This window comes from Sphaerodactylus townsendi, linkage group LG12 (genome assembly GCF_021028975.2).
Source record: "Sphaerodactylus townsendi isolate TG3544 linkage group LG12, MPM_Stown_v2.3, whole genome shotgun sequence".
NCBI lineage: Eukaryota > Metazoa > Chordata > Lepidosauria > Squamata > Sphaerodactylidae > Sphaerodactylus > Sphaerodactylus townsendi.
The window spans coordinates 18900486-19043969 of record NC_059436.1 but is presented as its reverse complement, the minus strand read 5'-3'; the positions used below and the strand labels follow the sequence as shown (position 1 = coordinate 19043969).

Genomic DNA, 143484 nt, shown 5'->3' with positions numbered 1-143484 from the left:
ATGATGTTTTGCCCCATTGGTGGATGACCCCTCTGGAGCTGGCTGCCGGGAGTGATGGTTGAAGTGCTATTGTGCAGCCTCTGCACTCGTGGCTTTAATTGTATGCCCTTTCAAGTTATGGGATCTTGTTGCGTTCCTAGTGTTGTCTAATATTGCCTGTAACTTGCGTGTTAAGAAGCCCTAATTTCCACCCGCAACCACTAAGTTCTAATGTTACGAAGCGGCTTCGGTCCGGCTTGACCAGACGTGGAGGGGAGAATAGCCGTCCCTTTAAATCACCCCTAGCATTTAGGGTCCCCAACTTCTAAAATGTAGGAAGTGATGTGATGCACTGCTGACCAACGGCCTGCATTGGTGGTAGAAACGTTGGCACACCAGCGGACCTACGACACTTCTGGTCGCACCGCATCTCCACCTCAACCCGGTAGCGGAGTCACCGGTCATGAACTATCTGAGAAACTCGGTCACCGGTACAGTGACAAAGAGACGACGATCTGCTGCCCCAGGTGAGGGATTAGGCCCGACGGCTTACGCTCTTCTCCATACGCGTGCAGCCAGGTGAGATCATGCATCACATGATGATCTCCCGCTTCTTCCCATCTCCGATTTCTCCCGTCCTGCCTCTACATATTAGAATCGCATAATAAAAGGTGCCAGGAACCTTGCACGCCGGAGTTAAGCTAGGAACCGCGGACCCCAGCGCTTCCCGCCAAGCTGGCGCATCTCCACCAGATGTTATCTCCTGCGTCTCGGTCCTACGCTTCTTGCGCTGACCTGCTTGCTGCAACGCGACTTCACATTCTGCATGCCACACAGATGCTCTTCCACTGAGCCACGGCCCCAGTCCTGAAGTTGTGACCCTTAGAAAAAGCCAACCAATCAGCAGATGTGCCTAAGGATGAGAATGCCGTTGAGGATTGTTGCAGTGCAAACAATTAAGCTGAGCAATTAAAAGAACATTAGCTGCTTTTAGCTACTGAACTTCAGCCAAAAATGCAGCAGGTGAAGCAGTGCTCATTATTTGACCTGGGTGCTGAGAAAAGCTGCACCTGCAGAACTTCTTGGGCACCTGCAGCAGAGTGAAGCGTAACAGACCCACGCAGGAGGACAAGTAGCATTTCCCACCCTCCGAAGCTCATTGAATTATTCCACTGGGGAAAAAAATGCAAATCAGGAATTAGTCAATCATGAATGTTTCAGGGAATTCCATGAACTAAACGCATCAGCCATATATAGGTGTCTGCTGGAACCAACTGAAAATCACTTCAATTATGTTAACACATGCAGTGCTCACTGAGATAAGTGCATCCCACCATCCCCCACAAATACCACTTCTGACCCAGAGAATCCTATAAAAAGTTACAGCGGGAAGAGTTGATATCACCACCTATCTGAGTTCAACTGCATGGTGCATAATGCAGCATTAGCCTCATGGAATATACACAACCGGGGAAAAGATGACCTGTGTCACCAGGCCCACATTGATGGCTAACTGGTTGCTAAAAATCAATGAGCTTAATCAATCAATCAATCAATCAATCAATCAATCAATCAATCAATCAATCAATCAATCAATCAATCAATCAATCAATCAATCAATTAATGAGCTTAATGAATCAATTCAATCAATCAATATCCCCTAGAATCAATATGATTTCTGCTCAAGGAGCTATAAATGGCTGTATACAATCAGATCCAAGGGTTATAGAACCTGTTCCATCATCAGAATGACAGAATATCACACACACACACACACACACACACACACACACACACACACACACACACCCGTTAAATTTCTATCATGGAATATAGCAGGCTGGGGGAACAAAACTGCAAAGTCCAGCTTTAAGAACTATCTAAGCCTTAGGTTCATTCCGCACATGCAGAATAATGCACTTTCAAACTGCTTTCAGTGCTCTTTGAAGCTGTGCGGAATGGCAAAATCCACTTGCAAACAGTTGTGAAAGTGGTTTGAAAATGCATTATTTTGCGTGTGCGGAAGGGGCCTAAGAAAGTATTCAGTAATTTCATTGCAAGAAACCTGGTCTGCCCATGGAGTCATATAATCTGTTCATATAATTTCAATTGAATGGCCACCCTTCTGGGGGCTTAGCCATACTTCTGTGAGAATCAAGTCCTGGTCTAGCCAACCTGGAAAACAGCTGTTGAGAAATTCCTTACAGCTCTCTAAGTGTGACTTAAACTGGGGCTGACCAGCCTTTCATTTCCACTAAGGGAACAATGATCAGGGTTGAAGCAGGACAAGCCACCCCTCCAATCTGGAACCACCACTCCTACAATTTTAAATCAATAATTCTCCTCTGATCCCAGGCGGTCACACTCAATGATACCTATTTGTTATATCTCAAGGTTGATAACCCAGATGAGTTTTTTTAAAACTTGGCTGTAGCTGAGGGACCCCTGCAGGTACCTTTGAAATTTTGAGAGGTGCTGGTGAGGGCCACCCCAAAATGGCTGCCACAGGACCCAAAACTGTTGCCACTGGTGGCAGGGCTAAGCACAATACCCCACTCCTCACTTTGCAAAAGAATCATAGATGGGAAATAAAGTGGAGGAAGGAAGAGGAGGAAATGGCTGCTTTGGACGATATGGCACTGTACCCTGATAAGGTCCCTCCCCTCTCCCCAGGCCCCTGATAAGGTCCCCTACATCTCCCCAGGCCCCACTCCCCAAGTTCCAGGTATTTCCAGATATTGCTCAATCCAGAACTGGCAACCCTACTAAGTGACCTTGGGCCTCTCATACTCTCTTAGCCTAACCTACCTCACAGGGTTGTTTGAGAGTCTCCACTGGGGGAAAAGTGTGGTATAAACAAAGTAAATAAACAAGCAAACATAATTTGATGGACTGCCTCTAAGAACATGCATTAAGCCAACTGGACAGAAAGAGAGCTAAATCATCAGAGCTGCACTTGAATGTGCATACACTATTATTCTTCGTACATGTCTGCTTTAGCAGCTAGTTCTGTGGCTGTACTACACAGTGATTCACCCCATTTAAAAAAATTAAGCTGCAGAAGAAGGAGGAGAAGGAGGAGGAAGAGGAGGAGAATATGTGAGCTGTTGCAGGTCTGTTGAGCAGAGCTATCAAGAAGGAACCGTGACAAAGGCAGAAGTGTAAAAATACATCCAATATTCTCTACCCCGATGAAAGCCGGCATAGTTGCCAGTCCTTAAAATCACGGATACCACCTAGGATGAACCATCTGCCTTTCCCATCCACTCTCAGGATGATACCGAAAAAGGCAGGCATTCCTTTCCAAATGCATCTAGAGACTCTGAAGGCCAAACTCAACGAGCTGGTGACAGGTCCATTTGTTTAAACCCAGATCTGTCCCAATCATGCATTAAATGGAGCGTGAAAAGTTTGAATGTTAGGCCAAGAGAGATGTGCTCGGAACAGAACACACCCAGCGACTTTGCCAGAGCTTCCCTCCCCAATTCGCTTGTTCCCCCAAGCCAAGTGCACTTTCCATTCCAGAGCTCAGCTGGAGTTAAAAGTATCTGAGAAGAAGGCCCACGGTGGCCAAGCTGTTGATATGGGCATTCCTTCATCTGCCCACCCCTTTGGATCTAATAACCAGACTCTCCAAGCTCTGCTCTAGACGTGACTGTGGCATGCCGTCTGCCACCTTCTCAGCTGGCTCAGAGATTCTGCTGAGATCTTGATGGAATATTTTTCTTAACCTGGCAAGCTGAAGCAGAGGTGTAGGGGGACTATGCGAACAAAAAAAGGACAACATTGTTCTTTTAAAAACGTCTTCAAGACATTTTATTTGTGTTGTGCCTGACACTGGAGCAAACCTAAAGTCTTTTTTGAAGTTAAAGATCTCAAATCTAAGTCACAATTTGACCAGCTGGTCAGTTGGAAAGAGGCTGTACTCCCCAAGCCTTCTAAACACCCAAACTGAATTTGCTCACACCTCTGAGCAATTAGCAGAGTTACTCCCCTCCCACCCAGACCCAACTGCCCAGGAGCTAATTCTGACAGCAATCCAACCATCAAGTCAAATAGAACTCCAAATGCATTTAGCGGCCCGCACGGAAAACCTTCCAGACTTTGTTGCACGTGTAGGACTGTAAAGACAGGTGGTCAAGCAGCTGGTGAGTGATAATACCTGGCAGGTGAGCTGCCTTTGGCGCTGCACAGGTTGAGCTGAACCTGGCAAAGACGCCTTCTCCTCCAGGAGGCGCGATGGCTTTTCGCTGCCATATTGTGGCAGGCATATAGACAGCTAACAATTTAACAAGCTTGGGAATATGCAATCATCACTTCAGCCTTTCAGGTGGTAAAACCCTGATAGTCTGGTCCTTCACCCACTGCAGCAATTTTGATCCACTTTAGTGAGTTTAGTGAGCGTCCTCCAGAAAGGAGATCTGAAAAGAATAGAGCTTGAACCTCTTTCCAGGGGTGAAATTCTCCCTGAGTATTAACGGTGTTATTCAAAATTGAAAAGCGTCGAAGATATGTGCATTACCAAGTCGGAAAGGATGCAATTTAGGGATGCCAGCAATGATGGTGAATAGCAGGAGCCATTTATGCAGCAAATACCTATATTAGAACGGATATGCAAAAGGCAGGAACTAACAACAAGTCCATACATTGTCTAGAGAAGGGGTGCCCAATATGGTTACTGGGGGGAGGCACCCACCAACACCTTTTCTGGCACCTGCCAAGTGTTTTTAGAAAGTGGCCAGGTGAGGGGGCTTTTGCCTGGCACAGCTTCTGAGCTGGCATCCCCAGCTGCCAATTTGCGACCTACTTAGGGCTTTTAAGACAAGTGAGAAGCAGAGGTTGTTTGCCGTTGCTTTCTTCTGCAGAGCTTTCTTTGCTGATCTCCAGTCCAAGTACTGATCTTGCATAGTTTTTGAGATCTGACAACAATGGGCTATATATCTCCCGTTCCCTCCCACTCGACTACTTAGACAAAGCTAAACACAGAAATAGCAAGACACGCGAACAAAGTGATCGGAAGAACCTCAGAAAACAGGTAAGCAATCCACAGTTCTGTCTTGCTAAGCCCCCATGTGGCTGGCTTATGATTGTTTAATTAATTTATACTCCACCTTCCCCCCCCCCCCCCAGTAAGAATGCAAAGCAACTGACATCATTCTGGCCTTTTTGGCACAATTCATTTAAAACATTTTGGGGCAGGAAATAAAATGTTTTCTTCGTGGATTTGTGCATTTTATTTCATCTGAAATGTTTTATTTCCAGCCTCAAAATCTTTTGAATGAATCCCTTTTCAAAGGATTCTTGAGGCTGAAACATTTTCAAAACATTTTCACTTGCTGTGCGTATCTCTTTAAAATGTTTTTCAGGGCTCTCTACCTTCCCCGAACTTCTTTGTTGGTGCCATTTTGTGAGTTCACTCTCCGTTCCCACTCGCCTGTTTATTAAATCATTATTTTTAAAAATTTGGGGATAATCTTTGATGCATTGAGTCTACAAGGCACAGGGAGTCACAGCATGAGGCTGTGAAGCAATGAAACATTGATTCATCAACAAACTTTTAAAAAAGAAGAGAAAAATCATGTATTAATTACCTATTGAATTCCGAATCATGTTCAAGGTGTGGGTGTTGACCTTTAAGGCCCTCGTACCTTCGGGACCGCATTACCCCATATGTCCCGGTTCGTCCTCTGCGCTCAGCAGAGGCGAATTTACTAGAGATCCCTGGCCCCTCGATGACGCGGCTGGCCTCCACACAGGCCAGGGCCTTTACGGCTCTGGCACCGGCCTGGTGGAACACACTACCACCAGCTATCCGGGCCCTGCGGGACCTTGGAGAATTCCGCAGGGCCTGTAAGACCGAATTGTTCCACCGGGCCTTTGGAGAGTCCAGCCGCCAATAATGCCCCCGTCCTCCCCTGCCCCCGTCCTCCCCCCCTGCTGGCAGGGTCCCCTAACATCATTGGGACCCATCCTCATTTTTTCTGGAAGAGGGTGGTATATAGGTCTCGTGGGCCCCATTTTAGAATATATTTGTTTTAAAAAAAATTTATGCTTTATGTATGATTTTATGTTGTTCACCGCCCTGAGCCTTTCGGGGATAGGGCGGTATACCAAGTTTAATAAATAAATAAAAAATAAAATAAATATTGGCAGCCAAGAATAGTTTTAAAGGGGATGAATGCGGGCAAAAAAAGGGGGGTTGAAAATGTTTTACAAATATTTTACGAATGTTCTAGGACACAGGTGTCAAACTCGCGGCCCTCCAGATGTTATGGACTACAGTTCCCATAATCCCCTGCCAGCATGCTGGCAGAGGATGATGGGAAACGTAGTCCATAACATCTGGAGGGCCACGAGTTTGACACCTATGTTCTAGGAGATTTGTGTGGGAAGTGCCTCTCTTCTCCTTTTACCCTCACAATAACCCAGTGAGGTATCTTAGGGTGGCAAAGTATGACTGGCTCACAGTCACCCAGAAAGCTTCCGTGGCACAAGTCAGAATTTGAACCTGGAGCTCCCAGATACCAGTCTGATATGTTTAATCGCTACTCTACACAGCTATACATAATTGTATGATTGGACTCCTTCCAACTGTACAGAAATCAAACATTTCATTATTATGACAATACTCATAGCTATTATCTCCCCATCCACATGGACTCCAAAGCACAAGGTTTGGTCATGTTGCTGTGGACGCAGCCCCGGGCTGTCCGGACAATCTTCAAAACAACCTACATTCAAAACAAGACCCAAAGAGGAGTTTGAAAGCCACAAGTCCCTTCTGCTAAGTGAAGCAGCCTTTCTCGGACAGAGCAAAGGTCCTGGCCTTGCGGAAAAGACCTGCAATATTGGACCGCTGAAGAAATAATCCTGAGAAATTAAGTTGCACCGAACATACAGAGCAAAACTTCCCACCCGAATTCTAAACCCATGAAAAGCAAGGCCCATTGATTTCAAAGTACTAGACGGTATGTATATTTACAGGAGACCCATGACCTTGCTCCCTAGCGCAACCTGGTTGCCTCTGGCAACGCTGCAACCCAGGGGCACAGGCACACACACACACAGTTCTGCCAATTGGTACTTCTGTCACCACTGCTGCTAGCTGGAAGGGGGTGGTATAAAGCTCTGCCCTCCCTCCATCCGAGGGCACAGTAGGCTGAGGGCAGGGGAAGGCAGGCCAGGCAGCTATGCCCATGTTTCCAGTGCCACCAATGGTCATGTGCCCCCCCCCCCCCCAGCTAGCAACACTGGGGCCGGTGGTGGTGCCGGCTGCTGCTATTCACTGCAGCTGATCTAGCCAAGATTGGGACCTGCCCCAGTCCTCTTCTGCTGGTCCCTAGGTCCATGGTGGCGAACCTTTGGCACTCCAGATGTTATGGACTACAATTCCCATCAGCCCCTTCCAGCATGGCCACTTGGCCATGCTGGCAGGGGCTGATGGGAATTGTAGTTCATAACATCTGGAGTGCCAAAGGTTCGCCACCACTGCGGGCCTAGGTGATCGCCTCACTCCATCTAGCAGATGGGCCGGCTGTAGTTTAAAGGTCCTCTCCAACATTTATGATAGCAATGTGGTTTCAGTCACGACTTATGCTATCAGAGCTCCAAGAAAAAGTTGCATCCATGGATCAGCTGGACAGAGCGAAGTTTCCTTGGCAGTGGCATGTTTCTTGGGGTTTGGGGCACTGGGAGCGCCACACTTGATCCAACGGAGTCCCCTAGGAAGCTAGCTACCGTGCTGTTCCAGTTGGACCATAGGACATGGTTTATTTAACACACAACAAATAATAATGGGATTCTACTAAAAATATCATTCTAAATAAGGGCAGAAACCTTTAACCAATGTAATTGATCGGTCCAGGGTTACTAGCTTTCAGGGAGAGCCTGGAATTCTCCTGGAATCACAACTGACTTAACAGATAAGTCTGGATAAAATGGCCATTTTGGATAAAAAGTCTGGATAAAATGGCCAAACTCTATGGTATACCAAAGATTCTACTTAGAATCCCTCCTCAAATTGCCCAGAATTGGCAACCTTGGATCAGTCACTTAACAGGGGGGGGGGGGCAGGGGGAGGGGAAGTCTGTGAATGAACATCACAGATATGTTCTTAGGGCTGAGGTGCTGAAAATTAAAAAAAGACATTTTAAATTTCCAATAATCCAGTTGTTCCCAACCTTTTCCCACTCGAATACCCCCTTGGCAATCCATTTTCCTAAAATTGTATCCCCCAAATTGGCAAACCCATGACGTAATTTATTTCATGTCCACCAAATGCTCTGGCACATACCTCTGGGGGTATGCATAGCCCAGGCTGAAGTAATAAATAATTATCACCCCCCCAAAAAAGCTGTCACAAAAAAGGCATGTGGGAGATATATAAATTTAAATCATATCAGTTAAAAAGCAGCAAATCACACCACTAAGAGGCTCTCGGATATTCAAGCAGCGTGGAAGTCTTTTCCTTTGTTCAAGTGGAAGGGGGAAAATATCTCCCTCTTACCAAACAGACAGGAGTATCCAAGGATTCTTTCAAGGCAAGTGGCATAAGGTGTCATTCACAGCTACCTTGCAGCAAACAGCCAGTGCTTAAAGACACACTTACGCACACACACACACACACACACAAAGTGCTTCACGTCTCCCTCCATCCCAGCCCCCCCCCCCCATACATGCTCAGACTTCCCACCATTTGGGGCCCCCAAGTATTCACTATTATCAGTTGAGTCACGTCTAAAGCCAGGCAAAAGGTCATTTCAGGTCATTTCAGAGATGAAAGGAATGGCTAAAGTATGCAAAGGGAGCCGGAGAAGGAGGGGGTGGCGAGAGGGGAGGGAGAGATGGGAGGAAGGAAAGAAGGAAGGTGAAGAAAGAGATGAAGGGGAGACCCTGCCAGGATTAAGTGGGGATATTGTTTTCCAAGAGGGACCGCCTGCATCCAGATCCCAGCCGGCCCCAGCGTCTGAGCAACTGAACTTGAATCCCAGTTAACTCAAGCAGCTCACTCCGTCCAAGGCCACTGTTCCAATTTATGGCCTAGATTTTTTTAAAAAAGCTCTTTAATAAAAAAGGCAAACACTTTAGTGGTCTGTGTATGTGTGGTGGTGGTGGTGGGGAGTTATGCATTGTGTATATGTGTGGTGTATATGTGTGGTGTGTATGTGTGGTGGTGGGGAGTTATGCATTGTTTCCTGAATAAGCCTCAGCTCCCTTTGTCTGCAAAGAGAGACAGAGAGAGGCATGCCCCATTCGTTTTATCGTGTTATCTATCGATCGGTTTTGCATTCAGGGGCAGAAAATAAAAAGCATAAAATGACACCAAAGAGGCTTCGCTTCCCTCCTCCTCCTTTTCCTCCTCCAGGCGAGTGAAATTTCCAGCCAAGCTCATCAGTCATTCTTGAATCTGTTCCAAGGCTCCACGCTCAAACCGACCCCCCCCCCCTCCCAGCTCCCTGCTCAGCTCTTTTGGTGCCTCCCTAGCAAATCATTTTTGTAGGACAAGCGATTGGCTCCTTTTTATTCCGCCTTTGCTGCTGACAAGCCAGCAGAAACCAGGCGCCGCTGCTGTGCGACTGTGTGTCAAAGGGGAATGGAAGGTGCAGTTGGTAAAATTCTCTGCTCCTCGCTTATGGGGAGCTTCGTGTTCGAAGGCTCCCCCTTTCCCCTCGGTTCCGGCTCACAACAGCAGGGACGAGCGAGCGCCCATACTCGGTTTTCTTGGAGGCTCTCACTGGCCAGAATCTTCCGTTATCAGCACATCATTCATGCCTTCTTTTATGGTTTTATTTATGCTGAGATTTATATGCCGTCCTTCCCAATTGGCTCAGGGGGGTTTCCAACTTCTAATGCACAAAGCAATGCAATATAAATAGATGACAACCTACCATTTAAATATAAATAGATTTAAAATACCCTTTTTCTTGGGTCCTCTTCTCAACCACAATTGCTTTACTGCAGATCAGACTGCATGTGGGACATACCATACCGATAAGGAGAGAGCATCTAGCTCCGTGGTGGCGAACCTTTGGCACTCCAGATGTTATGAACTACAATTCCCATCAGCCCCTGCCAGCATGGCCAATTGGCCATGCTGGCAGGGGCTGATGGGAATTGTAGTCCATAACATCTGGAGTGCCAAAGGTTCGCCACCACGGATCTAGCTGAACCCTTTTCGACCTGCCAGAGTATGAATACAAAGAAAGGAAAGTCTGTGGAGAATTAATTGATGGGAGATCTCATGGGGTTAAGGGATAGCAGGAATGGATCAGCCATCTAACTCCAGGTGGCCTGCTGGCCAGTATCTGTGGTCACAATCGCCGGAACCAAGCCAGAGTGGCCTTCCAGTATGACTGGCATCACAGAGTCCATGACTGAGGTGACTCTCCCCTAGGTCATGGTTGAAAAGAGACCCAAGCTCTCCCAGCAGGAGGTGCGTTGGCCCGCCTTAAAAGAGCACAGTCCGGGATTTTGGCACATCTAGAAGTGTTAGAGAAGTTGGGCATACTCTAAAGATGTGCATGATTTGCACAAAGACCAAGCTCTTACACAAAACTCCCTGTCTCCACGAGGACAGAGAACTAGTCCATGAAGTCCTGGCTTTTGCCAGCTTCTTTTATGAACCGTCTAACTGAAACTAAATACAATCGGGTGAGCATCCGGATGGAACTGCTGGGAATAGGGCTGGTACCAGGTTTTGGAGGGTCCCGGGCAAAGAATATCCTTCTTTCCACACCTCTAACTTGCCCGCATGTCTTTCCCTTGCTCGCTTGTGAGCCCTCTTATGTCTGCTACAGCTCACACCCACCTGCAGCCCTTTCCCCAGATACACCAGCGATGTGAGCATCTAGACGCACAGGTCATGAACCTAACAGCTGTCCTAGCTGAGAAAATGCTGATGCCAGCCCTGCCTATGAACCCCGAAACTGCCTTGAATCCCACCACAGAATAAAAGCAAGACATAAATGCAACCAAAAAAGCAGTCAATGCTTTGAGAGATAAAGGGCCGCGTCAAAGGAACGTGAGTGTACCCAACAGGCGGTTCCAACATGCCCAGCCAAACCCAATGCCCACAAGGACCCAAGCCAACGCTTTCTCTCCATAGTGCTGAATAAGTCACATACACAAAACGTGCCTTTTTATGGATGAATGCAGATCTGCGCGAGAGAGACGTGCGCTGACCCACCTGACAAATAATTACCCTGGACTGCAATCTACCCCACAAAAAATTACGCTTGTAACTTCTTCTCTCCCCTTTGGACTCTGTTGCCTGCGCTCAAGGTTTACTGTTGTCACGCAAGCTGGTTTCTTAGAGATTTGGGCTGAACTTCTCTAGGGAGTCTGCCGGGTTTTTCTTTGTTAGCAGCACAGAGAGACAGACAGAGAGAAGGTTATTTATCCAGAACAGAAAGCAGCTTGTTAAAACTACCAGCCAACTGCTCTTTGAGATCGACTGTCAGCCCAGCCCTCCAGACAGGGCTCCTGTAAGCCAATCCACGGTCTCATCTCCTCTGTTCTCCCGCCTCTCCCGTCACCCAATGAGAACCCTTGGGAGGGTGACAGGTTCTTGCTGGTTGCAGGGACGGCGACAAAGGACCTGGGGAGAAATGCCTATTGGGCAGACTGCGGCAGCAGATTGTTAAACACAGGAGAGAGAGTGTGTGCGTGTGAGTGTGTTTAAGAACATAAAGTCATGAGGTCATGCACACTGGCTGCCCGTATGGATTTCTGCCAGGGGGAAGGCGAGATAAACCAAAAGGGAGGCAAGATTGTGGGGAGAACAAAGAGTTAACACACTGTGAAAACGCTCAAAGATATTCAGGAGGAGGATGGGGGGGGGGCACCTGTATTTTTCACCATTGTGCAGCAGAGAGAATTTTGAAAGGTGCAGCTTCTCACTGTCGCAAAACTGCGATATGACTCCATCACAGAGCTCCAGTATTATTTGTGTACAGTAGATCAGATCTTGCGTATCTGTTCTGCAGCATGGTACTATCCTCTGGCGCAAGGAGACTTCTACTGAAGCAAGACACCAAAAAAGGACCCCCCGTCAGCAGACCGGATCTGCAGGATCCAGCCCATAGAAAATTTTCTTTTTGTCCTTTTCTTCTTTTAATCCACCCTTCGCCCAAAGCGCTTCAGGTGATATAGATTGTAGTAATTCCACGCGGTCCTATCCAGTAAGAGGGAACCACAAACTTCCAGAGTCTGGGCCTAGGTTTATGTCCAGTTTTTTTATCCACTAGCAGTGTAGTGGTTAAGAGCAGGTACACTCTAATCTGGAGAACCGGGTTTGATTCCTTGCTCTGCCACTTGAACTGTGGAGGCTTATCTGGTGAACTAGATTAACTTGCGCACTCCAACACATGCCAGCTGGGTGACCTTGGGCTAGTCACAGTTCTTCGGAGCTCTCTCAGCTCTACCCACCTCACAGGCTGTTTGTTGTGGGGGGGGGGGGTAGGGAAAGGATATTGTAAGCTCATTACAAGCTCATATTGTAAGAAAGAAAGGGGGGATATAAATCCAACTCTTCTCCTCCTCCTCCTCTAGCTCTCTTACGTTAAGAAGGATAAAAGTTGTAGGAGACACACAGTGTTCTGCAGGCAGCAGGATTAGAACCCAGGTCTCCCATGTTAGAGCCCAGTGTTTTTATGTCCAACCCATACTAATGACATCCATAGGCAGGCAACAACAGATCTTCTTATTGCCATTCGAAGGAAGGCTGGGAGTACCCAGCAAGTGACTCGCTTAATTAACCAGCCTGCTTTTAAAGCAACTCAGGCTTCTGTTGATTTATTGCCCCAATTAATCGGTTGGAGCTTACGGCCCTAGTAAAAACACAGGAGAGCATAATTAGCTGGTCTTTTTCCACGGCACTGCGCCAGAGGCAAGGCCAGATTTGATCGCATCCAGCCTTCGCGCGCCAAAGGACTATCTGGAGAGAGGAAGAGTATTCTGTAGGCTTGGATATCCTCCTGGTGGAGGTCCTGCAGTATGACACTCTGATTTGTTAAAAATATATATATATTTTCAGCCACCCGTTGGCCTACTTTCTCGTTTCCACAATGCCCTGATTTCCCTGCTCACTATATATAGCTGCCTTGATCACTCAACTTAGCAAGAAGTGGGACGCAAATTGGGTTCAGTTCGGCTTTCTTTGTGATACAAGCGCAGGAATTTGCACACGGTCCTCGGGCTGGTGAGGGGGCGAGGAGCTTACACTTAAAGGCTTCACGCCTGAGAATCTCTTTTCAAAATTGTCTGCATTTTGTCCGGTTGTGATGGAAGCAAGGAGCATTCTCCGGCAAGCATGAAGAGCGGCTGCTTTTCTTTCTGAAGCAGCAGCGCAGAGCGGTGTGGTCTGAACGAAGCCATTTGGGTTAGTTAAAAGCCATATAATGGTCCGGGGAGTAAAGAAAGTGCAGGTGTGGGTAATTAAGAAGGCACTAATTGGGTAACTGGGTAATAATGAAGTGGAGTGCAGAGGAGAGCGGCTTTTGAGTAGGAGCAACTGTGTTGCCGACACAGGACAGACTGTGAATAGGAGAGAGACAATGACCTTTGGAAATGTCTGACAGGGCCCTGGGATCCGGGGTCTGCCTCTCCCCGCCGACATCAGTGGGAGCTCTCTGCGGCAAACAGAAGAGTTGCAAATGTTTCCCAAGTACAGAAAGAGTAGTTTTAATGTCACCCTGCTCCAGGGACGCAAAGGAGGACAGGTGACGCTTTTGGATTTCTGTGGGGGCACCTTGAAGACACTGCTCCTCATTCTTTGTTGAGCCGCTGCAGATAAGCACTGCAGATAAAGAGCTGGTTTAAGATTGTCAACAGACCCACAAAATCCATTTGGTGGATCAATGGAACCACACACACACAGGAACTTCGCACGTGCAGGCTGGAGAACAGCCAAGCCTGCAATGGGCGATAATGTTTCCAGGTGGAATTATACTGCTTAGAGCAGAGGTGGAGCTTCTATGGGACCGTCTGGGCTCAAATGTCCCGGAAGGGCCCCCGTTCAGTCATGTGGGGGTGGAAAATCACCCCTCCACACCTTTCTTCCTTCCCCTCTCGACCCGGCCCCACCAGGCCGCTGCAGGGCACCCCTTGGCCCAATCCCGCCAGGCTGTCTGGGACCGCCACCGGCAAAGGTAAGTGAAGGGACGTGGGGGGCATGGGGGCGCCCATAGCAGGTGTTGCCCCAGGTGCCATTTTCCCTCACTACGTCTCTGGCTTAGAGCAGGGGTCTCCAATGTGCTGCCTGTGGGCACCATGATGTTTAGAAAAAGGGGTGGGACCTTCCCACCAGGGCTTCTGATTGGTGATCTGTTGTTATAACAGATGCTGCCACCACAGTATTGGTTTCATTCTCTCTCACACATTCCTCTGTCCCAGTGCATTTTTTCAAAAAATCACTCTTTTCACCTCTGCTTCCGAGGCAGTGGGGAGGGGCTCTACTTCCTGTTGCAGCCATTTTGCAGTCGCAAAATAATAATGTATATGCAATGTACAATATGATGCACAATTGAGCCAGCTATGGCTAATAATGCATAGGCTCGATGGCCATTTAGATCAGTGTTACGGAAACCACAATTCCACTTTCGTAGCTCAGTATCCTGAACTTATGATGCCAGTGAAGGAAGGAAGAAATATCCATGGAAATAAAGGAGCAAGCTTTACATATCCCTATTCTGTGGGGAAAAGGTATGGGACAGTTTCCTCTACATCCAAGGGTTCTGCTTTTTCGGGATTTTCCATAAATTCATCACAAAGCACAAGAGCATACGCGGCTTGTATTCATTCATTACCCACCTTTCAATGAAACTCTCAAGAGACATGCAATTTTAAATTTTAAAACCTAATCCTGAAATTCATCAATAAAACTGGAATATGCTACAGCAAAACAGATTACAGAGAAAGCAACAAGATCTAAGTTGCAGCAAAAATTTTATAGCAGTTGTTCTCTAAAATACCGTGTTTCTCCAAAAGAGAGAGAGAGAGAGAGAGAGAGAGAGAGAGAGAGAGAGAGAGAGAGAGAGAGAGAGAGAGAGAGAGAGAGAGAGAGAGAGAGAGGGTCTTATGTTAATTTTTGCTCCAAAAGATGCACTGGGGCTTATTTTCAGGGAATATTTTTTTCCATGATTTTGCACCCCCCACATGACCAGATCAGCTGTGCTGGGGAATCTATAACTAGGGCTTATTTTTGGAGTAGGGCTTATATTTCAAGCATCCTCCAAAAATCCTGAAAAATCATGCTAGGGCTTATTTTCGGGGTAGGTCTTATTTTGGGGGGAACAGGGTAGCAGCAGATGTGGAAAGTGCTGTCAAGTTGCAGGTTTCCGAGGCAAGAGACATTCAGAGGTGGTTGGCCATTGCCTGCCTCTGTGTAGCAACCACAGACTTCCTTGGTGGTCTCCCATCCAAGTATTAATCAGGGCCAACCCAGCTTAGTTTCCGAGATCTGGTGAAAACAGGCTAGCATGAGCCATTTTGGTTAGGGCAATTAAAAAGGAGACAAGTGAACTTCTCTGGGGAGGAAGTTTCATAATCTAACTGCTCCTGCTAAGAAGTTAAATCATCCAATGTGCATCTCCTAGCTGAGAAGGATCTTGAAGTCTCTGTCAATTCACATGGGAAAAAGCAGTCCTGGAGTTATCAGCCTGGACTCAGTGCTCCAAGAATTACAGATCATCTCTAGACTACAGAGATCCATTGTCCTTGTAAAAAATCTGCTTTGGAATGTGGAATCCCTGGCATTCTTTATGTATTATGTATTATGTATTCTTATTATATTTATTACATTATATTTATTATTATATTTATCATATAGCCAGAATGGTATAGTGGTTAAGAGCAGGTTTGATTCCCCACTCCTCCACCTGTGTGGCAGAGGCTTATCTGCTGAGCCAGATATGTTTTTGCACTCCTACATTCCTGCTGGGTGACCTTGGGCTAGTCACAGTTCTCTCAGGACTCTCTCAGCCCCACCTACCTCACAAAGCGTCTGTTGTGGGGAGAGGAAGGGAAAGGAGCCTGTAGGCCACCTTGAGTCTCCTTACAGGAGAGAAAGGTGGGGTATAAATCCAAGCTCTTCTTATATGCCGTCCTTCCGTTTGTGGGTTCAGGGCAGCATCCAACATATTTAAACACATCAAAATATAAAACTATAAATAACCGCCTATAAATAATCTCCCCCTGGTTTCATCCAGAAATCTCCAGGCATCTCCCAACCTGCAGGTGGCAACTCAAGGTTTTAAAACTGGACATTGGCTGCCATGGAAGCCGTTACAGGTGCAGCATCGCTGGTATCATGTGCGCTTGTGTGCAAGCATCTTGTTCTTCTGTAGAGCAGGAGGGTTTTTCCCCCCTAACGTATTGCTTGCTTTATCAAATCAATGCAACCAGCAGAATTCATTTTGAAAACTCACCAATGACCTCTAAAGTGAAATGTAATCTGTGCATGTTGACACAGAGTGCCCCCTGCCCCACCCCTGCAAAGGTCTGCTTCACTTTCGCTAAGATTTGCCAACATATTACACTGAGAACATCCTGCCATAGGCCGGCAGACAAAGCCGATCGGCACCTTGGATTGGGGGCTGGGTCCATATGTTTCCTATTTCAGAATGTCTCCATATCACAGGAAACCCACTTCTGACCCCCATAACAATGCTGGAAATGCTTTTACTAAGGAAAGAACGTGGTGGGAGGGATGAGGAGAGAAAGAGATGAATGAGGCCGAGAGCATTCCGGTAAAGCAACTCGGCCTAAACAAATTCCCCCAAGCGCTCTGATTCAGGGGTGCAGCATTCTCTCACGCTCTGTCTGTGTGAGCTATTCAGTTTCAACAGGGGCAGTCCACGTTTTTGGCTTGTGCCACAGGTAGGGTTGCCAGTTGCTGTAGATTTGGTGGTAGATCCTTGGAAGGGCAGAGTTTGAAGAGAAGAGGAGGGGGAGAAAAAGGAGGAGGGGTTTGGATTTATAACCCACCTTTCTCTCCTGTAAGGAGACTCAAGGTGGCTTACAATCTGCTTTCCGTTCCTCTCCCCACATCAAACACCTTGTTAGGTAGGTGGGACTGAGAAAGTTCTGAGAGAGCTGTGATTAGCCCAAGGTCACTTAGCAGGCTTCATATGCAGGAGTGGGGAAACAAATTTGTTCACCGGATAAGAGTCCGCCGCTTACATGGAGGAGTGGGGTATCAAACTGTTTCTCCAGATTACAGCCCACCACCCTTAACCACTTCATCACACTGGCTCTGCAGGAATGTAATGCAATGGAGTCCACCCACCAGGGGAACTGACCTCTGTAGTCTGGGGATCAACTATAATTCTTGCAGATCTCCAGTCCCCAAAGGCAGTTCTAGTCATAGGTCAAGTCTGAAGCACAAGTGCCCTCATATGCTTATTCCATATCCTCACTTTGGGGTGTGCTTGTGTAACCTCAGCTTGTGGGTTCTGTGGGGCAGAACTTGGAATGAGTTTGCAACAACAGATTTTAAAAACAAAATGCTTTACTTTCTTAACATATAACATCAACATTTAACATCACACTTCAAGGTCCTGTTCAGGTTGCATTTTCAAGTCCTTATATTTCCAGTCTACTGATACTGCCAAGTCCAATTCTTCTTTGCAAGTGGGTTGGCTCCTGAAGACTCCAAGGGCTTGATGAACAGGATTCAACATGATGAAGGTTTCCAGGAGAACCCTCACCCATTGCAACCACAAAAAGAAGCCCTTAACAAGGTGTTAAGGGCTTATACAACTTATACAACCCTTAACAAGGTGTTAAGGGCTTATACAACCAAGGTCCGAGTCTGGTAGCCTTGTCTCCTCCAACTACATGAGCTCTGCAGCCTTCTCCTGCTTTGGGTCTCCACCCCTTTCTGGGTCAACCCATTCTGAGCATGGGGGTTACACTTGCATCTGTGAGTGGCTCAGTTGTGGAGCCAGAGGCAGGGGGGTGCCCAGGGCAACACCTGCTCCAGCCCCCCCGGCCCTCTGTGCCCCACTTTAGCTGGCAGGAGTCTGCTGTGGGCTGTCCCTCGGCCTGGCCCTGCCAGGCTGCTCTTTCAGCTGGTGGAGGCTCCACCAGCTGAAGGAGCAGCCTGGCGTGCCCAGTTCAGGGGGCACCTGACAGTGGGCGAGCCAGGCTGCTCTTTTGGCCGGCCGAGGCTCAGCTGGCTGAAGAAGCCCTGCTTGGTGGGGTGGGCCCTAGGGGAGGGGTGTGGGGGGCAATTCTCCACCCCCTCGTGACCAACTGCGTGCGTCCGGGGATATGTGACCGCACATGTTCCTGTGAGCACTCCGCCTCTGGGTAGAGCATATGCTTTGCTAGAAGAATGTGGCAGCTTCTATGCCTTCTAAGCCTGATAACTCCAGATTGGGATATTTTTGGCAGTTTCAAGGTGGAGTCTGGGAAGGGTGAGATATCATGTCACAGTGTCCACCTTCCAAAATTAGCTATTTTCTCCAGGTGAACAGATGTTTGTGGTCTCGAGATCTGTTGTAACTTTGGAAGATCTCCAAGCCCCACTTGGAGGTTAAATAAATGCCACGCTGCACCTAAACCATAAAGGTCTATTAACACCTGAAAGTCTTTAACTCTTATAGTCACGTAAATAACTTTTTCTCTGGTTAAATTATCGTTTCGGATGACCTTCTTCAAGCCCAATTCCTGACAGTAATGAAAATATGTTTCAAAAACAGACCCCTTACATAAAACTCAATAGTATGTAAACTAATTTCTCAAAACACTTACTCTAATCAGCTTTCTGCAAGTGCGTGGATATCCTGCACCTCCAAAGTTGTATTTAAGTGACTATATGAGTCAAAGACTAACAGGTGTTAATAAAGCTTTAGGCATTTGGGGGCAGGTGGTATTTATTTAACCTTTCAGGTGCACTTACCCCATTTATGGATAGTTGATTCCCACCTGGAGGTTGGAAGACCTAATTTCTGGTGTCTCCAGTTAGAGGATCTCAGGAAGCAAATTTTGGGGAAGCCTCTCCTTGACATGAGCCAGTTAAAAGTTTAGCCATTTATTCTTTAGAACTAGCAGCAAAGCCCATTATAGTAAAGGGTGGAAGAGAAAGCATCTCCCCCTGAAATGGGCTTTAATGCGGCTGTATTGTTATAAATCTCTATCATGTCCCCCTCTAAGCCCCCAGTGATCTCCCTCCCCCAGTTTGCAACTTAGACCTACTCCTATCTGAGCCCGTCCAATTTGTGCCACAGTCACCATATGAATAGAACAGTTTCTTTCCAGTGCTCCATCCAACAGCCGCACTGGAGCAGCAAAGGATTATATTGGAAGGAACAAGTCAGCATAACTGGTTAAAGCCAGTGTGGTGTAATGGTTAAGAGCAATGGACTGTGATCTGGAGAACCGGGTTTGATTCCCCATGTCTCCATATGGGCTGCAGACTCTTATTTGGTGAACTGGATTTGTTTCCCTGCTCCTTCACATGAAGCCTGCTGGGTGACCTTGGGCTGGTCACAGTTCTCTCAGAACTCTCTCAGCCCCACCTGCCTCACAAGATGTCTGTTGTGGGTAGAGGATGTGAAAGCATTTGTAAGGCCCCTTCTGCATAATAACGCACTTCCAACGCACTTTCACAATTGTTTGAAAGTGGATTTTGCTATTCCGCACAATAAAATCCAGCTGCAAAGTGCATTGGAAGTGGACTGAAAGTGGTGGGTGGAAGGGGCCTAGGTTGCTTTATAGAAGAGCAGAGTGCGGTATAAATCCAAACTTAAAACAACAAGCATGGAGAAACTGAATGGTTAGCAAATGCACTTTTAACTTCCTGGGCCTTTTTGTGCTTCTCAGTCTCAGAAGCATTTCTGCTGGATTTCAGTTGGGCAAGTAAGGTCATTATGAGAAACATGGAAGGAGGAATGAAGCCCGGGGAGGGGATGACAAAGGTGACCGTCTACTGAATGGCAGAGAAACCGGACAGAAAGTTTATCAGTTTGGGCCACCTAATGGAACCACTCCATGCCGTCTGCGACAATTTCCGGTCTTTTCTTCTGCAGATTCCAGAGATCAAAGTTCAAGTCCTGGACTTGTTATTCCTCCAAACGCAGCCCCGCCAAGTTTAATGAGCTCCAGCAGAGGGGCTCCAAAAGACAACACGAAAACAGAGGTGACGCAGTTCATTGCATCTGATCAATGCGGCCATGCGCGCACACAACCACCCACAAGTGGGGAGTCCCTACCACATAAAACCCCAATACCCTGATTTGTATTTTAATCCAATTACAGGTCCTTCTTGGGCTGAGTACTCCCTGCCACCGGCATGCACATTGGGGGACCCGAGCCACTTTTTATCTTTCTCCCCTTTCAAATAATCAGCGCAGGCTCCATTGGCCATGTCGCCAATCATTTCTGACGGGACATTTCTTTGGAGAGAACAACATAGCCCAAAAGCACAAAAGCTGCCTTGAAAAGGAAAGGTTCAGATGCTGAAACGCAAAAGTCAGAATCTCTCTCCCCCTCTACACACCCCTTGCCAGGAGGCCCAGTTTCTAAGGCTAAATGATTCCCTCTTCAGATGAAGTTAGAAGTGAGCTTTTGCATACAGAATTCCTTTCTCTTTGTTCCAGCCAACCGTCTCCACACCTCCTCCTCCTCTCCGGCAACCACGGTCCCTTAGAAAGCCTGCCAAGATTCTTGCGCATTATCAGGTCAGAATATTCAGAGGCCCAATTATTTTAATAGTTGACAATGGTTCAGTGCACCAGTCGGAAGAATATTCCGGAACCTAACGAGTCGCTCACTCTCACATCTGGCAAGTTGGGGTTTTCTTTCCTTTTTTTTGTTGAAGACGACTACTAAATGTACAGAGATCCCGGCCACAGAAGTCAGTAGAAAGGAATGATAATTGCTCATTAACGTGCTTTCTCCACAGGTTATTTTTAACTCCCACTTTCTGACTAATCACGGTGCATGCGCTGAATAATTTGGAAAGGGTCAGCGCATAGGGTTCGCCTTGGTTAAAAACACTCTCTCAACAAAGGCCTTTTTGAAGAGCGGGCGCTTCCTGGAGCCAGAAAGCAGAGGCACCTGTGCCCTGGCGAAGAAAGGGAGGAAAGTCCACGGCCAGCACCAACTTTCAGCAACTCTGAACATACACACAGCAGTCAGATGCCCATGTTCGGACTCCAAGCATCCCTTCATTCAAAACACAACCAGACCTCCACATCTCTTGCAAAAATACCCACACGTATAGCAAAGGTACCCATTAAAACATTTATAGCTGGCTCGTGCAAAGCACTTGAATAAAACCGGAGTCCCAAGTTCAAGACTTGCTTCCAACATGAGCTGACTTGGAGATCTCAGACAAACTGCTCTCAGTCTGCACCATGGAAATAATGTTATTGGTCACTCTCTCAGGATGGTCCCAGAATCATAGACCTACAGTGCAATCCTAGGCAAAGTTACTCCAGAGTAAGCCGACTGAAATGCGCACAGGCTGGGGTAACTCCACATAGGATTGCATTAATGTATGTGTAGTAATTTGAGCAGTCTGAGTTCTGTGCTTAACTGTTCAGTGGGGGAGACAGAGGGTTCACATCCACTGGGAAAGCCACACCGAAGTCCAGAAACCCTCCTCCCTGGTGCAATTTAGAGTTGCCAACCTCCAGGCGAGGTTTGGAGACTTCTCAGAATTACAGATGACCTCCAGAAAACCGAGATCAGTTCTCCTGGAGAACATGGCTGCTTTGGAGGCTGGGCTTTACGGCATTATTTATTTATTTTATTTTTACAAATTCATACCCCACCTATATGCAAGATCTCTAGGCAGCTGCGACATTTAAAAACATCCCAATGTAAACACTGCAACATTAAAAAGTTAAAATCCCAACCCTACCCTGCAAAGCAGCTCCACAACCAACAGCATCCAGGGAGACTAAGTCCCCTTCCGCACATGCAGAATAATGCACTTTCAATCCACTTTCAATGCACTTTGCAGCTGGATTTTACTGTGGCCCCTTCCGCACAAGCAAAATAATGCGTTTTCAAAACACTTTCACAACTGTATGCAAGTGGATTTTGCTATTCCGCACAGCTTCAAAGAGCACTGGAAACAGTTTGAAAGTGCATTATTCTGCACGTGCGGAATGAGCCTGTGTGGAACAGCAAATTCCACCTTCAAACCATTGTGAAAGTGGATTGAAAGTGCATTATTCTGCATGTGCGGAAGGGCCTTTTAAACTGTGTCTCCTACAGGAGAGAAAGGGGGGATATAAATCCAAACTACTACTACTACTACTACTACTACTACTACTACTACTACTACTACTACTACTACTACTACTACTACCCTTCTTCTTCTTCTTCTTCTTCTTCTTCTTCTTCTTCTTCTTCCTGGATGAAGAGGAAAGTCTTCGCCAGATGCCTAAACCCTTGAAGGGGCAATCACAGAGAAAGCCCTCCCATGTGCCCTGCCCCCATATCTCTGGATCGTCTTCAAGGGCAGCCCCATGTAGAACACATTACAGTCATTATGCCCCACTGAATCCCGTCCCTCTCCCAGGTTCCGCTCTCAAATCTTCAAGAGTTTCTCAACCCCATGTTGGCAACCTTATGATTAATGGGATTTTGTACAGCTTCTCAGTGTGCCTGCTTAGAAGTGTCCACCTATTCTGACTGCAGTCTTTTAAGGCTGAGTCCTGGCATGTATTAAACCCTGCAGTATAACCAGACCAGTCTGGAACCTGACCTCAAAGAATTCATTATTTCTTAAGCTATGAAACTCCCACAGAGACTGAACTGGAAAAGAGAGAGCCAGCAGCGTGGTGGAGCACTTAAGAGCTTGTGGTCTTCTCTACGCAGGAGAACCTGGTTTGATTCCCTGCTCCTCCACTTGAGTGGCAGACTCTTTTCTAGTGAACTGGATTTGTCTCCCCACTCTTACATTCCTGCCTGGTGACCTTGGCCCAGTTCTCTCCAAACTTTCTCAGCCCCACCTACCTCATGAGAAAGGTGTCTTTTGTGGGGAGAGGAAGGGGAAGGAGTACATAACCCCCCTTGAGTCTCTTTACAGGTGAGAAAGGCGGGGTATAAATCCAAACTCTTTTTCTTGATCATCTTCGACTCCTGGAAGGGCACTAATGAAGAGTGCGCTTAGGGTGAAGTAGCAGTGAAAAAGGCTAATTGCAAGTGAGGATTTTTTAGCGAAGTGATTGAATGCAAGATGAACACTTCTGTAATGCCTTGCATAAATCCAGGGAGCAGCTGAATTGGGCAGACTCAACATGGGTTTGGGTCACTCTGGGTCAAAAAAGATGCTGCAGAGTTGCAGAAGGTCAAGAAACCCCGAGCCCAACTTGGGGATCCTTTTTATTTACAGACTCCACGCTGCAATATTAAATCTCTCCACTGTTATCACAGCTCTCGGGGGGGGGGGGGGAACGCATGGAAGTGTTTGTGAGATAAGCTCTGGCTCCCTCTCCCTCATCCTAAAACCGTGGTGGTGAACCTTTGGGACTCCAGATGTTATGGACTACAGTTCCCATCAGCCCCTGCCAGCATGGCCAATTGTAGGGGCTGATGGGAATTGTAGTCCATAACATCTGGAGTGCCAAAGGTTCACCACCACTGTAACGTCCCCAAGCAGAGGTGTATACGTGGGGTCAAATGTCCCCGGGCTGCAGCCATTTAGTCACGTGGGGGTGGAAAATCGCCCCCATACCCCTCCTTCTTTCCCCAGACCATACACTGACTTCAAGACCTGATGCAAAGAAACATTGTTTAGTCTTGGTGGAGGAGGGCAACTGCCCGGGGGGGGGGGGGGGGGGATTTTCCCTAGATACATCTCTGGTCCCCTGGTTAACTCAGTGTCGAGTTAACAACTCTATACTCCTTCCCCATGCGCATAAGTGACCCTGTGCAACCCATCAAAACTAACACAGTGTGACCGTGGTCATCTTTCCCCCCTAAACTGAAAAGTCGCAGAGGCATCATCCTTTCCTCGTAAGAAAGATATTCCAACACCTTTGTCACCTTGGTTTCCCTCTTCTGTGCTTTTTCCAGCTCTGTAACATCTTTTTTGAGATACGGGGACCAGCATGGCACACACCATTCCACATGCTAGGCATATGGGGGCATTGCAATAGTGGCCTTTTGCTTTCAGACCCTTTCCCAATAACCCCCAGTGCGGGGGATGTTCCAGGCTTGGCCAGGTTAAAGGATTAAGCCATGGGTGAGGTGAAAGACCTCGGCCTGAGACCCTGGAGAACCGATGCCAGACAGAGTCAACAAGGCTGACCTTCACAGACCAATATCCTGACGTATCAGGCAACTTCGTGTGCTCCTGTCTTGGCGCATAAACTCATTGTGCCCAACATTCCTAAGCATGATGCAGCAGTGACCTCTAGTGGTCACTATTATACAAAGATGTCCCAGTGGAGGGAGCTGAACATGTTTGCAGTTGTTCCTCTTCCTAATGTATTGATGCTTAGGACCAAGCTATATATTCTGAGTTTTTAAATGCTAGGTCTGTGTTCCCTGCAGCCACACAGCAGCTGAGGGGAATGCCTTTTAAAAAACATTTCCCTGCCCAAAGTTATTTCCCTCATTTCTGCTGTTCCATATACACAGGATATTCCAAGTGGAGCAGAAAAAATTAGGGTATAACTCCCTCCTCTAATGCTTGGTTTAGCAAAGGAGAAGGACTGGGTGAGAGCCAGAGCTCTTTCTCTCCTTTTGAAATGATTCTTTGGTGTAAACATTTGGGAAATGTCTTCAGTAGCATGTGCGATCTCTTTAAGACGTTTCCTGTGCTGCTCGGCCATCCCCAGACCTTCTCCTAGGCACCATTTTCTGAGCTCACTCTGTTCCCCCTTGCCTGTTTATTTGCACCATTTCTGTTTGTTTGTTTTTTAAAATGGGGGGGGGGCTAATCTTTGAAGCTTCGAGTGTACGAGGCGCAGAGAATTGTAGCACAAAGAACTGAAGCATCAATTCCACATCAAGTTCAAAAACAGAGAAGGAAAAATAATGTAATAACAGCCAGGAATCGTTTCAAGGGGGTGAGTGAGGACATACACTGTGGTTAAAGAGGGGTGGGGATTGAAAACGTTTTAGAATCATTTTAGGTGATTTGTGTGGAAAGGGCCCTAAATTGGACCACTTTAGACACTGGAGGTGTAGGAACCAAGGAATAAAATGCTTTTCTGGGGGCCAAAAGAGACCCCTGCAATGGGAACACTAACATGTCGTGGAAAGGGACAGATTAGGGTAAAACTCTTCTCTGTGATGTGTAGTTATCTATGTGCAAGGAGTTTTCCCATGAGGTGTAGAGATGGTGGAAAATATCATCAAGCCTCAGTCAACTGATGGCATCCTCGCAGGGTTTTCAAAGTAAGAGATGTTTGAAGGTTGGGGTGCTGTGTGGTTTCCGGGCTGTATGGCTGTGTTCCAACAGCATTCTCTCCTGACATTTCGCCTGCGTCTGTGGCTGGCATCTTCAGAGGATCTCCTCTGAAGATGCTAGCCACAGATGCAGGCGAAACATCAGGAGAGAATGCTGCTGGAACACGGCCATACAGCCCAGAAACCACACGGCACCACAGTGATTCTGGACATGAAAGCCTTCGACAATACATTGTTTGAAGGTTGTTTGCCGTTGCCTGCCTCTGTGTCATGACCCCAGACTTCCTTGGTGGTCTTCCATCCAAAATATTAACCAAGGCCAGCCATGCTTAGCTTTGGAGACCTGATGAGATCAGGCTAGCCTGCGCTACTCAAGTCAGGGAATAAGGAGCAATGTTTAATTATGTAACGTGAAGAGGCTGCCAAGATGGTGTGGCCTACCCTACTTTACAGGACTGTCGTTAGGCTAAAAAAGAGAAGGGGAGAATATTGCAAGCTACTTTGGGTCCCCATTGGGAAGAAAATTGAAGCATAAATGAAGCAAACAATCTTCTACCCCTCCACTGGAAGATGATACAGTCCAGAAACATTCATCTACTTTATATACCTGAATGAGGCCTTAGAGAGGTGGACTCACATGTGCCAGCACATCAATCAAATGACGTCTATTCAAGTGTCAATCAGACTGAAGCATTACTCACTTTGATTCCTTGAAAACAGCCTGAATTCTGGAGAAAATGCTCAAACCAAACTGGGGACTTTCCAGTGGTTGGCAAGAAATTCCAGTGCCCACAAGTTCCTGCCAAGGACTGAATTGAACAGAATTTCTCAAAGAGAAGCAACAACGAATCAGCACATTCATCAAGGACAGCCCTTCCTCAGTTCCTCGCATGTGATTGACAATCAGAAGAGGACTTTGCATTTTATTACGGGTTCAATCCTTAACACAGGTTGTGCTTATTTTCCCCACACTGGCATAACTGCACACAGGGTGAAACACAGGCATCAGTGTGTGGGAATGTGTGCACAGAATGACAAATATTTGAAAAATGAAGAGCTCCGTTGCACCATGACATGCTATCATTATGGAATTATAACTCTGTTCCTGCATCCCTACAGCAGTTGTCAGTAACTCCTTGAAGGCAGTCTATGTTCTCAAACACTCTGGGGACAACTCTTGATGGCAGAAGGGAGCAAATGAAAAGGACAGGAATTTTTCAATCATACTCTCAAATTTGCTACAACAGCCTCAAATTTGCATCAAAGGGGCAGAGGAAATTCTAGTCTAGCTTTGGGGGTTGGGGAGAAGTTGGAAAGGAGTGAGAAGAAGAGATATGAACTTTCTAGAAAATCCAAAGCCCTGGAGGGGGGGCACATTTTTACTCAGAAAAAGAAAGCAGAAACATTGGTGAAACGGAAAAATATGCAGTGCTTACTTGCCTAACAAACTGAAAACTTCTTTCATAGATTTAACATGAAATGCATTATGTGTAGCTAACAAAACATATACAAATGTATTATTTGCCAAGTACAATTGTATTATTTGCCAAATATGGAATAGAACATAGAAATATTTCTCTATGAGAAAAACTGCAAGAATGCCCTATGCTTGAGAAAGAGTGGCAAACTGTTGATCCTTATGCTATTTTAATGTTTGCCACCTGAGAGGTTAGGAAAAAAAACAAAAGTAGAAAGTAGAAAACAAATTCTATAGTAAACAAAAAGTATACTAATAAGTAGAAACTTTCTCATAGGGTCACAATAAGTAGGACTGCCAGCATGTGCCAGAGTTTTGGATTTCCTCCATTTACTTCTATCCATGGATTACCTATTTTTTGGCTTTCAAATAGGAACCAGACAAGACTGGTACTTTTCTTTGAAGAAATGGTGTTTGGATTTATATCCCCCCTTCTCTCCTGTAAGGAGACTCAAAGGGGCTTACAATCTCCCCTCTCCCCCCACAACAAATGCCCTGTGAGGTGAGTGGGGCTGAGAGAGCTCTGAAGAACTATGACTAGCCCAAAGTCACCCAGTTGGCATGTGTTGGAGTGCACAAGCTAATCTGGTTCCCCAGGTAAGCCTCCACAGCGCAAGTAGCAGAGCGGGGAATCAAACCCGGTTCTCCAGATTAGAGTGCACCTGCTCTTAACCACTATACCACGCTCCAGTGCCCAGCCAAAAGCAGGAGAAACATCTCCAGGGACTATGGTTCTCCCAGTACATCAGTCTGCTAGTTCCTTTTTCACCAATGTGAACCACTGAGGAAAAGGCCTGGATTAGAGAACTGTGACTGGAACGATTTGAAGCATTGTACTTACAGAGTCCCATTTAAGCCATCTTTTCTTCCTTCCTCAAACCACAAGGGGCTGTGGAACTGCTTCGCATGAAAAAGTCTCCTGGTTCACTCCCCAGCACTAAACAGATCAGCAAATATATACAGTCAAACCAATACTGAAAAATTTGAGGCCCGCCAAGCCTAAAAAACAAGGACTGTATATATAGGGATACAAGGCAATGAGGTATAAGCAGTTAGTTTGAGTATAATTTCAATAGATACTTCATAAACCGTTCATAAAGATTATTCATAAAGATATATTGTGGTTATTTAACTGGATATAAAGGTAATAAACAAACATATAATGAGAGCATGTCATAAACATTGTCCATGAGGCGCGAAATCTCCCCAGCATTCCAGCTCAAAGGATCAGCTGGTAGGTCAGGTCTCCATCAGACCCCAGAAAGCTGCCACAAGTCTAAGCAGACAATACTCCCCTTTAGACTGCATGGTAAGTCTGGTTTTAGAAGAATCAAAAGTTTATTTTTTTTTTAAGACAGTTCTATGATCTAGTTCTTTCTGGATTGAGAAATTCGGGCTGCTGTCTCTTTGTCCCAGCTGACGGTTCATTGATGCTTAGCAAGTTGAGAGGTGATTTTTTTTTGCGTTCTAAAAACAAGTGAGTATTTTTGACTTTAAGTCTCTTGTTTGTTCTTAGAAGCCAACAAGTATTCCAGAAAAGCAGCACAGAAGCATTTTAAATACATCTCACCTGCAGTGGCTTTTTAATTACCCACACACACACACACACACACACACACAAAATTCAGAACCTATCTGAGTCCTTCTATTGTCCAAACAGAAACCCTTTTCATGGTACCCCCTGGGGAAGTGACTGTATGGCCCTCACTCCATCAGATGTTCCCCCTCCCCAGGCGGTGGCTGAAACATCTTGTTTCTTTTTCTTCGGGGCACAAGAATTTGTGCTCACAATGGGCCCTTTATCAAGCCGGCCTGATGTTTTCCGTGTCAAGCGTCCGAGGCGCAGGCTTCAAAGACTCGACCAGCACCATGGAGATGGGTAATGAATGCAGGCCCACGGAGCTCACCGCCCCTGCCGGAAGCGCCTTCCTTTGTCTTAGCTACGGTTTTAAAACGTGTCTCCTTTGGCTCTGAGATGGCCCATTTGCTGAGGTGGAACTTAAAATGGCTGCCGTTCCACAGAAAAGCCTCCGCTGTACTAGCTGAAGCACCGAGATTGACTCACACTGATTAAAGACTGAAGGGTGCAGCATCCCGTGTGCCTCAGATGATATATCTCCAAGGGTTCTTATTTACCAGGGTTCACTCCTGTTTCTGGTACCCCTTCCCAAGAAATTATTATTTCTTATAGAAAGGTTTTGAAGATACCTATAAAGATGTAATATGAGTTACCAAAGCGTTTAGAACAAGGGCTGGGCCATTGCCCAGTATCTTTGGAACCTCACAGTTGCAGATGGGAATGCTTGTGTATGCCAGAAGACACAAAATGCTAGGATATGGCTGCCCTCTCCATCCAACCCTCCTCCTCCGCTTTTCAAGACCATGAGTTTGAGTGAACAGTAGGAACCAAAGAGGCTTCAGCAGTTCATCACGATGCACAACAGCAGGGTCTTCACCGCATAGGATCCGAGGCACAGGTCACACTCCCAAGAGCCTGGCTTGGGGAAAGAAAGGACCTCAGTGGGGTATAACACCAAAGAGAACCCCACCCCCCAACACACACCAAAGCAGCCATTTTCTCTGTCGTCTGGAGATCAGTTGCAATTCCGAGAGATCGCCAGGCTTCACTCAGCCTACCTGCTACATTATTTGGTGCTAAATTGTCCTGGAAGTGTTTAGTCATATTTGCAGCTTTTTTGATCTCTCATGCAGGCAGGAGAGTTGAAGGTCTGGTGAAATATGGGCACCATTTTGAATTCAATGGCATGGATCCAGCCAGCTTTTTCACTAAATCTCACTCAATTTCTCTGCTTCCTACAGCTCTCAAGGGTTGTCCATATAGACCCCAAGCACAGATTTCTGTGGCAGTCCAAGCACCTGACTCTTTTTTCACAGGTGGAATAACAGTGGCTGTTGTATCTGTTGGATTTGGCAGCCTTACATACAGCCGGCTCTGACTGGAAGTTCAGTACTGTAAACTATGCTTCTTATTGGTAACCAAATTGTAACCAAAATGATGAACTGTAAATGTATCAACATATACGTGTTACTGTGTGTGTGTGTGTGTGTGTGTGTGTGTGTGTAGTGTCTCTTTTTTTCAGTATAAGTAAAGTTCTTTTGTTTATGATTTCTGAGGTAAAAAGGCCAGCCTTTACCTTTATCAGAGATGTATGCCCATTTGCAGATCTACCAGGAAGGTATTTGCTATAACTTATGTGAACTGTTCTGAATGTGTGTGTGTGTAGTGTCTCTTTTTTCTCAGTATAAGTAAAGTTCTTTTGTTTATGATTCCTGAGGTAAAAAGGCCAGCCTTTACCTTTATCAGAGGCACATTTGGAATTCTGACCCAGCATGGTGGGTGCAGAAACAAAATGGTTGCCACAGGAGGCTGAGTAAGCCACAAAATTATTGCTGCAGTTTAACTGTAGTACCACAGCATAGATCCTTGAGGAAAAAAGAAGAGTTTGGATTTATATCCCTCTTTCTCTCCCAAAAGGAATCTCAGGGAAGCTTAAAAATCCCTTTCCCTTCCTCTCTGCACAACAGCCCCTGTGGAGCTGAGAAAGTTCAGAGAGATCTGTGACTAGACCAAGGGCACTCAGCAACCTTCATGTGTAGGAGCAAGGAAACAAATCCAGTTCACCAGATAAGAGTCTGCTGCTCACATGGAGGGACGGGGAATCAAACCTGGTTGTGCTGTGGTGGCAGCAGTTGCCAAGAAACATTTTTTTAAAAAAAAAAATCTGTAGAGCAAATCAAATCTCCAACAGTTAATTAGTAAATCCAACAGTAAAAGCCCTACTTGGCCCCCTCCCACTTTCTAAAAACACTTGGCGAGGGCCAGAATAGGTGTTAGAGGACACCAATGCATTCACAAGCATCATAATGAGCACCCAAAAATTAGAAGTTACATCCCAGTTGTGAAACATTCAGGACAGTTCACATAAGTTATAGCAAACACCTTCCTGGTAGATCTGCAAATGGCTTATACATAGAAGAAGAAGAGGAGGAGGAGGAGGAGGAGGAGGAGTTTGGATTTATATCCCCCCCTTTCTCTCCTGCAGGAGACTCAAAGGGGCTTACAATCTCCTTTCCCTTCCCCGCTCACAACAAACACCCTGTGAGGTGAGTGGGGCTGAGAGAGCTCCGAAGAGCTGTGACTAGCCCAAGGTCACCCAGCTGGCGTGTGTGGGAGTGTACAGGCTAATCTGAATTCCCCAGATAAGCCTCCACAGCTCAGGTGGCAGAGCTGGGAATCAAACCCGGTTCCTCCAGATTAGATACATGAGCTCTTAACCTCCTACGCCACTCCTACGCCACATAGCAGAACAAGGACAAAGTTTACAATCCAACATCGCTGCAGGTTATGATTTGATAATAAATTGAGCAGGGGAAAGCTATGTATGTTGAAAATAAGGTGTGTGCTGGCCACCAATGGTAAACCCAAACAGGGCAGACCTCTTGGACGCTTAATGTTCAAGGTTTTATTAATTCCAAACTTACTTTCTTGCTATCATTTTAGCTGCTTCCAACTTCACAAAAGCAAGAGCCAGAAACCCACAAAAGACTCCAAATGAGTCAGCACGGTAGACTAAGGGAGAAGAAGAGGACCTTGTTAGGGTTGTTTCTTCCAGAAAGATCAAGCACCAATCAGAAGTCACTTTACCAGTAGACGGATGAAGTAGCAGAGAGAGGCAAGTGCAAACAGCCCCAGCTTCCCATACCTTGGAATGGAGCCAGTTGCATGATCAAAGGGTTTAATTAAAACTCAGTGCAGTCGAAGTTAATCTCAGCTATAGGACAGCTCCCTGCTCTAAGCCTTTCAAATACTTCTCTCTCTCTCTGTATCTCAATGCCATCTTAAGCAGGTTTGCACCCTCCCAAGGAGTGTACCTTCAGTGAACTTAGAAGGAAGTAACTGTGTTTAGGATTGCACTGCAAATCTCTTTGTCTTTAAGATGATACTAAGCTCCTTGTTGTAACTGCTGTAGCATTGCAGTCTTAAGCGGATCTACTCACCCACAAAAGGCTACTCAAGGGGCCCTACTTCCAGGAAAGCATCATTAACACCACACTGTAAGCTACCCCGTCTCGAAGACTTTCCTTGTTCATTTCCTATCCTCTCTGCTGCCTTTGTTAGATTTTCACTTCCAACCCAAGAGGTGCTGAGTGTACAACATTCCTCCCCACCAGATGGCAGTAAAAATCTATGACTGCCATTCTTTAGAACAGGGGTCTGCAACCTGCGGCTCTGGAGCCGCATGCGGCTCTTTTGTCCTTGCACTGCGGCTCCAGATGGCTTGGGTTCTCTCAGCCTCCTTCGGAGAGTCACCCTAAGGGTTAATAGGAAAGAGTCCCCATTCCTAGAGAGGTACAGCCCGAGACGGCTATCCCAAGCCACTTCCGGCTTCCCTGTCCCAGCTGCCTGGTTGGCTGATGATGGTGATGACGGCACAGGGCGGGGGTGCAGCACCGCTGGTGGATCCTCTTGAACAGGTGAGCAGCGAAGAGTGGGAAGCAGGAGGGAGTTGCAGGAGTGCAGATTTTCAGCGCAATCCTAACCTCAGTCCACCCCGGTTGAATGGGGGGTCAGGGGTCGACCCTGCTTTGGGTGGCCTCATTTCCCCCTCCCCCAGGTCCTTCTTGAGGGGTGGGACCACATGGGGGACCCAGCAGCGCCACCTTGGGTTGCAGCCCCCCCAGCAGCCCCACTAAGCTCCAAGGGCTTTCCTGGCAGATGGCAGCCTGACTGAGTCCCGGTGAAAAAGACGATGTCAGGTTTTAAAGGAGTTATTGCCTGCAGCCCTGCAAGGTTGCACTTGTCAGGGCTGTTTGATGGGGAGGCAGGGGTGGGTGGGAATTGTTTGCTTCTGCATTGCCAAGGAGGGCAGGAGCGCATGGGGAAAGCCTTGCATGTGGATCTCGGAAGGTTTACTTCAGAGTAAGCCAGTGGAGGGTAAGCTTGTAGACTGTGGAAGGGAGGAAGGCCGGGATCATCCTCAGCCATGGTTGTAGTGGGTTGCCAACTCCCAGTGGGCAAATCCCAGGACATTTGGGGGTAGATTCTCAGAAGCTGTGGCTTTTGGGACCAGGGCGGGGGCCATTCTCAGTGAGGAATATGGCTGTCAAGTCCACCCTCCATGGCAGACATTTTCTGGGGGGGAGGGAGAAGTTCAGCCCCACCCCCGGAAGTTGACAACCCCATTAAAGGCACCAATTTTGATCCACCATCCAAGTGGAATTTGAGGGGGTTCTTTTGCGGGGGAGGGGGCATAATCAGTGTATTTCAACACAAGAAAAGGGAAATGTGTGAAGTGGGGGTTCTATTGCTGGTCATTTTAATCATGTACAAAACAACAGGCTTTTTACCCCCCCCCCCCTTTTTTTTCTTTTTTTTTGCTTTGATGGGCAAAAATGGGCCCCAAAGAAGGGAACTTCTCCCTGCATGAGAATATATACAGTGTTATCTTCATTTGAGATGTCAAAAAGTATTTGCGGCTCCAAGTGTTTTCCTTTCCATGGAAAATGGGTTGAAGTGGCTCTTTGGGTGTTAAAGGTTACTGACCCCTGCTTTAAAAAACATCTTTGAAGGATGCAGGCTCACGTTAAGGCTGATAGTACAAACTCCTGTGCTCTAGAGACCCTATCTGCTGAGTAGGGGCGTATCGCCCAAGGGGACATATGGGATCAAATGTCCCTAGGCTGCGGGAGGGGCAGAACATTGCCCCCACGCCCCTCCTCCTTCCCCTCAGGTTCATACACTGACTTTGAGATGACCTGGTGCAAAAACAATGTTGTTTGGTCATGGTGGGGGAGAGCGGTCTCCATAACAGGGTGGGGTGGGTGGAAAGCTACATTTTCCCTAGATACGCCTCTGCTGCGGAGCATTTTCTGCACATCCGGCACAGAATGTTTGCACACCAAAGAAGATTCTAGCACATGTTCCGAGGAGCACATTCAAGCTCATGCACGGTTCTGCTCGCTCCAGTTGGGCTCCGTTGTTTTTGCTCGGTGTGTAGGAGTGTGCCCCTGTCCTCAGTGATGGTCAAGCTGGCCACCAGTTTTCTTTTTGAGAAATTCCACCCAAGCTGCCAAGGGCCCTCAGACGCAGGTTGCTTTGACTCTTGAAAGCTTATACCTTGGAAATCTTCCTGGTTTGTCCCTCCCGCTGGGGAAGGCTTGCCCCACTGTTCCCTGCTGAAACATCAGCATCGGGTACTTTGGGGCAGCACCCTCACTGCCAGGAGGGGCTTTTCCAGTGGGACTGGGTTCGAATCCCTGATCATCCAAAACCTTCTTGCGCAAGTAGCTCTTTTTCATCTCCGGGCACCCATTCAAATGGAAACAGGGAATTGGTTGTAGGAAAGCTTTGCATGGGAAACAAGATTTGCATTGATTGTAATCTGGAGAACTGGGTTAGATAGACTTTATTTATGGTCAATGACCAAATACAACAATTCTCTAATACAGCAAAAACATCTACAACAATGGATCAAATGCAAATCTCTCTCCAGTACCCCAGCAAGTATATTATTTTTAAGTAAACCAGAGCCAGCATGGTGTAGTGGTTAAGAGTAGGTGGATTCTAATCTGGAAAACTGAGTTTGATTCCCCACTCCTCCACCTGAGTGGCAGAGGCTTATCTGGTGAATCAGATGTGTTTCCGCACTCCTACATTCCTGCTGGGTGACCTTGGGCTAGTCACTGTTCCCTAACCTCTCTCAGCCCCACCTACCTCACAAGGTGTCTGTTGTGGGGAGAGGAAGGGAAAGGAGCTTGTAAGCCACCTTGAGTCTCCTTACAGGGAAGAAAGGTGGAGTATAAATCCAAACTCCTCCTCCTCTTCTTCTTAATAGTTAACCAGCAGTATCTCATTCAACACCAGAGGGGGCTGCAGGATCAAAATAAAAAAATACACCCTACAAAAGCCTCTTCATGTCATAAGATTTGTGCTGACTGGGGTGTGGAATAAGTATAGGGAAATATTATAGATAAGATTCTGCTCTTGTTTTCCCCACAAGAAGTAGGTCAGATATAGAAAAGCCGCGGCTTACTTATGAAGGTCTCCTAGAGGAGTAAAACAAGTTTCACATGAAGTAAAACAAGACTAATATAAACTGAAATTCTTAAAAACTTTGGATAAACAAAGTGGTGTTATGCTCAGTTCAGAGATAGATATACCAAAGACAAAAAAAGAATTTGGATTTGAAAATAATCCCACATCATTGTTAATCCAATTGATGAAAAGTAAAGAAAATTTGATTGGTAGAATGTATAAGGAATGTTTGACCTTAGAAATTGAGAGTGAAATTATTAAAGAATTTATAGTAACCTGGGTAAGGAATGTGGGTCATAACATCCAGTTAGAAGATTAAAAACCATTTTGTGTGTTACATAAAGGTTTGCCCATCATGTGTGCATTCAGCAGGGGAGATTCAGCCAGTCTTTCGTACGTGAGCACCAGTGCCTATCTCAGTCTAGAATCAAATCCTCACACTGTCATGAAGATTGCTGGGTTGCTGGACTTCTCTCCTAACCTAACTGACTTTACAGGGCTGTTCTGAAGAGAAAGATCCGCTGCGGTGTAGAGGTTAGAGTGCCAGACTAGGATCTGGGAGAGTCAGGTTCGAATCCCCACTCTGACCTCGGGCCAGCCTTTCACCCTCAACTGAACCTACCATACTGTGTTGTGAAGATAAAATGGAGGAGAGGGAAATGATGTAAGTGACTTTGGGTACCAACCAGGAAGAAAGGCAGGATATTTATGAAATAAACAAACAGAAGTGAATGAAAAAATAAGAGAAGAACCGTGCCGACCACTTTGAACTTCTTAGTGGACAGGAGGGTAAAAATGTTAGAGGCCGTTTCCGCACGGCAGCGGAAACGGCTGGGTCGGCGCTTCTCGCGCCGACCCGAAGACGCTGGGACCGTCTGCACGGACGGTCCCGGGAAGAGGCGGGCAGCCGGCGCCGCGGAGCGCCGGTGCTCGCACGACCCGGCTTGTCCCTGGGCCTCCGGCGCGTCGCCGGGGCCAGGGGACACGCCCCCCTGGCCCTGCGCGCCTGCTCGAGTGGTGCAGGGCAGGGGGGCGTGTCCCTGGGCCTCGGCAACGTGCCGGAGGCCCGGGGACAAGGTGAGTGCCGGGTGGGGGAGGCGGCATGAAGCCGCTGCCGTTCGCTCGGCAGCGGCTTCATGCCGGCGTTTCCCCAAAAAGAGCGCTGGGAAGCGCTCTGGGGAAACGCCGGCTTCAGGCCGGCCAGGCGGCGCGAGGGCGGTGCGGCTGCGTTGCAGCTGCGCCCCCCGTGCGAATGGCGACCTGGAGATGGTGTTTTTACCGTCTCTAGGCCGCCATGATTTGCCCGTGCGGAAACGGCCATAGATTAAAAGAAACTCTTCCTGTATGGAATGAGACACATTTGCAAACACATGTTGGTTACATTCAAATGTCATGTTTTGGGGGGTTTGGGGGGTTCCCCCCTTTTTGGGGGGTGTCTTGTGGGTTTTGGAGAGGGTGTTTTTTTTTGGGGGGGGGGTTCCTTTTTTTCCAAAATATATATCCTGAAATGTTGTGAAGTGGCTCTCCAGTTCCTTCAGAACATGAAGAAAACTCTCTACCCTGCCCCGACGGCTATCTCAAAGGCTTTCATGCTCTGCACACTTTGATGGCTGCATTGACAGATGTTGCAAGGGATCAAATCCCACAAGCTGAAACAGCACCTGTACAATATTGTTATTATAGCACTCTGTCCAGGTGTTTACGATGTGAACAAAGGTATGTTTATATGGGCTGGACAATTTGAGGAATGTTGCTCATCGGCTTTTGAGCACCGTCTTTCAGCAGGTGAACCTGCTCTGAGGTTGAGCAGACAGAAAGGAGTTCCGTACAACACTTTAGTGAACAGGAGACTGAGATGTGCAGTCCTGTGATGCTTACTTGCAAGTAAATCTCACCAAGCTATTCCCAACTGGGAAAGCAGAAGCCAGACCCCCCACCATCATGCCAATGCCTCCTTCTTCCCAGTGTCCCTGGCTGAAAACATAAGACACATATGAAGCTGCCTTATACTGAGTTAGACCACTGCTCCTGCAAAGTCAGTATTGTCTACTCAGATGGGCTCTCCAGGGTCTCAGGCAGATGTTTTTCACATTACCCACTACCTGGTCCTTTCACCTGGAGATGCCAGGGATTGAACCTGGGACCTTCTGTATGCTAAGCAGATGCTCTGCCACTGAGCCACAGCCTCTCCTGACACGCAGCAGAATGAAGTGGGGATTGAGTGGCAGAGTCCTAAGATACAGAAGGGGCAGCTCCACTTCACACAAAAATGGTGCAAAGGGGGGGGAAAACCATGAAATACCTCCATGCAAACAGAAGGAAGGAAGGAAGGAAGGAAGGAAGGAAGGAAGGAAGGAAGGAAGGAAGGAAGGAAGGAAGGAAGGAAGGAAGGAAGGAAGGAAGGAAGGAAGGAAGGAAGGAAGGAAGGAAGGAAGGAAGGAAGGAGTTTGGATTTATGTCCCACGTTTCTTTTCTGTGAAGAGACTCAAAGCAGCTTACAAACTGCTTTCCCTTCCTCTCCTCACAACAGATGCCTGGTGAGGTAGGTGGGGCTGAGAGAGTTCAGAAGAACTGTGACTAGTTCAAGGTCACCCAGAAGGAATGTAGGAGTGCAAGAACACATCTGGTTCATCAGATAAGAGTCTGTCACTCAGGTGGAGGAGTGGGGAATCAAATCCAGTTCCCCAGATTAGAATCCACCTGCTCTTAACCAATCCAATCCAATCCAAAAACCTTTATTAGGCATAAAACCAGAAGTACCGTACATTCCAAGTGCTCTTAACCACTACACCACTCTGGCTCTCTTGCTTTTTCTTATCTTGGCGTGATGGTTTTTGTTTGCAAGATGGGAAGTATTCCAAAATAAGACTTGCAACCTGCAGCCCATTCTGCCCCTTCCATCGTATTTGCATATGTGAACCAGGCTTCAGAGGTAGCGGTCAGGGTTGGGCCTGGCAAGGGAGCTCTGCAGTGCTAAAGGGCCAGCTTTCCCTGTTCTCAGGATTGCCAACCTCCAGGTAGCACCAGGAGATCTCCTGCGATTATAAATGATCTCCGAGATCAACCGAGATCAACTCCCCTGGAGAAAATAGCTGCTATGGAGGGTGGAGTATATGGCATTATGCCCTGCTGCAGTCCCTCCCATCCTCTTCCCAAACCCCATGCTCCCCCGGTTCCACCCCCAAAATCTCCAGGTATTTCCCAACCCAGAGTTGGTAGCCCTGTCTGTACTTCCCAGCGGCTCTATCTTGAAACCGTGGAAGGGTCTGCAACTCTAAGAGGCACAGTTTTTTTTAATTGTCCCACTGAGATCACAACAGTCTCTGGGTATGTCAAAAGCAGCTTGTTGGACCTGGGCCTTATGATTTAACTTGAGTTCACTGTTCTGGAGAAGTAAATGACAGGAAGAGCATTTCCTGGAAATGCTGAGGCCTTCATTTCTGTGCCTGTCGCTCAGGCTGAGCTCCAGAGATCTTTTTGTTTCCTCTTCTTGTTGTCCATATTACACAATATTTCTATTGTTAGCCCACAGAAGACCTAAAATGGGGCAAGAGGAAATGAGGCCAAGTTCAGAAAAAGAGCTGCCTTTGCAAGCAGACAGAAGAGCTAGAAGGTCCGGCCGACACGTGAGGGTGTTGTTGGAAGGGGTCAGATGCTGCACCTATCCCCACCACCACCACCCTGTCACGTAGTGCCTGTGAGTGTCCACATTTTCCTTCCCCTCCAGCCCTGGGGGAGGCAGAAATTCCCTCTGTGCAGTATATCACCAGTCACTTCATCTGTATGCTGAGAATAGGGTTGCCAACTCTGGATTGGGAAATGCCTGGAGATTTTTGGGGGTGGAGCTTGAGGAGGGTGGGATTTGGGGAGGGAAAGGGTATAACGCCGTAGATCAGGGGTGTGTGGTCCTCCAAGTCTGGTCCTCCAGATGTTAATGAACATAAAAAAAGAAAAGAAAAGAAAAAAGGAGATCTGAACTTAAGGTCAAGAAGAAGATAATGACGAACGACGTTGATTAATATGTTATTATCATGTTTAAATGGTTTATTGAATATTATGATTTGTTAGATGATAATGATGATTAGTAATAAATAAGTAATGGACATATAAGATGGAATGTTGGGAAAAAGGAAACTATTTAGAAAATGTAATATAGGGATAAGTTCAGTATCAGAAGTATTATTATTTTCCAGCAAAAATGTACATGGCAGAGTAACAAATATAGAAATGGGAGTAGACCTGGAACTAGAGTACTACATACACGGAGCTAAGTAATGAGGTAGAAGAGCTTACCTTCGAAATAGGTGGAGCCTAATAGAGACCTTAAGGGGTCCTTAAGGCCGGAAATTATGGAAGAAACATCAATGTAGTATTTTATAAATTAGATTTAAGATTGATGTATATGCCAACGTAATGTATGTAACGGACATAAGATATCAATGTTAGATATCTATGATATGTTGTTAATCTTATTTTTGTTTTGCTTTGTTTTTAACAAACTCAATAAAATTTCTAATTAAAAAAACAGATGTTCATGAACAGAAGAGAATTGTTCATGGTCTGCATGATGGATGCATGGATGGGAATTGTAGGCCATGAACATCTGGAGATGCCGGCAAAAAAAGCCACAGGGCTCTATCTAGACCAGGGGTCTGCAACCTGCGGCTCTCCAGATGTTCATGGACTACAAATCCCATCAGCCCTTGCCAGCATGGGATTTGTAGTCCATGAACATCTGGAGAGCCGCAGGTTGCAGACCCCTGATCTAGACCAGCAGTAGTCCATGAACATCTGGAGATCCAGGGGCTGGTGGGAATTGTAGTCCATGAACATCTGGAGGACCAGACTTGGACAGTGATGGTTTAGATAGAGCCCTGCGGCCTATTTTGCCTGCATCTTCCCTTCTGAACCAGAGAAGATATTATAAATATACAGGAGTAAGGAACAATCGGAGGCCTAATCTCTTGATTAAAGGAAAAACCTGCTGGTTTACTACAGGAACAAAACCCCAAAACCATTAGGTGATTCAACACAAAAGCTGAAAATGAATGCACATTTTAAAGACTTTAATTATCACCTGCTTTGGCAAAGGCACATTACCACAATTTGCATGTTATGCCTGTCCTGTTTCAAATGTCATCATATCTCCTCCGGCTAGTGTAGAAAAAGCCATTTCCCTCTCTAATCTGCTTTCAATGCTGGTTCAAACTGCCCTGCGAGTCAACTCAGATATAATCACACCTATTCTTCTGGCCTCACCTATTCTCATTTCCATCACCCTTTTTTTGCTGATGCAAGAAAACTCTTGTCAGTTTCACTTGTCAGGAGAAAACCTGGTCAGTTTCGCTTAAGAGCCGAGACCTGAGTGACAACGAATGGAATTTCTTATTGATGACCCTGAATAAAATAGGGGGAAGCCATTAAATATTTTATATCTATGTATCTGTATGTTTTAATTGTCCATTACCTGGAAGGACGGAAAGGTAGCATATAACTGTTTTAATTAAATAACGAGATCTTGCAAATGCACGTTCTGTGGTGCAAAAGTCTGAGCAGGAAGCCATGCAGTTGAAGTACAGCACAAGTATTCGGGCATAACAGCGGTCCACTGTCAAATTGAACGGCAACTGCCCATTCAACTTCTTGCAAAGATCGATTTAAAACCAGACACAAGTGCATCTACAACTGGATTTTTGCCTTCCACCATGCATGGGGAACAAAAGTTGATTTGCACCCCCTGGCCTCACCCATAACCTCCGTGTGCTCAGGTGTACATCACAGGTCAGGCCTATGCAAATGAAGGGATGTGCTGCTGTGAGCTCTCAGTGGTTCCCATTCAGTTCTAGGGACAGAGCACTGACACACTGGCCTCAGTGATGGATGGGAGAGTAGGGAAGGAGAAGAAGAAAAGTTTGGATTTATACCCCACCTTTCTCAAGATGGCTTACAAGCTCCTTTCCCTTCCTCTTCCCACAACAGACCCCTTGTGAGGTAGATGAGGCTGAGAGAGGTCAGAGGGAACAGTGACTAGCCCAAGGTCACCCAGCAGGAATGTAGGATTGTGGAAACACATCTGGTGAACCAGATAAGCCTCTGCCACTCAGGTGGAGGAGTGGGGAATCAAACCCGGTTTTCCAGATTAGAATCCACCTGCTCGTAACCACTACCCCACAGTGGTATATGTATGTCTAGGAGCGGGGGTGATAAAAGCCAAACTCTCCCAATCTTGCCATCCGTCTGACTGGATGGTTCTTTAGCTAATAAATAATAAAGAGCCATTTAGCAGGTTCCTGTATGTGGAGTAATGCTTCCCTTTTAAACAGGTCATGTAAAGGGTCACAGGGAAGTGACCGGGGGGGGGGGGGACGTGCTCTGGCTGGTCTCTTTCTTCACCCTCCATTTGCTGATGGTAGATAATAGAACATATGCTTCCCACATGAAGTAGCAGCGTAATAAATGCATTAGACGATTTAGTATGCTGAATTTAATGATGACAGATGTAATAACCCTGAAAGCCGATTCACCAGATGAGCAAATGAGCTTCCTGTTGCGCCCCATAAGCCACTGCCTGAAGGTGAAAGGTAAAAGGTCAGGGAGGCGCTACTTTGTCCAGTATTTTCCAACAGTGCGAGCCAACAGGTTGGGGGCCTTCTGCATTGGGGGGCCTAAGATAATTTGCAGCTTCCCCCCTGATTACGGAGTGTTTCGGCATTTTTTAAATATATACTTTTGGGGGTTGTTTGTTATTAGTTTTAATGTTTATACAAAAAAAGTAATATGACATGCTTCTAAATCCATTGAAGTCAATGGGCTTGGAAGAGTAAAATTTGTGTTTAGGATGGCTCTGTTAGTCCCTTTTTAAAAAATGCAACATATCCAGTGCCGTGCCACTCAGGGTTCCTACAGTCTAAGCCCATTCACAAAACCATTGGCCAACACTGAAATTACTCCATATCAGAGGGCCCTATCAGATGTCTACAACTGTGTGCCCTTTGGAACTGGAAAGACCCCCACTTGGAAAAGCTGCCCCAAGTCCACAGGGCAGAAAATCAATCCCACACAACCCAGTGCAACAAGGCCCTGCTTGTTTCAAGTGGGTAGCCCTGTCAGTTTGCAGCGGAAGAACATGATTCAAGCCCAGTCACACCTTAAAAGGCCAAGTAATGTCAGCTTTGGAGAGCCAAGACGTATACCTGGGAAATCTTATTGGCAAGGGCTACTGGCCTCCAATATTCTGCCAGTTTCTTACAGGGGAGGGGCAGTGCTGGAAAGAGGTTCTGGAGCTGGCTGGGCCTCTGGAAGATCTAGGGTTGCCAATCTCCAGGAAGTGCCTGGAGATCTTCTGGAATTATAACTAACCCCCAGGTGACAGTGATTAGATCCCCTGGAGAAAATGGCTGTTTTGGAGGGTGGATGCAATGTCATTTTACTCTGCTGCGGTCCTCTTCTCCAAACACCATCCTCTGCTGGCTCCACCTCCAAATCTCCAGGTATTAAACGTCCTCTAAGGGTCACTGCAGGAGTGGGGCGTGAAGGTAGAGCCCTTCGGGGATGGGGCGGTATAAAAGTTTAATAAAATAATAATAAATAAATAAATAATAGTTGTGCATGTTCTGTAGGGAGTTGGACCAGACCACTGGACTTATGGTGCCTTCCAGCTCTATGTGTCTATGTTTCCTTCCCTTTGTTCTTGTCCTTCCCTTTCTCTTCCCCTTCCTACTGGTCTTGTTGATCAGAAAATATACAAGCTTTTAGATTGCGGGGGGGGGGGGGGGGGGGTGGGGGTGTGCATTTTTATTCAGAAGAGGATCCCCAATGGGACATCTTCCTCTGCTTCAACTGCTGGGAAACTTTAAGAATTTTAAGGCATGATGCCAGTTCTTCGTCTAATTGTAAGCATTTATACGATTGATTCTTGATTAGATTTTATGGAATTGATTGGATTGTTGTTCACTGTCTTGAGTCCATATGGCTGGGGTAGTGGAGTATAAAAATCTAACGTAAAGTAAAGATGTATTGTTGAAAGCTTTCAAAGCAGGATTCAACTGGTTGTTGTGGGTTTTCCAGGCTGTGTGGTAGACTTCTCTCTGTGATACACCTCTAAAGATGCCAGCCAGGCAAAATGTTAGGAACAAAGTTGCAGGCAAAATATTAGGAACAAGATCTACCAGACCACAGCCACAAAGCCCGGAAAACCCACAACCAAAGTTAAGATGGTTTTAATTATATTTTAATGTTTATTTCCTATGTATTGATGTTATTGAATGTCAGCCACCCCAAAACTGGCGGAGGGGGGGATAGAAAGGGGAAAGGGAGGGGAAAGGGAGGGGGAAGGGGCCTGTCATCTGGTTGTGGCCCTCCCACTTTGGGCGGAGGGTTAGGGAAGGGGAAGTTGGGGGAAGGGGAGGAGGCCTGTCATCTGGTCGTGGCCCACCTGGTGGGGGGGAGGTTCAGGTGAGTGAATGTAGGGGAGGGGCCAGGTACAAAGTAAGCCCAAGCTGACTCCCTTCCGCCGAGTCCCTTGGGTCCCCTCCTGCCATAAGCGCCGCCGAGGCTCTCCAAGGTGCCCCCGGATTCCCCTTTGACTTCCTCACCTGGTTGGAGCGGCCGGGGCTGCTCTTGTCTCTTTAAGCGAAGGGGGCGGGGCTCTTCTGGGGGAGGGGGAGAGGGGAGCGTGCGCGCGCCGGCCCAGCCCGAGCTTGAATGACTCCCTTTTTTTTTTTTTTTGTTTGTTCCTGCTCGGCTTTGATCCATTGATAAATTCCTGCGGGCCGAGCGAGCAAGCGAGGCAGGGGCGCGCCTTTACGCACGGCCGGAGCGCGGCGCTCGGATGGCTGCGGCTGCGGGGCCCCCACGTGCGGCCCAGCGGCGCTGCGGGCCAAGGCGAGCCGGGCGGCCGGAGCAGCGCCAGGGGTGAGCGGCTTGGCCCCCGGGCCCCCAAGCCAGCCGGGCCCTCCCTGCCTCCTGCCGCCTCCGCCTCCGGGCTGCGCCTGCTGCGCCCGACTGCTGCTCTCCCTTGGCGGGGCATGGCCGGATGATCGCGGCGCGCAGCCCCCTCTGCTCCCCGCCGCCGCCCGCCATGGCTGCCAAGGAGGACCTGTACGGCAAAGTCACCCCCCGCAGGAACCGGCAGCTCCGCGCCGCCACCGTCAAGCACGGCTCCTCGCTCGACATCCTCCTCTCCATGGGCTTCCCCAAAGCCAGAGCGTGAGTCGGGGGTACGGGCACGGGGGGTGGGCGGTCTGTGTCATCCTTCTCCCCCTTAGACAGGAGGAGGAGGAAAAAGCAAGAGCCTCCCCCCATATTAATATTAGCCTTATTATTAGCAATTAATAAGCAGAGCTGTGCGGGTCTTCCTCTGGCGTGGGGCTGCAGACCTTCAAGGGGGGGTCGCCTTGGGAGAATGTCGCTGACATTGTGCTGTTGGGGCTTCTGTGAAGGTTGATCTTTTCTGTCTCTTTCTCCCCCCCCCCCCCCCCCCCCCTTTCATGCTTCTTTCCAAGGATGCTCTGGTGGCTCTGCTTTTCCAGAGCGTCGCCTTTGCAAGCCCCGGCTGCTGCAGCGGATCCGGCTGCAGCGCCTCGGGGGCTTGTCTTGTCTGTTTCAAGCTTGTGAAGGAGAAAGCCACCAGCCGGATCCTGGGGCAGGCTGTGGGGGTCTCCTCGAAGCCCCTGGCATACTCGCTTTGCAGGGCTTCAGGTTGCCCCCCAACCTGCCCCAGGATCTAATTGGCTGCTTTGTAAGCGGCCAATATGCAAGCCAAGCTGATCTTCTCCCTTTTTCTTTTTCTTTATTTTGCTTTTGATGCCCTGCTTTGCCCTTAGATAGCAGCTCCTCGACCCTCATGCAGCCCATTCTCCCGGAGATGAGGAATGTCGTCAGACCTCTGGGCTGAATATGTTCCTCTCTAGGCTGTGTGCTGAGACTTGGCTCACTGGTAGAGGAGATGGCTTCATTCCTTTCCCAAGGTTGCAGGTTCAGAGCTGGGCTTCTCTTGGGGAAAATCTGGGAAAGACTGTACGGAGCTGGGGATGTTTAGTCTGGAGAAGGTGAAGGGGTGACATGATAGCCATGATGAAATATTTGAAGGGATGTCATGTCAAAGAGGGAGCAAGCTTATTTCTGCAGCTGCAGAGTCTAGGACATGGAGTAATGGATTCAAGGTGCAGGAAAAGAGATTCTACCTAAACATCAGGAAAAACTTCCTGACAGTCAGGGCTGTTCAACAGTGGGATGCTCTCCCTCGGAGAGTGGTGAAGTCTCCTTCTTTGGAGGTTTTCAAACAGAGGCTGGATGGCCATCTGTCAGGAGTGCTTTGACTGTGTCTTCCTGCATGGTAAGGGGTTGGACTGGATGGCCCTTGGGGTCTGTTCCAGCTCTGAGATTCTGCATTTTAAACCAGGCCTGGGATTCTGCGCACAGTTCAATGGCTAGTTGGCAATGGCCCCAGATTGCCGTGACTGTTGGTGGAAGCTGTCTTCCAGACTTGGGCCGGGTACTGCCCCACCCCCAAAATCCACTTCTTGGACTGGAGGGAAGGAGCTTTGGAACAGAATGCAGGCAGCTTTGAATCCCAGTGCCAGGAGACAACATGGGGGAAGGCCTCTTCCTCTGCCCGTTGCTGGACCTCCAGAGGAACTGGTTGGCCACTGTGTGAGTCAGGATGCTGGACTAGATGGACCACTGGTCTGATCCAGCAGGGTTCTTCTCATGCTCTTAACATCAGGGGAAAACCTCACCCTCTTTGCCCCATCACAGACCTCCAGAGGAACTGGCTGGCCACTGTGTGATCCAGCAGGCTCTTCTTCTGTTCTCGCAACACTCATTCCTTCTGCAGTGACTGCGTTCTCTGGAACAGCTGCCCACATAACCATTTAAAGCGGTAGGCACAAATGTCAGATTGCATCATTGTTAGCTTTACAAATCCCTCGGTAGTTTAAAGTGAGGGGAGGGGAGGTTAAGAAATACATTTCAAACACTTGGAAGCAGTTCTAGGCAGCCAGCATGCAGGAGCTGTTTTGGGCTGCCTGCATTGTTTGGCTCACAGAAGCTCTGGGGCAAAAGTCTTGGGTATTGTTTCTGAACAATTGGTAGGTGAATGACTCAAAGTGGTTCATTCAGAAAAGCAAATCTTCACAGTCCAAGAGTCTATGCTTTTTAAAACCAGTTAAAATGTATGTGTGTATGTATGCCGGTCTATTAGGCTTCAAATTCTTTTGGGCCCCATATTTGACCCTTTCCCCCTCTTTCCTCCCTGTCAGCATTAAGATAACCATAGAAAAGAAAACCTGGCTGTATTACATGCGGCAGGCAGTTACATGATCTTTGATGCCAGTTAAACCGGGAAGCAGCCAAGGAGAGGTTAGAGTAGTTTTTCTCTTCGTAGTTTATCTATCGGGACTCCATAACGGCAAAATTCTTCAACAGCCTCATTTCTCAGAGCCATGTATTGTGTTGGGTCGTCTGTAAAGTTTCAGTGGATTCAAGGCCCCACCATTTGTTTTTTAGAAGTTAGCTACATAGAACATTAAAAAAGCCCTTCTGGATCAGACCGAGACCCATTAGGGCCAGCAGTCTGTTCTTGGCCACTCACCGCGAGAATAAGCAAGGCACTCTAAATGTCCGTTTCAGAGGGTGGCCGTGCTGTTCAGCAGTAAAACGGTTCGATTCAAGTCCGGGAGCTCCTTAAGAGATCAACAAGATTTTGAGGCACAAGCTTTAGCAAGTCAAAGCTCCAAATTTTGGGCGGCTTTCTGGAGAAACCGTCTCCTTTCCCCCTAGCCATGGCAATAAAGCTCTGTTGATTGTGTTCGCTTCGGCTTCGATATAAAGTAGGCCAATGGAAAATTACATTTCTTTATGGATATGAATTATCTAGAGCCATGGTGGCGAACCTTTGGCACTCCAGATGTTATGAACTACAATTCCCATCAGCCCCTGCCAGCATGGCCAATTGGCTATGCTGGCAGGGGCTGATGGGAATTGTAGTCCATAACGCCTGGAGTGCCAAAGGTTCGCCACCACTGATCTAGAGCCATAGTTAGGTCTGCTGCTCAAAGCAGCACTTGCACATTGAGTGACTGAGAAAGGAGCGACCGGGCCCACGGTATGAATGGAAATTCACTAGCTTGGACGTGCTCGCTGCAAAGAACTTCCCCAGATAAACTTTAATTTAGTGCATTGATAACCACTGGGGTGTTCTGTCCAGGAAGGTCATCTATGTGAGGTCAATGTATTGCCGAAGGCTTTCACGGCCGGAATCACTTGGCCCTATGCGAGGTCAATTAGCAAAGCTGAAATAAACTGGGAGGCCCCTGGCTCAGTAGTACAGCATCTGGTTTACATACAGGCAGTAGTTCCCAAGGTTAAATTCTTGGCATCTCCAGTTAAAAGGATAAAGGAAATAGGTGATGTAAAGAGAAGAGAAGGTGAAGAGGTGACATGATAGCCATGTTTAGATATTTGGAGGGATGTCATGTTGGTGAGGGAGCAAGCTTGTTTCTGTGGCTGCAGGGACTAGGACCAGGAGTCATGGGTTCAAGGTGAAGGAAAAGATCAGGAAGATCACCTAAACATCAGGAAATACTTCCTGGTGGAGTCTCCTTCTTTGGAGGAGGTTTTTAAAGAGAGGCTGGATGGCCGTCTGTCAGGAGTGCTTTGATTGTGTGTTCCTGCATGGCAGGGGGTTGGACTTGATGACCGTTGGGGTCTCTTCCAACTCTATGGTTCTGTGTAAAGGACCTCTTCCTGAACACAGTGTATAACAGACTTCCCTCTGTGATAAACCTCTGAAGATGCCAGCCACAGATGCAGGCAAAACGTTTGGAACAAGATCTACCAGACCATGACCACACAGCTCGGAAAACTCACAACCACCTGTTGAATCTGGCTGTGAAAGCCCTCGATAATTCAGGAAAAACCCAGTTTCCCAACTGCACCGAACCTGGAGACAGATACCCTTGTGGGAAAAGGTCTTGGGGAACTAATATTCAAAGGGATTTGTGGATCCTGCCTTAACGCTGGGTTTCAGCCAACGATCTTGAAGGTTACTGCAGAGCTTCCGATAAGGCTGGACTTTCAGATTTTTCATACTGTGTCTAATTCCTCATTCTCTTAGAAAGGCCCCACCTGTGTTTAATTATGACAAATATGTCTTTGCACAGAGATCGCCCACTTCCCATTTCTTTTCCACTCCAGCAAAAGTACCGCAAGCGTGCAGTTATGAAGCCCGTTCATTTTTGTTTGCTTTCCGTTTTGTTGTGTTCTAACCAGCCAAGCTGCTCTAAGTCCATAGCTGTGTTGTGAGCCAGGTAGGCTCTGCAGTTGCTTAGCGGTCAAGCTACCTTAACCTACAGCTGGTTAAGCTTTGCAATTCTGCTTCAAACTGTTACTTACATCTGGTGATCAAGCGTGCTGCAAAGTCTTTTGACCTGAAACCTTTCAGAAATGGTGTTTCTCTTCATGCACGTGGGTATATGAAACTGCTTTATATGGGGCCAGAGCGCCTCACCTTATGACTGAAAGCAGCTCTTCACAGACTCTGGTCGAGAAATGCCCTTCTAGCACCTGCTACCAGAGACCCTTTTTGCAGAAATACCAAGAGTTGAACCTGGGAACTCCTTCATGCAAAGCAAACGCTCTGCCACTAAAGTCACGGTTCTTCCCGAAAGAGGTAATGTGGCAAATCCTGTCTCACCACCTGCTTAGATATTTGAACATATGAAGCTGCCTCATAGTGGGACTAGATCAAATCATTTTCCCGCATATTGGAGGTGCCGAGTTGTACCTGTAGTAGGTGTTTTTTTTTTGCAGTGCTAGGCTAGCTGTAAACTAGCGCGTGCCAATTTTGAGGAAATGTCATGTTAAGAACTCTGAAATAGCCCCGTACGAATGAAGGGACTCATTTGGGATGTCCTTTTGGAATCATCCATGGCTCCCCCATTCTATATTAGAGTTGCCAGCACTGCTTCAGTAACTGCCACATTTTGAGCGTGGTGTCTGGGGAGGGTGGAGTTTGCGGAGGATGTGATGTTACTTCTTGGTGACGCTCTAGGAATTTCCTCTAATCTCTATGGTAAAGACCACAGAGATTTATGGAAATTCCTACAGCATTGTTATGGAGGCCATTTTCCAGCCATTTTGTTCCCCTGCCCAATTTCTCAAGGGTGGAGGGGTTGGATCCAAGAGTAGGGCCTTACTGGCGGTGGATGGACAGGTGACAGGTCTGTTTTACATCCTCTCTGGTACCCTGAGAACTAGTGTTTTGAAGAGGTAGCTTGTTCCCAAATGTGAAAATGGTGTCAGAAGTGGGGTACCGGCCGTGGCCCACAGCTCACCAGAAACACTTGAACTGTCCATTCCTACCAGGAAATCCATTTCCTGGTGAGAGAAGCACTTAGAAGAACCCCATACAGCACAGCTCTTTCATATAAAAGCTGCCTCTCTGCCCCCTGGAAATGGAAGGTCACAATGTTTTATGGGCCTTTGGAATGATCTTCATCTGATGATGGGAGGGAGGCCAGGCAGAGTTTCCACAGAGGAAAGAATTGCAGTGCGCTTCTTCTCTTCAGTCAGGAAATAGGACAATCTCTCGGAACCTTCTATGGTATTGCCGGGTCCTGTAGGACTCTCTCATTTCCTGGTTGGGGAGATGCTACAGGGAGTGAAGAGGTGATTCTGAATGTCTTCATCCTTGCCTCACTGACTCGAGAGTGGGTGTTTGCACGTGTTTATGGGGGGAGGGGAGATTCATGAAACCAAAGCCGTGGGATGCCGAATCAGCAAAGCCTTGACAGTTATCTGCATTGCAAAAACTGCACACAAACCCTCCATTGCAGCTGATAGCTCTTGGCCTTGGGAACGGCGGGGGGCCTCTTGCTTCTTTGATAGGAAAATGCTGAGAATGTTTGGCGTGAAAGGCCAAGGCGGGCAGCTGGGACAGACCAAACAGGCCTTTGTCAGGTGTTCTCCTAGGAGACTGTGGCGATATTGCGCGGAGGAACAGCCAGCCTCCTGAAATAGACAAAGTGCTCTTGTTTAGCCAAGGCCTCTGGAGGCTTCTGCAAACAAACGGCAGAATTTAAACATCACGATTAAAAAAAGCCGGACTGGAGATGAGACCGGCTCTCCGGGCCATTTATTATTTAAAGACATCTTTGCTCTCCTAAGTAGCTTGCAATAAATATGCGAGAGGTTGCTCTCATTTATTTATTTTTCAATTGTCTCCATGCTTTGCCGCCTTGTTTACTCGGACAGGAGTCTGACTTCTGGAGTTGCAGTGGAATTGGGCTGTTTGGTTTTTATTTGTATGTTTATAGACTGCCTATCAGCTTTCCTGATTTTTAACCATTTCTGTTGCAAAAGGGAGTGACTCCTGCCACTGATTTTACACTTCGAAATGAGGTTATCCAAGAGAATTTGACCTTAACATGCAAGAGAGAGTGGACTTGCATTCTTTGGAGTGGGCAGAGTTGGCCTATTTAAAGCATGCCCTCAAATTGTCGTGGGCTCGTAGCGACCTCCATGAAGTTCTATCTCATGGGGTTTCCAAGGTAAGAGATAAGCAGTGGCGGTTTGCCATTGACTTTCTGTCATAGCGGCCACAGTGTTCCTTGGTATAAAATGGGGCTTTAAAAATGGTTTCTCATCTAAGTACATTGTGGTGTCATGGTTTAGAGCTGGGTGACTCTAATCTGTAGAACTGAGTTCGATTCCCCACTCTTCCACATGAGCAGTAGACTCTTTTCAGGTGAACTGGATTTGTTTCCCCGCTTCTCCACACAAAGCCTGCTGGGTGACCTTGGACTAGTCTCAGTTCTATCTGAACTCTCTCAGCCCCATCTAGCCCACAAGGTACCTGTTATGGGGAAGGAAGGGAAAAGGCATTTGTAAGCCTCCTTGAGTCTCCTTGCAGGAAAGAAAGGTATAAATCCAAACTCCTCTTCTTAACCCTTCTACACATCTAAGTTCTGAAAAGATCAGGCTAGCTTAAGGGTCCTGCTAGAGTAGTCTAGTAACCAGATTTCTCAGTGACAGTCCTTGCTAACCTGAGCCTACCCAAATGTTAAAGTCAGCTGGACATGTTTTGTTAAGTTTTCTGCCACCATACGTGGTGGGCAGCCTTATTGGTGGTGACACCAAGATTTTGGGACTCCCTCTGCAGTAATGCAAGCTTGGTCCTGCCTTTTTTCTTCTTGAAGACCATCCTTCTTCCACGGGCTTTTGGTTAGGTTAACTGTGGTTCTCTCCTTTTGTTTCATTCTGCCCGCTTTTCTTAAAGATTTCATCTGAAGGCTTCCCTTCCTTCTGTCCTTGCTTGCTCTGATTGCCTTTTATTGATTTTGTTGCCTTGTGTTTCATTGCCTGCGAGACTGCTTCTTCGGATATGTTCCACAGAGAGCGCTGTGCTCTGCTGGTAACAACTTGCTGGTAGTCCCTGCCATGAAAAGTGCCAGTCTGTCTTGAACTAGAATCAGGGTTTTTTGGCCCTGGCCCCGTCCTCGTGGAATGCTCTGTCAAATGAGGCCAGCACCTTTCAGGATTTGTCTCAATTCCACAGGGTTTATAAGACGGAGCCGGTCTTCCATGCCTGTTGGTGAGGACAATGGGTGATGGTTCCATCATGGCAGTTCTGCCTTTCCTTCTTTCCTTTCCCTTCTTTTTCTCCTTTCCTTCTGTTGTTTTGTGGGTTTTAGGATAGGGCTGGGTGCATCCAAAAGTTCCATCATAATTTAATTATGCGTGATGTATGCAGATTTTATAGCATTTTGTATTTTATATGATTGTATATTTTATTATGTATATTTGTGAAGTAAACTCCTCTGAGGCCACTACAGCAGAGAGAGTGAGGTATAAATGGAAAATAATTATAATATATTGTCGAAGGTTTTCACGGTCGGAATCACTGGGGTGCTGTGTTTAGAGGATCCTCTAAAGATTCTAGCCACAGATGCAGGTTTAAACTTCAGGAGAAAATGCTACTAGGACACGGCCATACAGCCCGAAAACCACACAACACCCCTATAATGATATAGCATATTTTAAAACGTTTCCTGTGGAAGCCACTTGGGGTATTTTATGGGGGTATAAAATGGCTTAAAATTAAAAGCTACAAGAAGGTGCACACTTACTTGGAAATCAATATGGAATGCTTAATCCTGAGTAAATGTGTTAGAACCGAGTTTTAAGCCTTCTGTCCTCTGCCGGCATACAAAGGAGTAAATCCCATTGAGCTCTGTGGGGCTTACTTGAGAGTAAACACACGTAGGCTCATGCCAAGTACTGTAGAGCTAGGAAGCAGGAAGACCTGGATTTAAATGCTGTTCTGCCGTGACCTCACTAGGTAAACGCCATTGTATCTCAGCCTCCGATCTGCAAAATGGGGATAATCGTTGTGACCTACTTTATGGGGAAAGTATGTGGAAGTGCTCTGGATTGCTTAAACGCTGGTTAATGATTGCTATTACTTTTTATTAGGAAGCACTTTTCTACTTAGATGAGTAAGAACTGCTTTTAAGTATTCATGTTCAAGGCATGTAAGAAGAGTTCCGAATGTTCTACTATTGTCTCCTCCTTGCCCTGTCTTTAATGGGCTCTTCTTAAATATCTTTTAATCTGGGCATTTTCCATCCTTCTGTCTGGCATTGGTATCTACTCAGATGCTCTAGGCCAGTGGTTCTCAACCTTATTTTATTTATTTATTTGTTACATTTATATACCGCCCTCCCCGAAGGCTCCTCATGTTGTGGTGACCCCCAACCCTAACGTTTATCCATTTTACAGATGGAGAACATTGATGCAGAGAGTCTTAGGCGACCCCTGTGAAAGGGTTGTTTGACCCCCAAAGGGGTCCCGACCCCCAGGTTGAGAACCACTGCTCTAGGCATTAATATGAGAGCAAGGACTGGCTAAGGACCAGTCGCTCCTTCCTGTACTAGTTGGTTGCAGAATTTCCATCTGACGTTTTCAGGAGAAAAAAGGGAAGACAGACGGGCAGATGCTTTACAGGGAAGTGTCAGAGCCATAAAATGTCATTTCTCTATCCTGATTATGCTCCCAGTTTCTCTACCCACCCCACACAGATCCAGGAATCAGAACTGAGCTAAGATAAGAATATCGGTGGACCTTCACAACCCCAACTTTCATTGCTCAGCACTAGTGTAGCTCAGGAACTGGTGTGTGTGTATGTTTTAAATCAGGTCTGCTGTAGTCTGTTGAGGGCATATCTCCCATTTTCTCTTTCCCAATTGTATTAAAATGGCTGAATGCATCTTACAGGGTTGGGCTGTGAGAGCAAGACCAATGAGCAGCTGCAGGGGTGCTAGGCCGCCAGGCCTGCTGCCCTCACTAAGCCTCCAAGCTAGTCTGTATCTCTCTTTTCTGAAGTCATCTTGAAAACATGTTTTATTATTTCACGGTGGAGGGCAAGATCGGTAGACAAGTTAATGCTTTTTTAGTTGCTGTCAAGATTTTGCCTGTTTGTCTTGTTTAATGACCAACCTAGATGTGATTAGAATGTCTTGCTTTAAAAAAAAAACAAGCAGTCAAGTTTAACCCTTTCTTCCCACGACTTGCAACAGTTTGTTTATTGTTCATACTGAAGCTGCAGGTAGCTCCACCAGGGAGAACCGGGAAGGCAAATGGCATTGTTGTTAACACTGTACCCTTCAGAGCACAGGTGTCAAACTCACGGCCCTCCAGATGTCATGGACTACAACTCCCATCATCCCCTGCCAGCATAATACTGGCAGGGGATGATGGGAACTGTAGTCCATAACATCTGGAGGGCCGCGAGTTTGACACCTATGCTTCAGAGTCTCAGTGGCATCCAGAGAAACTGACCTTGTCACTCCACCCAAGTTGTTCTAGATGTTCTCCTCACCCCCTCCTAGACACCCAGTTAATTAATTATCTTTAGAAAAACACAACTTGTGGCACACAAAACAGTTCTGCAGATCTGGCACTGTGGCTTGAGAAAAGGCAGGAATCATTAACTGGTCTTGTTTGCCTGCATGCAGTTCTGAGTTCCTAGCATTGTGGCTGCTGAGCCGTGGTGCATGTCTAGGTTGGAAGGTATCCAAAAGGGGAGTAGTGAAGGTGAGAGAACCTGCTGCTAAAATCAGACAGTGAGTTTGCAAATTGGATAGCAGCCGGTTAGGGGGAAAAGACACAGCAAAGGAATGCAAAACCCAAAGGCCCCCAGAACTGTTCACGGTTAGAGTTGAAAAAATTAGAGGTTGGCCCCTGGGAAGGGTGGGTTTTGAGCAGGGGAGGGGCCTCAGCAGAGTATAATGCAGTGATGGCAAACCTTTTCGAGACAGAGTGCCCAAATTGCAAACCAAAACCCACTTATTTATCGGGAAGTGCCAACACAGCAGTTTAACCTGAATACTGAGGTTTTAGTTTAGAAAAACCGGTTGGCCCCGAGGCATGTGTTACTCGGGAGTAAGCTTGGTGGTAGTTGGTGGCTCTGCTTTGAAGCAACCGCACAACTCTTCCAATGGGTGAATCACGACCCTAGGAGCGTTTACTCAGAATAAGCCCCATTGCCAGCAACCAAGCTTACTCCCAGGTAAAGGATCACGCTTTAGTTCTTCGCATGAAAATCAGTGGGGTTTAACAGTACTTAACAGGGTTACCTACACTGCTTCCCCAAAACTAGGTCTTAGGTTTAATGCTAATAATGGAGCCCAGTGGCCCAGGCCAGCCTAGATGTGTGGGGGGGGGCACTCTGTTTGCGCGTGCCCACAGAGAGGGCTCTGAGTGCCACCTCTGGCACCCGTGCCATAGGTTCACCACCACTGGTATAACGCCTTCAAAGCAGCCATGTCTCCATTGTGGTGTGGTGGTTAAGAGCAATGGACTCTAATCTGGGGAACCAAGTTTGATTCCCGACTCCTCCACATGAGTGGCAAACTCTAATCTGGAGAACTGGGTTCTCGATTCTCCACTCCTAGACATGAAGCCTGCTGGGTGACCTTGAGCTGGTTACAGTCCTTTCAAAACTCCTTCAGGCCCACCTACCTCAGAAGGTGTCTGTTGTGGGGAGAGGAAGGGAAAGGAGTTTGTAAGCCACCTTGAGACTACTAACAGGAGAGAAAAGTAGGGTATAAATCCAAACTCCTCCTCTGCTTCCTCCTCCAGGGAAACTATAGCCTGGAGATCAGTTGTAATTATGGGAGATCTCCATGTCCCACCTGGAGGTTGACAGCCATCATCCTCATGCAGATTTGTGATGGATAGAAGAGTTTGGTTTTCTCTTGAAATGTGCTTTGCGGCAGCGATCAGAGACCCTCACTTCCTGCCAAGTGCCTGTTTATCTGGCTCTTCCTCTCAGAAAGCCTACTGCATATGTGTGCCCGCCCCAAGTCTGGTCCCTAAGGTCACCCTGAGAGGAGGCTAAACTGAGGATGTGTTATTGGACGAAGGTCATCCTGTCAGTTCATGGCAAGTGGGGAAGGAGACCGGGCGCAAATGAAGCGAATAGATAAAAATAAATTGAGTGCAGCCCAGCGCCTCTGTGCCGGCAGAGATGTGCCACCTCTTTGTGATAAGTGTCGGGTTTTCCTAGCAAACTCATCACCAAGGAAAGATATATTGGGGGGAAGGGGGAACGGAAGATGGTGCAGCCAACAAAGGCCAGGCTGAAGTTTGTTTTCCCTTTCAGTTGTGAGCTGCCTCCCGGAGAGTCATCTAGCCTTGGATTGCAACCTCCTGGATGTTGCAGGAAAGAAAGGCTTGCGGCTGCTGGGGGGAAAGTTCCGGTATGCTGACATGGCAAAACAGCTTCCGGTTGGAGCTGACATTTTTTTCCCCCACTGACCTTCTTAGTGATTGTCACAAAGAAGGACACTCCAGGAACCTGGCCGGGCATCTCAGAGAATGAAAGAAAGCTTCCTAATTTCTGGCAGGTGGTGGGAATCTCACTAATAATACCGAAGGGGCATCATTTATAATGGAAGGGATGGGTCAGAGGGGAGGCATTGTGTTAAGTTCCTCAGAAGAACAATGGAATAGCGTTTTATTTCGACCAAGAAAGCTGTCGCAAAGAAATGAACGAAGTTTAGAATTACTCAACGCTGCTCATCTGGCAGGGCATTCGTTACATAAAAAAAGGGGGTTGATTCAAGTTCACGAGCACCTTAGAGACCAACAAAATTTGGGGGATATAAGCTTTTGAAGGTCAAAACTGCCGTCGTCAGAGATCAAAATGGAAAAGCCCAAAACCTGCAGCTTTGTAGCCTGTTTCAACTAGGGAGCAATAGATATTGTCCGTTAATGGTGCCATCCTAAGTATCGTTCTCGTTCTCTCTCTCTCTCTCTCTCTCTCTGAGAGAGAGATCTCCCATTAAGTCACTTCCAGTTTATGGCAACTCTATGAATTAATGACCTCCAAAATGTCCTATTATTAACAGCCCTACTTATATCTTGCAAACTGAGTGCCGTAGCTTCTTATTAAATCTGTTGGAGTCACAGGATTTAGAAGCATGGGATTGCTTAGGATTGCACCATCCATTTCAAGGCCCTGCTTGCAAAACAAATATGTCTTATTATTTTATTTTATGCCCCACTTTTCTCCCAAACAAGCACCTGAAGGGACTTACAATATTCTCCCCTCGGGCTCAAAAAGATTGGGGACTCCTGCTATGGAGGAAAAGAGCTTGATGCTGGGGCCCCAGACTCCTCACAGCTCTACCTCTTCTCCTTTTGCTCTCCTATAGCTCTCAGGTGTGAAGACTAGGAATATCCGAGGCCCAAACTCTGGCAGATTAAGAGAGGTTTGCAAGAAGCAAGGTGCCGTTCAGATCAGAATGTGGTTAGCACTGAAGCACCGATTAACTAAAGATGCTGAAGCACCGATTAATTAAAGAGCAACAGCGTGGTATAGTGGTTAAGAGCAGGTGGGTTCTAATGTGGAGAACCGAGTTTGATTCCCCACTTCTCCATGAGTGGCAGAGGTTTATCTGATGAACCAGATGTGTTTCCACACTTCTACATTCCTGTTGAGTGACCTTGGGCTAGTCACAGTTCTCTCCGAATTCTCTCAGGCCCATCTACCTCACAAGGTGTCTGTTGTGGGGAGAGGAAGGGAAAGGAACTTGTAAGCCACCCTGAGTGTCCTTACAGGAGAGAAAGGTGGGATATAAATCCAAACTCCTCCTCCTTCTTCTCCTCAAAACACTTTCCTGGGCATAAGTGTTAATGAGTAAAATGGGGATTACTTCTGAGTAGACCTGCTTAGGATTTCTTTGCGGGTCACCTGGTTTTTCAGGAAAGTTTTTTTGGTTCAGCCAGCTCTTTCTTGCTGATTGTTTTGCTCAGGCAGGTTTGATTCCCCACTCCTCCACCTGAGTGGCAGAGGCTTATCTGGTGAACCAGATGTGCTTCCGCACTCCTACATTCCTGCTGGGTGACCTTGGGCTCTTTGGAATTCATTCAGCCCCACTCACAGCTCTTTGGAACTCCCTCAGCCCCACCTGCCTCACAAGGTGTCTGTTGTGGGGAGAGGAAGGGAAAGGAGCTTGTAAGTCACCTTGAGTGTCCTTACAGGAGAGAAAGGTGGGATATAAATCCAAACTCCTCCTCCTCTCCTTCTTCTCTTCTGCCTTGACAGTATGGAGGCAGAAACAGCTGGCAGCAGGACACACTCATTCAGAAAGATGCCAACACAGAGAGAGAGAGAAACTGGCAAGGAGCGGGAGGCATGCCAAAATCTAATGAGGTGGAAGCACTGTAGTGACATGGGCAGGTTCAGATTTTGCAAATGCAATTCAGCTTGTAACAATGAAGGGTGACGCTACCCACACCTCTTCCCCATGCATGAAGGTTGGTTCCCCACGGCCCCTCAAGTTTCATTCTCTAGCCAGCGGCATTGCCGGGTCTCCAGTTAAGATGGCCAAAGTTGTCTGTTGTTGCCACAGAAGAGATTTCCTGTTTTTCCAGGGCTACTGAGAGGAAACCCTATCAGAGCTAGAACAGATGCCCCTCCTGAGTTTAGAGACCAAATGATGTTTTCATTATCTATACTGCTTCTCGGTGCTTGGATGTCTGCCTCTTAATCTCAACTTTCTCCCTCCCGCTTTGGGGAAATTTCTAGAGTCCATCTGCCATGTTCAGGGGAAGTTCTGATTCTTGCTTTGCTTCCATCAGGCCAGCAGCCTGGCTTATTACGGCTGCTGGCTTATTATGGTTGCCCAACCCCCAATACAGCATCTTCTCTTCCAGCCTCTGCTATTTAATAATAACCCTGAAATTGGAGTTATTGTAATTAATTTTTGAATGAAGGGAAAGTTGTGCATAGAGGTGGAAACCTTCATGACAGATGGAGGCTAGAAATATGTCTCTGGCTCCCTTAATCAAAGAGATATGCCTTTCTCCATTCATCGAAGAGGTATGCCTTTCCCTTTACATCTCCACAATGAAAGGGGCTGAGACTTACTTTTTATAAAAATGAAAGTAAGTTGGAAGTTCAGAGAACCTGAAACACAATGTTATAACAATATTGCAAAATTCAATTGCCATTTTTTTCTCAAAGTGAAAAAGCCACAGTTCAGAATAATTGGGGCCATGGAGGAATAATTGGCTGTTCCTTTGCAGTGTTTTGTTCTTAATATGAATTACAGACTGAAGGAGGTGGCTGCACAGGGAAAGAATAGAAAGGGCCAGACTTTTTCTTTCAGTAGTGACAGTGATTAGACAAGGAGAGGAGGAAAAGTGACATATTTCATGAGCTGTTCCCGTTAGAGCCGATAACAAAAATGAACAGCTTCTGCCGAATCTTGGTTTTCTAATGCAATCTCCTTCCTCTCAAAAGATTTTTTTTTAAAAAAAAAATGGATTTGAGTGGTTGTTCTTCTCTGGCAAAATTGGTTGATTAGATTCTGGGCACTTACATTAGTAAGATAAGATTCAGGGAACCATTAAGACTGATGAAGCAGGTTGCCTTTTTTCTTTCCTTTTTTTGCAGTGAAGCTAGAATCCTTCTGACCGGACCTGCACCACTCATGCCCAGTTTGATGCTCTTTCCCTGTTCGTGTTTGTATCTTTATTGTGCATGAATGCAACCGAGTTGTTCACAACATCTTTAGGCCAGGCTGCGTCCAAATTAGTTTGTCGTGTCTCTTGGTGTTGGCCAGCAGATCCTCAAAACACTTTCCTGGGCATAAGTGTTTTTTTTTTTAAGTTTATTGGTAGTTTATTATCATATAATTCATAATACAATCATTTATAATCAATTAAGAAAGAGAGAGAAAGAAAGGAGAAAGGAAGGAAGGAAGGAAGGAAGGAAGGAAGGAAGGAAGGAAGGAAGGAAGGAAGGAAGGAAGGAAGGAAGGAAGGAAGGAAGGAAGGAAGGAAGGAAGGAAGGAAACATGAGGGAAGGACTTCCAGCTAGGTTTACCTATCTCTAAACTCAAAAAAGAAACATTCTAACCTTTGCCATCTTACAGTCTATACATATATATATACATATACACACACACACACACACATATATATATATACATACACAAAAAACTCAATAATATACAATTTGTTACATTCATAAAAGTTCTTATTGCAATTTAAATTGCAGCAACAAGCAACCAACAATCAAAGTAATCATAGCCATCATCATAAGAACAAAGATAACTCAAAAGTATTATTATTATTTTTTCTGGCGAAGAAGAACTTTTCATCTGATATCACATTCTATCTTAATAAGTACATCTAAAGGGAGGAAACAGAATACAATTTTGTAAGTTAATATACCAATACCTATTATAAATTACAATTCTCTAAATGGTATTGCTGTGTTTTCTGAAAAAAAATAATCAAAGGATTCCAATTTTTCCTGAAAGTTTCCAAATTCTGTTGTTTTTTGAGAGTTGAAAGTTTATCAATAACTAAAAACTCTAGTATTTTGGAAAGCCACTTGTTTAGTTCCGGAATATGTGGCATTTTCCAGTCTTTTGCATAAACAATTCTAGCAGCCGTTGTCATATACAAAAATAATATTTCATGTTCTTTCTTAATATCCTTGTCAAGAATATTCAGTAGGAATCGTTCTGGTAAAAAAATTATCTGATAACCCAAAATATTTACAATCAAGTCATATACCCCCTGCCAGTAGATTTTTGCTCCTTTACAATTCCACCATAAGTGGAAAAAGGTACCTTTGGCATTATGACATTTCCAACACATCTCCAAAGAATTTTTATACATTTTAGCCAACTTACTGGGATAGAGATACCACCGATATAGCATCTTAAAATAGTTCTCTTTTAGGTTTGAACATAAAGTAAATTTTAAATTTTTGGTCCAAACTCTCGACCATTTATCCAAATCAATTGTTTTCCCCAAATCTTGAGACCATTTCACCATGGATTCTTTAACAATTTCTTCTTCTGTATCTCTATCCAGTAACAATTTATAAGTCCTCCTAATCATTAATGAATTACCTTTGCATAATGATGACCATAGCTCTGAGTCTTTTCTTTCAAAGCCTCTTTTAAAGTCTTGACGAAATTTTTCTTTCAACTGGCAATAAAGGAACCATTGACATTGTTGCTTATGAACTATGATTTCATGTCTTTCCTTTAGTTTACAGGTAGAATTATCCCAATAAATGAGATCCTTATATTTTAAATATTTGTCTTGAATACCTGGCTTTAACATAAGAGCTTCGTGCGGATAAATCCAGTTGGGAGTTTGCACAATATTTTTCCTTTTGTAATCTAACCAAACCTTCAAAATAGCTTTCCTAAAGTAATCGTTTGTAAATTCTCTAAAAGGTTTGCCTTTGGAATACCATAAATAAAAATGCCAGCCAAAATGGAGATCAAAGCCTTCTAAATTTAATATTTTGCTATTTTCAAGCATCATCCAGTCTTTAAACCACACCAGGGTGGCTGCATAGTAGTACAGTTTTAAATCTGGTAGACCAAGCCCTGGGCATAAGTGTTAATGAGTAAAATGGGGGTTACTTCTGAGTAGACCTGCTTCGGGTTTCTTTGCGGGTCACCTGGTTTTTCAGGAAGGTTTTTTTGGTTCAGCCAGCTCTTTCTTGCTGATTGTTTTGCTCAGGCAGGTTTGATTCCCCGCTCCTCCACCTGAGTGGCAGAGGCTTATCTGGTGAACCAGATGTGTTTCCGCACTCCTACATTCCTGCTGGGTGACCTTGGGCTCTTTGGAATTCACTCAGCCCCACGCACAGCTCTTTGGAACTCTCTCAGCCCCACTTGCCTCACAAGGTGTCTGTTGTGGGGAGAGGAAGGGAAAGGAGCTTGTAAGTCACCTGGAGTCTCCTTACAGGAGAGAAAGGGGGGGGGGATATAAATCCAGACTCTTCTTGTTCTGGTTCTTGCATACTAGTGAGGTCCTCGAGGGGTTGCCCACAAGTGGTGACCCCACGGGACATGCTTTCCATTGGCAAATGTTCCCCATCAGCTCCTGCTGGGTTGGAGTAATATGCACAACAGCTGCCAGGGAGGCGGCATTAAAGAACTATCACTTTTTTTGCCTTTCCCTTCTTAAAGCAGCACAAGGTATTTCCCCCTCTTCTACAGCAGCATGGTAAGAAAGTCGCTCTGAGTGAGAACGGCTGGCCGAAGGTTACCCAGTGAGCTTTGCAGAGGAATGGAGAATTGAACCTGGATTCTCCCTGCCTCCAGCTATCTGTCCCCACAGTATGCTGGCTCTATCTGGTGCATATTTGTATATGCCTAGTGTATGCTTGATGTATTTGCAAGTATTAAGGAAGTGTACAGCCACTCTCTTGCCCAAAGGTTTCCAAGGCAACCTTCGCATTTATAAGAACAAGTGAAAACAATTCAATAAATACTCAACAATGGCTGAATTCACACATTGTTGAATATTGTGGTTCCCAGTCTAGGGTACTCATACCCACAAGGGTACACACCGGAGTGTTTGGAGATACGTGAAAAAAAATTACTTAATAGGGTTGTTAACTTAGGGGTACAATTTTAGGGAAATGTGCTGTGAGCAAAAAAAAAGGTTGGGTACCACTGTAATCATTTGCAACTGGATTGGCTTGTCCACACAGGAAAATCCAGATGCAAATGATGGATATTGTGCTATAGCAGCAATTGAACATTTCTGGCCTCTCCCAAGTTCAAGGCAATTTGGTGAAATTAGAACCAGAGAAAACATTGCATCAATGTAAGCATCTTTTTTAAAAAGAGGGAATTATCACAGCAGTACAAATTTTTACATTTTAGTCCTTCATGATTAGTTCACAAAGGTCTTGTGAAACAAAACTGGTTTATAGGACTTTTGAAAACGGTTAGAGAAAGTGCTTTCCATTTCTCTTCAGGCAGTCTGGTCCATTATCCTGGGGCTAACACAGAAGACAGACAGGCAATAGCAAACTACTTTTGAATGTCTCTTGCCTTGAGAACCCTGTGGGCTAACCATGTGGGCTGTGACTTGGTGGGACTCTCCACCACCAATGCAGAAGGGAGGGGAGGCAGCATGGTATAGCCCCGTGGTGGCGAACCTTTGGCACTTCAGATGTTATGGACTACAATTCCCATCAGCCCCTGCCAGCATGGTCAATTGGCCATGCTGGCAGGAACTTGAAGTATAGTTCTGGAGGTCACGCCTGAATAGCCTCATCTCATCAGATCTCAGAAGCTAAACAGGACCAGTGCTTGGAAGGGAGACCACTCAGGAAGACTCTGCAGAGGAAAGCAATGACAAACCACCTCTGCTCCTCATGTGCCTTGTCGGCTGCTTGTTGGGATTGCCCAAAGTCAGTTGAAACTTGAAGGCACGTATGTACAGAAGAGGGCTGAGGATTGCATACTCTCTGAAGAGAGGGTTCTTACCAATGAAACTTCTGTGAGGATCTTAGCTGGCATGTTAACCAGGTTGCAGTCTTCTAAACAGACTACAAACAGACAGCCGTGTACAACTTAAAGCCAAAATGAACCAGGAGCTTAGGAGATCCTAAATATCTTGGCCTGGCGCCTAGGATATCCAGTGGGATATCTTCCAATAAGGTAGATTCCTTCACCCCTACGCTTTTGCCTCCTTCCTTGTCAAAGGAATTTATTTCGTTGGCTTTCCCAAGCTGGCTGTAGGAAAATGGAAAGCCGAATGCATGTGAGATCTTTACTGAAAAAAATAAAGCGACAAATAATTAAAATTTGGGGAGAATTTCATAAAGAACAGGATGTGGGGAGAAGCCGCAGCAGTCCTGTGTCGCATAAAACAAAATAGAAAAGAGCAGAAAGGGAATTAAAGAGTCTTCAGTCCACCAGCCTTCCACATTTAGCCTCCTTCACGTTGGTGGTGAGGAGCCAACAGAAACTGTGATCAGGCTTCTGTCGGTGTAGATTTGAAAAAGAAAATCCTTATGAAGGTTACTCTTTAAGGTCAGTTGTTGCTATATAGTTATAAAGCTATATGTAGAGTTAATGCACAGATCATTTTTCTAGATCATCATCAACTGCTCATTTCCATAGGCTGTTGTTTTTTTCTTGGACTCCTGTTTTTTTGTTTTGTTTTTAATTTTAGACAATTCTACTTCAGCATGCGGTGGAAGATAGGCATTAAAAATAAACTAAGCTGTTCATATCCAGCGATGCCTTTCTGTGTATCTTGTTTTTAAAATAAATGTCAATGAATTAAATAACACTCAGCTGATTGATCATCTGTCTTCTGGTTTAAATCAATTAGGTAATTGATTACATTCAGATGTTAGCAAAACTACAGTGCAGACACCTTTTGGGGGATGCTGAATGGCAAGAGAACTTAGATTTGTACTACACAAACCCACTGTTGTTAGAGAAGGAAGGGCTATTTGAAATTTTCTGTAGCATTCTCTGGTACAGCAAAACTGCAGCAAATAATCGTCAATAAATAAGCATCCATGCCTTTAACCTGCAGTCCCATTGATTGAACTGGGCTGTCCCTGTTGTTTTAGAGCAGGGGTCTTCAAACTATGGCCCTCCAGATGTTCATAGACTACAATTCCCATGAGTCCTACCACTTGGCCATGCTTGCAGGGGCTGATGGGAATTGTAGTCTATGAACATCTGGAGGGCCATAGTTTGAAGACCCCTGTTTTAGAGGATTGATCTCCCAATTTCAGGCAATTAAAGATTATAACTCGCATTCTTAGAATTTCTAAATTGCTTGTCTACAACCTGTTACCAAGGTAACATAGAGTGTGCAAAGTTTTAAATGCACAAATGACAACATTAACTCAGTCACCACTATCTTCCAGAAATTACAATTTAAAAAATCACAAGCATTGACAACCGGAAAGCAAACCTTTAAGAGGAAGTACACACACCCTACCAAGGGGAAAAAACACCCACAGTACTTAGGTAATACAGTTCTGAGTAAATGCTTAAAAGTATATGATGAAATGACCCCTTTGGCCTTCCCTGGGCACGTTCTTCACAGTGAAAGAGATATCGCAACAAAGGCATTGCTCTTTATAATCTAATCTATTGGGGGACGCTGGAGCTGGCCAGATAAGAGATGCCCCCCTCAGTGGACTCCAAAGCAAGTAAAATCTATCAACAGTCTGTTCAGGTGAATGTCACTGTAGTTAAAAACTGAATCATCAAAATGCTTTTTGTATGGACTTAATTCTGCTCCTCCAAATAGCATTTCAACCTGAAATTGTCAGGAGAAAGTCGAAGTAGGATTGGGATTATCTGGAAATAAGTTTGATTTAAATCTATGGGTTTTAAATCCAAGTACTGGTGTCTAGCTACTATTCTGAGAATTTCAGTTCAAAAACTTCAAATTACTTCAAAACGTGCAAATAATGTTGCCATATTCCCAGTTCCCAAACCTGGGTGTCCAAATAATGTTATGCAATTAGTAATCGCAAAATCAAGCACATTAAAATGTCTGCCAGTTGAAATTTGTCTGCTCAAGGAAACCACCACAAAAATGGGAAAAACATAGGGAGCATCTTTTGGCCATGGCTGTTTGCTCATGTCAGGATTTGCTCATCTTTTCCTTGGCACTGGTGGGGTCTGGAGATCTCCCAGACTGATCTCCAGACCATTGAGATCTGTTCCCTTAGAGAAAATGACTTCTTCGGAGGGGCCTTATATGCTGATTAAGTCCCTTCTCGATCTCATACTTCACTGTCCCCAAGTTCCACATCGAAATCCCCAAGAACTTTTCCAACTTGGAGTTAACAACTTTAAAAACATCATTGAAGTTTGTCTAGCAGAGACAAACTCTGGTCATCACAGCAGTGACTTTGACTAGAACCTCAGAAGGCAAGGACAGATGTAGTCCTCACAAGTCAATGGGCCAGATAACTGCCTAGACATTTAGACTAACTTCTCTGGATCTTCAAGGTCTAGAACGGGGTCCTCAAAATGGTGCCCATCAACACCTTTCCTAGTGCCTGCCAAGTGTTTGTAGAAAGTGGGTAAAGTTTTTGTCCAGAAAGGCTTTTGATTGGCCATTAATGAATGGATTGGCTGTGGAGATGTTTAAAAATGTTGCTTTGACAGCAGATGCCAGCACAGCAGAAGGATCTTCTTTGTGCAGCTGAAGATAAGCTGCGGGGGCCATTTTGTGGTTGGCTGTGCATTCTGCAGCCATTTTGTGGTTGTCCCCATCACCCTATGTCAGAACACCAAAGGTGCCTACAGACTCCAAAAGGTTGGGAAACCCTGGTTTGGAAACTTGCTTGGGGGAAAAAAAATCAAAGCCAGAAATCTAGACCGGCTAATGGCCACATGAACGCTGGATGATAAGCTCAGCATGTGGATAAAACCCAGACAACCAGGTTGTGTGCCAACTCTCCTCTTCAGTTTTTCAAATTTTGAAAGGTCGGGTGTTCTTCAGTATTCAAAAACAAATAACCATTTCAACCACTTCCTTCGTTTAGACACGGAGAAGCCACAAAGAAAAGGGCTTTTGTTCTCCCTGCTTGTGAAATATGTGGCAGGTTTCTAATCTATTTCTAACCATTTTGCCACAATGGTGGATTCCGCACAGGTAATATAATGGGCGTAGGACGCTATATAAAGCATTGGGGGGGGGGGGGACTTCGCACGAGTCCCATGCTCAAAACAAGTGTTGCCCGTTTTATTCCCCTTAATCCAGGATTTTCAAAAATGGCCAAACCAGCAACTTTTTTGCACAAGCCAGGGTTGGAGGCACTCCCATTTGAACACAACAAGGCAGGTGATGCTTTATTTCCCTGCTTCCTAACTGTTCGCTTTAGGTTCCGCACTGTCCACTGCCAGGGAGAATCCACCCGCCTGCCATTGTGTACAGGTCGGCCAGCACATCATGGGCAGGTTCTCTGAGTGCCCAACAATGTACAAAGTCCTCCAAGCACATTTTCTCCCTGTGGCAGCAAGTATGACCACCAGATAGATCAGTGTTGGTGAACCTTTTTGAGACCGAGTGCCCAAATTGCAACCCAAAACCCACTTATTTATCGCCAAGCGCCAACACGGCAATTTAACCTGAATGCTGAGGTTTTAGTTTAGAAAATATGGTTGGCTCCAAGGCATGCGTTACTCAGGAGTAAGCTTGGTGGTATTGGTGGCTTTGCTTTGAAGCAACCGTGCAACTCTTTCAACGGGTGAATCACGACCCTAGGAGCGTTTACTCAGAAGCAAGCCCCATTGCCAGCAACCGAGCTCACTCCCAGGTAAAGGATCGCGCTTTCGTTCTTTGCATGAAAACCAGTGGGGTTTAACAGCGCTTAACAGGGTTACCTACACTGCTCCCCCAAAACTTGGTCTTAGGTTTAATGCTAATAATCGAGCCCAGCGGCCCAGGCCAGCCTGGATGTGGGGGGGGGGCACTCTGTTTGCGCGTGGCCACAGAGAGGGCTCTGAGTGCCACCTCTGGCACCCGGTGCTAAGGGTTCACCACTGATATAGATTCATGGTGGTAGTTCCCAGGAGTATCTAGATACCATGGATTCATACTATCAGCTCTTCTGCCAGCATGGGCTAATTGGCCATGCTGGCGGGGCTGATGGGAATTCAGCAGTCCGCGAACATCTGGAGTGCGCATAGAGTTAATACACCACTGATATAGATCCATGGTGGCAAACCTATGGCACTCCAGATGTTCATGGACTACAATTCCCATCAGCCCCCGCCAGCATGGCCAATTGGCCATGCTGGCGGGGGGGAGCGTGTAATCCATGGTTCGTCTGGAAGATACCATAGGTTATACACCACTGATATAGATCTACAGCTACACATTCATCATTGCCCAGCTGTTGCAGGGAGCTCCATTTTTCTTTCTTTTTCTTCTGTGTGTTGCACATGCTTGGCTGTGCAGGTGCTGTCGATCGGATAGTGGGGCAATCCGCATGGCTGCAGGGGTTCCTTTCTGCATGCCTGCCCAGCTATGCATGTATTGCAGGAAATTTTTTAAAAAGAGAAACGTTCCGAGTGAAGGCCCAAAAGCAACATGGATTGTTTCCTTGGGCCCCAGTCGCTGCCTGAATGGGTGAAGGGCAAATGTGTGAACAGGAAAAGGAAAATGGGTTCCTTTATAAAGACGGCAATCTGTTATACATATGCTGTGCAGAGTCCACCAACGCCACTCTGTTCCTAAACAATTGTCCCTGACTTTAGCTACTCTGAAGCTGCCTTATGCTGAATCAGTAAATGGTCTCTCCTCATTAAGAACATAAGAACAAGCCAGCTGGATCAGACCAGAGTCCATCTAGTCCAGCTCTCTGCTACTCGCAGTGGCCCACCAGGTGCCTTTGGGAGCTCACATGCAGGATGTGAAAGCAATGGCCTTCTGCTGCTGCTGCTGCTGCTCCCAAGCACCTGGTCTGCTAAGGTATTTGCAATCTCAGATCAAAGAGGATCAAGATTGGTAGCCATAAATCGACTTCTCCTCCATAAATCTATCCAAGCCCCTTTTAAAGCAATCCAGGTTAGTGGCCATTCTGAAACAATGGTGACCCCACTATACCAACACTGTGCCACAGCACATGCTCCATGCTCTTTGCACTGCTGCTTCTGTGAGCTTTATGCTAAAGGGGCAGAAAACGATGCCTTTCCCTCTGGGTGCCACAGATCTGCAGTGAGATCTACAATCCACCGAAGTGAGGCCAGAGGGCCCTGAAGAACAGCAGCTGAGGAGTTCTACGCTTCGAGTGGAACATGTTCTTCTGGCTTTCTCTCCTGTGGTTGCGTGGGCGGGAGGGGTCCTTTGAACACATCTCACCATGACATGCCTCTGAAGGTGCCAGCCATGAATGCAGGTGAAATGTTAGGAGCAAAAACCACCAGGTCACAGCCACGCAGCCTGGAAAACCCACAACAGCCTGCTGATTCTGGCCGTGAAAGCCTTCAACAATACAACAGACAATTTAAACAAAAACTTATCACTGACTGGTAGGAAGTCTTTTGCAGTCCACACGGCAGAAACTGTCCAATTTTGTTTACTTACATTATTTTATTTTACTTCATTTCTACCCTGTCTTTCTCCCCAAAGGGGACTCAAAGTGGCTAACATAGTTTTTTTCTTATGCATTTTTTCCTCACAACAACTATCACAGGTAGGTTAGACTGAGAGCATGTAACTGGGCCACGGTCACCCATGGCAGAGCAGGGATTCAAACTTTGCTCTCCCAGGCCTTGCCAGACACTCTAACCACTATATCACACTGTCTCTGCTTTCCCTTTGCTTATTGTGTTGTATTTTATTTACCTTATTTATAGTCCACCTTTCTGTCTCAGATGCAAGGTGGATCAGAGTATGTAAATCAGTGCAAACAGTAGGATGATTCTTCCACCTAATGTTTACTACCCAACCAATTAAAACGATGTGCCCTTAGCGATTGATCAACTGATGGTTCAGTTGATTAATCTACCAGTTAAGGGCGGGACACTTCCGGACTCCAGTACGAACACTTTCCTGGGAAGCCTCGTTGAATAGGATTTTGGCTAGACCTGCTTAGCAAGGCACTGTGTACTTTTTATCCCCTGTAACTCTCTTCTGGCTGAAACTAAGGCCCCTTCTGCACATGCAGAATAATGCACTTTCAATCCACTTTCAATGCACTTTGCAGCTGGATTTTACTGTGTGGAATAGCAAATTCCACCTTCAAACCATTGTGAAAGTGGATTGAAAGTGCATTATTCTGAATGTGCGGAAGGGGCTTAAGAAATGCCTTGTTCAAGTCTACATCATCCCACAAAGGCCAACCACAGAACTGGTCATGAGCTTCAAGGTGAACCTGAGTCTAAAAGACAGAAAGGGGGCAGCTGGTCAGACTGCAGAGCTCCTTGCTGAAAGGAAGTGGAAATTTAGTCAAGTCAAAAACTGAAGATTCAGACGTTGGAGGCAGACTGTAGCCGTCTGATACTCCTGTGGTGTTGTGGTTTCAAGCCTCCATGGCCAGACACTCTTATCTAGTTGTCTTTTTAAATACACTCTTGAAGGCAGAATGCAGAACTAGATGGTATTTGGTTTGAGCCAGACGTGTGTGTGCAGGACAGGACCATGGCATGCCTCTAAAGACCCCAGCCATAAATGCAGGCAAAGTATTAGGATCAAAAACTATCAGGCCACGGCCACACAGCCCAGAAAACCCACAACAGCTAAATTGTCTGTTACTTCTACTACCTTCCCCATCAAAAAAAAGGTTGGGGCAAGATGGACATGTCAATTGTGTCAGCAAAAAGCCAATATTTAACTTCCTTTAATCGATTTGTAGGTCTAATATTGACGATTTGTTGAATTGTAATAGTTGTTCGTGCAACCCAAGTGAATGCTAGAGTTATGGAATGGAGGGGGGGGGGTTATTTCTTTATTTTATGCCCCCAACTAATTTGAATGGGTTAATTATATCAATAAAATATGTGTAATGCACTCTGTGGGACTTCATATGACAAGAAGCACACACACCCTTCTGCCCCGGCCAGGGAGGTTTACCTTCAAATCCCTGTTAATTAGAGCTTTGGGCTTTTTTTCCAGCTCATCCTCCAAATGCCTTCCGGCAGATCTCTTCTGCCGGTTGTGTCTCCAATGCAAATTATTCAGAATCAGCATTAATATCCTGGCTGTCTTGTCATAAAGTTGGACACCAAAGTGTGTAAGCCAAGGGTTGTGTAAGCAGCGTAGGTGGGGAAGGGAAGTAAAGAGGGAATCAAAATGGTAATGTTGTCTCGGAGGAAAAAAATGATTCATGAAAGGAAATCTCTCCCTGAGTTCAGAGAAAAACAAGCAAACAAACAGAAGGAGGAATTTGGATTTATATCCTGCTTTTCTCAATTGTAAGGAGTCTCAAAGCGGCTTACAAACTCCTTCCCTTCCTCTCCCCACAGCAGACATTTTGTGAGGCAGGTGTGGCCAAGAGAGTCCTGAGAGAACTTTGACTCCCCCATGGTCGCCCAGCAGGTTTTATGTGCAGGAGCGGGGAAACAAATCCAGTTCACCAGATTAGCATCTGCTGCTCTGAACCACTACACCACAGAGGCTGAATTCTCCCTCCATATTTGCACAGACCATCCATATAACCACCATTAGAACTGTAAACCATCTTTATCTACTGGATCGAGTTTCCCTTCAGGGTTCCCCAAGATTTATATCACACCTTTCTCCATAGTTCACAATCTTGTGAAAAGGCTTCCAGGAAGTAATAGGACAATCTTGTGAAAAGGCTTCCAGGAAGTAATAGGACCACATCCTGTATTTGTCTTATCCTGAAGAACATATGAAATTAATTATTTGGGTCCTAAATTTAGAACCAAGAGTTCTGAAAAGTGAACACAGGAGACTATTAATATTCTCAGGCTGCCTCGGATAGCTTCAGCACTTTCTGTCTGGATATTTAGTAGAAGAAGCCATTATGGTAATGAGAATGGAACATGGGTTTAGGGTTGAAGACGAGGTCAACTGACAAGTTAAATGTTGTCAGAAGAAGAGCCATGCTGCATGGGATCAGTAGTCCATCTAGGCAAGCACCTTGTATCTCACAGTAGATAGCCAGTCCTTGGAAATCCCACCCAGTCGAACACAGTTTTGTGAGGATAACCATGTTGGTCTGTGGTAGCAGAGCTAGATTTTGTTCCAAAATCTCTCCTGGCAAGTGCCCCCCTGCAGCAACTGCTATTCAAAAGTATGCTACTTTTAAACATGGAGGTTCCATTTAGCCATCTTGACCAATAGCCTATGGTGGACCAATCCAATTTGTTAAATCACTTTTGAAGATATTTGACCTAGTAGTCTTCACACAGCTACTCAGCAGAGTTTTTAATGGGGTGTAGAGGTCACTTTATTGTGTATTGTTAGGTTTTACCAGATGTTATTAAGTGGGGAGAATTGGGTTTGTTATTGTTATATGATGGCATCTGTACATATTGTAATCCACCTTGAACTATGGAGAAAGGTGTGATATAAATGCTTTAACCAATAAATTAGAATTGTAACTATCTGTTATGATGTTTAATTTCATGGTTTCACAATAACAGCTAATCTATGTAATTTTTTTGTAACTACCGGTAGTGTTAAGTATGAAAGTTTTTGAATCGTCCTTGACAATTAATGAGTATGATGGACTATAAATGATAGCAGGAAATAACTGTTCTGTGTGGTGTTTTGCTAAAGTGAGTGCTTTAAAATACTGGACCCATATTTGACCATAATTGGCTAAATCATTTTTAGCTAGCAAAATAGCCAAACGTAGCATCCTTCACTGTGTGCTTCAGATCACAGACACTGCAGTTACCTTGAAACACACATTCAATGGCCATTTCAAGCTTTCGGTCGTGGAAATCAAAAGACTAACAAAAGCGGGTGGATTATTTCCTGCTATTTCAAGACGGCATTTACAGGTGGAGTAAGAATTCAAATCCATTTTGTAAATCCACTAGCTAACGAAATGGTCAATATCTAAAAATCTGGAGTGCAGTACAGTGCCGAATAGATGAACAACTTTACTTCCGCGAGACAAGAATTTATTCTGACCAACAGGGCAGCAGAGAAAGAAAGAATTATGGCCATAACCCCTTGATAATAAGTAGCAGCCGTTGCTTGTTAGGGAACGGAATTGTTTGTCAGCCTGAAGGAAAGGAAGCTATAATTAGCTATTCTATGCTCATGTTTAGTGAAGAGGGGAAATGGTCTTTAAAAGATAGTGCTGCTTTTGTTGTTTAAATTGCCAGAGCACGATGGGGATTGCTTTTGTAGAGGTACCTCTTGATGACCTTCTAATTCAGGCCTAAAAGGTATGTTTGAAGACATCTGCAGAGTCAGCAGTGGACAATTCTTGTCCAAACAATAATAATGTATAGCATTTATATAGCGCTTTCACTGTTTAGGCACTAAACTTATCCTAGACTTCTGTTTTATTTTGCTACATCAGACTAACACAGCTATCCATTTGTAGTCATCCCTACAGCTGGTAATATCCCCCCCCCCATATTATTGGGGGGGGGGTTGATGCTGAAAAACAGGTTTGCCTAAGGTTACCTAGAGAATTTGTAGCTGAGACAAGACTTGAACTAGAGACCTCCCAGGTACTTAGGCCCCTTCCGCACATGCAGAACAATGCATTTTCAATCTACTTTCAGTGCACTTGGCAGCTGTACGGAATAGCAAAATCCACTTGCAAACCATTGTGAAAGTGGATTGAAAGTGCATTATTCTTCCTGTGCAGAAGGGGCCTTAGGGATGTTAGCAATATGTGTTTGATGCACTGCTTTAGCCAGCTGTGAATTGACACCATCTTTACACACGCCGGATTCCACTACCGAATGTGAAGCTCCTACACTTCCCTCCAGGGGCACAGCCTTCCAGATGTGCAACTCAGCAATAATGGGAACAAGCTGAAAAAAATGCTGTACGTTGTGTTTGCAGGCATGAGCAATTCGTGATTTCTCCGCAGAGGGTTTCTGTATTGCCTGTTAAAAACAAGTCTCTGTCACATGTGAATCCATGGCCAGACTGGGAGCTAGATTCTGAACAGAACCACTGGGTCTGGCTGGCCATTCCTTGGGAGCCCAGATGTTGTGGACACCCACAGAGGCTTTGGAAAAGCCACTCTTTGCTGCTCCTTGCTCCCATTTGCTGTAGTCTTAGCTCACTCACCAGTGCAGGCAGGGAAATGTTTGCTGCTTTTCACATTAACAACCTCGGTAGAAGCTCTGCTGTTTGCCCTGCACTGTCAGAGGCCAGGAGGGGGGACATTGGGGCCAGGGCCTTCTCACATGTGGGGCTGAGACCTGGCAACTTCCTTCTTTCAGAAGTTCAATGGGCACCAAATGCACCATCTTTTAGGCACAAGAGAAAGCATGTTTCTTCTTGCAGGGGTTTGGCTGATTGTGTCTCTTGCCTTCCACTACAAACTTGCCGGTTCTTCCTGTTAGGGGGCTGCGTCATTGTTTTTAACCTGAGCTGTGCTTCTTTACCATTCCTGAGTCCATTCTGCTCCTTTTGGTGCTGCCTTAATGGTTTTAATGCTGTTTTTATTTATTTATGTGAAAGATTTGTGTGTTGCATTTCTGCTCAATAAAGGCCCTCAAGGCAGCAAGCCATCAAACAGACATCAACATTCGACATGCCATGTGCAACAGAGATCTTCACCCACTTGTGATTGAGGGACCTAGACAAATCTCCTGGGAGAAGGAATTCTATGAGTTTGGTGCCATGTTCAAAAAGGCCCTTTCTTAGATGGCTACCCATCTAGCCCCAGATGAATTTTACAGGTTGTTCTATAGAAGTATACTAAAGAAATGAAGAAGAGTCTTTGGCCTCCACTGCTTTCATTTAAGGCACAGGTGTCAAACTCGTGGGCCTCCAGATGTTATGGACTACAGTTCCCATCATCCCCTGCCAGCATGATGCTGGCAGGGGATGATGGGAACTGTAGTCCATAACATCTGGAGGCCCACGAGTTTGACACCTGTGATTTAAGGTATGACAGAGCCAGAGATCCAGATAGAGGCCATATTGAATTCGTGAGCTCACGCGCGCCTATCCAGATTCTCCATGAACTCTCTCTGTGTGTGTTATTTAAACACGCTCCTGACAAACACCATGGATGACAAGAGGTGCAAACAAAGAGAGAAAACAGCTTCATTTTACTATGAGAATTAAAAAGCGTCGACAAGCTGTGCCAAGTTTTTGGAACGCTGCCCTCTTTGCAGTTCGTTCAGTTGCAGTATCCACACATTCGAGTAAATTATTTAAAAGCAGTTATTTCCAGCTGTGTGTGTAGGAGGTGGAAAGGAGCCAGGGCTGGGCGTGTGGGGGAAGGGGGAAGATTTCTTTCTTTTTTAAAATCAGTGAGTAAACTCCTCCCCCTTTACTCATTCTTTCACACATACACCATTTCAGACTCTTACTCAGATGCAAGAGTGTGAGTCACCTGCAATTTAACCCTTCCAAGCACATCAAGAACCACATGAGAATTGAAAGCTTCCCGGCTGGTAAATACACCCAGCAATCCCTGTTCTTGGCAGCACAACAGTTCTCTAATAGCAATGTGACTACTCTCTTCATACAGAATTTTTGAAACGTCTCCCCTATCATATTTTCCTCATTAATTTGTATACAGAGGAACTCCTAAGTATCTTCCAGGGCACCTCTTCGGTTACTTACGTCGACTCTTAACTTGTCGGGAGAAGTAACACCCAGGGGTTCGTTTCTCCTCTTAAAAGGGAGCAGCAGTGGCGTAGGAGGTTAAGAGCTCGTGTATCTAATCTGGAGGAACCGGGTTTAATTCCCAGCTCTGCCACCTGAGCTGTGGAGGCTTATCTGGGGAATTCAGATTAGCTTGTACACTCCCACACATGCCAGCTGGGTGACCTTGGGCTAGTCACAGCTTCTCGGCGCTCTCTCAGCCCCACCTACCTCACAGGGTGTTTGTTGTGAGGGGGAAAGGGCAAGGAGATTGTAAGCCCCTTTGAGTCTCCTGCAAAAGAGAAAGGGGGGATATAAATCCAAACTCCTCTTCTTCTTCTCTTTGGGTGACAAAGGTTTTTGGGGCATGTATTAGAATGAACTCCTTGTTGGAAGAAAGTTAGGGTTGCCAATCTCCCAGACAGAGATCAGTTCTTTTGGAGAAAATGGCTGCTTTGGGATGTGAACTTTATGACACGATATGCTGTTGAGTTTCCTCTGCTCCTCAAGCCCGGCCTTCCATAGGCTCCAACCTTCAAATCTCCAAAAAATTCCTGACCCAGAGCTGACAGTCCCTAAAGAAGGTACCTGATAAACACCAGGACCCACATGGAATGAGCAAGGCCTGATTCACACACACAGGAGACTGAAGTGGTTGAATGCGGAGGGTTCTGCAATGAGTGGGTCACTTCAGACCACAGATGGTGGATTCCAGCTCGGAATGTTCCACTGAGTAAGGTGTCTGTTGTGAGGAGAAGAACAGAAAGGAGCGTATAAATTACCTTGAATCTCCTTACAGGAGAGAAAGGTGGGTATAAATCCAAACTTCTCCTCCTCCCTTCCTTCCTTCCTTCCTTCCTTCCTTCCTTCCTTCCTTCCTTCCTTCCTTCCTTCCTTCCTTCCTTCCTTCCTTCCTTCCTTCCTTCCTTCCTTCCTTCCTTCCTTCCTTCCTTCCTTCCTTCCTTCCTTCCTTCCTTCCTTCCTTCCTTCTCTCCCGCTGTCTTGATCAAGTCAAAGGGCTTCCAGATCTTGATGATGTGTATGTGTGTGGTGTAGTTCTGCATCTGTATTTGGTGTGGCAGCCAATGATATGGTGGCCATGCATGGTTTATTAGTATACAGGGAAGGGCTCACACAGGGTACATAAGATGAAATTGACTACGCCTTTCTTGGCTTTAGTCAATTTCGCTTTTAAGGCAGAAAGAACACTATTCCACAAGAGGACACCAAAAGGCACTAAATCTTTGTAGTTCCAAAATGCATCCAATTGAAGCAATGAAGAGGCAGCAGTTCTGGTGGGGATTGTCCTCCACATTTTGCAAACAAATTGGGGTGGGGGGGTTAGTGGTGAGGAAGAAACAAACGTGTGGACACTCTCTTGTTGCTTTTCCAAGAAGTAATGGAAATACTGCATTTCAGAGTTCTGCAGCAAGCCTGGGCCCTTTGCATGGGGCAGTGAGTGGGGGGGAAAAACTGTTGAAGCAGCGGATTTACTCGGAGTAGACCACTTTGCAGGACACAATGTAGGCAAGAACTGACAGACACGCAGTCACCAGTGCAGTTCTATTTATTGCTATCTACTAACAAAGTGCTTTGCCTGACCACAGGTGTTTTCAGGCACACATCACACTGCTGTCTGTGCTAACTATATACAAAAGTAGTACCAATCAGGTGCCCTCACCTTATCAGGTTTGCACACGGCACAAGCTGTGCACTCAGTCCTAATCTGCACACGGCACCTGCTAGAAGGAGGGTCCATCTGTCATTTAGATTTTGCTCATCTAAACATTTACACATGTTCTGACAAAAACACATGTTTACAATAAGGCTGAAACTCCTAGAATATCTTCTCATCATTATTAGCACACGCAGAGATCAAACAGGACTTGAGAGCATAACTTCTCTGTCAGAAAATAATTCCATTTGGTCTTTTGAGAATGTGCAGCTCCTTTTTTCACAGCAGGGCCTGATTGATTGATTGAGGTAATTTGTATGCCGCCATTTTGCTTTGTCTGGGTACTCAAAGCAGCTAAGCAACAACAATTAAAACACACACACACTTTTCTCCATTAAAACATCAAATGTATTGTATTTTGTTTAATCTCTATACTGCCCCTTCCCTTTCGGGCTCGGGATACTTCTACAACAGTACACAAACAAAGAAAAATCCAATGTATACATATATGATAGCCTTTATTGGCATTCCAAAATACAATAAATACAATAAAACAATAAATACAATAAAACAATAAAACAATTGTCCATAAAAGACAGATAGTTACAGCAGCCATTCAGAGTCTCATCAATAGTCCAAATGGACTCATCAAAAGTGCCATTCCTATACACCTCTCCACAGACCTGACTGAAAACCCACCAACAGAGCCCAGGCATCATAACAGCATACAATATCAACACTCCACTATAAATCACAGAGTTTGTTAGAGTGGCACCTAACCCAGAACAAGGGATAGGGGGCGAGGAAATGGTCAAACAATTGATTTGACTCCCATAGGTTGCCGCAGCCTTCAGTTGTCACTCACTCCATCTAGCAATCAATAACAAAACTACGACATCCCTCAATGAATCACCCACATTTGACTTTGGGTGACCGTGAACCCAAAGGTTGCTGGCAGAGGTAGGCACTGTGTGCCAGTAGCAAATAGTGAAAAATCCAATGCTATAAACCACCTCTTGGCAGCTTGCACCCTGACACTCTTGTTGATTTCTGAAGTGCTCCTGGACTTGGATGTAGCTGCACTTCCCAGGGAAGGGAGTGTCACAGCCTCGGGGCAACTGAAAAGATCCTCCCATGAGTGTCTATCACAAGATGTCTATTCAACTATTCATCCAATGGCTGAAATAAATAAATGATACAAACATTTCATCTTCACTGAGACAAAGCTAGCAGCGTGCAAATACCCACGTTCCTCTGCAGCCACACGTTAAGCTGGTTGCTTTTATTCACCCTGCCAAGTGGTCAGTCAAATTTCACCTCACGTCAGGTATAGACGGGTGATTTCAATTTCACTCCAAAGTCTAGTTGCTGTTGAGTGCGGCGTTCGCAAGGAGTTAATAAATTAACGTAATTGTCATCCAGGAAGGGTACAATGTAAATGGGTGATAACCAAAATACATACGAGGCTGCCGGGCATAAAAACAATGTGCTATTGTGTTCCAGAAGCAGAATTTGGCATGTTCGAGAGGCTCGGAAGGGAATAATGTTTTGTTTATTACGGAAGTGATGAAAGTCGCGGGAGCTGGCTGGTTCTTTTAGTCTCTCCCCGCTCCAAAGTTTGCTTTATCTCTGTGGTGCAGTGTGCTATGCAAAGCTGAACCGGAGCCAGTGTGGTATTTATTCAACATCAAAATGTTATGTCCCTTGAGGGCACATTGGCTGGGTTTGGAAGAATGGCCCAAAGCAAATCAGGCCTCCACATGACCTCTGTTTTCTCTGGGTCAGGGAATGGATGGGACAGCAAAGAAAAAGGTCTTAAGATGTCATAAAATCATAGAGTTGGAAGAGACCCCAAGGGCCATCACGTCCAACCCCCTGCCATGCAGGAACACACAGTCAAAGCACTCCTGACAGATGGCCATCCGGCCTCTGTTTAAGAACCTCCAAAGAAGGAGACTCCACCACACTCTACAATAGTGAATTCCACTGTCGAACGGCCCTGACAGGAAGTTTTTCCTGATGTTTAGGTGATCTTCCTGATCTTTTCCTTCACCTTGAACCCATGACTCCTGGTCCTAGTCTCTGCAGCTGCAGAAATAAGCTTGCTCCCTCACCAACATGAGATCCCTTCAGATATCTAAACATGGCTATCATGTCAGGTTTAGATATTTCAGAAACTTTGTGCCTAAGACTTTGAGACTGCCTTGCTGGGGCAGATTCCTCTATTCTAAACCAGACGTGACTGTTCGATGGCCCTGGACCACTGTCTCTTACAAGATCTGAAGCTGAGCCCTGTCAAGCAACATAGAGACCATCTCTGTGTTTGCCCTAATGGAGCAAATAGTGACTCTAGGTGGCCATTTCAGCTTTAGGACAAATAGTGCTGGGGGGAAGCGTAGATCTCCCTTCTGCCAGAGTCCTGCTCCGAATTGACTAAAACATCTGGATGCTGAACTCCTTACATTTCTCCTCCCTTTCCTGAGACTATTTCAGCCACGACCACACATATTGCTGGTTTTTTGAAGAATTGTAGATGTCCCAGCAAAGAAAGGGTCTGCTTTTAACCCCCTCCAGATAATTTGCTCATGGGTCAACTAAAATGCTCTTTTCCTTCCTCCTCCCTTTGGGACTGCCTTGTTTGGAAAATATTGGACTAGATTATAGCCCTCTCCAACTCTCGCCATATTCTGTAGCATTACTGTCATATCCCGCAGAGAGCATTTTTTTCTGAGCGACAGAACTGTTCCAAGCCAATCTTTTTTAAAGTTCATCCTCATGGATATGAATTGCAAATTTAACATTCTCCTGGCACCCTACAGAGCGTGCCCGCATGCACCCATACGTGGGCACGAAACCCAGGCTCAAAGTGCCAGCAACTTTGGCCGTAATTAGCTGGGTTAACATCCCGAGTACTTCTCCTTTTACCACCTGTGTGCTTGGAGTAGATTTACCGCCACTAAAGAAAGGAGGTGCTTGTGGCTGAAATGTTTGGGAAGAGCATAAATCTTGTTAAGGAGAAGTAGTTAAACAGTGCCTTGAATGGGACTCTTGTCTCTTTCCGTCCCTCCTCATTGCTGCCCCACTTCACGCCAAATTTGAGGCAGTCTTCAAAATTTATAGCCGTTCCAGCGCACATTTTCATCTCCGCAACACAGTTCCCTCCAGGTTTCCATCCAAGTCAACAATTTCCTACACAAAGAATGCAGTGCCTCCGCTTCTTTCCATTGTGTACTTGTTGTTCTTTTGGCAGAGAATGCAGAGTTGTTTGTTTGGCTTTTTTTTTTAATTTCCAGAAGGACAGCTGTGTCAGTCATTTATAAGCACAAACAAAAAATAAATCTCATGGCGCCATAAAAGCTAACGAATTCATTGATGTGTCCGTTTTCATGGGTCGGAGCCCATTGCGTCCAATTAAGTCGGTGGTAGGCCACAAACACGTATGCTGCAAAAAAAAAGTATTTATTTTAAACATTTATTAGACACTTTTTTATTTTCTGGGAACTCAGTGTGGCTTACAGTGCAAACACAATAAGATATACAAAATCAATGATTTAAAACTGCCAGTAGGCAAAAGAAGTGAAACTAATCAAATGCCATCATGAAGGTCAAGACTGAGGGGACCAGGCACATCTCCCAGAGGAGGTTGTTGCATAATTGAGGGGCTGCCACTGAAAAGGCCCTTTTTTTTGTGCCCACCAGATAAGCTTCCTTGTTCAGTGGGCCTCTACCTGTGATCTTAATTCCTGGGCAGGAACATAAGGATGAAGATGGTCTTTCAGTTGTAAGTCTTCAAGGGGCCATAAGGGGGTAGAGAAATTGAGTTGGTCCTGCCGTTGCACTTTTATCCTGCCCTTCTGCCAAGGAATTCAGGGTAGCCCAAATGATCCTCACTTCCATTTTGCCCTTCCAAACAACCCTGTGATGTAGGCTCCTCCTCCTCCTCCTCCTTCTTCTACCACTACTGCTACTGCTACTGTTACCCAGCCCTTCTCATCAGTAGCATCACAACTGTGGAATGCCATCCTCTCAAAGCATTATTTGGCACTGTCTTAAATTTTAAGCGCCAAATAGACCCACGTTGATATTTTGTGTGTGACACTTACTCATCTTAGGAACATTTGTGATACTTTTCACACAGCAGTCCACTCACCGTACATTTGCCGCTACAGCCAGGATAAAAAATTTTCCCATGACCTTAAACAAACAAACAAACAGAAAATGCTGGACACACCAGCCAGTGTTTCCAGTTGGACTAGTGAATGGTTGATTCCGCACTTGCGTTATCAACCTAAGTTCGAGCTGCGTTCGACTTAAGTACTCCGCACAACCACTGGGACCGATGTGGTTTTGTACCAGCTTCGCCCCGTGTAACGGTCAAATTTCCGACTCCAGTTGGGAACTACTACTTTTTCAGGGAACCACGCTCAAACTCAGCTCGATTCCAGTAAAGTGCGGAATCTCTGGTTCCAGGAGTCCCCCATTCAGCCAATCACAGCTGAGTATTTCGGGCATGCGTACAGCTGGAGAACCGCTGCGGCGAAAATCGCGCCTAATTTTTCCCCCCTCTTCTTTCTTGCGTTCAAAGCAATGGCTGGTCGCACAAACGGCGCACAATTTCCGCATACCAATGTAAGCAGCCAATCAAAAAATGCCACCTTCATCCCTCCATTCCTGTGGCAGTTTTTTTAATAATGTGCGTGGGGATAGACTGAACATGGCTGTAGAACAGTAGCCAATTGGAACTGAGCGGCGAAAAGGCACAGGATGATTCCGCCCACTGAGCTGGGATCAAGCTGGTTGCAGTGGGGAACAACAATGGCTTCGACCTAGGTTAGTACCCTTCTCAGGGAACTGGGTCGAACCTATTTTACTCATGTGCGGAATCGCCCAATATGTACTTTGTATATATATTTTTTCAGCGATTGAATGGATGACTGAGGAACTAACTCATAAAAGGTGCCCCCACCACCACCGGTGACATTGGCAGCCGCTGGGGTCTCTTGCTCCTAAATGCTGCCCACTCAGCACACTGTAGCTAGCAGAACAAAGTGAATTATGTGATAGCAATGCTGCCAAATTGTACCCTTCTGGTCCAGTGAAGTCTGTTCAGGACAACCACTGTAAACAAATAGGATTTGACTTCCTTTGGAGTAGATTCAAATGTTGTTGGTATTAGAATTTTGAGATTTATGTCCCCCTAAATGCACAATCTGCAACTCCCCCGCACAAGTTATATAAAAAGTCTGCCTCCTTATGTCTTGCTTTGTGTTTGTTTGGTCCGCCTTTGATACCGAGGTGCAAGCGGATGAGAAACAGCGGTTTGTGCGTGCCAGATAAAAGTTGGTTTTGTGAAGGGCCCCGTGTTCTTTGATCTGGCCCTCAATTCGACACTAGAAATAATTTGCACTTCTGAAAGAGAGATGCCAAGGCTTCGTGCAAAGGAGATTCTGATCTGTGCCTTAAAGACTTCTGCACTGTGAATAATTTCAGCAAATAACTCCCTGCCCGCGCTCTGCTCCACAGCAATGAGGAAGTGTACTATGGCAACCAGATTACATCCCCCCTGTGTCTGTTTCTCTAAAGGTACCAAATTAAAAAAGGAAAGAAAGGAAAAGATGATGTGTTCTGTAAGAAGGTATTTCAGTCCAGGGAAATTTCTAGATTTATCCCTCCCCCGCCCCACCAACAACTTATTCCTTCTAATTTTTAAGAAAATGTCATTGTTTTCTCTTCCTGCCCTCCTGTAATATATCCATGCATAACCCCACTGATTTTCTGTGTTTCCCAAACAGTGTGAATGCTCAAGGATTGAAGAGTCATCATAGGGCAGTCTGAGCCTATAGTCGTGGTGGCGAACCTTTGGCACTCCAGATGTTATGGATTACAATTCCCATCAGCCCCTGCCCGCATGGCCAATTGGCCATGGGGGCAGGAGCTGATGGGAATTGTAGTCCATAACATCTGGAGTGCCAAAGGTTCACCACCACTGGCCTATAGCATGCCATGTGAGATCATGGTTGCCAGTTTTGGTGTGGCAGATTCCTGGAGATTTTGGGGGTGGAATCTGGGGAGGGGCCTCCGCAGGGACAACACATGATGCCACGCAGTCTGCCCTCCAAAGCAGCCGTTTTCTCCAGGGGAACAGGTTGCTGCAGCCTGAGATCAGTTGTAATTCCAGGAGATCTCCGGCTACCAAGTTAAGATTGGTACCCCTGTGTTGTTGTCTGAGCGAGTTGCCCTTTTCATACAACACGTGCTTTACCAGCAGCAGTTCCTTCCTATGCTAGTCTGGTCTCCTGATTCAATGGAAACTAGAAAAGCTCAGCAGAGAAGTTCCATGGACCTCTGATGACCCTTCTGTGTGCTTGCTACAAACCATCTTCCTCTAGCTCTGCGTTTTCCGAGATCCTCCTCGGCTTCTCAACTGTTTTGTTGAGACGGAAATAACAAAAATATTTGGATGGGGGGGGGGAGGGTTAATGAAATTGCAGCAGGCTTTTAAAAACTTCAAACCAGAAAAGGTTGCTTAAATGGCATTTTAGAAATGGCAGGGGGGAAGGGATTTTTGATGCAATTGCAGTTTAACCTTCCTTGCATGGTTTGTTGTGAGGTCAGCCTGGGGCGGGGAGGGGGGGGCAGGACAGTTATGTAAGCCACCTTCAGTCCCCATAAGGGAGAAAGGTGAGGTATATATGAGCAAATAAGAGTTACACATCTGGGACAGCACAGCAGCTAAGAGAGTGAGCTACGGCCCAGGAAGTTGTGGATTCCAGTCTCATCTCAGCTGTAAAATTCAACCAGGTAGTCTTCAGCAAGCCTCTTGAGCTGAGCCTCAGGGACGGCATTCGTACTGGCCTACCTGTCAGGTCTATTGTGAGAATTACTGTGATGGCTTATTTATTAATTGGCTTCCTTTCTGGTTTTTCTACTGAAAAGTACACAACATTTTTTTAAAAAGGAAATCACAAGGTTTTTTCCCACAATGGCAATAACACAAAACAACTTCCAACATGTTGAAGCATGCATTAATAAATGTGAAGGGTTCTTAACTCTTGCAAGAATAGTAGACAAGCGCCAAATATTATGATTTCCTTGTGAATGCAGTAGAGAGAGCAGGCTTGCGGGGGCGGGGGGGGGATCAAGTCATAGAATTTAAAAATGCTGAATAGATTATGCAAACCAGTTACGGTATAAAAATAATAAATTATGCAAAATTGTGTAAACCCTCCATTTGCATAATCAATATACATTGTAGGCTCATTTGTTCTTGAAACACCGCCACGTGATCCCTCACTCCCTGTAGGAACTAATTTATAAAAACCTGGTTTTGTGCAAGGAGCCCAGAAAAAGTGCAATGCCTAACTTTGGGACCGATGTCTACATTTGGCCTGCGCTGTGCAATAAACAACAATACCAAGTTCTGCAGAATTCAATTGATGTGATTTCTGCAAATTACAAACGGTTCTGTATGTTAGAAGCCAAACCTGGGTTTTGTGACTCTTTTGCAGAAGGAAACTTCCTCCTAGCCAAATAGTTTCCGATTCCCCTGACCTCATTGCTGGGGGCAGTGCTTCAGAAACGAGGAGAGAATATTGGCTCAGTAGGCACTGCTTGTGGCTGTTGCTGCTGCCTTGAAGTGTGTCCTCTTCCAAATGTCAGCCAGGCCTGAATTTTATTGTCTTGTTAGCAAAGGTCTTTGAGGGAAGAACCCATTGCTGAGTGGTTACCTTCTCAGCCAAGAGGTAACAAAACTGGGGCCTCTTCCGCACATGCAGAATAATGCATTTTCAGTCCACTTTCACAACTGTTTGCAAGTGGATTTTGCTATTCCACACAGTAAAATCCAGCTGCAAAATGCATTGAAAGTGCACTATTCTACATGCGTGGAAGGGGCCCAAGAGATAACAGGAGCAGTATTGGAGACCCTGGAAAGCCACTGCTGGTTAAGGCAGAAAATACTGGGTGAACTCGAATGGACAGACTCAGGTGTAAGATCACCTAGCAGAGCCCTCAAGCAGCAAAAAGAAAACTAAGGCTTATTATATTAATGTGATCTTCTGTATATTTGTACAACCACCATCCTTCCTCATTCCTTGGGTGTTTTGCAGTTCCTGCTTACTGCAAACAGTTCCCATTTTTCTGGTCCCCCAGACTTGCCTTTTCAGCAATTAAAAAAAAACACCCTGTGTCCAACCTCAGTGTAACTTCCCTTTGGATATTTTTTGCCCCACAGAGTCTCCGTGACTCAATCTGACTGTACATTGAGGATTTTGATAAGGTTTGCAGGATTTAGGGGATTAAAAAAAAAGATTATTGGACTCTTCGTTGTCTCAGTGAGAGATGTTAAGGCCTAGAAAATAATAACCTTTTGGAGGGGAAGGCAGGTTTTCTCATTTCCTTGCTAGCTGTTACAGGCTGATACGTTTCCTTCTCTGGGGAGAGGAAGATACGAAGAATATTTACCCTTGTCGAAGGCTTTCACGGCCAGAATCACTGGGGTGCTGTGTGGTTTCCGGGCTGTATGACCGTGTTCTAGCAGCATTCTCTCCTGACGTTTCGCCGGCATCTGTGGCTGGCATCTTCAGAGGATCTGAATCCTCAGAGATCCTCTGAAGATGCCAGCCACAGATGCCGGCGAAACGTCAGGAGAGAATGCTGCTAGAACACGGCCATACAGCCCGGAAACCACACAGCACCCCAATATTTACCCTTGCCGAGTAGTAATCAATTTATTGGAGGGCAGTTTGAAGAAGTGGCAGGGAAATGGTTAAGTGTCCCCCCCACCCACCCCCAACATGCCTTTCCTCTTTTCCTGAGTACAGACTTCAGTGGCTGTTTTTCATTTTGAAAAAATGTTGGGGAAAGCTACACACCAAACTCTTCTTCTGCTGTTGCTTCTTCAACTGGCCATTTAAATGCATCTATCCAGCATGGGGTTCAGGTTTGGATGTCGAACTGGGGGAGAGCTGCGTTTACACCCCTGCATTGTCACTAACCTCCCCAGGCGACCTTGGGCCAGTCACTTAACAGGGTTGTTTTGAACATAAAATGGAGGACTGGAGAATAACGGTGTCTGCTGCCCTGAATTCCATGGAGAAAAAACAGATGTAAATGAAACAAATAGAACTAAATGGCTTCTCTATCAGCATCTTCTGCCATGTCAGCTTTGGTACCCATGTGCGCAAACATGCGAATCTTCCCTTTAGTCTCCTCGATCTCTGCCAACATCTTTTCATCTGGGCCATCAGAGCTGGTTCCATACGAAGCAAAGGTGGATTCTCCGACAGGACGGGCGGCTTGGAGTTCATTAAAGCCATATGGTTACTGCCGGTGGTTACGTTCATCCGGCATGTCAGAGTGCCTCCTTTCTGCCTGGAAAACCCACTCCAGGAAGTCAGCAGTTTTAACTGCCTCTTTGTGCTAACCAAGTCCACAGCACAGCAGATCTGCAACGAATTGAGTAACCTGTACCACCCCCAAACTTCCGGATTTGAAACCATAAGGGGCTAAAACATCTTAACACCATCATGTTGCTTTTTTTTTTTAAAAAAGAAACTCCTGGATGATTTTTTGTTCTTTCTGAAAAGATTGTCTGATGCAATCCTGGCTTGAGACTTTGCAGACGACCCTGGGAAATTATTTAGCAAAACAAGCCACATGTGCATTTCAAAGAGCACTCTCTGGGTGAAATGTGAACGCAGGGGCAGATTCTGCCTTTGCAGCATGCAGCTTTCTGAAGTGACATGTATCAGGGAATGCACAGGCTGTGCTCGGTCAGTGTGAGAGCCATTCTGGTGCAGTAATTAGAATGCAGTCGGGCCAGAGAGTGACAGGTTCAGGCCTCCATTCAGACATTAAGCTTGCTGGGTCTGTCTCTCCCAGCCTAATCTACCTCACAGGGCTGTTACAAGGAAACAGTGAAGGAGACGAAAACAATGTATACCTTCCCACATTCCTTGTCAACAGTGGAGAGCCAGCATGGTGTAGTGGTTAAGAGCAGGTGGATTCTGGAGACCTGGGCTTGATTCACCACTTTTCCACCTGAGTGGCAGAGGCTTATCTGGTAAACCAGATGTGTTTTTGCACTCCTACGTTCCTGCCAGGTGACCTTAGGCTAGTCACAGTTCTCTCTGAACTCTCTCAGCCCCACCTAACTCACCAGGTGTCTGTGGGAAGGGAAAGGAAGGGAAAGGAGCTTGTAAGCAACCTTGAGTCTCCTTACAGGAGAGGAAGATGGGGTATAAATCCAAACTCCTCCTCCTCCTCCTCCTCCTCCTCCTCCTCCTCCTCCTCCTCTTCTTCTTCCTCTTCTTCTTCTTCTTCTTCTTCTTCTTCTTCTTCTTCTTCTTCTTCTTCTTCTTCTTCTTCTTCTTCTTCTTCTTCTTCTTCTTCTTCTTCTTCTTCTTCTTCTTCTTCTTCCGCAAAGCCTGTTGCAAGAGCTCCCTCCATGTACCCAAAGACCCTGACCACGTAATTCATTGGTTTAGGAGGAGCTTCCCATTAGGAGGAGCTTCCCTGTCTGTTGTGGGGAGAGGAAGGGAAAAGAGCTAGTGAGCCACCTTGAGTTTCCTTACAGGAGAGGAAGGTGGGGTGTAAATCCAAACTCCTCCTCCTCCTCCTCCTCCTCCTCCTCCTCCTCCTCCTCCTCCTCCTCCTCCCTCCCTCCCTCCCCTCTTTCCTTTCTCTTCTCTTCTTCTTCTTCTTCTTCTCTTCTTCTCTTCTTCTCTCTTCTTCTTCTTCTTTCTTCTTCTTCTTCTTCTTCTTCTTCTCTCTTCTTCTTCTTCTTCTTTCTTTCTTCTTCTTCTTTCTTCCCAAGAAGTTTGCTGTAAGAGCTCCCTCCATGTACCCAAAGACCCTGACCACGTAATTCATTGGTTTAGGAGGAGCTTCCCATTCCAATTGTGCAAGGCTCCCGAAAATAAAATCCAGGACTGGGCTCCAGTTATTTCCTTTCATGCAGAAAAGGGGAGGGAGGGAGAGTGAAAGAAACTTATTTATTTCAAATCAACTTGACAACCACTTCCTTCTCTGGCGATCACCATAGCTCCAGATGGTGCACTAAAGAAACCTTTTAACTGCTACCTCTTTACAAAAGCATTTGTTTTTCTGTTGCTCCTTCTGAGTTCTATCCCTGCTTCTTTGGAGGGCCTCTTCACACTATAATTTTTAAAAAAAACTGAAAAAAATATGCAACGTGAAGGCGACAAATGTGTTCGCAAGATGGTCGCTTCGCACTCACCAGAACTGTGATTGGTTGCAGTTGCCTCAAGAAGCAAGAGAAAAGCATCACTTCCAAGATGTGAGGGCACAAAGGGTTGAAACCCCCCCCCCACACACACACACACACACACCCGGCAGTGCTAACTGTGATAGTACATCATCCACACACATCTCTTCTGGAATCTGGAGAGCCAGCATGGTGTAGTGGTTAAGAGCAGGTGCACTCTAATCTGGAGAACACTAATCTGGAGAACACTTGCCCCTTGAGCTGTGGAGGCTTATCTGGTGAACCAGTTTAACTTGCGCACTCCAACACATGCCAGCTGGGTAACCTTGGGCTATTCACAGTTCTTCAGAGCTCTCTCAGCCCCACCCACCTCCCAGGGTGTTTGTTGGGGGGGGGGGGTGGGATTGTAAGCCCCTTTGAGTCTCCTTACAGGAGAGAAAGGGGGGATATAAATCCAAACTCTTCTTCTTGTTGTCTCATGGACACATGGAGCTGACATATATTGAGTCAGACAAACAGTCAGTCGAGGTCAGCAGTGTTTACTCAGAGTCTCGGTATTTCGCACCATGTCCTTTCAATTGGAGATTCCAGGATTCGAACCTGGGACCTTCTGCAGCCCAAGCAGATGCTCTGCCACTGTGCCACAGCCCCTCTCCAACACACATGAAGCTTTCTTACCCGGAAGCTGGCCATTGGTTCATCAAGGTCAGTATTGTCTCTGCAGTATTGCCTTCTGGCAGCTGTTCCCCGGAGTTGCAAATGGAGGTCTTTCAGATCACCTGATCCTTTAAAAGAGATGCCGGGGATTGAACCCGGGACCTTCCCCCTGCCAGCAGATGCTCTGCCACTGAGCCTCGGCCCCTCTTCTTAGTAGCTGCCTGCAACGTTTAAGCCAGCCTTCTGATTCTGCGTTCCTGAGATGTCCCCTCTTCTAGCTTTGGGTCGGGGTCTTTAAACAACGCAAGTCGGCCAGCGTGTTGGGGTGGGGTTTTTTTTCTGTTTATCCCTCCAAAGCGCACTTTTTAATTTCTTTTAAAACCCAGATTAGTTCTTCTTCCCGCCCTTGCTTTGATTTAAGGAGCCGGCGAAGCAGGAGATTAAAGGCTGGCGCACATGTGTTCAGGCGACGTGCGGCCTCTGCAACAGGCACCGCGGTGCTTCAGCCGGCAAAGAGGTTACGTAACTGAAGTATCGAGCATATTTATTTATTTATTGTTTATTTTATTGTTTACATTTTTATACCGCCCCATCCCCTAGGGGCTCTGGGCGGTGTACAACAACTTAAAACACAATAAATAAGTTATTAAAATCTTTAAAACAGCGGTAACATTATACTGATAATAATAATAATAGGAATAATAGGAATAATAGGAGGCGTCCGACCAACCCCATTTTTCATTAAATTTTCCCAGGGAAAAATTGGGGAGGAGGGAGGGTGGCGAGCCACAGTAGATGGTAGATGGTAGCCTAGTAGATGGTAGCCTAGATGGTAGCCTAGATGGCGAACTGGCTGGGGCACCAAACGATTTAGAGCACAGGTGTCAAACTCGTGGCCCTCCAGATGTTATGGACTACAGTTCCCATCATCCCCTTTCACCATGATCCTGGCAGGGGATGATGGGAACTGCATACAGCAAAGCCCACATAGATCATAACCCTCCCCACCCCCGGTATCTGCTCTTTTTCCCTTTCCTTGTTGAAAATCCCATGTCTGTCTTGTACGCTGCTAAAAGAAGAAAACTTGACTAGTAATTGCAACCCTAAATTCACAACTATAACCACTTCCAGCCTTGCCTTGTTTTGCTTGTCGCTTTTGGTTCTCTCCCTTCTATTAATGGTGACCTCTTTTTTTTTGCTAGTGAAATAAGGCAACGATTTAGAGCACAGGTGTCAAACTCGTGGCCCTCCAGATGTTATGGACTACAGTTCCCATCATCCCCTGCCACCATGATCCTGGCAGGGGATGATGGGAACTGTATTCCATAACATTTGGAGGGCCGCGAGTTTGACACCTATGATTTAGAGTCATAAAGCATACCAGATATCTTGTTGCTTATGTCCTTCTTTGCACTACCACCAACAAAGTTGAGAGGGGGAGGGAAGGGGGGGTAGCTTTCTGAAAAATGGAGGCATACCTGCCAGGGAGCCTCATAGTTGCCCATCTTTTATTCACAGCCAATTCTGGCCTCTAGGTGTAAGGTAGCCAGGTGCAGGCTGACGGCATGCACAGAATACCAGGGACAGGGATTTGTTTGTTTGTTGACATGCTGCTCCAATCGCCTAAAAGCACCATTCAGCCAAAACTTTGTGCACACTGCAGAGGCATATCTAGGGAAAACGTAACCCAGTGTAAAATCTCCGTTTTCCGTCCGTCCGTCCGTCTGTCCGTCCCATCCCCCCTGTATGGGCAGCCACCCTTCCCCACCACGACCAAACAGCTTTTTTTGCACCAAGTCTTGAAGTCAGTGTCTGGACACGGGGGGAAGGAGGAGGGGTGTGGGGTGACACCCCCCCCATATGACTGAATGGCTGCAGTCCAGGGACATTTGACCCCAAATGTTCCCCTGGGTGGTACACCCCTGGAACACTGCTTTGATTCCTGAGTACCACGGGTGTGAGCATCACAGCCTTCTGCTATGTTCAGCATCAGAAGCTAGAAGAAGAAGAAGAGTTTGGATTTATATCCCCCCTTTCTCTCCTGTAAGGAGACTCAAAGGGGCTTACAATCTCCTTTCCCTTCCCCCCCCCCCCAACAACAAACACCCTGAGAGAGCTCCGAAGAACTGCGACTAGCTCAAAGTCACTCAGCTGGCGTGTGTTGGAGTGCACAAGCTAATCTGGTTCACCAGATGCCTCCACAGCTCAAGTGGTGGAGCGGGGAATCAAACTCAGTAAGAGCATATTAGAGTGCACCTGCTCTTAAGCACTACACCACGCTGGCTCTCTCTAGAGTTGAATGTATACTGGTACACTGGGCATTGTTATGGCGACTGGTCCTAACTGCTGCTGATTTGCTGGGTTGTATCTTCACGCAATTATTTCCCTGCACGTTGCACCAAAACCTCCCCGTTATTGTTCTATGCCTCTTGTGTTATGTATCCAGTGTGGAATTCAAAGCACAACTGCAGCAGCTGTTTACAGGACATATGAGAGAATTCTTTGGCTGCACTATTATTATTCAGAATGTGGAAAGAGTTGTAAAACGTTATTCAAAGGGAGAACGAACCATTCCAGTAAGGAATCGGCCGAGTTATTCCGAGAAGCGACTGAATGTAGAGGTTTTTTTCTTGAGGATGAATGCCCCGTTGCCTACCATGACAGCCTCCTCTTGAGTAAAAGGGACACTGTCATTAGACCTTTCATTCATTGACCTGCACCATCTTCCACAGTTGAGGTTTTCACCTTCAGAAATAAGGGAAACGAAAACATTTGTGCAGGCGTGGATGTCCAGCTGTAATTCTCAAAATATACCTGTTGCTTTTCTATTAACAGTTTTGTTTTAAAAGTGAATACCTGCTGCTTGCTGTATTTATTTTGTATGTTTAAATAAAAAATACTGGCATCCCACTGACCTGAAACAGTGTTTCTTCAAAGTGGGCTGCATCATAATATCAAAACTGCATGCTGTAGTAGGTAGTAGTAGTAGTAGTAATAAGTTTATTGTCTTGGCCATAGGCCTTCACAGTCTCCTCATACACAAACATAGGCTCATTCCACACATGCAGAATAATGCACTTTCAAACTTCTTTCAGTGCTCCTTGAAGCTGTGCGGAATAGCAAAATCCACTTGCAAACAGTTGTGAAAGTGGTTTGAAAACGCATTATTTTGCGTGTGCGGAAGGGGCCAGAGTAACATTAAAACCGACACAAAACACACCTCATATATACCAATATTGCTAAAATGAACTTAATTAGTACTGATACAAATATCCCTGTCAAATAATAAAACACATCATCATTACACCATAAGTAGCCTGATTCTTCTTGCGACACGAGCAAAAAGTGCTGCTCAGTTGGAAATGTATGGATCACCACAGATGATAAACAAATCAATTTCCCAGTGTTGTCAGTATCCCTCACAATTGGGAGAAGCTCTTTAATATATTTGGTCGTTATGTCATCATAAAGAGGACGCTCCAAAACATAATGCAGAATGTCCTCCTCTGCCTCACTGCCACAAACACATCTATAGTTAGATACTGGTGCATTACTACATTGTGCACTATACGCTGCCATTGGTATAGCCTGGAATCTAAGGTTAGTAAATGCCATTCTAAAAATATAGGTTGACAATTTCTCTAAATATGGCGCCCTAATATGGTCCTTCTTGAAAAGTTTAACGAAGGGGCCAGACTGTAGTAGATAGAGCACGACACTCAGAAGCCACAGATGGCTCTTTGACATGCTTCCTGTGACTCTTCTGAGCACTGTTCCCAAACGTAACATCTGCTCCATCTTCCAGGAAGTGGGGTATGGCTCGATAGGGCTTCCTCATCTTCAATGCTTCTGCCAGAGAGTCTGGAAGATAGTTAAGCTGTGAGCCAATCTGGCCTGTGGAATAATGCACATTCAATCCACTTCCACAATTGTTTGCAAGTGGATTTTGCTATTCCGCACAGTAAAATCCAGCTTCAAAGTGCATTGAAAGTAGATTAAGGTGACCAGATGGTCACCTTCGCAAACCAAGACAGGCGGGTGGGTGGCCGCGTGTGCGGCCGCAGGAGCGCACGGCCTTCTGGGGCGCTCCCGTATCCCACCCTGTGACAGGGTGGGAAATGGCAGCGCCCCAGAAGGCCATGCGCTCCTGCCGCCGTGCGGGAGGCTGCCGCACTGCCTTGCGCCCCAGAAGGCAGTGCGGCAGCCTTCCAAAACTCAGGACATTGGGGAAAAAAACCCACGGGACGCAGGACAAGTTGTTTCAAGGCGGGACTGTCCTGCCAAAACCGGGACGTCTGGTCAGCCTAAAGTAGATTGAAAGTGTATTATTCTGCATGTGCGAAAGGGGCCTGACAGATCTCTGGGGCTTGGAAAGTGCCACTGGGGGCAGTTTGCCTGCCTGCCGTTTTTCAAGCCCCAAGGGGTTGGGAATTGGGGAGGGGGAGGACTGAAAAATGTTGGGGGGGGGTTTAACTCAAATATTCCACTTTAATGAAAATTTCTGGGTTAAAAAAGCTTGACATTTACTGATTCTTTTTATTGTTATTCATGCCTACTGTGCTCAAGATGCAAATGCAGGCCTGCCTCCCCTTCTCTGCAGTGTCTCCACTGTCATCCCAAGATGTGGGTGGCTGCTGAGAAGAGAGCAAGCCGAGAGTACACACAAAGAGTACAGCCACCAGCTATGGTGACAAAAGAGTTAGAAGGCACAGAGGGAAGCTCTTTCCCTCACTACAGCTCCACAATTGCTGGCTAAGATTCAACATCGTGGCAGGAGGCATGAAATGACTTACTCTGGTAGTTTAAAAGCATTTAGTTTTATATTTAGTTTTATATTTATAGGCAGGGGCGGGCTCGGCGGGGGGCGGCTAGAGTGCACACCTGAGCCATCCGCCACCGCCGAGCCCCACCCCACTGCAGGATGAAATGGAGGAGGCGGGGCGGGGGGGCGTCCGGAGAAGGAGTTGTCTCCGGGTGCCATTTCCCCACAATACGCCTCTATTGTGGCGTAGGAGCAGCAGTGGCGTAGGAGGTTAAGAGCTCGTGTATCTTATCTGGAGGAACCGGGTTTGATTCCCAGCTCTGCTGCCTGAGCTGTGGAGGCTTATCTGGGGAATTCAGATTAGCCTGCACACTCCCACACACGCCAGCTGGGTGATCTTGGGCTAGTCACAGCTTCTCGGAGCTCTCTCAGCCCCACCTACCTCACAGGGTGTTTGTTGTGAGGGGGGAAGGGCAAGGAGATTGTCAGCTGCTTTGAGTCTCCCTCAGGAGAGAAAGGGGGGATATAAATCCAAACTCCTCCTCCTCCTCCTCCTCCTCCGCCTCCTCCTCCTCCTCCTCCTCTTCTTCTTCTTCTTCTTCTTCTTCTTCTTCTTCTTCTTCTTCTTCTTCTTCTTCTTCTTCTTCTTCTTCTTCTTCTTCTTCTTCTTCTATTATGCTGTGATTTGTTTGATGATGTTTGTGGAATGATGCCCAGGGCACGGAGAAGTCACGTAGCTCTTTGGGTTGATGGTACTTACAAAAATGGAACTTTGTGAACTACAGATTGAGAACCATTTTGTTAGAGTGCCAGATTAAAGTACAAAAAGAAATCCATATTGACTTCAGGTCAGCCTTTCTCTCTCAGCCTGGCCTACCTCACAGAGTTGTTGTGTGCATAAAGTGGAGGAGGGGAGAGCCGCGTACCGCTCCCGATGCTCCTGGGAAGAAGGGAGGGATAAACATATAATGGATAGCTGGCGAGATGAAACGGTGGCATGAACAGCAATCTCACCTGAAATGGTAAGAAAAAAACCCACCATCAGCAAGTAGCAGAAAAAACCCTTCCACGTATGCAGAATAATGCACTTAATGCATTTTGTAGCTGCATTTTACTGTGCGGAATAGCAAAATCCACTTGCAAACAGTTGTGAAAGTGGATTGAACATGCGTTATTCTGCACATGCGGAAGGGGCCAAAGTCTAAAAAAACACGGACTAGTAAACGTAACACTTCACCAAAAGAATCCTGGATTTTTACAAGTCTTGTCTAGGATGTAGGCTCAGCTTGAAATGTATATTGCAAATGCTCCAGAAGCCCCCGTTATTCTTCCCCTCAAAAGAAATCCATCCCTGATATGGCTCCTTCCTCCGTGGTCCCGAAGTTTCTATCATTTGGGGAAGCACAAACCTGTCTTTCCCAAATAAATATCTTTTCCTCAGTGGACTGAGTTGACAAGAATTGGAGCGGATGTTTTTTTTTTCTCCTGTGAACAGTGTGGGAATTCTGGGAATTAAGTCTATATGTAGAAAATAGCCTCAATAATGAGCAGGAATTCTGGGAATTAAGTCTATATGTAGAAAATAGCCTCAATAATGAGCAGGCCGGGGCTCACCCCGCCAGCTTGCTTCTAGTGCTGAAATTACTTAGACAGGAAAGGCAGCCGGGCCTTTGGTGGAAATGAATTTTTAATGCAAATAGATGCTCGGTGCCACAGATAACCCAGGAAAGAGAGCCATTTGCTGGAGAGCTTTCGGGTTTCAGAATGCATATTTATAAGCCAGGAAACAGAGAGAGATGAGGGCGGGGTGTGTGTGGAGTTGTTTAGGCTGGTCTGAAAAGGGGGAAAATGATTATGGACCAAGATGTACATAGACCCCCCTTTTTAATTTCTTTATATTGCTGTGTGAGGTTTTTTGTTTTGCCCGCTGCCTGCCGCCGCCAATCGTTTGTTTCTTTCATGCCATCTGCGCACCATTCGTGCAAGAGAGAAGCCGAACTAAAATGGGGTGTTTTGAACTGAAACAGAAGAGATGCGGAAATCTGAAATCATTCGCAGTGATGTAGATGATGTAGACTCGCAGTAAATCTTTTAGGCCCAGGTCTTAATGGACGCCCTCCCGCACAGCACTGAATGCGCCCCCCTTCCCAGAAAGCTAACTAATTTACAGTCCTTGAGGATCTGGCCTCACTTCTGGAGGGAGGCAGACAAAAATGGTGGAGAATGCATTGGTCTTCATAGCAGATACTGCTAGAAGGCAAGATCAGGGGTAGGTAACCGCTGGCACACATGAAGAACGGCCACATGGCAGACTGGTTCTCTGTGCAATCGATCGATATAAGCCCTAGAGCTGCTTGCCATGCTGCGGGTGCCAGCAGCACAGGGGAAGACAATGGGCATAGTTTCTGCTCATCACCAGCCTTTGGACTGACGCCCTCACCAGCCAGGTTTGAAGCGAGTCTCTGAGTCACCAACAGTGTCGGGGCTCAATGTACTCCCAGTGAGTCTGGCCAAGCCCTTCCCATATTTTTCCCCTGCCTTCTTGTTTGCTAGTATGCCAGCACCTGCACAGGTAGGCCATGTGTTTTGAAGGGTGATGGGGACAAAGGGGCAGCCTCCACAGTTTCCTGTCATTGCTCAATGAACAGGAGGACGCAAGCTTGCATTGCGCACCACCCCATCAAGTTACCTCTCAAAGGGGGCCCTCAGGAATAGGAGCACAGGTACTTCTTTAGTGTTCCTGGTCGTCTGAGCCGCAGCCTTCTCCATATCGCTAATAAATAAGATATTTCTGAAAGCAATTTGAGCATCCGCCGGAGAAGGCAAAGGCAGTTGTTTAGACAAAGCAGCAGCTGGGAAGTCAGAAGTGGCTACTTAATTGGTCTCAGACTTCTTCCCCAGCACCCCCCCCCCTCCCAGAGAGTTACTGGAAGGTCTAAGGGGGGGAAAAAGATCTTTTTGAAAAAAAAAAGCTGTACTGCCCGTCAGAACTGCAGCTGCTGTCTAATGCAGGGGCTGTTTTCCATGTAGAAAGACTGGATTCTCCAGAGGAATGGTCTGGTGGGAGAGGCAGAAGGGGGAATGGACTACAGAGAGAGAGAGAGAGGAGAGAGAGAGAGAGAGAGAGAGAGAGAATGAAAGACTTCAGGGCCTCTGAAAGGGATGGCTATTTACTTAAGACACAGATGTTATGTTATGTTGTCTCCATGGAGATTCCTGTTTCTCAGCTCTGTGGATTCCACTCCCCCAAATCTCTCTTCTCAGAGATATTTTTCCAAGTAAAAAACGATAGTTGCATTGAAAACAGACTATTGTAGAGGGACAAAACCGAGATTCCATGTGGGAATTTGCTTTTTAAAAAATGCGCCGTGGGATTATTCTGGAAGAAGGAAGCTTTCGTAGCTTTTTTTCCCAAAAAAGGATAACCTGTAAAAAGAAATAATGGCACCACACGCATCCTTGATTGACATCGAGCATCCATAACAGCACTCAGCGGACTTCCTTTTCTCTCTCTCCTTTCTGCAGACAGAAGGCTCTGGCGTCTACAGGAGGCCGAAGCGTCCAAGCCGCCTGTGACTGGTTGGTATGAAATAATACGTTTTAAAAGACTCAGATATATCATTTTCTTCCTACACACAATTAAACCGCCCCCAAAGTAAAAGGCATTTCTTGATCCAGCATCGGAGGAAGTGGTACGCTTGCACAAAAGCGTTTGTGCAAATAAAAATGTTATCACATCTCCTGTCGGGTTTCTCTGCAACTGACTGAGATGGCTTACCCCTCTAGAAGTTGGTCTGGCGATTGTTATCAGTCCCCATACTCTGAAATACGTGGTGTGTGACCACATCAAATATGTGTTGTGTTACTGAACAGCCGAGAGCAAATCTCCCGTCCACCCACGTTTCAGGGCCCCTGACCTGTTTCTCTCCCCCGTTTTCCTGTTTCTAGAGTTGGCCCTTGTGTCTCCTGAAAAGCTGCTCTAAAAAACTGTAGTGGGGGGAGGGGGGAAGGGGAGGAGGGTTCTTTGAAGCACCTTCCAATGCAGCACAAGGCATTTCACTGAGCACAGAAGGTCCAAAAAGTTCCCTGTGCTTACATGCACAGCTCTTGGGACAAGGCCATTTTCTACAGAAGACTTTGGCCCTTTCCCCACTTACCTTAAGCCCCGCGCTACTCTCCTCAAGTAGCGCGGGGTCTCCCGGGGCACTCCCCACTACAGGGAAGGCGACAACGCAGCCGCCCCGACGCTGCCACTCTCATGCCCCCTCAGCGCGCGGCATTCCTGGCGCTCCACGAAACAGCGCCTTTTGATGAAACGGCGCAGACCCCGTCGTGGGGATGCCCGGGCGCGCGCCAGAGATGCCGCGCGCTGAGAGTAGCGCGCAGCAAAGGGCAGCAAAGGTAAGTGGGGAAATGCCCTTTGATGATTGGGGGTTTGGTCATGCAAGAAAATATTTGCTAGCAGCGTTGCTTGTGTGCCTGGCTGGGGTTTGGTCCAGGCAGGCAGCAAAATGAGGACTGTGGGACTTCTCACTAGAGTGGCGGACGACCCGTTTGAATGCTTCATTGTGGGATGAATTCTCTGCAGACAGCAAACCGGGACAACAGGCAAAGAGTTGGGCGATTTTTCAATTAGTAGAGAGTTTGAAAAAAAAATGTGGAGGGCATTCAAACTAGACATCTTTCACTTGTACTCTGAAACAGTATAGGCTGGTCTGCCACCTGATTCTGATCTTTATCTGCTGCTTGGGTGGACCAGACAGCCATGGATTACCATGGTGAGCAAGAAATTTTACCCGAAGGCCATTTCAAGGTAACAGTGGATGATAAGACAACCAAGATCCATAGGTGGCCTGCCAGTAAGCATGGTCACTGCAATTGCCCCTCCTTCAGTATCGTCTTTCATGCTGAGAATGCTTGTTGGGGCAGCAGGTAGTAGCGTAGCGCCAAGGGGGAGCACGACACACTGGGTGCATGCCGGGGTGTTCCAGGGCAGGGGCAGACAGGCCGTGGCAGGGGCGCAGGGTGTACACGTGCCTTGGGTGCAGTTCCCCCTCTCTTTGCCCCTGGTACTAGGCATCCCTCTTCTAGCGGTGAGTCTCATACTGGCTCATATGTTGCTGTCTCCTTAGTGTATAACCCAATAGAAATTACACTGAAGAAGGTTTGCAGCAATTGTTGTCTACTTTCAAATGAAGTCTTGTTATAAGTATAATATGTGTCCAAAACTACAAACATTACAACAGTACCACAAGGTATCTGAAAAACAGATCATAATAACACAATCCTGTGCAGAACAAACTATACATTAAGATAACCAGTACCCAGATGTGCATTAGCCTCAAGGCTAATGAACGATAAATTCCACAAGTCTGTGCTTCCAAAATGTGCAAAGGTTTGTTAGAACAACAATGATTTGAAACCACCAGGGCCTGTCGTCTGCTCTGAAAACTCTGGCTGCTGCAAGATGTTGAAGGGTCTGTTTTTCAGGTACCTTGTGGCACTTTTGTAATGTTTGTCATTTTGGCCACGTATGGTCCTTATAACAAGAAAGCAGACAGAGTTTGCTGTTGAAAGCAGACAGAGTTTGCTGTGAGCCTTCTTCAGTGTAATTTCTACTGGGTTACACTGTGCACACCGATCCCCTCTAAATTCAGATGGTGGTCTCCTTCGTGTAGGCAACTCTTTCCGTAATGATCTTGTCGGAAGTCTTCTTTCACAAGGGATATCCCAGCCTCTGTGCAGCGATCGCTGCTATTGCATCTATTCGTCAGACTTGCTGTTTGACTTTTGCGGCTGTGGAACAGAGGCGTGTTTCCCATGAGCCTCTTTTCTCCCTCTTTTCTGTTGTAGGCTTTTTTCCCACGTATGCGACCCTTTTCTGGACGACCCCTTGCCTCGGGAGTATGTCCTCTACCTGCGTCCCACAGGTCCCTTAGCGCAGAAGCTCTCGGACTTCTGGCAGCAGTCGAAGCAGTTGTGCGGGAAGAACAAGGCACACAACATCTTCCCGCATATCACGCTCTGCCAGTTCTTTATGGTGAGTTCATGCCCTATTCTTCCTGTTGACATTTGGTTCCTTTCTGCCTGCATTAAGATTCTTCATGAGGCAAGATGACATGTGTATTCCAGCATTCCGCGAGCATTCTACTGTAGCATGGTGGTTGACAGCATGAACTATGGGGCTTGGGAGGACATAGTTCAGGTCTCACCATAGTTGTGAACTTGCTGGGGGGTATGGCAGGCCAAGCTATCAGTTGCTCTGTGACAGCTGTTACAGTGTAATGCGAAACCGTGGTTTTCTCAGACTTAATCATCAAATGTGAATCATTCCACTGGTTATATGGTTTGGGTCCATCAAACTAGGAGCTGAAACCAATGTTGGAAGTTGGTTTAATAGCAATAGTCTTCAAGGTGGTTTTGCATCATGTATGAAGGTGGACAGCTTGGCTTAATCTGGCTTGTCTTCTGGTATTATCATCTTGCTCTCTCCAGCGATAGAGATGCATGAACACAATGAAGGTGATGAAACCGGCATTTTTGAAGTCAAGCCAGGATTACTATGGTTAGACATAGGAAGTGCCATTCGGGATCAGACCAGTGGCCCATTTGGTCCAGAGTCCTGTCTCACACAGGGACCAACCAGTTCCTCTGGAGGTCCAACAATGGGACACAGAGACTGAGAACCCTGATGTTGCCTCCTGGCACTGGTATTCAGAGATTGACTGCTTCTGGATGTGGAGGTTCCCTTTAGTCCCTACAGAGTCAACATAGTGTAGTGGTTAAGAGCAGGTATATTCTAATCTGGAGAACCTGGTTTGATTCCCTGCTCTGCCTCTTGAACTGTGGAGGCATATCTGGTGAACTAGATATTGTTGGACCTCCAGAGGAACTGGTTGGTCCCTGTGTGAGACAGGACTCTGGACCAAATGCACTCCAACACATGCCAGCTGGGTGACCTTGGGCTAGTCACAGTTCTTTGGAGCTCTCTCAGCCTCACCCACCTCACAGGGTGTTTGTTGTTGGGGTGGGGGAGGGAAAGGAGATTGTAAACCCCTTTGAGTCTCCTTACATGAGAGAAAGGGGGATATAAATCCAGACTCTTCTTCTGCTGCTGCTGGCCTTCTCCTCTATGAGTCAGTTTAATCCCCCTTTAAAGCTGCTCCATGTTACGTCTGAACTGTTTGTCATTGTCAGCATAATGTAGTTGGGCTTCTGAAAGCCATCATGGCTGCAGCAGCAAAGCAGGAGGAAGTGAAGAAGAGCAGTTTGGAGTTTTCTTTCAAGGTTGACAGATATGCTTTCACTTATACCCCTTTTTTTTCTTTTGGAACCAAAGTCAGAGCATAGAATTTCTGCTGAGCCCCCTTCTCCCTTCCACCAAAGGTTTGGGAGCAACAGGTACAGTATTGGTGCCACACAGATAAGGGGCCATCTGGAGACAGAACTCTCCCAGATGGCTCAGTTCCGCGCAGCATCTGGGAATGTCTGCACAGCTCTGGGTTCGATTACAGGGACTATTGCTTGGGAATAGCCCATCTCTTTAAGCAGGCAAGATAAAGTGAAGATAGGACTGTAGGGTTAGGCAAGCCAAAGTCCACTCCAGAGTGCTCACATGTGTCATGACAATTATTCTGGCCTCCGTTTAAGATGGCCCCGTTCCGATTTCAAAAGGGAAGGTCCCTTTGGGTGCAGGAAGCACAGCGAGCCGAGCCTCACGCGATGACCTGTGCCTGATCCCTTGCAGTGTGAAGACAGCAAGGTGGAGGCGCTCTGTGAAGCTCTGCAGGCCACGGTCACACGGTGGAGGTGCAAGTTCTCAGCCCCTTTGCCCCTGGAGCTCTACACATCATCCAACTTCATCGGGCTCTTTGTCAAGGAGGACAGCGCGGAGGTCCTCAAGAAGTTTGCGGCAGACTTTGCGGCAGAGGCTGCTTCTAAAGCCGGTGAGTCCACAGGGTGCAGTGGGTGTAAACCACAATTTCAGTAGGGCCTTCCTTTGGAAAGGCAAAAGGGCTTGAGCATTGTTGGCCCGGCTTATTTTTCCAAGTGCTTTTAGCACTCTCGCAGTTTATAGATTGGTTTACTTGCTAGAGTCTCCTGCCACTATTTTCTCCCTTTTCAGCCAATGTGGTGTAGTGGTTAAGAGTGGTGGATTCTAATCTGGAGAACTGGGTTTGATTCCCCACTCCTCCTCCACCTGAAAGGCAGAGGTTTATCTGGTGAACCAGATGTGTTTCCACACTCCTGCATTCCTGCTGGGTGACCTTGGGTGACCTCCCGCAGTGGCCTTTTTCCTGCTCTTCCCACCTTATCGGCTGAGCAGAAAAACACGATCAGGCTTCCTGTGAATCGTTATTACCTAGAAGGGAAGCTGACATTTTGACACTCCTTTAACCTTTCTGACAGATGCTGAGTTTCAGGTTTTTTCCTTGCGTGCCTGTGCGCACACGCTCATCAGAGCTATCATTTCCTGCAGCTGCCAACTAGCATACGACGCCTGTAAGCGATCCTTTCACCATCGATCTCTGGCATGCTCGGTTTTTCTGTTTATGTCACATTTCCAGTACACCTCCATATTTTCTTCCCGGTGTGAGTCCTGTCCGAGCCCCTACCCTCAAGGTGCACTAGGCGTACCTGGATCAGTTAGAAGGAACACTCACTGTCCGAGACTGGGGTTGAGGCACAAAGGCATAACTCCCCACAACAGCCTTCTGGATGGTGGCTACCTGTCAAGCACCGGATCTGTTACTCAAATCAGACTCTGCAACTTGATGGTTTAGAAGTCTTTATTGGCAGACATCAGTTGGCCAGAGGGAAAAAGCCAATTCTTGCTGGAGAACTGAGCACCCCCAATATATCCCCCCCCCTGTTCTCCTCCCCCACTCCCTTTGCTCTATCCCATTCTACAGAAAGTGCAGAGGAAAGGAATGCAAACAACTCAAGGTCAGGAGACTGTGCCAAAGGCAACTGGCCCCGGGCGTCTCTCCTTGGTTGCCTAGGCAAAGTGAAAGTTACTGTCCATCAGCTACCCCTCCTGGTTCTCCCTTGCCTGATGTCAGGTTCTCGCCTGACACTACCAAGATGTGGCCAGCTGAGCCAGCCCCATCACCCCTAGCACGGCCTACAGCATATGCCCACACCCTATCAGGGTCAGCAAAGACAACCAGCAGCCCACACCCCGACTCCTGACATCCAGAGGTGGGGAAGGCAGGGTTATCTAGTGAGTAAGATGATTGCTATAGTGACCCAGCTGGGAAGGAGGCAGGAATGGGCACACGAATATCCCAAAGTTGATGGTGATATAGGGAGGACTGAGATAATTCTAAGCAGGATGGTCAAGAAGAGGTCAAGGGGGTGAAGACCCCTCCTCACTCCTTTAGGTCAACTTATGTGGACCCCCTCAAAGGAATCAGCAGGACATTTTGCTCCTCCTTGGTTTCTATTTCGGTGCCTTCTGACTAACCGCACATCTCCCCTCTTTGCAGATGTACATGTGGAGCCCCATAAGAAGCAGCTGCACGTGACCCTGGCCTACCATTTCCAAGTGAGCCACCTGCCCACCCTGGAAAAGTTAGCTCAGAGCATCGATGTCAAGCTGGGCTGTGATTGGGTAGCTTCAATGTTCTCCCGCGATATTAGATTTGCTAACCACGAGGTAAGGCCGGGCTACAAATGTATTGACAGAAAATCGTGGATTAATGTCATTTTTAAAGTTTATTTATTCTGGGGCAGCAACCAAGAAGGCCCTGCTTCTTTTGGAGATGCTGCTAGACTCCACAAGGAGGGAAAATGAAGCAGTAGGCTTTAAACTTGCAGGATGTGGCATTCACTGAGATATCTCAATCCCAGTCTGCTCAAGGCTTAATAAGTTAAACTGGATCTTGAATTGATCTTGGAAACCAAATGTAGTCATTTCAGAATAATTAACACATGAACGCAAGTTCATTACAGATTGGACAGCAGCATTGTGCCAACAGAAAAAGGGTCAAACGCTTAATCTCAAAACCAGAGGAAAAGAATCAAAAGGTTAAGATAAAATTGGGCCTTTTAAAATGGATTCAATGCACTTTGCAGCTGGCTTTTACTGTGCGGAATAGCAGAATCCATTTTCAAACAATTATGAAAGTAGATTGAAAGTGCATTATTCTGCATGTGCGGAAGGGGCCTTAAAATCGAATCAAAAGTGGAAGGAATGAGATTTGCCAGTCCATGTCGGGTGAAGGTCTTCTGCTTGCCTCCCTTCTGTCACAGACTCTGCAGGTGATCTATCCATACACCCCACAGAACGACGACGAACTGGAGCTCTCCCCGGGGGATTTCATCTTCATGTCTCCTGTGGAGCAAATCACCACTAGCGAAGGCTGGATTTATGGTACTTCTCTCGCCACCGGCTGCTCTGGGCTGCTGCCTGAGAATTACATCACCAAAGCAGACGAGTGTGGCACTTGGGTTTTCCACGGGTGAGTGGCCTTTACGCAGTCTGTTGCTTTCACGAGAGCGGGTGGTAACTCTGAAGGGCAAGCCCACCCAGGCCCTGGGAAAACGTGGCATTTATTGGGGGCTTCAGATGCACAGTTTGGAGATGGGCTGCGGCTCAGTGGCGAAGGCTCTGCTTGGCACGCAGAAGGTCCCCAGTGTCTCCTGTTTAAAGGACCAGGCAGCGGGTGATGGAGAGCCAGCGTGGTGTAGTGGTTAAGAGCAGGTGGATTCTAATCTGGAGAACTGGGTTTGATTCCTCACTCCTCCACCTGAGTGGTGGAGGCTTATCTGGTGAATCAGATGTGTTTCTGCACTCCTACATTCCTGCTGGGTGACTAGTCACAGTTCTCTCACAACTCTCCCTGCCCCACCTACCTCACAAAGTGTCTGTTGTGGGGAGAGGAAGGGAAAGGAGCTAGTGAGCCACCTTGAGTTTCCTTACAGGAGAGGAAGGTGGGGTGTAAATCCAAACTCCTCCTCCTCCTCCTCCTCCTCCTCCTCCTCCTCCTCCTCCTCCTCCTCCTCTTCTTCTTCTTCTTCTTCTTCTTCTTCTTCTTCTTCTTCTTCTTCTTCTTCTTCTTCTTCTTCTTCTTCTTCTTCTTCTTCTTCTTCTTCTTCTTCTTCTTCTTCTTCTTCTTCTTCTTCTTCTTCTTCTTCTTCTTCTTCTTCTTCTTCTTCTTCTTCTTCTTCTTCTTCTTCTTCTTCTTCTTCTTCTTCTTCTTCTTCTCCCACAGTGGCCTTCAGCCATTTGTGCAAGCATGTTCACAACTCAATACATTCAACTCAATGAATCAACAGCTGTGATAACTTGCATGCATGACTAGCCCGTCCATAGCTCCTCGTATCCCTTCAAAGCGCAGTGCTTTGCAAGGGAGTTTGGGTAACACAAAAGTGCCACTCACGCAAGCATCAACCAGCATGTGCATGAGTCATCCATCTCTGTTTTGACAGGTCGTACTCAATTCTGAATGCCACTCATTCCCCATCCCTTCTCATGTTCACTGATGGAATAATGGAGCGAAGACTGCAGGAAGAGCAAGGACCAGGAGATACAGGACCGCTGACTATCTTCTGTCAGAGTATGCAGGTAAAGGGTGAAGATGGCCACACCTGCCCCAGATAGCCTGGACCACAAAGGGCAGGAGAGGGGTTTGGCATACCCAAATTTTGCTTTCTCTTCTTCTTAGCCCTTAAGAATCGCCAACCCACCAGGACCTCAGAAGAGATGCCTTTTCGTTTGCCGCCACGGAGAGAGGATGGATGTTGTATTTGGAAAATACTGGCTCTCCCAGTGTTTCGATGCCAAAGGTGAGTTTGCTTATATCACAATAAGGACATTAAAAAAAAAACATAGTCCAGAAATGGAGGTAGCAAATTCAGGTGTCTTCCAACAGAAAAATGGAAAAGGAGAAATGCAAAGTTCGGCCAATTCTTTCCTTGAAAACCGTTGAAAGCTGGAGATGGGCAGTCATCTCCTTGGTAGCCAAATGCATGGGATTAAACAAACAAAACCTTTATTGGCATACATTGATCCTACAAGAGATGCATAAAATAAGTCTCATAAGGCCAGGACCTGAAACAAAAACTTCCTTATAAAGAGGTTGCACCATGAAACAACTTGCCAAATAACATGCCCAGTGTCAGGGATGCTTACCCCCAAAACTTCCATCAGTAAAGGGATGAAACAGGGCTGTGTCTTAGCACCAACCCTGATTCATCTATTCTTGAACAACGTGGCCCCAACTCTCAAGGATATCGACTCGCATTCTCTGGTTGTTGGTGAATTAGCTGGGCCAATTCTGCTCTACGCAGATTTATTTTATTTATTTTATTTTATTAAACTTATAGGCCGCCCATCCCCGAAGGGCTCAAGGCGGCTTCCAACATGGCTGTTACATAGACAGCAATCAACAACATAAAATACTAAAATCATTAAAACCTAAGAGCTAAGCAGCAGTTTACTACAGAACTATAGGTTAAGCAACCCAGTTCATAAATTAATTAAGACAGGCGCCCCGCTGAAGGCCATTAAAAGAAGAAAAAGGGGAGGGAGTAAGTAGGGCCTGGGATGGAATTTATAAGTAAGACAGGCCCAGCTTTAATAGAATGGAACGGCAGTCTCAGTTTTGATTTCAATTCCAGTGTCGATAGGGGCAGTAGATCCACGGCCGGCCGCCCGAAAGCCCGGTGGAAAAGCTCCGTCTTGCAGGCCCTGCGGAACTCATTAAGGTCCGCAGGGTCCCGCCGGAGGTAAGGCATTCCACCAGGCAGGGGCCAGAGCCGTAAAGGCTCTGGCCCGGGTTGAGGCCAGCCTTATCATTGCAGGACCAGGGGTCACCAGTAGATCTGCCGTTGCCGAGCGCAGCGACCTATAATGGGACATAAGGGGTGATGCGGTCCCGCAGGTATGTGGGCCCCATGCCCACGTAAGGCCTTAAAGGTTAAAACCAGCACCGTGAAAACGATGCGGGACTCCACCGGAAGCCAGTGCAGGCGGCACAGCACAGGGGTGATATGATCTGAATAACCACCACCTGTTAGAAGCCGTGCCGCTGCATTCTGGACCAGCTTCAGCTTCCGGATCAGTCGCAAGGGAAGGCCCGCGTAGAGCGAGTTACAATAATCAAGCCTCGAGGTGACCGTCGCATGGATCACAGTGGCCAGGTCGGACTGGGAGAGATAGGGAGCCAGCCGCCGTGCCTGGCGAAGGTGGAAGACGCAACCTGGGTAACATGGGCCACCTGGTTCTCCATAGATAATGAAGAGTCCAGGCGGACCCCCAGGCTGCGAGCCAGAGATGTTGGGGCCAACATGACCCCCTCCAGATTTGGCGGCTGAAATTCCCTCGGTCTCTCCCCCCGGCCCAGCCAAAGGACCTCCGTCTTCGTTGGGTTAAGCTTTAACCTACTCTGTCTCAACCAACCATGATGCGGTACTTTTGTCTAGAACCAGAGTTGGACTCAACCATTTGCTTGCTAAATGTTGAGCATACTGTTTAGACAATGCCCTAATTTTTAACTCCCCCAAAACAAAAAATTATGGTGGCATCTAATGCCTTTAAACCCTTTAGGTGGACACTGCTGGGCAGAGCTGTAGCAAGGGGCACGTGTGTGCCCTGCACCACTGCCATGCCCCCACTCCGCCCCCGCCACACCCCATCTTGCCCCCGCGCTGGTGTGCGCCCGGTACGTCATGCCACCCTGTCCCCTTGGTGTGACGCCACTGCTGCTGGGTACTCCCATTGAACAAGTGAAAACATTTAAATACTTGGGAATCTATTTTCACTCTAATGCCCAATGGGCAGCACGCAGCAATGCTGCAGCGAAGGGCTGTCATTCCACTCTGGCAGCAGTTGTCCAGTATTTCTGTTCTAAAGGGCGTGCCTTTATCCCCGCAGCATTAAAGGTGTACAAAGAAAAGGTGGTCCAACAACTATTATACGGAGTTCCACTCTGGTTTAAAGCCTGGAACAACTCTGTCGAGAGGGTACAATCGATTTTCCTTTATAGGATCTTCGGGGCCCCACCTTCAGTCCCTTACGCAGTGCACAGGATTCATTGTACAAAACTGCCGGGATGCTTTGTGTCTATGAATCTACCATCAAGGACACCCATCCAGTAGTGGCATTACAAGAGGTAGAGAAGTATGGTGACTGCAAAGTGGATCCTCTCCTGTCCAAGAGCCAGCCATACATACAGTTTACCAGTCATCCTCAGCCATTGCTTTACGGAAGTGCTACGGGGTGGTTACCGTTTCCCCGAAAATAAGACGTAGTAGAGGTTTTGCTGAAGTGCTAAATATAAAGTAAGACGTAGCAAAGTTTTTGTTTGGAAGCATGCCCATCGACCAGAGCATGCAGCTGCGGAGCGGAAAAATAAGACATCCCCTGAAAATAAGACATAGCGCATCTTTGGGAGCAAAATTTAATATAAGACGCTGTCTTATTTTGGGGAGAACACGGTAGTACCAGGGAAATCACTGGATTCAGACTCTTTGCTCTCTGCCTCCCCCTACAGGAAGGTATGTGCGCACAAACCTGAATATGCCTCACAGCCTACCTCAACGAAGTGGCGGTTTCAGGGATTATGAAAAGGACGTGCCCATCACCGTGTTTGGATGCACACAAGCAAGGCTCATTGGTAAGTTTCCCTTTGCAGGGGCAGAAGCTCCCCCAGCCCTCTAGTGAGGTCAAAGGAATGTCCCTATGAGAGGGTCAGTGGTGGCGAACCTTTGGCACTCCAGATGTTATGGACTACAATTGGCTATGCTGGCAGGGGCTGATGGGAATTGTAGTCCATAACATCTGGAGTGCCAAAGGTTCGCCACCACGGGGGTAGATCAACTGATTCAGCAGCAGTTGATGCTTCTAAAAGATCTTTCAATGGCAGGCCCAGGTGGCATCCAGTCTTGACGTTACAAGTCAGAGATGATCATAAGAACATAAGAACAAGCCAGCTGGATCAGACCAGAGTCCATCTAGTCCAGCATTCTGCTACTCGCAGTGGCCCACCAGGTGCCTTTGAGAGCTCACATGCAGGAGGTGAACGCAATGGCCTTCTGCGGCTGTTGCTCCCGATCACCTGGTCTGTTAAGGCATTTGCAATCTCAGATCAAAAAGTTCAAGATTGGTAGCCATAAATCGACTTCTCCTCCATAAATCAGTCCAAGCCCCTTTTAAAGCTATCCAGGTTAGTGGCCATCACCACCTCCTGTGGCAGCATATTCCAAACACCAATCACACGTTGCGTGAAGAAGTGTTTCCTTTTATTAGTCCTAATTCTTCCCCCCAGCATTTTCAAGGAATGCCCCCTGGTTCTAGTATTGTGAGAAAGAGAGAAAAATGTCTCTCTGTCAACATTTTCTACCCCATGCATAATTTTATAGACTTCAATCATATCCCCCCTCAGATGTCTCCTCTCCAAACTAAAGAGTCCTAAACGCTGCAGCCTCTCCTCATAGGGAAGGTGCTCCAGTCCCTCAATCATCCTCGTTGCCCTTCTCTGCACTTTTTCTATCTCTTCGATATCCTTTTTGAGATGCGGCGACCAGAACTGGACACAGTACTCCAAGTGCGGTCGCACCACTGTTAGCTAGTGTGCGCAAGAGCTTAGATTGAGGAAAAGCAATGGAAACTAGACTCCAGAATGACCAAATGACCAAAATTGTCTCAGTGTTGGGTGGCAAATGAGACACACATACAGAGAGAGAGAGAGAACAGACAACCCACCATCTAAAACTACATCTCTAAATCTCTTTTACCTGCAATGGCTGATTTATACTGTCACAGCAGCCATAAGAAAGACAACCCCCAAGCCTTTCATTGCCATCAATCCATGTGTTAGATTGAATTGTAGGAGTACTACAATTTGCATAATAACTGCACAATCACTTGGGCTTCCAAGACTCAGTGGGAGTCAGCCGCTGCCCTTCTGCCAGGCCACAAAGAGACAGTCGTCAAGATGGGACTGGAGGCAATCAGAGAGTTAGCTGTGATTTTCATTTGCACATATGACACCAGTTCAGGAGTGAAAAACATTTGGCTGCAAATCTGCGTTGTCAGAGCAGACAGGATCATTCCTCAAGGGTTGTTGGATGCAGGAGCCTGCATTTGCTCACCTGTATCAATTTGTTGATAAGGGATATATCAATTACTTTAGTTGACCAAAGTGGCACTTTTAAGAAGTTTGTGGTTTGGATTTCATGCCTGGACCACCCCCTAATAGCATTTTCCCTTCTGTATGCAGCTATTGTGGATGGGATTGTTAGCAGGAGAAGAGGCAGTAGAAGAAGAGGAAGAGGAGGAGTTTGGATTTATACCCCACCTTTCTCTCCTGTAAGGAGACTCAAGGTGGCTCACAAGCTTCTTTCCATTCCTCTCCCCACAACAGACACCTTGTGAGGTAGTCTGAGTATAAGTGGGGCATAAATCCAAACTCTTATTTTCTTCTATTCTAAAAAAACCTTTATTCAAACCCTCTGACAAGCAACCCATTCACTTGCTGAACGTTTTTTACTATGGCATGACTGCCACCTAGAGGTAGGTGGCAAGTATTGCCACACTGCCAGCAAGATCTTCATAAATTGTGTCAAAAGTGAAACGATTACAGGTAACTGGTTGTGGTGGGCTTTCCGGGCCGTGTGGCCGTGGTCTGGTAGATCTTGTTCCTAACGTTTCGCCTGCATCTGCATCAGTATGTAACAGACTTCTCTGTGTGATACATCTCTGAAGATGCCAGATACAGATGCAGGCAAAATGTTAGGAACAAGATCTAGGACAGTGATGGCGAACCTATGGCACGGGTGCCAGAGGTGGCATTCGGAGCCCTCTCTGTGGGCACGCACACACAGAGTTCATCATGTGGGGGGTGGAAAATCACACACACACCCACACAGACTGACCTGGGCCACTGAGTACAACGTGCACGCACCGCAGTGAGCAGGGAGGACTCGGCTGGTGGGGCTGGTGCCTGTGCTCCGGGTGACTGCTGCCTGAGGGGGGGGGGGGCACAGAGGAGGCAGAGATGCTAGAGAGGCACAGAGCAGTGCACGTGGGACTTGCTGGAGGCTAGAGCAGGCTAGCCCCTGCTCTAGCGCGTGGGGCGGAGGAAGAAGGAGCCAGCCGTTTTTTTCTAAACTAAAACCTCAGCATTCAGGTTAAATTGCCGGGTTGGCACTTTGTGATAAATAAGTGGGGTTTGGGTTGCAATTTGGGCACTTGGTCTCAGAAAGGTTCGCCATCACTGATCTAGGAGACCACAGCCACACAGCCCGGAAAGCCCACCACAACCAGTTGAATCTGGCCGTGAAAGCCTTCGACGATTACAGGTAAGATATTGAAAAGGCCGGTGAGACCCACTGGTGAAGGCCTGGTTTTAAATGGGAAATGGCTATTGATTGGGAGTAAATTGACTTAGATCTCCTGGTTGCATCTGACTAGATGACTTCCTTTTGCATTATTAAACAGCATCTACTGGTCAGTTGCTTGCTGAAGAGTGAGCACCTCTTTCCCGGAAAGTCCCATCCTCTGTCATCTCACAGCTGTAAAGGGGGGGCCACTCTGATGCACTTAACAACCTTCAGTTCTCAGACCAAAGATCAGGGCCATGCACTCCACAGGGCATCAGTGAAAGTTTTTCTCTGGCTGGTCCTTCCTTTTGTTGCATCTAAGTGAAGTTGGATTCAAGAAAGAAGAAGAAGAAGAGTTTGGATTTATATCCCCCCTTTCTCTCCTGCAGGAGACTCAAAGGGGCTTACAATCTCCTTGCCCTTCCCCCCTCACAACAAACACCCTGTGAGATAGGTGGGGCTGAGAGAGCTCTGAGAAGCTGTGACTAGCCCAAGGTCACCCAGCTGGCGTGTGTGGGAGTGTACAGGCTAATCTGAATCCCCCAGATAAGCCTCCACAGCTCAGGCGGCAGAGCTGGGAATCAAACCCGGTTCCTCCAGATTAGATACACGAGCTCTTAACCTCCTACGCCACTGCTGCTCCCTATCATTTCTCTGGGACCAGTACAAACGTAGCCCATGCCCCCTTACATCAGTCCATACCTCCAAAGTCTTGAGTCACAAAGGAAGTATCGGTTTTGTACTGGAATGACGTAATTATGGGAATGGGCCACTTTGGCTCTCTAGGTACCTGTGAAATGTGCCCCTTTCCACAACCACCCAACTCATGCTTGGATCCTGGTGTTAACGCCAACTTCTGTGTTGCAGAGGCAATTTATGTTGTGTGGTAGAGATCGTTCATAGAGCCCTTCAGTGCTCGCGTGTTTCTGCCTTCATGTTTCCTGCCATAATCATCCCAATTTCATAAACTTGTATGTTTCGCAGGGGAAGCCTTACTCGAGAGCAACACTATCATACACCACATCTACTGTTCGCCCTCCCTGCGCTGCGTCCAGACGGCACACTATATTTTGAAAGGTAAGAAGGTGGTAACCCAAGGGCTGGATTTCCTCATTTTGACTGTGTTTCTTGGAAAGGCTGGGGGGGGGGGGGGGGGGGGGGGGGGGTGGAGTCTTTACGGGGTTTTTTCTCTGCTCCATTTCCATGGTCTGAAACCCCTGCACAGGGAAGTTTCATTCAGCTATCATGCTAACTTGCCATTAGTTGACATCTTTTCAATTAATATGTTTAATCGCTTTGGAAAAATAAGCTGGTGGGCATCACTGGATCCTGTGGCAATGAATTCCGTAGATTAATGATGCATTGGTCCAAGGTCCCTTGTAGTTGCTACCATGATGCATTCAATAAAGGGGTGCTGCCTAAAATGATGAATCCCATGCACATAGCTCTTTCATATTCCAGCACCAAAGAGCAAGAATAAAAATGCAGATTTTCTAAGAGCTTCCACCACATTTGCAAAAAGGACCGCCTCTTCTAGTATGTCCCCTACAGAGCACTGTGGTCAGTGAACAACCATCTTCTGGTGATCCCTAGCCCGAAAGAGGTCAGGCTGGCCTCAACCATGGCCAGGGCATTCTCGGGCCTGTCTCCATCCAGGTGGAATGCTCAGTCCGATGAAACCCGAGTCCTGGGGGACTTAATTCAATTTCAGTTGAGGCAGAAATGGTTCATCAATGATTTCTATCAATCTGACTTCCCAGTCTGCCACCCTTTCCCCCCCTCTACTGTTATACTATATGAGCAGATGGTAACAAACTGGGGGTTTTGTTGTCATCTGTTTTACAGCTAGAATGTTTAGTGGTTTAAATTTTTGTATTTATTGTATTTCATTTGATGGAAGCCACTCTGAGCCCATAAAGGAAAAGGCAGCATACATGCATAGATAGATAGATAGATAGATAGATAGATAGATAGATAGATAGATAGATAGATAGATAGATAGATAGATAGATAGATAGATAGATAGATAGATAGATAGATAGATAGATGGATGGATGGATGGATGGATGGATGGATGGATGGATGGATGGATGGATGGATGGATGGATGGATGGATGGATGGATGGATGGATGGATGGATGGATGGATGGATGGATGGATGGATGGATGGATGGATGGATGGATGGATGGATGGATGGATGGATGGATGGATGGATGGATGGATGGATGGATGGATGGATGCTAACTAACTAACTAACTAACTAACTAACTAACTAACTTGTGGTTTTAAATTCTTATTGTGCTCTATCTATGTGTGTTCACTGCCCTGAGCCCTCCGGGGGAGGGCGGTCTATAAACCCAATAAATAAATAATAAATAACTAACTAACTGAAGCCTTCTTGCTCCTGCCCTGAACTCGAGTTTCTTATTCTGTTCTTGAATGTATTATTTTGCTCAACATCCAGGTTTGCAACAGGAAAATAACCTGAAAATTCGAGTAGAGCCAGGCTTGTTTGAGTGGACCAAGTGGGTATCCGGGAGTTCCCTTCCTGCGTGGATCCCTCCAGTGGACTTAGCTGCAGCCAATTTGAGTGTTGATACAACATATAGGTACATAGCTGGTTCACATCTTATTTAGAAGTCTTGTGAAAGTAAAACGAAGGGAGTTGATGTGCTTGTGCATGCCCCACCTCCCACCAAGGGTATTATTATGATTTATTTAGGGCTTGGTTTCTTCCACCTTGTCAAAAAAGATTAGGATGAGAGAGAATGATTGGGCCAAGGGTACCTACTGAGTGAGTTTCACGGACAATGAAAGTTTGAACCTGGGTCTCAAATGTGGTGCCCGTGGACTGACTCTTGGTGCCCAACTAAATGTTGGTTAAGTGTCTGGGAAAGTAGGGATCAGGTGAGCCTCAAGCGGGAAGGGAGGTGCCACCACAGACAATGCCCTGTCTTGTCTGTCAGCTGCCTCACCTCTGAAGGAGGGAGCCCAGAGAGCAGGGCTGGAGAGCTAGATCTTAACTGTCAGGCTGGATAGTACGGAAGGAGACAGTTCTCCAGGTTCTCTGGAGCCAAGCCATTTAGGGTCGAGAGAGAGAGAACTAGTGCTTTGAATTGATGATATGATCCCTGTAGCCGACCCTCAGCAATAGCCTGGCCACCACATTGTATAAGTTCCCTTACCATTTTCAAATGTGCAGGGTGCAACACAGCAACCTAAGTTGGATGTGATCACAGCACGTGGGGTGTTGTAATGTCCCGGTCCGGTTCTCCAACCACTACACCAAACTGGATCAGTTTAGTGTGGACCATAGTGGCTAAGAGCAGGTGCACTCTGATCTGGAGGAACCGGGTTTGATTCCCAGCTCTGCCGCTTGAGTTGTGGAGGCTTATCTGGGGAATTCAGATTAGCCTGTACACTCCCACACACACCAGCTGGGTGACCTTGGGCTAGTCACAGCTTCTCGGAGCTCTCTCAGCCGCACCCACCTCACAGGGTGTTTGTTGTGAGGGGGGGAAGGGCAAGGAGATTGTAAGCCCCTTTGAGTCTCCTACAGGAGAGAAAGGGGGGATATAAATCCAAACTCTTCTTCTTCTTCCACCCCTTTCGACTGAGAAGCTTTCCTCTTCGGAGGTACCTTAGGCTCCGTGTTGTTTTCCATCTCCGCAGACCTCATATATCCGTGAGCAAATTAGTCGTTTCAGAATCGTACGAAACGTACATCAGCAGAAGCTACCAAGTGACGAAAGAGATTCTGAGTGAATGCAAAGCGAAAGGCAAGTATTTGTCACACTTTGCGAGGAGGAGGGAGGCAGGGGCTTTTATGCACCCATCTGCAGGTGAAGGTGGTGCCATTCAGCTGCACAAAGTAGAAAATGTTCCCCCCACATGTCTCTTTGTACAGGAAATAACATTTTGATAGTGGCGCACGCCTCCTCGCTTGAAGCGTGCACTTGCCAGCTGCAAGGCCTGTCTCCACAGAATTCCAAGGACTTTGTACAAATGGTCAGAAAGGTAATTATCAGCCACCATCCATATAAAGCTCCTTAGTTGGGGGTGAGGGGTGGGGTGAAAATCCTCCCAAACCAGAAGATGCTTTGTTCACTAGTGCATGGTCATTGTAGTCCATTGTCTGAGTTTCAGAAGGCTCCAAAATCATGTGAGAAGAGAGAAGATTGCTTTAAGAGGATTGTCTTGCAGGTCACTTTTGGTTATGGAGAACACGCAGCTGCAGAGTTGTACCTAAAGAGCACATCACAGCTGTGCCGGGCCTCTCTTGGGTTGCGTGCCTCTTGGCATTCTCTTTTTCCGTGCATTTACATTTCAGACGCTAGTTTGCTAGCTCTGTTTCGATTTGTCTTTTTTAAAGCATAAACTCTAAAACTAGCTTTGGCCTCTGTGCCCTGTTGCAGGACCTCCAGAGAAACTAACTAGCCAGTGTGTGAGATGGGATGCTGGACTATTGATGGACCACTGGTCTGATCCAGCAGGTTCTTCTGTTGCTGTCTTAAGGCCTCTGCCTGTAGGCCCCTCCAGAGAAACTGGTTGGCCACTGTGTGACGCTGGTCTATCGATGGACCACTGGTTTGATCCAGCAGGTTCTTCTGTTGCTGCCTTAAGGCCTCTGCCTGTAGGCCCCTCCAGAGAAACTGGTTGGCCACTGTGTGACGCTGGACTATCGATGGACCACTGGTTTGATCCAGCAGGTTCTTCTGTTGCTGTCTTAAGGCCTCTGCCTATAGGCCCCTCCAGAGAAACTGGTTGGCCACTGTGTGACGCTGGACTATCGATGGACCACTGGTTTGATCCAGCAGGTTCTTCTGTTGCTGTCTTAAGGCCTCTGCCTGTAGGCCCTGTGGTTGGCCCTCCAGAGGAACGGGTTGACCACTGTGTGACTCTGAACTATAGATGGACCACTGCTCTGATCCAGCAGGGCTCTTCTTATGTTCTCCTTTCCATTAATTTCAGATTCCATACTTGGGATTTTGTTGCTGCGAAGAAGTTGGAGACATGGGTCTGTGGCAGCTCACAGATCCACCCATCCTCCCTCTCACTCATGGACCAACTGGCGGCTTTAACTGGAGAGAAACTCTGCTACAGGAATAAGCCAATGGAGAGGAGGAGGAACTAAGAGATGGCCTTTCTAAATACTGGAGAATGTCACATTTATTGAATTTTTTTTCCTAATTACTGACAGAAAAAAAGTTCTTCATAACCTTTTAGATGGATTTATAAACAACACTCTAGCATATCTTCTTCAGAGTGGCATTCGTGCGTCTAGGGAAATAGCTAAAAAAAATTAGACGTATGCTTGGATCGTGGAAAAATATACGTGTACACACAGTCTCGTTCTTTCTTCAGCCTTCTGTCCTGCAGAAATGTCTTTGTGATGTAAGCTACTGAGCTTAAATTTTTTTAAAAAATCTTAAATTAAGGTCCAAGGGGGAGAATCAGTTTTCACTGCCTTCTATATAATGTATGATGCTAGTAACTATTAGGAACATATTCTAAATTATGGTCTTTCTCTGTTTGGTTCATTGTTATTTTAATAAGTCTTTGCATTTCATTTTGAGCTGTTCCAGATAGAATCCACTCCTGCCGTATTTGGCTAATTGTTTATATACGAGCACACCTTCATGCCACCATAGCATTCTTCTTCACTAACTGGCATGGATGGACGTGGCAGAACTCCCTCGACATCTGCAGAAATGTGTGCGGAGGATCACTCTGAGATCACTGTAGACCTCTTGCTGTCTCGGCAGAAGGTTGTGTCAAGTCTGCGTTTTAAAAAGATCACTAAATTTAAGTTGGGGGGGGAGGGCAAGTGCCCCCTGATTCCTACCCCAAAGACATGTATACCTTATCAAAATGACTGCAGAGCTCCATGGCTTGGTTCGAACATTGGAAACACATAAAACTTGTGGTCCCTTCCGCACATGCAGAATGATGCACTTTCAATCCACTCCCATTGCACTTTGCAGCTGGATTTGACTGTGCAGAATAGCAAAATTCACTTACAAACAAGTGGATTGGAAGTGCATTATTCTGTATGGGTGGAAGGGGTCCTGGATTCATGTCCCATACCCCCTTAAAGACGAACCAGACTTCCAGGAGAGAAGCTTTCAATGCGGAAAGCTCCCTTCATCAGCGACATAAAACCTACAAAAACCAGTGAAAGGGGTCTTGGTGGGAACAGAATTCAGACCAGGAAGGGCGGTCTCTCCCAACCATTGATGGCTCTCAGCCAAACTTTCTCTGGGGGCTTCTAAGGTTCATTCATACAAGCAGGCCGCCACTTGATGCTGCAGTCCATGTCTAAAGAGCAAGCCTACTGATTTGATGGTGGCCATACACAATTATTACCTCTGGCCAAGCCCATCCATAGGTGAAGTTACAGTCAAGAGGCTGGCTGTGCCCCTTCATGGGCTTGGGAATCAGGAATCCAGCCCCATCAACCTCTGCGACCAGCCTCACTGAGCAATTCTTTCTACGTTTTGTCATTTTCCTTAATGCATTTTTCTTTGAAAGATGAGCAGCCCCTTGACCCAAAACTGGTAGGGATAGACATGGTGTAGTGGTTAAGCATAAGTACACTCTAATCTGGAGAACCAGGTCTGATTCCCCGCTCTGCCACTTGAGCTGTGGAGACTTATCTGGTGAATCAGATGTGTTTCCGCACTCCTATGTTTCTGCTGGGTGACCTTGGGCTAGTCACAGTTCTTTGGAGCGCTCTCAGCCCCACCCACCTCACAGGGTGTTTGCTGTGAGGGGTAGGAGGGAAGGAAAGGAAATTGTAAGCCTCTTTGAGTCTCCTTACAGGAGAGAAAGGGGGGGATATAAATCCAAACTCTTCTTCTTCAATGAGCCTTTTACGGCAAGACGATGATTTTGTACTCCTATGAGCTAATCTGCTTCAGACTAGCAGTCTTCCAAATCCAGACATTCAGATATAGCAGTGTCCAGTATTAGCTGATAGTGTCTTGCCCACGGCTACCTCGTCTTGCCCACAGCTACCTTCACCAGCATCTGCACAGTTGATATTCCCTCCATATGAGCATTTTCTTGGCGAGCAGTCTTTTTCTGCAGGAAAAAGGTGGTTGTTTCTGGGGATGCTTACATTTAATCTTAGCTGGTTACCTGGTTCATCAAACCATCCCAGACAAGTTATTTTGGTTTGGTTCAGACATAATGCGAAAGCATGTTCTATTTAAAGTATGCTTAGCTTGTGAAACCAGGGTTTGGTTTGCAAACAGTTCAAACCCTGGTTTGACACAACCAGGGCTGGTTTCATACCTTCACTTTTTCACCCTCAAAGAGGAACCTGGTGTCTTAATCTGCATTGTGGCATTGGAAACCATAGTTAAAAGTAACCATGGTTAATAAACCAACTTGTTTCAGATCCCAGTTCAATGTGCCATAAATAACCATAGTGGAGCAATCTGTGCTTGGATCATCACACCAGCCATAGTAAAACTGGCCCATGGTTTTGTATGATGTCTAAATTAAGCCAAAGACAGTGTTGTGTGTATGTAGTCATCACCTAATAATGTGTTGAAGACTGAAATCTGAAGCATACTTTCTTAGATGTTAGGGCCACTGAAATTAGTGGGATTTACTGTTGAGTAAGCATGATTTGTGAGAAGCATACCAAATATTATGGGAAATCAGAAATTCAAGTGAACGTGAATGGTTGTTTACATGAGGTTATACTGACATGAGTATACCTGGAAAAAACAAAGTTAGTTCAGGCATCAAACACAAAAGGAAGATCACAGATAGAGAGACTTCTGTATTTAAGAAGGTCATAATTGAGACCTAGTGTGGTGTAGTGGTTAAGAGCAGGTGGATTCTAATCTGGAGAACTGAGTTTGATTCCCCACTCCTCCACCTGAGTGGCGGACTCTTATCTGGTAAACCAGATGTGTTTCCACACTCCTACATTCCAGTTAGGTGACCTTGGGCTAGTCACAGTCCTTTGGAACTCTCTCAGCCCCACCTACCTCACAAGGTGTCTGTTGTGGGGAGAGGAAGGGAAAGGAGCTTGTAAACCATCTTGAGACTCCTTACAAGAGAGAAAGGTGTGGTATAAATCCAAACTCTTCTTCTTCATCATCATGTTGGTCCACAGCAAAACAGCCAGCTTCACCTCCAGTAGCACTTTAAAGACAACAAGATGTGCACAGTGTGAGCTTTCAAGAGCCAACCCTCTCTTCATCAGATACGAGCAAATCGAATCTGACTATGGAACTGGTTAGTCTTTTAAGGTGCTACACAAGTCTTTCCTTTGCTATCCTGCAGACCTGGAATTCAGACCAGTGAGGTGCAGGTGAAGGTGAGGGGCTTCCATGATTCAGTGTCTGATAACTTCTCTACAGTGGCTGGTATGGAATATCTAGAATAGGTTACTTTGCTAAGTACTGCAAGATACAAGTCCAGAGTCTTTCCCGACCAGCAAGACTTCTAGGGTATAAGCTTTTTGGAGCTCCTTTGTCAGAGACAAAGTAGGAAAGGACCTCAGCTGGGCTGGGTGGGGTATAAATATAATAAAATAAAATATAAAATATCTGACAAAAGGAGCTTTGATTCTCAAAAGCCTATACTCTGAAAATCTTGTTGTGTCTAAAGTGCTACTAGACTTGAACCTAACTGTTGTCTATTTCTGTATTGTAGGTTGCAAGAAGCTATTTTGAAGATATACTTAACTGAAAGCTAGCTTGAATTACCAAATAAGAGATGTAGAGATTTGTTGAGCAAACCACTACATTTTCCATATAACTATAGCAAAGCATTCATTCATTTAAGTGACTTAAGGACTTGGTTTTTACTATTGATGATGCCAGAGGCTGAATTTGCAAATCCTTCCATTTGGGTGTCAGGGAAAACACTTTCTTTTCTTTGTCAGGATGAAATTTCAGCACTCTTGAAATAACTTCCCTGTATCATAAAACTGCCTTCCCACCCACCATTCCACCCCACCATCCCACCCAAAAAATTTGACCAGGGTGGGGGCTTCTAAAAGATTCTTTTTAACAAGCTGGGATATTAACACAAAAGAAAAATTGTGGTCTGATCCACGGTTGATTCTTCTGAGCAGAAACTCAGGAATTAGCTAAGCCATTGGACTGACTCAGCTTTTGGTCATCTTGTCCTTGTTCAGAGGGTCAACACATAAGAAAGTCACCTCCTTGAACTAGCTTAGGGAAGATTTTCTGATGACTAAGAGCACCCTACGTTCCTGAGAACCAGTTTCAACACCCCTCTGCACCAAATGACTTGATCCTTATTCAGCCTGATGGCCTTCCCTTAGCTTACTCATCTATGCATGATAGGACCTTCACTGAATTTTTTTAAAAAAACATGCCAATGCATCATCTGAGCAGGTAGCAGAGCAATCCGGCAACAGTTTTGCCATGAGGCCAGTCTGAATAAATATTAATTCAACTAGCATTTTGTCTTCTACAGAGGAGTCCCTACTGGTTCTTATTTGGAGTTTCTCAGAGTGGACAATAAGCTCTACACTGAAGCAGAGTCAGAATGGGGGGTTTTTTGTGTGCAATATGTATATTTACTTAGATCATGAGTACTTTTTTTCCATGTAAAACACAGTAGGACATTCTCAGATGCATTATTTTTACCAGGAATGTACAGTGCAAAGTCAGGGAGATACAGTTATGTGGTAGCAGGAGACAAAAAACCCTGCATCATGGTATTTTGCAGTTGTTATTGCTGCTGGTATTTTGGGGGAAATCTATGTGTATATATATGTAATTTAAACCTTTTTTTGGCTATGTACAGACATTCGGAAGAACAGTTCGTTTATGGCTTCTCTATGTCTACTCTCTGCGGAAGAGTTTTTAACGATCCTTAAAACAACGAATGACAATCAAACCAAAACATTTGTTATTGGTGTATTTAATTTTTGTGGATCACTCGCGGGGATGGGGAGTCCTTTGTGTTGGCACTGAAAAAGTTGTTAACAATGTACTTGTACAGTTATGTCTGAGTCGCATCTAATATACAGAACAATACGTCATCTTTATTGTAAAGTCAACAAATCCTGTATAGAAGGAATGATGGGACATTATAATCTTTTAGATATTTAAACACCAATCCTTTGGATACATGCTAGGAATAAGTACTGTTGACTGCAGATGTATTTTTAGCCAGCTTATGTATGATCTGAGCCTGGTCCCCCTAAACCACAGGTGTCAAACTCGCAGCCCTCCAGATGTTATGGACTACAGTTCCCATCATCTTGTGCCAGCATGATGCTGGCAGGGGGTTATGGGAATTGTAGTCCATAACATCTGGAGGGCTGCGAGTTTGACCCCTATGCCCTAAACACACACAACTAAGCTGTTCTTACACCAAGGATCCTCAACTTTGTGCCCGCTGACATCTTTCCAGGTGCCCCTAATAGTTTTTGGAAAATGGCCGGGGTCAAGTGGGATTTTTGGATTGCAAAGCTTTTGATTGGCCACTGGAGATTTGATCAGTTATGCACATTTTTTAAAATGTTGCTTTGGCCGCAGCTGCAACCACAATATAAGGATCTTCACTATGTGACTGAAGGCAAACAGGAGCAGCCATTTTGTGGGTGGCTCCTTTTCCTGTGGCAGACACTTTGTGGCTCAGCCCACCACCCTGGGCCAGAATTCCAAAGGTACCCTCTGGCTCAAAAGGGTTGGGGATCTCTGTACTAGATTCTTAGCTGTCTTTCCTGTACCCCAGAATAATAGCAGAAGGGAGGGGGTAACAGACACTTGATTTCTTTTTGGAAATATAGTGCAGGGTGGAAAAAGCAACAACCCAGCCCAGTATCCCTTCCGAATGCAATCCCCCAACTGCTTCCACAGTTGCTTTTAAAGTTTAAATGGGGGAATAACAATTACAGATTGTCAGAATCAAATGTCATTTTTCTCTTACTTCTAAGTGTGAATGTGGAAGATTATGCTGCCAGTATATATATATTTTAAGCCTGTTATATATTTTTAAGCCTGTTCAAGAAAGAAACGAAAACAGAGGAAGATACTGCCATAATCTCATACAAAATATATTTTTGAATGTTTGGAAGGGGGATTTTTCACTCAAATACCAGCCTATCTGAAGCAGAAAACTGTATTTATTTCCATTTTTTAAATTAATGTGCCACCGTTTGCTTTAAATGAAACTGTTGCTAATAAGAGCATCACATCAAAGTGCTTTACGATATAAAAGGGATCTTCATATGCCTCTTTGACCAGTTTTCAGCATCATGTGTGAAGGGGGAAAGAAAAGAGAACAATTGCTGCTTGTGTTTTGTCCAGTTGCTGCTCATCTCCTGCATTTTGTCACTTAAAAAAAGATCTTTGACTCAATAAAAAAAAATGTCACAAGAATTTCTCATAATCGTTCTCGGGAGCGTGGTCGGCTGTGCCATTTCCCATGAGTGATTTTTTCCCCACCCAAAAGTGATCTCTGAACAAAGACAACCTGAGACATCAAGGCCCCTTCCACACATGCAGAATAATGCACTTTCAATCCACTTTCAGAATTGTTTGCAAGTAGATTTTGCTATTCCACACAGCTGCAAAGTGCATTGAAAGTGCATTGAAAGTGCATTATTCTGCATGTGTGGAAGGGGCCCATGAGTGGCTGACATACAAATCCCAAATGGTGCACCCTCCCTAGACATTGTATAGCTCTTTAACAGCAGTTCAAAAGTTTGCCTGAAAACCACACCACCCCTGCCAAATGAGAGGACTTCTCATCCTTTAGAGGTGTTAATCAGGAAATCTCTTCTGCCCTAACCCAGAAGGACAAGAGTGCATGATATACAACAGATCCTTGAATGGATGCCCCAAAGCTATTTTTTGTACCGAAAAAAAAACAGAGGTGGTAGAAGGTGCTGTCAAGTTACGATACACTTGGATGATGACTCTTTCGGTTTTCAGAGAAAGAGGCAAACAGTGGCAACCCAGGTGGTCTCCCATCCGATTTCTGACCAGGACTAACCCTACTTAGCTTCCAAGATCTGATGAAATCGGGTTAGCCTGGGCCATCCAAGTCAGGGCTTTTGAAAAAACCCTAACAGTACTGAGCACCAAATCAGAGAGGTGACTCTGGAGATAGGATGGTGTAGACCAGGGGTCTTCAAACTATGGCCCTCCAGATGTTCATGGACTACAATTCCCATCAGCCCCTGCCAGCATGGCCAAGTGGCAGGGCTGATGGGAATTGTAGTCCATGAACATCTGGAGGGCCATAGTTTGAAGATCCCAGGTGTAAACCCTCCTCCCTGGCAACAAGCTGAACTGTGGGACTGATGCAGAACTTAGAAACATAGAGCTGGAAGGGAGCTCAAGAGCCATCTTGCCCAGCCTCCTGCACAGGAAATTCACAGCTCTCTCCCACTCCCCCAGTGGTCCCTGCTCTTATGCCCAGAAAAAGGCAGAAAACCTCCAGGATTCCTGGCCAATCTGGCCTGAAGGAAAACTGGACACCTGGAGCAAAAGAGACAGCAGCACGCTGGTGCATTTGTGATTTCTAACTAAGGCCCCTTCCGCACACGCAAAATAATGCATTTTCAAACCACTTTCACAATTGTTTGCAAGTGGATTTTGCCATTCCGCACAGCTTCAAAGAGCACTGAAAGCAGTTTGAAAGTGCATTATTCTGCATGTGCAGAATGAGCCTAAATGTTTTGCAGCATATTCATTTCTCAGAAGAGGCCTCCCACGCTTGGAAGAGGGGGGGAAAGAAAGTGCACGCTACCCTTCCCTCTTTGCTGACATTAAGCAGCTCAAGTCTGGCCACATAAAAAGTTAATTTTAGAGGCGACGAAGTGGTGGTCACGTTATCCTTTGCAGCAGCTGCAGAAAAGGAAAGTGTCCCACCTCAAGAGTTGTGAAGGTAGGTGATGAAGTCATGGCACATGAACTTGTTCCCCTGATGTGCTAAAAAGGGGGAGCCAATTGCAGGCCCTGGACTTCAGTGGTGAAGGGGAAGTCTTCTCTCTGGCGCAAGGGCTGGCTTTGAAGCAGACTCTTCAACATGCCCGTGTCTTCTGCACTCCTCTGTCTTTTGGTTTTCTTGCTGCTAAAAGGTAAGCCCAAAGAAATGGGTTTTGTTTCAGCCCTTTGCAGAGTTTCAGGGAATCTTTTCGACACTTTTGTCACCCAAGGAAGCCTTCTACATGATAGAAGAGTCTGGGCAGTGGTCTTGGATGCAAACTCTAAGAGTGGGCAGGTACGCCTGCAAACTGCAAGGCAATTGGTTGTTTTGGGTTTTCTGGGCTATGTGGCCGTGGTCTGGTAGATCTTGTTCCTAACATTTTGCCTGCATCTGTGGCTGGCATCTTCAGAGGTGTATCACAGAGGGAAGTCTGTCACACACTTGTTCCCCTGACTTCCCTCTGTGATACACCTCTGAAGATGCCAGCCACAGATGCAGGCGAAATGTTCGGAAAGACCTACCAGGCCACAGCCACACAGCCCAGAAAACCCACAGCAACCCATTGATTCTGGCCATGAAAGGCTTCGACAACACAATTGCAAGGCAATTGGCCAACTGATGTTACCATTTGCAGAGACACTTGTCTGCCTTTGGGATTTTCCTGAGAACTCCCTGGCATGCAGTTCGAAAGCCCTGATGTCATTTTTTTCAACATGTACCCACGATTCTGATTTCTGCTCTATTGTGACTTTTTAATATGCGGTGATATTGAATGGGCTTATTAAAAAAAACAGTGTCAAAACTTCTTCAGTTTGGGGAGCTGCTGTTGGCCACTTGGGAACCACAGATGCTTTGGGAGCCACAGGTCTTCTGCTCTCCCTCCCAGTGACATCACTGGTCCCTTCCCCAAACAGCTTGGCTGGGGCAAGTTTATCATCTCCTCTGCCAGCAGAAGTTGGTCTGTGTCTCTCCCACCAGGAAACAGGAGATCACTCCAAACACCTCCACAGCAAGATCTAATCCCGTGGTGGCGAACCTTTGGCACTCCAGATGTTATGGACTACAATTCCCATCAGCCCCTGCCAATTGGCCATGCTGGCAGGGGCTGATGGGAATTGTAGTCCATAACATCTGGAATGCCAAAGGTTCGCCACCACTGAATTCTAATCTCCTCATGGGAAGGACACATGCCAGGTGAGCTGTAGCACTGTATGCCCTCAGTCTGGTAAGGGGGAGCAGAAAAATCAGGATGCCGTCCAGCTTAGAACCATGAGCTTCCAGCAGACCATCACCTGGTCAAATCGCAAAACTGCTGCACTGCAATTCGGTGCAAACACAATGAAAAAGAGAGCACACTGTCTCATGCTTTGGTCACACCCTTGACCCTGAAAATCTTTGCTCTGCCATACAGAATCTGCTTGGGAACCCGTGTCATTCAGGGAAGGGGGGGAAAGGCATTACCCACCAGATATATCATAGCCCAGTGATGGTGAACCTTTTAGAGACCGAGTGCCAGGGGTGGAGCAAGGGAAAACTGAGTCCGGGGCATGTGTGCGCCCTGCACCTCTGCCACACCCCTGTCTGCCCCCGCCCTGCCATGCCCTGCCCTGGAATGCCCCAAAACATCCCCATCACACCCCTGGAATGCCCTCGTCATGCCCCTGCAGGGGCACACACCCAGTGCATTGCGCATCCCTCGCCCCTTGACACTGTGTCACTGCCAAGTGCCCAAACTGGGGCAATGGCACATGTGCCCACAAAGAGGGCTCTGAGTGCCACCTCTGGCACCCATGCCACAGGTTCGCCACCACTGTCATAGCCCCTTTCTCCAAATATTTTAGCTAAGGCAAACGTCACCACTAGATTACTACCATTTTTTGAATTTATTTAAAATATTTATTAGCTGCCTTTCTACCTTGTGGACCTCAAGGCAGCACACAGTATAAACAACTAAAACAACAATAATACCAGACCACGATTTAAAATCTCACTTAGGACAACCAATAAATAAAACTCTAAATTTGACAAATGCAGTCATAAATAAAAACTATCTTCCGTTGCCTCTGAAAGAATGAAAGGGAAGTGGCCAAGCTCCCTAAGAAGGCTGTTTCATAATCATGGGGCTGCCACCAAAAAGGCCTTCTCTCACATGCCCCCCCCAGATGGACTTCTTCGATTAATGGGAAAAAAAGACTACACTGCTTCTTTCTACGCAGATCAGTGGACTACCGGTGGGGAGCATTAGTGGGGGGATAGCATTAAACAAACACTGATTAACAGCATTACTGCTTTCCTGTAGCCTCACACTGAAACACTTCACATAGGAGGATTCTGTAGTTGCTGGGTGTGCTTGTGCCCCATTTCCTTTCTCTCTCCATTTAAAGCTTATAAAATGACGTTCCTTGGCCTCTACCTGCTCGAGTGACAGGAAACCATGAAGCTCAGAATGGTCCCACGGAAAACCACAAACAACTCTCCCAGCTCCGGCGTGTTCACTGACACATCACGCCAAACCATGTTTTGAAAATGTGCTTCAGAGCACGGCTTTCCCATTCTGGTATTGACAGAGCAAACTTGGTGCTGCTCAGTTTCAGGCTTGGGATTTTCAAACACCCCCTTGCCTCTTGGTTTAATCATACTCTGTTTTCCTCAAGGCAGCCAATATGGGCTATCCCCTATTATCATTACAACACAAGGTTAGACTGGAAGACAGGCTTGGTTCAGATATGACAAGGGAGTTTAATTGCAGTTTGGCATTCCATCTGCATGGAGAAACCTTGGTTTACACAAACCAGAATGGTACAGCCATGCTCTGCAGCACATTTTCAAAACAAGGTTGGGCATGATCTTGAACATGCCCAGGCTATGACCACAGCACCGCTTGGTATGTGGTAAGTTTCGGGAGCGTTCCCCTTTTTTCTGAATCTCAACTGACCCAAATAAGACCAATTACTGGGTGAAGTTAATGTCACATGGATCGATACCAATATAGCACAGTGGTGGCGAACCTTTGGCACTCCAGATGTTATGGACATGGTCATGCTAGCAGGGGCTGATGGGAATTGTAGTCCATAACATCTGGAGTGCCAAAGGTTCGCCACCACGGATATAGCAAGTCATGAATTGTTAGGGCATCCTCAGCAGGCAACACCAAAAGTTTAATGTCTTTTTATATCTCCCCGATCAAGCCAAACAGTAGCCAGGGGAGTGATATGGATAGAGAATATCCAGTCCGATATGACCATCCTTACACAGATGCTTCCAAAGGTTTACAGAGATAAGAGATCCAATCATGGAACTTGGCCCTCTGCTGAATGGAATTATGAAATGATAAAGAGGTACCTGCAACCAACGTGGCTTGTGCCCCATTTCCTTTCTCTCCACATTCAAAGCTTATAAACTGACATAATTTGGCCTCTACCCACTCGAGCAGAAGGAAACCAGGAGGCTCAGAAAGGTCCCATGGAAAACCACGAACAACAAAGACCCAGCGTGGTTGTAGTGGTTAAGAGCAGGTGGATTCTAATCTGGAGAACTGGGTTTGATTCCCCACTCCTCCACCTGAGTGGCAGAGGCTTATCTGGTAAACCAGATGTGTGTCCACACTCCTACATTCCTGCTGGGTGACTGTGGGCTAGTCACAGTTCTCTCAGAACTCTCTCAGCCCCACCTACCCTCACAAGGTGTCCGTTGTGGGGAGAGGAAGGGAAAGGAGCTTGTAAGCCACCTTGAGTCTCCTGACAGGAGAGAAAGATGAGGTATAAATCCAAACTCTTCTTCTTCTTCAAATGTTGCAGATTGTGTGTTGTGGTTATTTTCAGCCAGCTCCAGTATCACCACCTGAATCTCAGCAGTCAGCTGCTGGAAGAGTTTAGGGAAGGGCAACTGAAGTGATGACACTGGAGACAGACAGGTGGGTGAAAAAGACCCAACTTGCAAATGTGCCCACCTTTAGCCCCACTGCCTCAGTGTAAGCACTTAGCAGCCAAGAGGAGAGCTGAAGAGGACCGCTGGTGGGAGGCAGATGGGGGAGAGAACCAGCATGGTGTAGTGGTTAAGAGCAGGTGTACTCTAATCTGGAGAACTGGGTTTGATTCCCCACTCTGTCACTTGAGCTGTGGAAGCTTATCTGGGAAACCAGATTAGCTTGTGCACTCCAACGCATGCCAGCTGGGTGACCTTGGGCTAGTCACAGTTCTTCGGAGCTCTCTCAGCCCCACCTACCTCACAGGGTGTTTGTTGTGGGGAAGGAAGGGAAAGGAAATTGTAAGCCCCTTTGAGTCTCCTTACAGGAGAGAAAGGAGGGATATAAGTCCAAACTCTTCTCCTTCTTCTTCAGGGAGGGGGTCGTTTCCAGTCTTCTGCCCCTCCTCCACTGTAGCAGTGATATATTCTTTAAATTAAGGGTTTCAGATTTTTTCTGCAAACCTGGTGAAGGGAGGTCCCCCAAGTTTGGAGAAATATCTCCCTTCCTTCAAGGTGGTCCCCATCAACAGATTTAAGTACCCACAGACAGGGCAAGAGTTGACTTTTAGTGATATTGATGCACAGTAGATAGCTGATGTGTTTCATGAAACTCTAGGTGGCTTATGTGCTTCAATCACAAGAGTCCCTTTACGGTGGAACCGTGGTTCAGTGGTCCAGCATCTGCTTTGTAGGCAGAAGGTCCCAAGTTCAGTCTTTGGAGTTTCCACTGTAAAAATGATCAGGCAGTAGGTGATCTGAAAGACCGTTGTCTGAGATCCTGGATCATCCCCGCCAATCTGTACAGACAACCCTGACTGATGGACCAATGGTTTAATTCAGTATTAGGCGGCTTCACGTGTCCACGTTCCTCTTGGCACATTGTCAGCTGTCCCTAAGAGACATTTCACAAATCCATTTTCTTTGACAGAAGGTTTTCTAGAGGCTCCCATCGAAAGCATAACAGTAGTAGAAGGTCAGGATATGGATCTGCACTGTGTGGTGCTTGGAGACAACACATCTGTTCTGCAGTGGTCCAAACCTCCGTTTACAATTTTTCTCGGCCGACATCAAGGTAAGTTCCAGTGGGCGCTTAAGACCTCATTATTTTTCCATTGCACTGTGGACAAGCGGTGGGCTTTTCCTGCTGTATCGTTATCTGAGTCATCCACACCCCCACCCCTTGGTTCAAAGGTAGCCCGTCGACCTCTTTATGGCAGGAAGTTGATGCAACAGAAACCCCATCATTGTGGTCGTGAAGTGTGAATGCAGAAATTCCTTCCAGGGCGTTTATCACTCCTTCCACTGTGCAAAAGGCCAGTATTCTGACCAGCAAGGGCAAAACAGTATGCAGTGGCCCATCTATGCTCTGTCCTATGCTAGATTATATTGTAATGCATCTTTAAGCTTTTCAAATCTCCCAACACTGTTTGTTATGTTTATTCTAAAATATCATGACATAGATCTTTTAAAACTTTTTTTTTTGCTGGATTAAAATTGGAGGCACATTTGAGTCCATCTACAACTTCATGTGTTTCTTCTTGATCAACTCACTTTCTATAAAGGTGCTGGAATTTTAATTGCCAATGGAAACAGCAAAACAGTGCAAACACACCCAAACTGTGTGGTTCATTGGATGCATTACACTTCCTTTATCATGTAAACTGAAAGCTTTTGGGCATACAGTGTTCTTCTGATGCTAAGAAGAAATGGTTGTCCCAATAGAGGCACAAGCCTTCACCGCAGTTGCACAATGTAAAAGCTTCTGCAAACTGTCTGCTTTCCCAGCAGAGTCCAGCTCTGCAGATCCAGAACTAGAGTATCGGGATGTACCAGATCTAGACATTTGGGTGCCCCATGGAAAATTCAAAATGATTCCCCTCTTTCTTACTCCCTTGAATTCAGTTCCTGAGCCTGGAAGCCTCTCTTTGTTAATTAGGCCTTGAGAAAGAATCATAGAGTTGGAAGAGACCCCAAGGGCCATCAAGTCTGACCCCCAGCAATGCAGGAGCACATAATCAAAGCACTCCTGTCAGATGGCCTTCCAGCCTGTCTTTAGAAACCTCCAAAGAAGGAAAGTCCACCACACTCTGAGGTAGTGCATTCCACTGTCTTTACTGTCCTTACTGTCCTTACAGCCCTTACTGTCAGGATGTTTCCCCTGATGTTTAGGTGGAATCTCTTTTCCTTCACCTTGAACCCATTACTCCTGGTCCTGGTCTCTGGATCAGCAGAAAACAAGCTTGCTCCCTCACCAACATGGCATCCCTTCAAATATCTAAACATGGCGATCATGGCTCCTCTTAACCTTCACTTCACCAAACTAAACATACCCAGCTCCCTAAGTCTCTCCTCATAGGGCATGGACCTTTTACCATTTTGGTCACCCTCCTCTGGACACACTCCAGTCTGTCAATATCCTTCTTGAATTGCAGTGCCCAGAACACTAAAGCCTTCTTCATAGCCATTTTCTGAGTCATGGCTGAAAGATCCTCCTTTTTCCTAGCTTTCGCAGCACCTTGGACAGATCCAGATCCATTTTTAGGTAGGAATGAATAATTAACATTTTAAAACACTCTTTCCAGGTTTAAAGGATAAGCGGTATCAGCTTATTAATTCTTCAGTGGATCGTTTGTCAGTTCGCATCTCCAACGTAACAACAGATGACGAAGGACTGTACACTTGTTACCATTATGGCGCAGAAGGCACAGCCAAGCAGGTGAATGTCACCATTTTAGGTGAGTTGCTAAAATCCTAGCTTTGAATCTATGAGGGCAAGCAGAGAGGGATAAGCTGATCAAGTTCTGTTTGCCCATAGATCTGATACCAGTGGGTTCCCAGCACTTGCCCAACTGTTAGAAACTATTAGAAACCAGTCCAGGAGAGCCATTCTTCCAATTTTTCCTAGTGGTTGGATGGCCGGCAGAATCGGTTGCAGTCACTTCCCTTTGTATTTCAAAGATCATGAAAGTGAATGAACAGCATTTTCTCACTAGAAAAGAAGCAAGTCTCTTGTTTGAGGACACATTAAAAATCGAGGGCAGGGGCGTACTGCCCGGGGGGACATAGGTGGCCAAGTGTCCTGGGCTGCGGCCATTCAGTCATGTGGGGGGCAGAAAATCACCCCCATACCCCTCCTCCTTCCCCCCAGGTCCATACACAGACTTCAAGACCAGGTGCAAAAAAAGTTGTTCGGTCATGGTGGGGGAGGGTGGCCGTCCATACGGGGGGTGGGGGGGAGGAAAACTCAGATTTTGCACAAGGCTACCTTTTCCTTTGATCGAGTGCCATCTCTATATCACTTGCTGTGAGGATACTGAAGTGGGAAGAATCCAGTTTCCTAATCCACTCATTCATTTTTCTACTTACAGCTGCTCCCTCTAAACCTCTGTTGGAAGAATCAACAATCAGAGCTCACAACAAAGAAGAAATTATTATCTTAAGGTGTTCTACCCAGAAGAGTAAGCCCCGTCCTCAGATTACATGGCTGCTGGACAATGGGATAGAGCTCTTTGGTATGCTTTTCATCAGTTACTCTCTTGATGCAGACCCCATTGTTCATTAATAACTTCTCTTAAGTCAGCACCACCACCTGATGGACAAAGCAAATTCCCCAAAAACTCAGCTATAACTCAGTTCAACCCTAACATAAAACCATGGATCAGCTGTGGTTGGTTTTTGAAGCCAGATACCTTCGCAGAGACCAGCCTGAGTCAACTCACAAAGAAAAACAGTACAAACTTGTAAAATGAACAACGTATCCTTTATCATTAGTACTAGTCTATTTCTCTAGGTCTTCCCTCCATCCCCAAATATATTTTGAAAGGCTTTCTCCTTATGAAGTTATCACTGTATAACATCTAAATACTGGTATAGTTTGTGGTGAAATTAAACTCTAGACACTGCAACAGATTTCAAAGATCTCGTTCCATCTGTTTATCCAAGTTATAAGGTTTTATAGAGGTTTAGTGGTGTTGATGACAGTAATTAAGTCTGCAGCAGAAATTTGTTCATTGGTCTGCCTGTTGCAAAGAAACTATCCAAGCCAAAAAGACCTAAAACAGCAAACCTGACATTTTTCAGGATAATCACTGAATTGGGCAGGAGTCTGAAAGAGGAATAAAGCAAGGGAAAACCGGTCGAAAACGGAGTCACAGACCTTTGGCTACGGGCCCAGAGGTGGGATCCAGCAGGTTCTCACAGGTTCCCGAGAGTAGGTTACTAATTATTTGTGTGTGCCGAGAGGGGGTTACTAATTGGTGATTTTGCCACGTGATTTTTGCCTTAGTTATGCCCCTCCTCTCAGCAGTAGCGCGCAGAACTTGAAGCAGTCTAGGAGAAGGTGCACCGGCGTGCGTGGCAGCCTGCGCCTGTGTGCATTCGTTTCCCCGCCCAAGGACCGGCACAGTGGCTGCGTCCTTGCCACAGCCCTGCCCAGCAATGCCCCGCCCCCGGAATGCCTGGCCACACCCCCGTGGTGTCCCGCCCAGCCCCATTGGCACTATGCCACAGTTTGAATCCCACCACCATGGGAACCTGTTACTAAAATTTTTGGATCCCACCACTGTACGGGCCCTCATTGGTCAAAGGCAATGATTGTTCATTGTATTATGCAAATGGAGCTTATTGTGTAAAAGTGCAGAATCCACTTTATTTACTTGCTAACAATCACTAAAGTGCATTGAAAGTGGATTCAAAGTGCATTGTTCAGCACATGTGAAAGCTCCTTACAAGAGAGCATGTGTTACTTTCCCCCTCCTTCTGCATTCCCAAATATATTTTAGGTGACACTCATCATCAGTGTGAACAAAATGGGAAAAAATGCAACACAACCAGCTCCCTGAAAGTCCGCACCTTCAACCAGAAGTCTACTATAACTTGTGTTGTTCGCCACAAAGCTCTGGGAGGAGGAAATTTAACTGCAACTATTCACCTGAGCCATATCAGTAAGTGCAGTGCTTATATCTGCGCAACATTTACGGCATAACATTAATTGTATTGTCGAAGGCTTTCACGGCTGGAATGACTAGGGTGTTGTGAGTATTCCAAGTTGTATGGCCACGTTCCAGTAGCATTTTCTCCTGACATTTTGCCTGCATCTGGTATCTTCAGAGGATCTGATGGTAGTAAAACAAGTGGAGCAGTGGTAGGATTCAAATAATTTAACAACCGGTTCCGGTGGTGGGATTCAAAACAATTGGTTGTTTACAAGCATTATTTTAACAACCAGTTCTGCCAAAGTGGTGCGAACCTGCTGAATCCCACCACTGAAGTGGAGTATATATGCATATCTGTGGAATGTCCAGGATGGGAGAAAGAACCATTTGCATTGGTTAAATTTGGATTTAAAATGCCAGACAATTGCTATGCAGATGCCCTTACTAACTGATTATGCCACTTCAATGTTACATACATATGCTAAAATGGGTGGATTCCATTTAACACATGAAAATTACACTTGCAAATTGCACCCTTAACACTTTTAACCAATGCAAGTGGTTCTTTCTCCCACCCTGGACATTCCACAGGTATATGTACTTCACTTGCTTCACTACCATCAGATCATCTGAAGATGCCAGCCATAGATCAGTGAAACATCAGGAGAAAATACTACTGGAACATGGACATACAACCTTGAAAACCCACAACACCCTTATAAGGAAAGTCCCTTTTGTTTCTCTTTCATATAAACATTGATTATATGAAAGACAGAAACAGGAGGGACTTCCCTTCCTTTAAACACATGCTAAAGTAGATACACAGTGGAGTGGGTGGCAGCCAAGAAGAAAACACATTTTGCCCCTACATTCCTGCTGGGTGACCTTGGGCTAGTAACAGAACTCTCTCAGCCCCACCTGCTGCAGAAGGTGTCTGTTGTGGGAAGGGAAAGGAGTTTGTAAGCCACCTTGAGTCTCCTTACAGGAGAGAAAGGTGGGATATAAATCCAAACTCTTCCGCTTCTTTTTCAACTCCTGTACTAAGCCTACCTGTTTTGCTTGTCCTATGCCAGTGGAGACTAAGTGGATGGTTAAATGGAATATGGTCTTATAGGGAAGAAACTAGAGAGTCTGAATAAAATTTTCATTTTCCAGAGTCTACTACAGACACGGTTCCAACTACATCTGAATTTGGTATGACAACCTTGGAGCACCCTTGGCGTTACACAGGTAAAATACAAAAAGCGAAGTGCCTCCAATAATTTTTAACAACGGCAATTTTCTAGTTTACTCTGATCAATTAATGGCTCTTCAAGTAAAAGCATGCAAAATGTATCTTGATTGTTTCAAAATCTGATTGTATTTTTAAAAGCAGTAAAATATGCTTGCACCCTCTCCTGCGACGCAAACTCCCTGGCCGTAGAGAGCAAGCATTATAGACAGGAGGTTCTTTCCTATATCTCCAGTTTTCTATGTGCCTGGACAATCATGCAAGATTTTTTTTTTCATTGTGGGGAAACATTCTAATATCCAATCTGAAATGGTACATGCCACCTTCCACAAAAGGGCTTAATTACCTATATAGTATAGCTAGGATATTTTCATCCTAATGAGTAAAACCTCCTGGGTCAAATTAACACATTTATTAATCGGTCTAAACTCCTGATGGTCTTTAAAAAAGGGGGGGATCTTTAAACTTCATGTACACAGAAAAAGCTTTGATTACAGTATAAAACAATACAGAATTAGTCCAATATAAGCCCATCACTTTCAGTGGGCTTATAGTAGAATAACCAGTGTGGTGTAGTGGTGGCGGACTCTAATCTGGAGAACTGGGTTTGATTCCCTACTCCTACGCATGAAGTCTTTCGGCCAGTTCTCTTCGAACACTCTCAGCCTCACCTACCCTACAGAGTGTGTGTTGTGAGGAAAAGAACAGAAAGGGTTCGCATGCTGCCGTTTGACTCCTTGTGGTTGAGAAAAGCGAGGTATCAACCCAAACTCTTCTTCTTCTTTTTGGATAGGACTGCACAGTCAGTCTTGCAGTTATTGTGGTGAGTTTGAGCTCTACAGCAAGCAGCAGAGAATAGTTATTTGTTGTCAAGCCCAGTCCCTGACCTGTATGGTCCAGGCTAGGCTGATCTCATCAGCTCTCAGAAGTTAAACAGGGTCAGTGCTTGTTAGACCACCAAGGAAGTCCAGGGTCACTATGGAGAGGAAGGCAATGGCAACCCACCTCTGAAAGACTCTTGCCTTGAAAACCCATAAGTTGGCTGCAACTTGAGAGCACTTTATGCAAACATACCTAGCCACAATCAGTGGACCCCTGGCCATACCCCAAGAATGGGTAGGGTGTGTGATATCTGTGAACCCGTGACGATTTCTACACTAAAATGAAATAACAAATTCTTCATAAAGGAACACTTTCTAGTGCTCTCAGCTAATATTAATCAGCATAGCTCTGCTGAAATTAATTTCTGCTGTTACTTTGACAAATACATCTCCTTTCAAGCCACTCACTGTAATATCAGTTCTGTAATGTACATATCTGCAAAGACATGAAAGGAATAATGTTTCTCTTTTCATTCTGACATTCTCAGCCAACATATTAAATATGACAGAAGAAAACTTCAGGACGCAAAGGTCGCCCCTGAGCAGCAAAGCAGACACTCCAAACTCTACCACCACCAATGGTATGTCAGGTAATTAACGACGATTTCCAAACATATCATTAAATTAATTTCTGTGGTTATATTGGCACATACATTCCTGATGGAACATGAAAGGAATAAGTCCTTGTCATTGCAACAGAATCAGAGAACATATTAAATGTAACAGAAGGAAACTTTGGGGCTCCAACAACATCTGCAAGGAATGAAACAGCAACTCAGGATCTGAACTCCACTGGTGGTATGTTAAAGTACCAATAATTTCCAAATGCAAAATGAAAACTTGACGAATGCTTCTTATTGCTCTATGTATTATTTTGTCATCTGGTTTGGGCTTTTTTATAACTTACCTTGGATGCCCGTCTGAAGAAAGCAGGCTAAAAGTTTTTCAATACATGAAATAATTCCAAAACTCATACAGAAGTCATATATAAGTTATGTCTTACACCACAGAAACTGAACAGAATTTATAAACTAAGTATTTCAGTAAGAAAATTTCCTAGAGTGAATGTAAATTTCCCTCACAAATAGCAATCATGCGCTAATGAGATCATAAACATTATTTAAGAAACTGTCACACACAGCTTGGTACGGTGACACATTTTATTAAGTTTCTGAGTGGATCTGGTTTGCATATCATGAGTATAAAGATTACCACTGCTTTTCTATAGAACAAAAAAGAATATCACATTTCTCCAACAGTCAATATCTTGTTATTAGGAAACAGTACTCCAAAAGCATTAAAATGCACGGTATTTTGAAAAACAGGAACAAACGTTACCTATGAAGGATTTTTGAAGAAGCCGAGCAAGTTATTACCGATCCTTGTGGCCACTCTGCTTTCAATTCTATCTGTCGCAGTCCTGCTCCTCTTGGTGAAAGTATGGAAAGCACATAGAGAATGGAAGAGAGGTAAGATGGTCTAAACAATTGCATTTTTCCATCCATCTATTATGTGTATGGTTTTTTGTTGTTGTTGATTTTAATGATTTTAAAATGTTACTTTAATGTGTGTGTTAATTTGTTAGCTGCATCTGTGGCCCCTTCCGCACACGCAAAATAATGCATTTTCAAACCACTTTCACAACTGTTTGCAAGTGGATTTTGCCATTCCGCACAGCTTCAAAGAGCACTGAAAGCAGTTTGAAAGTGTATTATTCTGCATGTGCGGAATGAGTCTATGACTCTTGGGATGACAGAAGGGCAGGATAACACATTTTGTAAAAAAAACCCATACATTTTCATGCTGCTGGGAGCAGGATACGTAATTTGCTGCTCCCCAGCTTTTCCTCACAATGGCCCCTTCCGCACTTGCACTTTCAATCCATTTTTTGGGTCTTCTTAAATCAAATTCTATTTGCGAATTCAGCAAAATAATTTCTATAAAATAAAACAGCAAATATTTCAATAGTATAGGGTGGGCTGTATCTGTTTCGCAGGGGTATTTGGTTTTGACAGGCTCCAAAATAATTACACACATTCAAGTTACCAATTTTTAATTTAAATACAGTATTTACTGATGCGTTCCTTGAAGTCTTTAAACAAATATTTACTCTGGAATAGATACCTCAGATTTGTATTGGACTAACCAGTAGTTAGTTTAAGATTTTTTATAATGGCTAAAGAGCTAAGACAATTCTTGCTTTCAAGTAGAATTGTGAACGAGCAGAAAACCAGCAAATTAACTTGGTGCAGTGACACTCACAAGTATTCCTTTCAATCCATTTTCAACGTACTTTGCACCTGGATTTTACTGTGGAATAGCAAAATCCACTTGCAAACAATTGTGAAAGTGGATTGAAAGTGCATTATTATTCTGCATGTGCGGAAGGGGCCAATAATGTGAGGACACCAGGAGTTTGACTCAGAAGAAGGAAGATTCATGGGTTCAGTCAAAGAATCACTGGGAAAGCATATGTTTTAGCAGCTAGGTTTTTTATTAATGTTGCTGCTTATGTGAGAACATGGGCCAACTTTAATGGGCTTCCCATGCTTCTTTACATACAGCAGCCATTTTAGAACACATATAGCAGTAAAAACAATATGGGACTTGGACTGGAGAGTTAGGGTAGAATGGAAAATGCAGGATTGGCTTACATCACAGGTGTCAAACTCGCTGCCCTCCAGATGTTATGGACTGCAGTTCCCATCATCCCCTGCCAGCATCATGCTGGCAGGGGATGATAAGACAACGCAATCCATAACATTGGAGGCTTGCAGTTGACACCATAACCACATTAAACTCAGGTGGTTAATAGTTTAACCTGGGTCCATAGAGCTCCATAGAGCTCCAACTGCCATGTTGTTTTTATAGAGCAATCCTAAGCAGTTTTACTTAGGATCCTACTGAGGTATGTTCTACAGGGTTCACTCCTAGGAATTTTTTTTAGAGTTGTACTATAACTGATATACAGTGCAATGCTAAGCATCTATATTCAAAAGATCAATAGGATTTATTCTCCAATAAGTGTGCTTAGGATTGTATTCTAAAAGTGCTCTTTGTGAAAAAATCTGCCATATTTACTGTAGCTCATTATTTTTTGCTCTGAATGTCATCCGAATAGAAAACGATTCCTCGGACCCGACGCTGGAGAACTACAAAGCCAGGCCTAATGAAGACAATCATGCGCAGAATAGGCACGGTGAGTTAGAAGAGTTGTAACACAAGTGTCTGTTGTGCATTTTGCAGGCTGTGTGGTTGTGGTCTGGTGGTTTTAGCTTCTAATGTTTTGCCCGCATCTGTGACTGGCATCTTCAGAGGTATGTCATTGGTTAGATGTGTTTCTCTGTACCACACTATGCCAGCCACAAATGCGGGTGAATGTTAGGAGTTAACACTAGACCACAGTTACACAGCCTGGAAAACCCACAACAGCCAGTTGATTCTGGCCTTGAAAACCTTCAGCAATACCCTGTTTCCCTGAATATAAGACATCCCCTGAAGATAAGACATAGTAGAGGTTTTGCTGAAGTGCGAAATATAAGGCATCCCCCAAAAGTAAGACGTGGCAAAGTTTTTGTTTGGAAGCATGCCCGATGAACAGAACACAGAAAAATAAGACATCCCCTGAAAATAAGACATAGCACATCTTTGGGAGCAAAAATTAATATAAGACACTGTCTTATTTTCGGGGAAACACGGTATATATTGTAATATAAGCAGGTGTAAGAATTAGAATTTTTAAAGTGCAAGCACAAATGGATGAACTTTAAGCCACGGTTGTTGTCTCAAAGTGGTCCCTGTCAAGCAACAAGCTGGCAATCCCTCGACCAAATCAACCTCTCTCAGGGTGCTTTAGATCTTGCCAAAAGGGAGATTAAAAAGGGTGTAGGGTAAACTGCGCTCGTGGTTACAAACTGGCCAGCAAGCCATCTGGACCCCCCCCCCTCCCCAATGATCCTGCCCCCATCTTGGTCCACTTAACAAGCAATCTGGTAGTCAATGGACCTTCCAGACCATTATATTGAATTCTAAACCTCTGAGAGACTATACCCATTTTGTATTCTGAGGTCTTGAATCTTGTGAGATTAATTTCAGCCTCTTGAAACCTGGATTTCACCTTTAAGAGCAGCATTTCCCCAATGAAACATGTTTGCAATAAAGACCAGGGTCCAAACAAGATGACTTCAAATCTGTGGAAAGTTTTTAATACAAAAGCATTATACTAGAATTAATTTTTTTAAAGGAGTCAGTTTTTTTAAGGGGCAGGTTTATTTCTTTTCGGCAACAGAATAACTTGGCTACCACCATTCCAGAATTAGGGTTGCCAACTGTCTGGAGAAAAATATGCTGTCCCTTTAATAGAGGTTTAGCAGGGTCTTATTTACCAAGTGATGTTACTTGCCTCCATATCCTGAAAAGCTTCAACAGCTCATTTCCACACAATAAGTTTCTATTAAAGAGACAGGATGCTTTTTACTTGCTAAAGCTGGCGCCCAAACTTGAAATCGATACCTGACTCACCAGGTTCCTTCTTATGAAAATGCTGGGGGGAAGAATTAGGACTAATAAAAGGAAACACTTCTTCACGCAACGTGTGATTGGTGTTTGGAATATGCTGCCACAGGAGGTCGTGATGGCCACTAACCTGGATAGCTTTAAAAGGGGCTTGGACAGATTTATGGAGGAGAAGTCGATCTATGGCTACCAATCTTGATCCTCCTTGATCTCAGATTGCAAATGCCTTAGCAGACCAGGTGCTCAGGAGCAGCAGCAGCAGAAGGCCATTGCTTTCACATCCTGCATGTGAGCTCCCAAAGGCACCTGGTGGGCCACTGCGAGTAGCAGAGTGCTGGACTAGATGGAGTCTGGTCTGATCCAGCAGGCTAGTTCTTACATTCTTATGTTCTTATGGTAAGAAGAGCCAACCCAAGACCAAAACTCAATTTCTTCCCCTGATCCCAGTAGCCAGTGCAAGGGGTGTGTGGGTGGGCTAGAGTCACAGGCACCACTTCTCAGGGGTGCACAGGAGAGCAGCACCCCCTCGCACACACGCCCAATTACGCCCACATTCCCTGGGCAGAGAGTTCAGGGATGGGGAACATAAGAACATAAGAACAAGCCAGCTGGATCAGACCAGAGTCCATCTAGTCCAGCTCTCTGCTACTCGCAGTGGCCCACCAGGTGCCTTTGGGAGCTCACATGCAGGAGGTGAAAGCAATGGCCTTCTGCGGCTGTTGCTCCCTAGCACCTGGTCTGTTAAGGCATTTGCAATCTCAGATCAAAGAGGATCAAGATTGGTAGCCAGAAATCGACTTCTCCTCCATAAATCTGTCCAAGCCCCTTTTAAAGCTATCTAGGTTAGTGGCCATCACCACCTCCTGTGGCAGCATATTCCAAACACCAATCACAAGTTGCGTGAAGAAGTGTTTCCTTTTATTAGTCCTAATTCTTCCCCCCAGCATTTTCAATGAATGCCCCCTAGTTCTAGTATTGTGAGAAAGAAAAATTTCTCTCTGTCAACATTTTCTACCCCAGTTGTGGGGTGGGGTACAATGCCCAGGGTAAGTCCCAGATGCCATTTTATTAAGCTATACCCCTGCCAGTAGCAAAATGTTTTCTGAGTAGGCCTTTATTCCAATTGTAGCTGGAAATAAACATTTCCTTTTTCAGGGGGGAATATCAAAAAACGTGTATTTAATTTTCCGCAGTCGCCAGTTGGAGATCTAGTAAGAAGCATGCATCTGAAGAATCGTGGCACACCTCATCAAAGAAGTCAGAAGAGTCAAATGGATCAGTCTTTGAGAAACAGTTGCCCTACATAAAAGGGTTGGATCTGTAACTGTCAGTCCCTCCCGATAGTACTGGTCTGTGCATTATAACGGTGGCGCTGGGCTGCATTCCTTTTATTTAATCTGCAGTGTGTCATCTTGTAAATATTTGTCCAAAATTCAGTTCCCAACTGGACTTCAGAGAAGCGGAAATGACTCATAAAATGTGGGCAGTTCAGACCTTGATTCTATTTTGGACCAGCATATTGCATGCTGCCACAGGAGGTGGTGATGGCCACTAACCTGGATAGCCTTAAAAGGGGCTTGGATGGATTTATGGAGGAGAAGTCGATCTCGGGCTACCAATCTTGATCCTTCTTGATCTGAGGTTGCAAATGCCTTAGCAGACCAGATGCTCGGGAACAGCAGCAGCAGAAGGCCGTTGCTTTCACCTCCTGCATGTGAGCTCCCAAAGGCACCTGGTGGGACACTGAGAGTAGCAGAGTGCTGGACTAGATGGACTCTGGTCTGATCCAGCAGGCTCTTTCTTATGTTCTTATGTTCTTATGCAAATAAAAAACATTATTACCAACACTGGATGTTATTATTTAGCCAAAGTTTTTAATAATTTAGGACTGCAATTTCAGACTCTGAGAATACAGATCGATTTATTTACAGTCATTGACCAGCAAGGTACAAAAGGATTAAAATCACAAAAATTGCAGAAATTACAAAAATACCCTGAGAATACATAAAACAGCATATCTTCAAAAACAACCCTGTAAGGTACCTAAATATTGATTTCTTGAATATTCATTAAGTCGTCAACAAAATTGGATGCAGAAGAATTTGGATTTATACCCCATCTTTCTCTTTTGTAAGGAGGCTGATAGGCGGCTTAGGACTCCTTCCCTTCCTCTCCACACAACAGGCACCTTGTGAGGCAGGTGGGGCTGAGAGAGTTCCGAGAGAACTGTGACTGGACCAAGGTTACCCCAGCAGGTTTCATGCGCACGAGCAGGGAAACAAGCCCAATTCGTCTGATAAGAGTCTGCTGCTCATGTGGAGCAGTGGAGAATATTCCTTGCTGTTGCTGTCATATACAAAAACTTAAGTCCCATGTTTTCTTTCCAGAGATCTCTCCCTAAGTCCCAACACATAAGCCTCAGGTTTCATTTGCAGATTATATTTCAAAAAGCTTTTGCATGATTTTAGCTGCTGTGGAGGTCTTCTGAAGATACAAAATGTTCTGTTTATAAATGTGCAATTACCTTAGCGCTGTAGTGCCCAATATTCCTCGGGGGGAGCAGCCACAGTTGTAAAATAGGTGCAGTAATAAATTTGGGTAGGAGACTGAATTCTGAAAACAAGTTTGCAGTGTGAACTATTGCAGTGTCCTATATATTTATGTTTGTCTATGGTTTGCTGGCATTGCTATTTCGCATGGAATCTGGAAAAGAAAAGAAGTCAGAGAATCATGTAATTCAACCTTTTCCTAATAGTGGATGAAGAAGTTTTTTACTAGCGATGGAAGAAAACGAAAGATGTTGGAGTCTGACTCTTTTAGACCACTGATGGAGCATTGGCCAATATTGTTCTCTTTGTTATTTTACCTGGAATTGGGAAAGATGACGAGTGTGACTCTAGGTAAAGTGTTACCCAATTTCCTCTACAACTTCTCTGCCATCTGGTTCCCCATCACCTTTTGAAGGTACATTCTGTGCAAGCAGGGCCATGTAGAGCTGGACATAGGACTGGGCAGGTGGGAAATGCCCCATTTCAAACTGTACTTTTCAAATACTTTTGTAATCAATGCTATATACATATACATGTACATATGGTGTATGATACACTTACAAGTAATAGAACAGTGTAAAAGTAATAGAACAGTAATGGCTAAGGAGTTGCTTGTTTTGGCACAAAATCACGACCTAGCTTCTGCTGTAACAGCATCAAACATCTCGTCAAAATTTTTCTGTACCCCCTTGTTTTTGACAAATTGGAGCACCTTCCTTATGAGGAGAGGCTGCAGCGTTTGGGACTCTTTAGTTTGGAGAGGAGACGTCTGAGGGGGGATATGATTGAAGTCTATAAAATTATGCATGGGGTAGAAAATGTTGACAGAGAGAAAATTTTCTCTCTTTCTCACAATACTAGAACCAGGGGGCATTCATTGTAAATGCTGGGGGGAAGAATTAGGACTAATAAAAGGAAACACTTCTTCAGACAACGTGTGATTGGTGTTTGGAAAATGCTGCCACAGGAGGTGATGATGGCCACTAACCTGGATAGCTTTAAAAGGGGCTTGGACAGATTTATGGAGGAGAAGTCGATCTATGGCTACCAATCTTGATCCGCCTTGATCTCAGATTGCAAATGCCTTAGCAGACCAGGTGCTCAGGAGCAGCAGCAGCAGCAGAAGGCCATTGCTTTCACCTCCTGCATGTGAGCTCCCAAAGGCACCTGGTGGGCCACTACGAGTAGCAGAGTGCTGGACTAGATGGACTCTGGTCTGATCCAGCAGGCTAGTTCTTATGTTCTTATGTTCTTCTTATGTTCTTATGTCACTTAAATTTAGCACTGAGCTGGTTTCTGTTGTCGGCATTTATTTGATTTTTTTTCAATCTGTATTATTCTTCTTTCAAATTTTGAAATTAATACTAAAACAGTAGGCTTGTTTTTAAGTGGTCTCACTGCCCTGCCACCCCTTCCATTCTGGTCTGCAGGGAGAAAGTACTTAACAATGTGCAGGTGGAGGTTTAGGGTTTGGTGTTGGGAAATTCTATGTTGAATAGGCTAAATTAGGTCCATCTACAATATTCACAATGAATGGTCTGGATATTTATCTTTGCAAAATACATCTCCCTTGTTGTCGTGTTTCTGCCCTCTTATGGAAACACAAATCTTCACAAAATATACTTCCCAGCCTTTTGTCCAACCTGTCAAGACTAATGCCACTAAAAGTAGCATTTGCTCTTACCTCTTGCTTCTTTCATTTCCCTTCCTTTAAAAAAAAAGAATGGCTATCCGACCACAAAGGAATGCCTAATAATGTCCTTTGTTTCCCCTCTTTCGTATGTCGTTTGCTTTACCCTGATGACAGTCATGGTTGAACTGTAGAAAAGGCTCACGAGGAAAAGGACAATGAAAGTGAAGAGGTTTGATGAGATGTTTAGGAGTCCTTCATCATCCTCAGGGTCTACAATCCCATCTAGGTAAGCTTTGAATGATAAATGGAAATTAATTCAGTCCTTTACAAAAAAGGGAAATAGCTCAATGGAGCTGACATAGAAAACAGCAGAAGATAGCGATAGCAGAGAATGGGAAAAGTGCGTAATAATAATTTTACAGCAATTCCGTGATGTAAAATATCTTTTTTACCGTCAAAATAATTTTTAAAAAACCTCATACACGCAAGCTCCATGATCCTTACATTAACAGAAGCAAACAGCTTCCATAGTTTGCTTTGTTTCCCCAATATAGGGAGTTTTCAAATCTTTTGCTTTGTTTCAAGACTGTCCCTGCCTCTTTTTATGGCATATTTCCACACAGCTTCCTTCTGCTGCATTAAAGTTTATAGGGATATAAACACACATGGCCGCAGAATTCTTGCTTTAAAAGCTGCACGCATAAAACCCCGCTGG

At 45.9% G+C, this 143484-nt stretch overlaps 2 protein-coding genes and 1 non-coding gene across 6 annotated transcripts; 2 read left to right on the top strand and 1 right to left on the bottom strand.

Annotated features, from left to right (window-relative positions):
- Window positions 1-37002: 37002 nt before the first annotated feature.
- On the bottom strand, window positions 37003-37077 carry TRNAA-AGC. Its single transcript has one exon. It is a non-coding gene; the product is annotated as a tRNA-Ala (tRNA).
- Window positions 37078-43511: 6434 nt separating this feature from the next.
- UBASH3B (ubiquitin associated and SH3 domain containing B) lies at window positions 43512-115651 on the top strand. 2 transcript variants are annotated; one of them, XM_048512526.1, is made up of 14 exons: window positions 43512-44093; window positions 96325-96378; window positions 98649-98835; window positions 100543-100741; window positions 102284-102453; window positions 103050-103258; window positions 104229-104364; window positions 104465-104585; window positions 107294-107416; window positions 111108-111200; window positions 112589-112733; window positions 113797-113903; window positions 114032-114141; window positions 115096-115651. In XM_048512526.1, exons 1-14 carry the CDS (start codon window positions 43921-43923, stop codon window positions 115231-115233), a joined length of 1965 nt encoding a protein of 654 aa, XP_048368483.1. In that variant the 5' UTR covers window positions 43512-43920; the 3' UTR covers window positions 115234-115651. The 2 variants fall into 2 exon arrangements, with proteins under 2 accessions (XP_048368483.1, XP_048368482.1); XM_048512525.1 differs by having other exon boundaries at window positions 43518-44093; window positions 96321-96374.
- Window positions 115652-126856: 11205 nt separating this feature from the next.
- CRTAM (cytotoxic and regulatory T cell molecule) lies at window positions 126857-140198 on the top strand. Of its 3 annotated transcripts, none has more exons than XM_048512528.1 (11): window positions 126857-126973; window positions 127958-128098; window positions 129609-129761; window positions 130395-130538; window positions 131808-131969; window positions 133116-133190; window positions 134561-134662; window positions 134772-134870; window positions 135398-135541; window positions 137194-137271; window positions 139781-140198. In XM_048512528.1, the coding sequence occupies exons 2-11, from the start codon at window positions 128008-128010 to the stop codon at window positions 139909-139911; spliced, it is 1179 nt and encodes a 392-aa protein (XP_048368485.1). In that variant the 5' UTR covers window positions 126857-126973; window positions 127958-128007; the 3' UTR covers window positions 139912-140198. The 3 variants fall into 3 exon arrangements, with proteins under 3 accessions (XP_048368485.1, XP_048368484.1, XP_048368486.1); XM_048512527.1 differs by having other exon boundaries at window positions 127955-128098; XM_048512529.1 differs by lacking the exons at window positions 126857-126973; window positions 134772-134870 and having other exon boundaries at window positions 127710-128098.
- The last annotated feature ends 3286 nt before the right edge of the window (window positions 140199-143484 follow it).

What these genes read in the sequence shown, in the direction of transcription:
- UBASH3B (XM_048512526.1), top strand. Translation starts at nt 43,921, where the DNA reads ATGATCGCGGCGCGCAGCCCCCTCTGCTCCCCGCCGCCGCCCGCCATG. An exon ending in AGAGGCTGCTTCTAAAGCCG is followed by an intron (nt 100,742 to 102,283) that starts GTGAGTCCACAG and finishes CCCTCTTTGCAG; the next exon opens with ATGTACATGTGGAGCCCCAT. An exon ending in AGTGTTGATACAACATATAG is followed by an intron (nt 112,734 to 113,796) that starts GTACATAGCTGG and finishes CCATCTCCGCAG; the next exon opens with ACCTCATATATCCGTGAGCA.
- CRTAM (XM_048512528.1), top strand. Translation starts at nt 128,008, where the DNA reads ATGGATCTGCACTGTGTGGTGCTTGGAGACAACACATCTGTTCTGCAG. An exon ending in GGTGAATGTCACCATTTTAG is followed by an intron (nt 129,762 to 130,394) that starts GTGAGTTGCTAA and finishes TTCTACTTACAG; the next exon opens with CTGCTCCCTCTAAACCTCTG. An exon ending in TCATGCGCAGAATAGGCACG is followed by an intron (nt 137,272 to 139,780) that starts GTGAGTTAGAAG and finishes AATTTTCCGCAG; the next exon opens with TCGCCAGTTGGAGATCTAGT.